Source organism: Myxocyprinus asiaticus, chromosome 11 (genome assembly GCF_019703515.2).
Source record: "Myxocyprinus asiaticus isolate MX2 ecotype Aquarium Trade chromosome 11, UBuf_Myxa_2, whole genome shotgun sequence".
NCBI classification, from domain to species: domain Eukaryota; kingdom Metazoa; phylum Chordata; class Actinopteri; order Cypriniformes; family Catostomidae; genus Myxocyprinus; species Myxocyprinus asiaticus.
Window position 1 is genome coordinate 41483662 of NC_059354.1, and position 144179 is coordinate 41627840.

The following is a 144179-nucleotide window of genomic DNA, read 5'->3' on the forward strand; positions in this document are numbered from 1 at the left end:
CTGATACATACGTAGCTGTGCTTCCATTGCAACTCTGGCCATCTGCATGGAAGAATGGCCACCAATAATGAAAGTCTCCATGTACTCCCATCCAGGTATCCCTTGTAGAAGATCAAATGCTGTTTTGCCAATTCCAAAGATTCTTTAGTGAGAAAACCAGGGATGGGTAGAGGTGAAGGTGAGATAATTACAACCGAACAACACACTTTACCTCCTAAACAAAGACAACACCTGTTAAGTCAATGAGAAAACCGATTAGACCAGTGGTTCTCAACTTGTGGGTCATGACCCCAAAAATGGGCAATCAAATTTTAGGCTTATGGACTTTCTGTAACTTTTTTTTTTATTTTTTATTTTTTTATGTTAACATAACATAAAAGGCTGTGCTTCCAATAAACTACAGTATTTTGGCACAATTCATGTCACTTGGTTGTAACTAGCTAAATTAGGCAGATGCCAACATGGGTAGGTTGTGTGACACCCTTATTCACAAAAACCACAAACAAAACTATGGAAGGTAAAAGGAAAATACGACCCAAACTACATTATATATGGGTTGTGGGTTTGGTATTGTGTTCAGTAATCACTTGATCTTGAAATCTGGATCCTCAAGCAAAACTAGTTGAGAACTACTGGACTAGACAGTATGTTACAGAAAAGTCTATATTAGCTTCTAATTTCATTACAGCATCTAATTCCACCTAAACGGATGCAAAATAGTCTGGTTTGACATACAGTTGTTCCCACAGGCTCAGTGGTTGAGCGTCACTGCTGCTGCGCTGGGACCTGCTCCGTTTAAGTTCAGCATCCACAACTGCAGGAGAGACATTGCCCAGCACGTAGCTCAATACCTCCTTAGCGAAGGCCACATCTTCCGAGGCAGAGTTCTGACTCCACGCCACCATCACCTGTGGAGAGGGGGTGTGTTCAAAGTCCCTTTTAAACCGTGTGTGTGTGTGTGTGTGTGTGTGTGTGTGTGTGTGTGTGTGTGTGTGTGTGTGTGTGTGTGTGTGTGTGTGTGTGTGTGTGTGTCTTTTAATTGATTCAAAGAAAAAACACAACATATACACACCGAATCAACATTTAACTTTTAACCCTCATTAACATCCCTCCCCGAACAGCCCTGTGGTCACATAAAATAATACACAAACAATAAAAATAAAAATAAAATATATATATATATATATATAATAAACATGCATAATTAAACTAAACGTCTCCCTCCTCATCCCTTCCCCTAGAGTCCTCCAAAACTGCCAAATACCTACCCCACTTCCTGAAAAATAAGTCCCCCAGCCTTCCATCTATCATCTTCTCATAAGCCACCACCCTCCCCATCTCCGCACACCACTCCGGAAATGGTGGCGCTCCGTCTGACTTCCATCCCCTTAAAATAATTTGTCTACCAATCATCACGCCAGTCAGAACCCAATTTTTTTATATATTTGTCACCCGAATTTATAACTTCCCCATCACCCAAAATGCAAAGTCTAGGGCAAAGTAAAATTTGAGTGCCCAGAATGTCACACAAATAATTCTGAATCTTTAACCAAAAATCTTGGATCTTAATGCATCCCAAAAAACATGGGTTGTGTCTCCAACTTCTGATTGGCATCACCAGCAGGTGGGTGTGTCTTTAAGATCAAGCCTATATAATCTAGAGGGGGTCCAATAAAATCTTTGTAAAATCTTAAATTGCATAAGGCGAACCCTTGCATCTCTAGATGCAGACTTGACATTTTTCAGAATCTTAGTCCACACTCCATCCTCCAATACAAAATTAAAATCCTTCTCCCATAATCTCTTAATAGAAGTTAAAGCTCCATCCCCCATACTCTGAATTAACAGGGAGTAGTACACTGATGCCTCATGACCTTTTCCAAAAGCCGCAATCACCTCTCCCAAAGCATCTGCCTCTTTAGGGGGGTGTGTGCTACTCCCAAAAATAGTACAAAGCAAGTGGTGCAATTGTAAATACCTATAAAACTGAGATCTGGGGATCTCAAAATGTTGGACCAAGTTTTCAAACGATCTCAACACTCCACTTTCATATAGGTCACCGAGTGTACAAACCCCACTCACAATCCACTCTGGCCAGCAGAAAGGGGACTTGCCAATACATAATCTTGGGTTCTGCCATATGCTCAAGGCAACATTTAAATAAGTGTCCAATTTAAACAATCTGGACACTTTAGTCCATACCGAGTGTAAATGCGAAATAACGGGGTGTAACTTAACTTTACCGATTAGTTTGATAGAGATGCTTTGTAATAGCGAAATGGGGGCAAGAACTGCCTGTTCAATAACAAACCAGGGAGGGGATCTCTCAGGTGGAAGTGACCAATGAGCCAAATGTCTGAGACTGAACGCATAGTAATAAAACAAAATCTTGGGTAGGCCTAGCCCTCCTTTGTCAATCAGCCTATGTAACTAATTAAAATGCAATCTGGGATGTTTACCACTGGGACTTCGCTATGCTATCAAATTGCTTGAAATAAGAGAGGGGTACATCTACATGGAGAGATTGTAGCAGGTAGTTAAATTTTGGAATACAATTCATTTTAATAACATTAAACTTCCCAATCATCGATAAATGTAATGAAGCCCACCTGCCCACATCACACAAATCTTTTTATTAAAGGGTCAAAATTGACACTAACTAAATCAGACAAATTTGCTGGGAATAAAATCCCCAAATGCTTAATGCCCTGTTTGGGCCATCGGAAGGCGCCCGGCTGGAAAGCCGTTACTGGACAGTACACTGTCAGAGCCAAAGCTTCAGATATAGACCAATTAACTTTGTATCCTGAGAACTTGGAAAAGGAATTAGTAATTCTGTGGAGGCAAGGCATAGATCTAGTAGGTTCAGAGACAAATAATAAAATTTCATCTGCGTAAAGCAGAAGCTTATGCGCCACACCTCCCGCCACCACCCCTGGAAAATCACCCCCCCCCCCCCCCCCATCGCGGCTGCTAATGGTTCCAGGGCAAGACAGAACAATAAGGGGGAAAGAGGGCAATCCTGCTAAGTGCCCCTATCCAGAGTAAAATAATCTGAAATTAATCCATTTGTTTGTACTGCTGCTACAGGGTGTCTATAAAGTAACTTAATCCAACCAATAAATGTACTCCCGAACCCATACATTTCCAAAATCTTAAAAAGATAAATCCCATTCTACCATATCAAACGCCTTTTTCAGCGTCAAGTGAGATGGCAGCGACCGGAGATTGATCATTCGCTACTGACCAGATGATATTGATGAGACGCCTGATGTTATCAGAAGAGGTTCGGCCCTGAATAAACCCCACCTGATCTTTATGTATAAGAGATGTCATAACCTTACTTAATCGGTTAGCCAAAATGTTTGACTATTTTTTTTTTTACATCTAGTTGGATCAGGGAGATTGGACGGTCACTTTTACACTCGCTTGGATCTTTGTCCTTTTTAAGAATCAGACTGATCCGGGCTTGTGTCATGGTTGGAGGAAGCTTTCCATTCTTTATTGATTCAGTATAAACTTCTAACAAAATTGGAGCCAGTTCTGTAGCATAGGATCTAAATAATTCTACGGCAAAACCATCTGGCCCCGGAGCCTTGCCAGTAGGTAGGGACTTAATAACCTTGGAGGAGCTTGACGAGGTAATCTCAGAATCAAGAGTTTTTTTGCTCAATCATCAATTTAGGAAGATCTAATGGTTCCACAAAGTTTCTAATATCTTCATCAGTAGATGAAGACGTGGAGCTATAAAGATCAAGATAATGCCTTTAAAGAGTTCTATTAATATCAATGGCTGAGGTAAAAATGTCACCACCAGCAGATTTCACTGAGGGAATGATAGAAAGAGACTAACTCTGCTTTATATATCTAGCCAAAAGCTTCCTTGCTTTGTCCCCTGACTCAAAGTATGACTGTCTTGCCCTGAATAACCAAAACTACACTTTCCGTGACAAAATAGTATTATATCTATATTTCAATCGGGTCAATTCTCTGAGGCCATCAGCTGACATACGGCGCTTCAGCTCTGCCTCTGCACTTTTAATATTCTCTTCCAACTCCACGAGTTCTCGTGCTTTGGATTTTTTGATGAATGAGGCATACTGTATGATCCGACTCCTAAGAACCGCCTTAAGTGCCTCCCAAGCCACGCTCATAGAGGATACTGAGGACCAGCTGGTCTCCATATAAACATTGATTTCAGTCTTTAACATTTGTTGGAAATCAGGATTTTGCAAAAGGGACTCATTAAGGCGCCAACTATATGATTTCTTTTTCTCTGTATATGGCAACACCTCTAAACTCACCGGGGCATGATCTGAGACTAATATATTTCCAATTGAGCAATCAACAAAAGATGAAATGAGGGATTTGTATATATATAAAAAATATATATATTCTAGAATAAATCTTATGGACTGATGAAAAAAATGTATAGTCCCTACCAGATGGGTTCAAAAGTCTCCAAATATCCGTAAGACCAAGATTTTTACACAACCCATGAAGTGTCAGTGTTGCTCTAGGGGGTTTACACACTTTTGCTTCACTGTGATCAAGGACTGATTCCATCAAAAGATTAAAGTCTCCTCCCAATATTATATTATGAGGGGTGCCAGCGGTTTGTAACATCCCTTCAAGATCTATAAAAAAGCCCTGTTCATCAGCGTTAGGTGCATAAATATTAGCCAAAATCAACCTTTGCCCTTGAATTTCAGCTAAAACAATAATGACTCTCCCTAATTTATCTTTAGTCTGTTTGAGACATTTGAATTGTAGATGTTTATTAATCAATATAATGACTCCCTTGATCTTACTTGAGCCAACACTAAAAAAAAAATGTCCACCCCATATCTTCCCAAATTTTTCAGCTTCCTGCGGGGAGAGATGTGTTTCTTGAAGAAACACTATATCATATTTCTTACATTTAAGAAAAGTAATAACCTTACTACTTTTTATGTGGTGCCCCAACCCATTTACATTCCATGTGGAGAGAGATAGTATACTGGTATTAACATTTTGATATAGTAGAAAAAATTGTGTGTCAAAAACAAAATTATACAGACCACATTCCCCATTAGTGAAACAATCAAACCCCGAACTTCCCCCTGAACAAAACAAACAGAAAAAAGAAAAACATGCGCATTAACCCCGCGCACGAAAGCGCCAACCAGCGACAATCCCTCTAAACTCAAAAGGTCCACGAATGCCCACGAGCCCCCACGACAACTTTGCCATTGGATTGCTCAATTTTGCCTCACAAATTTGTGAGGCAAAATTACATAACAGAAAAATACTTTGTAAAACAAACCCCAGCCAATAGGAAGAATGAACACAAAGAATGTGTAGATCCATTCACAAAACTGTCTCAAAAGTGTGATCTTCCACAAAACAAATTCCAGCTGATATAAAACTGTTCAGATATGTTCAGTGAGCCAGCTGTTATGAGTTCAACGGATGACGTAATCATTCCAATGTCCCATAAAAATACTCAACAAAACAAATTACAGTCAGCAGGAGGAATAAGCATGAGGAATAAGCATGAAGAATGAACAGATTAAGCCACAGCTGTTCCAAAGGAGTGTTATTCTATAGAACAAGCTCCAGCCGATAGGCGGAACCAATACAAAAAGAAACAAAACCGGCATCCCGGTTCCCCGGATGGTCAAGTCAATTCACTCGGAGGCCTCATAAAAGTATATACCATGACTTACACGATCCATCAACTTTATAAAAAACATCCTTTGTGTGAGCATGTAGATATTTTACGGTCATCCGTAGTGTCCACTCTCAAACTGGCTGGGAACTTAATGCAAATGTAACCTTTTGTCAATGCAAAAGTTTCTTTAAGGAAAAGTGTTATTCACAAAACAAGCTCCAGCCACTCTGCGGAGCCAATGCAAAAAGCAAAAAGAAACCAAAATGAAGCCCAGCTTCCTCAAAAGCCAGAGTAAGTACAGCGATTCGACCCACTCACATGAGAAACACCCAATGGTTTACTCACCCATTGATTCAATAAAAGACATTGCCTGATTGGGACATATAAATACTTTGTGACCATCCTTTGTTTCTCTTCTCAGGTTGGCTGGAAACATCAGAGCAAAAGTGATCTTTCGCTGTAAAGCAAGTTCCTTTACTCTGCAACCATCTTCGTAATGCCCCCAGACAGCTATTGTCCATGTAGGCAATAGTCATACAAGTACAGCTTCTATCTCCTCATGAGGAAAGACAGAAATCTCCAAAACTGATTTAAGATTTAAATTTCAATTGTGTATGTTAATTACAATGTAACCACACCGATTGCTGCTTTAGCTCAACACACTAAAAATCTGACTTTTTTTTCAGGCTTGTACAGCCAGTGCTCATGCATGATAGGTAACTAGCTCTTTTAAAGGAAGGACTTCTAATTCTACAGGTGCCATATTGAATGTTATGATATTTCCCATTAATTTTTCTAAGGTTGTGTCTGAAAAATGAAAAATGCTAACTTTGCAGACTGTATACAGATAGGAAGACATCAAGGTATGTCCAAATCCAATGTTTGCATCACATCCTGTCTACTAAGAGCTCTTCATTTGGTAAGTATTTGAAGGCAGCATAAATCCTGCGAGCGTGATTCGCCATCTTATACATAACGCTGCCTGTGAAGTAATGGACTGACTGGACAGTGAGGCACCAGGCAGCTGCCTTAGTTTCCGGACGCAGCTTATGAGTTGTCTCTTCCTCATTCTTTCTCTGGTATGTTGCATGTTTGCTCGAAGTTTCAAACACTGTCATCTAGAGTTTAGCTTTGGCATAATTTTCACACACTTCATTCACCTTTAAGTTTAAATTCATTGTTGGTTACTGAGTACTCAACATTTGTCATGTGGACATGCAGCATGACTTTTGAAGAGAAAGCTATGATTGGGTGATAAGATATTGTTGTATAATTCCCTCTGTGGTAAGGGAAATCGCTGACTGGGTCTCCCTGAAGGGTGCCGCATATCTGTGCATACACATGCAATCAGTCTCTAGCGTGCTTTTTTTGTGTTTAGACTGATTGTTTCCTAGGTAACATGCACAGCTGATGTTTGTGTGTTTTCCTCACATGATCGTTAATATAGCAGGTAAGGGGGAGGAACCTCAGATAAGAGTTCTCGCTCTCTTATTCTCTTGTCTAGGTAATAAAAAACCAAATATAAAATTTGTTGAAACTCGACATGTACAGTAAATATAGTGGACATGTGGTCAGTGTTAATCTCATCAACAAAATAACTGATACTTTTTTCATTTCCGTCAACAATAAAAAAATAAAAATAAAAAAACACATTTGTATGATGTTGATAAACTATTTTAATTCAAATATACTGTTGACGAAAATATTAGAAGAAAATGACGCTGTATTTGGTAAAAGATTGGTCTGTAAATGTTACACATTTTTACACGTGTGAGTTGTTTTTTTTTTTGTTTGTTTTTTTTTCAAAGCACAAATGTTATTTTTGTCAACTATGATGTCATGCAATTAGATTAAAATTAAATTTGAAGGACATATTCGTCAAAAGACAAAAACTACGACTAAAACAAAAAACTCCTGGGTAGAGTTGCACCAGCTGTGCGTAAGGTCTCACCTAAGTTTAGACGTAAAGTTCACACTAAGGGCTTAGTTACTACTAACTAGTAGTTACTAAGTCAGTGCTTAATTTGGTTGCACCAACTGTTCTGAAGGCAAGACTTAAAAAATAGGTCATAAGATCTCCGTAAAGTAATGTGTAGTCGCATAATATGACGTTTACTTGTAATGATTCAATAAGCAGCCTTCAAATTTGAAGCGTTAAAAAGACATGAATTTCAGTTTTATCTTGTTACGGTTGATGTTCAAACCTTGTTTGCTCATGTAACTGTCAGCTGTAATAAATTATATCTCCACTGAAATACAAAACTTAATAAAACAAGATTTCATTATTGGTATATTTGGTATATGTAAATAACAATATTCAATAACTGTATCTAAAATGAGTAAGGGACAATACTAATACCACAGGCTGGAAAAATAGACATTTATTCATTTTAATATCATATATATTTTGAAACATTACGTTCTAACTAATATTAATGGTGCAATCCTCAAACATTTAGTAGTGCATAAATTGTGACTTAGTGCCCATTTACGCCACAACTAGGCTAAGTTGTAACTTGCGTATAGCTGGTGCAACCAGCCCCTGGGCTAGTAAGTTCAGGAAAGATAAGGAAGTGTTATTTAGACAGATTTCTATAATGCTATTTGCAGTATATGCATATCTGAGTTCTATACCTGTTGAGCAACCTTTCCTGTATTTATTCCTTGAAATATCTGTCCAACTTCCCAACTCCAGCAATAAGCAGCAGTGATGTTATGATCGCACAAAAAGGTACGGAAGTCTTCCTCGATGAACAGCACCAGAATCTGAGAAGGTCAAAACATATGAGTGTGTGAATGGTAGTGTAGTTGTTGGTGAGTGTGTGTGTGTTTACACAATCTTTAAACAAAATAAAAACAGCAGGGCTCTGTTCGAAAACCTTGTGAGTTGCCTATGTAGGCAGGTTAGGGTTTTGTGATTCAAGGCAGTTTTAGGGATCTTAAGGCATAATAGGTATGCTACCAACACAAAGTCTGTTCTAAAAGTTAGACAGTCTCTTCTGTCTTCTTTTGGCCAAATTCTGAGGCAGCAGCACATCCTTCACAGAGAAAGCAATCCAATAATGCACTGTGACAAGCTCAGGCAAACAAACCAAGTATAATTACATTTAAACTAATTTCTTTTAGTAAAATATGGAGACAAAAATACTAAAAACTGTGTGCTATGTATTTTTATGCTTATCAGAGTATCACGTTTTTAGCTTAGCAACATGCTAACACCACACTCTATTGAAAAAAAGTGAGAGTTCAGGCAGACGCATCAAGTATAAATAAACTTAGTCATTCAATACCATAAAGTATGGATAAAAATATTTTTAAAAAAATGTGTGCCATGTATTTTTTTTTAAGCATATTAGAGTATTGCATTATTATCTTAGCAACATGCTAATGCCAGACTCTGTTGAAATCAATAGTGAGTTGAGTCAGCCATACACTTAGCGTGAAGAGCACTACTTTAAATGCTCCTGACAAATTAAGTTTTCTAAGTTTGTATATTTCATGTAGCCTCTCAATTTATATGAGGTCATTAAAAAAAACTACATTCATGATAAGAATTTGCTAAATGTGGTTTCAAAAGTTTTTAATTTATAGCATGTCACGCTTCCGGACATGTCAACTATCCGTACACTGATTTAGAACCTGCTCTGAACAACAAAGAGACGCCTACCTTGTCAAGAGGAATCCGGATTTGGTTGATAAGGTCCTTTATCTCTGAAGTGAGTGGAACAATGCTTTCTGGTGTCATGACGTCACTCAATTGGACATTCACATCTATTTAAAAACAGAGATCAATGAGACCATGGTTTTGTAAGACTGGCATGTGAAAAATCTGGTGTGTGAATTTATGTGCGTCATTTAATCTTCTGGGAAACGTACTGTTAAAACACCAGAGTTTTACTCTGTTTAGCTTTCTTCTGTGAGAACAAGCTCATTGTACTGTAATAATTATAATTTTTCACCATGTCAAGTTGGATGTTCTTCCCCTGTAGTTCAAGGGTATGGTGCACACAGAACATGTAGACCAGACTGGTTTGGACAATGGACTTGTTGGTTCCTTAGCAACCTGGAGTTGTGCTTTTGCTTAAGGGCACAATAGTAATAACCTTGTAAGGTTCAAACCAGCAACCTTCTGTTTAACTACTTTTCCTGTTTAAATGGGTGGTCACTGGTAGGCTTAGGGCTTAAAGGAATAGTTCTTCCAAAAATGAAAATTCTCTCATTCACTTACCATGATACCATCCCAGATGTGTGTTACTGTCTTTCTTCAGCAGAACACAAATTAAGATTTTTTTGAAACATTTTGAAGCTCTGTAGGTCCTTATAATGTAAGTAAATGGGTGCCATCAGGCTGCTGGCTAAAAACGTTTTAATTATCAATTTGTTTCTTACACCAACCTTTCAGTTTGCTTCAAAAGACATTCATTGATCAACTGGAGTTGTGTGGATTACTTTTATCCTGCTTAAATATGCCTTTTGGACCATCAAATAGCCAGCAGCCTGATGGCACCAGTTTACTTTCATTATAAGGACCTACAGAGCTTCAACATTTTTCGAAAAATCTTAATTTGTGTTCTGTTGAAGAAAGTCATAGATATCTGGGATGGTATCAGGGCAAGTGAATAATGAGAGAATTTTCTTTTTTGGGTGAACTATTCCTTTTTTAAGAAAAGCCACAAACAGGGCAGGTACAAGGATACAATCTTTGGCGAGGCACTTGTATGTTTAGTGGGGGCAACACTGAACATTTTGGCATCAGTCCAGGGGGCAGAGTGCCCCTTGATCATTTCGATTTTAGTCAGGGCAGGGGCATCAGCAGTTTCTGGGGTGACCCGAGGCAAATACCTCCCATCCATCCAGAGCCAGTCATGGCCCCTAATGTTTTTTATCACCTTGTCTTTTTCATGCCTGGTAATTTTGTCACAAATTGAATTCTACATAATTACAACAGTTTTGTTCTGGAAATCTGACACACTTTCTCAAGCCACATCTGGACTATTTTAAATAAAGTTTAGTACATTTTGTCTCTGATACTGCCAGAAACAACTACTAACATTATATAGAAAAACATGAAATGAAAGTAAATTGTTAGTGAGGCTAACATTTTGCCTTACGTTCTGCCTAACATCTCACTTTGTGTTCCGTGGAAGAAAGTCTTACAAGTTTAGAACAACATATGATAACAGAATTTCCATTTCTAAGTGAATCATCACAGCACATTTTGCCCTGGTTAAAACTTTCTGTACCTATAAATTCCCTTTGCAACAAGGCATGAACTGACCCTACATACTGCATGTACTGAACATGGCAGTTTACAGCAGTGTGAGCTGACTAGCCAATCAGCTAAATCAAGCTTGAACAGCCAGTGAGTACCAATCCGAGCAAACCAACATTTAAACCAATCAAGGCAACTTAATCTAACAATGATCATCTCTTTGCTGGCTAATGAAGTAATTAGGGAAATTATAGAGCTTTAAATAGAGTTACACAAATGTCACAGGTCAAAATAAATGTTAAGACAGTCATCTGCAACATACCTCTTCCCTCCCAAGTACGGATGTATTTGAGAAAGCTAATGCTTTGATCAATGACTGGGTTCATGGTGGCAGTAGAAATATTGGACTGGGGTAAAATCCTCTGGATGAAAGTCAAGACACTAAATGCAAATTAGAAAAAAAAAAACAGTCAACAAACACAAATACATACATGCATGCAGGTCACATGTAATAATGTGTTTTGAAACGAATAGTGTTGTGAATAAACGCACACCAGACTGACCTGTGAAAACCAAGCACTTACACTTTAACAGAGCACTTACTGTACATATCAATGTAGTTACAAGAACAACCAGAACCAAAACACAAGCACATATTTAAAATGCAGAAATATGCATAGAATTGACACATAAACAAATCTAAACCACCTAAAAACTTTGCTATTTTTTATTTTTATTTATTGTACTGTAAATGACACAGCAGTGGTTCTTAACTGGTTTGCTTCAGATCCCAGATTTTACATTAGACATCAAGTGACAACCCAACGCAGAGCCAAACTTGTTTATTGTATGCAAATAAAAATAAATGGCCTCAAAATCAAATCTTGAAATTGGTCAATATTACGATGAACTCCATAAATACAACAATATGCTAGTGAACCTGTATTTACAGTAATTTAGTCTGGATGAAATTTTAACCTTGCGTTATTGTTTTTATGGTTTTCGAGAAGGACACGTCACAAAACCAGCCCAAGTTAGTATCTGCATAATTTGGCTTGCTTCTACAAAGCCACAGATGAATTTGGGCTGACATACCATAGTACCTAAACTGGACGCACAACCTTTGACGTTATCAACACAAGATATGCAAAGCATTTTCTCATTCCTTATAAAAAAAAAAAAAGATAAGTCTATTTATTTTTGCTATCTGTGCATTACTTTTGGGTTGTTGCATTTTATTTATTTTTTGCATTCAACATAGTTTTATCCCTGCTGTCCGTGATCCTATCAGAACAGACCTGTAACCCATTTTTGGGTCGTCACCCACCAGTTAAAAACCACTTTAACACAAAACTCTGATTTAATTAATACACACTTCTTCAGATTTCCCAGTTCCTCTGCTCCAGCACTTATCATCTCTGAGGGCTTCAGGAGGAGATCAGGCAGGCCCAGCAGGAAGTCCCATACTGATGTCTCTTGTTGAAGCCTATCAAGGACCACCACAGCCTCCCCAATAGAACTGAACACTTCCGTTGGGTTATTGAGGAGCATTTCTGTCAACATCTGCCAGTCCAAAACATATACAGATGAACATGAAAGCCATGAGATATAATGATTAATTTAATGACCAATGACCCTGTCTTTTGACACCCAAGGGAGAGCTGACCGAACCTGATTCAGGGTTAGTAAGGATGCCTCCAGAACCGTGTCATTAGACATACAGAAATGTATTATGCCATATGTGAAGGGATCCGGCTGAGAATCTGCTGTAATGTTCATGGTAGTCATAGAGAAACTGCATAAGGATTTTTTCAGGATGTTCACTGACTTCCAAATGGAGGCCATTATCTCCTATTGAAACAACATGAAATGACAAACGTAAGTAAGGTAATGGTCATATCACTGTTCATTTTTATGTGACTCAGGCCAATATAGTTGAATAACTATTATGCATGGTACAATCTTCAAATACATTCAAATTAAACAAACTATAGTTCTGTAGAGGACTTTTTCAGGCTTTGTTTTCAAGTTTTACATTTAAAATCTGAGGTTTGATTTGAGGCTTTGGAGTTTAAACAACAAAACAAAACCTGACTTTGCATTTCAAAGGGCGAACTCAAACTAATATTTTATGTAATGAGTATGTGACTATACAGTATATTGAATTGCTTCAATATATTCTTGGAAAACCTGGAAATATCAGAAATATTTTTCTAGAATATTCTACAATATTTTTAGCATCTAAAAATTGCTCATAAATTATTTTTGAAAATCCTTATCCAGTAATCAGTCCCACCAGGATTTTGTGGCACTTCTTCCTGTTTTTTGCGGCCCAAAATGGCTGAATTTGCTGCGGCTTTTCTTTTGGTTGTTGTGCAGTGAAAACTCACAAATCATCATCATAGACCTCTGTAATTGTGTTAATTACATTGTAAATGCAATTACATTTATTTTCACAATATGAATATACAGTTAGCAAGCAAAAAAAAAAAAAAAACGAATTACACATAAAAATATCATACATTTAGATGAAACTGTGTGTATTGAAAGACCCTTAATTATTTTTGTATTAACATTTTCTGCCTCAGACAATGCAAGAAAACTCGTATAAGGTTAAAATAGACATGCAGTAATCTGTAAACTAAAAACACAAATGAGGATTCAATAATTAGGCCTGTTGAAATTATTACATTGAATCTGATATTGAAACCTGATATATGGCCATATATACGAACAAATACAATAAGAGTTCATATATTTGAGCATTTATGTACAAATTTAAATTCCACAAGTGTTTAAATTTCTTTTTTACTGTATATGAAAATGGAAATTTTGGTAATATTTTGACATTTTTGTTGCATATGTATATGTGACCTTTTTATATCAGTAAAAAACATTTATTTTCAACATATAAGTGATCAGCATACATTGCCATTTTCAGATTCATAGCCTACTGTATTAAGCATTTCAAATTATAATCACAATTTACTACACAACTAATGGGGATTTTAAGTGAATGTTAGGGATTCTTTGTATAAACGTGGGTTTGTGTGTCTCATTTGAGGAAATTATAAAAAATTATAATTATACAGCTACTGCAAATAATGCAGAGATTTGTTGAATTTGCAAGAATTCTTGCAGTCGCGAGACTCGCAAAATCCTGGAGGGACTGAGTAATCATGAACAACTGGAAAATGGCATGGAAAAAATCACAGAAAACCATAGATCAAAAAGTGTAGGTGTCCTAATATTGGCAGTAAATCTGTAAAAATATTACATATATAAAATAGATCAATAATATAATTTATAAAATATTGTATATAAATAATCATATAAAAACATTGCATATTCAAATATTACATATTCTCACAAGAAAAACAATTACGTTTTCCATTTAATGGCATAGGTTGTAGCAATTATGCCAAACAACTAAGCAATTTGACAATGTGGTATACTATATATAGGCTACACAAAATAAAGACTACATATAAACATGTCACTATTACAAGAAACAATAATTTTATAGAGGCCTAACCTGATCAACCAGTACAGAGCTGTTGAAAATGTTCATGACAGAAGTCGCATTACTTTGAAAACTGGAATCTTTAAAAAAAAAAAAAAAAAAAAAGAACAGGGTTAACACAACGCAACAAAGTTTCAATTTCATATAGAAATTAATATAAAACTAAAAAAGTGTGTTATTTCTACACCACTAGCATCAATCTAAACAGAACTACAAAAATAATCACTGTTTTAAAAATGGTTTGGGTAGTATTTAACATTAAAACATTTAAAACACTGTATGTACTGAGCATTTGGTCCCATAGCTGTAGAAGCTCTGGTTGATCTGATGTTTCCCTTTTAAGAATGGAGTGAACCAGCCCTCCCTTTTGCAGATCGGCCAGTGGAGGTAAGTCATGGAGCAGTGCTGGTAGACTGGAATGAACAGAGAATCATGGGTCAGTACAACAACAAATCGGACATACTTTTAATTTATTTTTCAAGCACCTTTGCTTTCTTTTTCTCTTGCGAGCTATAGTTAGTTATATAAATGCTGATGTTTTACCCCAAGCCTACATAAAAATAATCAGGACAGACCGATTATTATAAGCAGATAGTATTAAGGGACGCGTCACGTAGTCAAAGATGGAACATTATTTAACAATGATAAGCACTAGGTGAGGGATTACACAAACAAGTTCTTTGAATTTAAACTCTCCTACATCACATTAGCAGGTAGCAAGTTTGCTGAGAACTCACAAAGAGTTTGAATTAATAAAGGAAGTAGCTAAGTAATGCTGCCATGGGAGTTTCTGTCCCCTTATTTTGTAAATCTTATAATTTCTGAATCACTCACATAATTTTGTAATAATTTTTTTTCTTTCTTTTTTTGTCTGTGTTATATAACTGAAGTATATAACTTTTTCTGTGTTAAAATACTTTATCCTATCCAAATTTAATTTGCAGAGACAGTTATAAGTAAGCCTTTCATAGGTTAATTTTCTCTAAAACTGTCAGCAGTTTGACTCTGTGGCGCCATGAAAATCCTCTTTTTGTTTTGAGACCCATCTGTACAAACACAATGATACTGACTCGACCAATGGCGTGAGTTGTGGTGGGACTATCTCTTAGTTTGACCAATGCCAGACGCGGGGCATATTCAGAAAGCTGTTTTGAAAACAATGTTTATTTTTGCTATTCCATAAATTTTTCCAGCCCTTTTCATCAATCTGGAAGTGTGCAGTTCTTGAAGGGAGGGCAGGGGGCAACCAATAATGCTCTCAACAGTACGAACTGTCCTTTGTAGTCTTCTGATGTCCAATTTCGTAGCTGAACCAAACCAGATAGTTATTGAAGTGCAGAGGACAGACTCAGTGACTGCTGAGTAGAACTGTATCAGCAGCGCCTGTGGCAGGTTGAACTTCCTCAGCTGGCGAAAGAAGTACAACCTCTGCTGGGCCTTTTTCACAAATGAGTCAATGTGGGTCTCCCACTTCAGGTCCTGTGAGATGGTAGTGCCCAGGAACCTGAATGACTCCACTGCTTCCACAGTGCTGTTTAGAATGGTGAGCAGGGTCAGTGTTGGGGTGTTCCTCCTAAAGTCCACGTTTTGAGCGTGTTTAGCTCCAGGTTGTTTTGACTGCACCAGTGAGCCAGCCATTCAACCTCCCTTCTGTATACAGACTCATCGTCATCTTGGACGTTTCCGATGACACTAGTGTCATCTGCAAACTTTAGGAGCTTGACAGAGGGGTCCTTGGCATTGCAGTCATTGGTATAAAGGGAGAAGAGTAGTGGGGAGAGTTCACATCCCTGGAGGGCTCCAGTGCTGATCGTACATGTGCTGGAAGTGAATTTCCCCTGTCTCACTAGCTGCTGCCTGTGCATCAGAAAGCTGGTGATCCACTGACAGATAGACGTGGGAACAGAGAGTTGGTGTAATTTAGTCCGGAGAATAGATGGGATGATGGTGTTGAAAGCCGAACTGAAGTCCACAAAAAGGATCCTTGCATATGTCCCTGGTTTGTCTAGATTTTGCAGGATATGATGCAATCCCATGTTGACTGCATCATCCACAGACCTGTTTGTTCGATAAGCAAATTGAAGGGGATCTAGAAACGGTCCAGTGATGTTGGTGGGCCAACACCAGTCTCTCAAATTACATCATGACCACAGACGTCAGAGCGATGGGTCTGTAGTCATTAAGTGATTTGGGGTTTCTTTGGGACAGGAATGATGGTGGAGCGTTTGAAGCAGCAGGGAACTTCACACTGCTCCAGTGATCTATTGAAGATCTGTGTGAAGAACTGTCACTGCTCACAGATAGTTCAGGAAAAACACAGTTCCTTTTTATACTCAGTAATAATGCCATTTCAAAACATCTGAAGCATTCACAAAAAAAGATGCTAAATAGAAATGAACAAACTCTTAAAATTTCAACTGAACTTTCAGCATATGTACACACACCTGTTAACACAATAATGCTTTCGTTGTGTAATTAATTGCGCTCCGTTTCTGGATGTCTATCGTAGCTGGACTGTATTGGTGGATAATATAAGTAATCCCCGCTGTTGACTTCTTGCCAATAAAGTGAAAAGAGGTATTCCCAACCTTTTCAAACAGATGTTCCTAAGTCAATCCTTCTGTAGGCAGCCGATGGAAGAAGTAGCATCTGGGACTGGAGCGCTGTGCTTTGTGAGTGGTTTCTGATCATAATATTGCTATTTTAGACAAAACTTTACATTTGCTTGATTATTAGGATAACCATTAACTGCACACATTGTCCAGGAAATTTTACAACATTTAAAAAGCAAGAATCTAACCGCATGACACACAAGCAAGCAGTGACCGGCTACACACAAAACGCCAACCAGTCGCACTTCCGCTAGCCAACCGGAAATTCCGCCCATCTTGCGAAATACAGTGGGCTTGCTGATAATTTTGTGGATAAAAACCTGCAGTTTCAAGTAGTAGTATCAAATCCTATTGTACTCAAAATTTCTGTCATCCTGTTTTTTGAAGTTTTGCTCATTTTAATTGCATGACAAATTTCCATCAAACTAAATTGAATAATCCTTAAATAATGTACATATTATATGTTCAGAATAAATGTGAAGTATTTAATAACCATTACTGAGGAGTATGTGTCACAAGCACACTGGGCTCTCCCTCACCATCAGTCACCTGCTCTCACTCGCCTGAGTGTTAATCACACACACCTGCAGCTCATTACCATCTCGTTTGGATGTGCACTTAAACCCTACTCTCACACTCAGTCAGTGCATGGCTTTATTGTAAGGTTTTCTGGACATCCCTCTCACCCAGCCACAGTGGAATACTGCTTCCTTGCTTATAATTTTATCAGCAATCTGTTCTGGAGAAGGAAGTTAATTTACTCTGAGTCTGATTTACAGCATATCTATTCTTCTGTGTTTCTCCTCACCTGTTTGTCAGTGGATGGTTCTGGATATACACATCAAGTGACACTGATTACGGCATTTTCACTCACCTGGTCTAACCTCACCTGTTTATCTACGATCCCCTCCTGACACGCAAGATAAGTGTTTTTTTTTTTTTTAATGTATTCTGAGTTTTCAGCATATCTACTTGCCTGTTGGAACTTACATGTTATACCACGAACCACTCTTGATTACTAAGGAAAGTGACTTTGAGATCCTTCAAATGACTCTGTGTTTCTATGTAGCAACCTGCCCTTCAGTTTACGTACCTTACTCACCTGTGTTCTGATTTGACGCTGAAGTTACCTGTTTGGACCAGTGTTGACCTGGAAGTTACCACTCATGGATAAGTGCCTTCTACCTTGGTTCTCAATTTAATCTGACTGTGTGCCACATCTGAATATTTACCTTGCTTGCTTACCTGCTTTTCCAGTGTCCTGTTTAATAAACTCCCGCATCTGGGTTCATCTCAAGCTTCTGTGTCAGTGTATCATTACAGAAAAGCCAGGCCGTATCCATGAACCCAGCAGGGGTTGCCACCAGCCCGGAGGAGGATCTGTTCCTGGAACTGGTGTTTCCGCTCCGAGCAGCCCTTCTCCGCACTCCCGACATTGCACAACAAGCCACACCTACCGCATTTGTTGTTCCTACACCCAACCCCATTCTGTTCCCATCTCTTGCCAGTCCCATGGTCAACCCAGCCCCATACTCCGGATCAATGGGGGATTGTAGCGCTTCATCCTACAGTGTCAGCTAGTACTGGAAATGCAGTCTCAGCACTTCCCCACCAAACGCTCGAGGATCGCCTACGTGACTTCTCTCCTGACCGGTAGAACTCTTCAATGGGCTCAGACCATCTGGAATCAGGGAGGCTCGGTAATGGAAACACTTGAAAATGTACTTCATTTTAAGTGTTTTCTCCTCTCTCAGATGATTTCTTCAGTGGCTGAACGGCTTCATTGTATTCGCCGGGGAAGATGAACAATCACCCCCAAGGTGACTTCTATCCCACTTCTACCCCTTACACTGTGGGTTATGTTGGGAACCCCATGCCACCACCGCAGCCTGCTTCGGAGACCAAGGAGTTTACCCCGTTATTACCTGCCTTCACTTCCAAGTTGAATGATCCCCCACTGACGTCAGTACGAAGGGCCATGAAGACCCTTCCTCGCAAATTACCAGAGCCCATGCCTGCCATGGTTAACGAGCCAGAGCCAATGCCAGTATCCTCGACTGTTCCTGTAACAATGCTCCCAGTTGTCCGGAAGAAGAGGAGGAGATGGGCTCCTACTTCCGAGTCCCTGCCAGTGTTCATGACCACGGAGGTTGTTCCCCAGTCTCTGCCTATGCTCACAACCACGGAGGTCAGTTCCCAGTCACTAATGGCTCCTAGCCCCGGGCCTCTGACAGCTCCGCCTCCCTCGGCTCAGCCTGCCTTTGTCGGGCCTCCCTCGGCTCCACCCTCAGAGTCTTCCACGACCCCACCATCCATCACAGAAATTCCACCTCCTGACCCCGTCCCTGCTCAATGGCTGTCTCCCAAGCCCCCTGACCCAGTCCTTGCCCTGTGGTCACCTGCCTGGTCTTCTGATCATCCACAGACTCCTCCCTGGCCACCGAATTGTCTGCCAATTCCTCCTGGATCTTCCCCTGTCATCTGTGTCCTCCTGCCCTCCCCCATCTTTGGGTGCCAGGAGTCGCCCTTTAAGGGAGGGGGTTCTGTCACAAGCACGCTGGGCTCTCCCTCACCATCAGTCACCTGCTCTCACTCGCCTGAGTGTTAATCACACACCTGCAGCTAGTTCATCTCGTTTGGATGTGCACTTAAACCCAACACTCACACTCAGTCAGTGCCTGGCTTTATTGTAAGGTTCTTTGGACTTTCCTCTCGCCCAGCCACAGTGGAATACTGCTTCCCCGCTTATAACTTTGTCAGCGATCTGTTCTGGAGAACTAAGTTAATTTACTCTGAGTCTTCTGTGATTTACGGCATATCTATTCTCCTGTGTTTTTCCTCCCCTGTTTGTCAACAGATGGTTCTGGATATACACATCAAGTGACATTGTGATTATGACATTTTCACTCACCTGGGCTAACCTCACCTGTTTATCTACGATCCCCTCCTGACACACTAGATAAATGACTTTATGTATTCCGAGTTTTCAGCATATCTACTTACCTGTTGGAACTTACATGTTATACCACGAACCACTCTGATTACTAAGGAAACGTGACTTTGAGATCCTTGAAATGACTTTGTGTTTTCTATGTAGTAACCTGCCCTTCAGTTTACGTACCTTACTCACTTGTGTTCTGATTTGACGCTGAAGTTACCTGTTTGGACCAGTCTTGACCTGGAAGTTACCACTCATTGATTAGTGCCTTCTGCCTTGGTTCTCAATTTAATCAAAGACTGTTTCCTAAGACTGTGTGCCACATCTGAATACTTACCTTGCTTACCTGCTTTTCCAGTGTCCTGTTTAATAAACTCCCGCATCTGGGATCATCTCAAGCTTTTGTGTCAGCATATCATTACAGTATGAGCTTTAAAAACTTAGTAAACAAAATTCATAAGTTTTAAACAATACAGTTAAATGGCAAAGCAACTATTGCAATGCCATTAATTGAACTCCCTATTTAAGCTTATTAAAATAAATGTAATGTAAACCATTTGTTTAAATCTTTTACCAGCAATCATTGTAATGTTTATTCTTTATTTGTTACAACCTCTGACATTTTACAGTTGGATTTTTATTTTTTTCTGTAACATTGTCTTGAAATTTTTACAATATCAGTAAGCCTTATCCAATGGCAATGAGATGAGAAACAATATTCTGTTATCAAATTGATGTAAGACATTTAACGACCTTATTTTTTTAAATATCTTTTGCCAGTGTTAAAGCAATATAGTGTCTGAAAACCTTCAGTTCTACATTCCTTCAACCTGCATCAAACTACTAAGAAATCCTAATGCACTCAAAACAAAACTGTCCTTTTCTTTTCTTTTTTTTTTTTAAGGTTTACACATTTCAGCTGTATGACAGACTTCCAAACTGAAGTGATTTAATTTTAAATTATATATTTATTATAAATTCAGAATAAATGTGAAGTGTTGAATTTATGAGAGGTAGCCTATAAACTTTAAAAACTCAAACTAAAAGTTCATAAATTTAAACAAAGTTTTGGTTGATGAAAATGCATCATTTGTTTTTGCATTAATTGAAATTATTTTCTTAAGTAAAATCTAAAGCATTTGTTTAAATCTTTTGCAAGGAATCATTGTAATGTACATTAATTAGCCTAAATATTATAGAGTTTTACAGGTATACAATGCTTTTACTAAAAACAGATAACCGGATACCTATATCTGATATTTTACATAAACAATGTATTTTGTATCTACATTTGCTATTTTGGTAATCATGTCTTGCCATTAATCATGTCTATTGCTAAACTCTATCGAATGCCAATGAGACTGGATAACATTATGTTATTAAATTAATGTAAAACTGAACAACCTGACTTTTACCCACCGTAAAACAACAACTATAACAACAATAGAGGGATTTCCACTACCCCTTATTCTGAAGATCATGTAATTTCAGAATCTAAAATGTAGCTTTTTTGTGTATATTTCAAAGCAAAGTATGTCTAAAAACCTTCAATTCACCAAACACATTTCAACATAACAATGGTTCAATTGGCTACAAAGGTTTTAACCTTTGACTCAACCTAGACATTAAGGACAGGACAATAAAAGCAGACAGATGTAAAGAACTGCTCATGAACTAATGGCTTTAGCAAACATTATGGCATAAAACAGTCATGGGTTATTGCTTGTCAATTAACCAAAGTGCATTTTAGCTTTGTGACTACTCAGGCAAAGGGGACAGCAATGTCACAGGAGGTATTTTTCAATGAGCACAATAGTCATCTAGCCAGTGATGCATCAATATACAGGTGTGGCCTCTCTCTTTATCAGCCCAGTCTTCATAGGCTTAATCAGACACTTTTCAAAGAAAGTTTTTAGGAAGTTCACCACCAAATTCTAATTTGGAAAGATCCAGACTCAATGATGAAATCAAAACAAACACTAGCCTCAGAACTTTTAAGAATACATGCCACAAGAAACAACTTTTAGGGGAAGACAGTGTTTGTGGAAATTAGTCATTTTGCACAGCATTGAGTGGGAAGCCTTATATTACCTGTGAGATTCAGTATCCCTGCGTCGACGATGGCCTGCATACCAGACTGATTTGGACTGTCCATCTGTTAGGTAAGATCTGTTTGTGCAGGAACTGTCTGTGCTGCACATGAGGGTCTGTAGGAAAGGGAAGAACCCAGTGCTCGGGAGGTTTCGTGGTGCCACATAGCCTAAAAGAAACAGCCCAGAGTCACATTTCATTGCTCATATGTTGCTCTTTCAAATTAAAGGTTAATGAGACTTAAAGACTCCATGAAATGGGTTGATGAGCACCAGTTTCCTTTCTTGTGTTGATATATGTCTTGTTGAAACAGGAGGATTATGCCAGGACATTTCTCAAAATGGGCTTCTGTTTACATAACAACCATAAACCTGTTATTTGCTATTGCTAGTCTGTAGCTATTCTGTTAGTCATTCTCATTCTAGGGAGCATTTGATTGGACAAAAATGTATACATGGCCAGTAAACAAGATCATCGTCACAATTTTTTAATTTTTTTTAATTTTTTTTTTTTACCATAATAAGAAAAAGACTGTAAATTTTAACTACATATATATGCTAAAAGCATAGTTTGTTAGCTTTGCACAGTAAGGTTGCCACCTTGGCCCTGAAAAATTCCTGGATATCTGATCAATGACCGAAAAACATATTGCTGGCCATCATACAAGAAATAAAATCAATTATTTATGATTGTTTACTCCTAGTTTGACATTATTGCATACATAGCAAATAATTAAATCAAACAATACCAACAATATACTGAAAAAAATGGAGCCTATTTTTAAGATATGCATTTCAATTTCACTACAAAATTACGTAATTTTTAACAAAAGTAAAATAATGCAACTTAAAATGTTTAGTTTTTATTTTATTTTGTTAAAGATTACTCAGTTTAATTTGATGTAATTTTGTTATGAAATTGAAATAAAATGAGTGTAATGTGTGTGTTTGTGTTACCAGTTTGTAATTTTTTAGGTTACAAACTGGTAATTACAAGGGTATTATGCTATAAATGTGGTTTATGAGGACATTTCTAGTGTCTCCATAATTCAAATCGCTTAAAAAACATACTAAACAATGTTTTATTGAAAATGTAAAAATGCAGAAAGTTTTTTGTGAGGTTTATGGTTAGGGTTAGGGGATAGAATCTATAGTTTGTACAGTATAAAAATAATTATGTCTTTGGAGACTCCTCATAAGGATAGCCGCACCAACATATGTGTGTGTGTGTGTGTGTACAGGTTTAACATATTATTTACTTATACTTGTTTTCCTGAGTTTATGGTTCACACTGAACATTTAAATGTTTTAACATGTATAAATATGTATAAAGTTTAAAAAACAGTCATACATTTAAATCAAAGGAAATCAAATAAATGTACATAAACATTTCCTCAAGAAATATTTTCAAGATTAACAGTGCATTTCAAGATTTATGGATTTCAATTTCATAAATTTCCATCAAACTGAATTGAGTAATCTTTAACAAAATTAAGTTAAAATTTTAAGTCTGGGAGATATTTACAACCACACCATCTTTTTCCAGAGCAGCCTGTATTTCTCCTGAGGTTACCTATGGGTTTTTCTTTGTATCCTGAACAATTCTTCTGGCAGTTGTGGCTGAAATCTTTCTTGGTCTACCTGACCTTGGCTTGGTATCGAGAGATCCCCGAATTTTCCACTTCTTAATAAGTGATTGAACAGTACTGACTGGCATTTTCAAGGCTTTGGATATCTTTTTATATCCTTTTCCATCTTTATAAAGTTCCATTACCTTGTTACGCAGGTCTTTTGACAGTTCTTTTCTGCTCCCCATGGCTCAGTATCTAGCCTGCTCAGTGCATCCATGTGAGAGCTAACAAACTCATTGACTATATATACACAGACACTAATAGCTATTTAAAAAGCCACAGGTGTGGGAAATTAACCTTTAATTGCCATTTAAACCTGTGTGTGTCACCTTGTGTGTCTGTAACAAGGCCAAACATTCAAGGGTATGTAAACTTTTGATCAGGGCCATTTGGGTGATTTCTGTTATCATTATGATTTAAAAAGGAGCCAAACAACTATGTGATGATAAATGGCTTCATATGATCACTATCCTTAAATAAAAGTTTTTTTTTGCATGATCAGTCATATTTTCAAAATCAATGCCAAAATTTCTATGCAAACTTTTGAGCACAACTGTATATATATAATGTCATAGCTGCATGTCTAGGAAAGCCAGTTGAAATATTAAAGGGTTAGTTCACCACTTTAAGTCATAAAGTATATTAAGATAGTCTAACAGTGACCACTTTAAAGGTTTAATTGCACAATTGACCTTGTAATGCAATGTTTGTCCAGCAAATAGTGTTTCAAAGCACCACAACAATAGTGAAAGGTATAAAATAAATTTGACATGAACTACTTTAGGTGTGTTTGTGCAAATGATTTGGTCATTCCTGCTTATTGAAATATAGAGAGGAAAAGACTGTTCCTCAATAGGACTGATGAATTGTTTAATTTAGTCATTCATAAACTAATATTTAAATTGAGATTATTAAACTTTTATCAATTCTGAATATAATGTTTATATTTTCATTGTTACAGATTTCTGCAGGTAAACTATGCTTTCACCTCAAACATAAAACTATGATTCCTTTAATCAAGTCTAAGTCAAATTAAGTCAACCCATAGTTTATTTATACTGTATTAGCAGGAGCGGATCTACCAGGGTGGCAAACGGTGGCATGCCACCCTAAGGAAAGGCATTGCCGGGGGGGCCTGGGTAGCTCAGCGAGTATTGACTCTGACTACCATCCCTGGTGTGCTGAGTGACTCCAGCCAGGTCTCCTAAGCAACCAAATTGTCCCGGTTGCTAGGGAGGGTAGAGTCACATGGGGTAACCTCATCATAGTCGTGATTAGTGGTTCCCGCTCTCAATGGGGCACGTGGTAAGTTGTGCGTGGATCGTGGAGAGTAGCATGAGCCTCCACATGCGGAGTCTCCACTGTGTCATGCACAATGAGCCACGTGATAAGATGCCAGGATTGACTGTCTCAGAAGCGGAGGCAACAGAGACTTGTCCTCCGCCACCCGGATTGATGTACACAAATGTATAACATATAAATGTAGGATTTTTACATTGTGTAGGGATTTATTCATGTCGACCTGCCTCAACTCTCAACGGACGCACAAATGACTACACAGACTGATCATGTGATTGATTACAGCGGCAGCCAATCACGTGAAAGTATATCAATGGTCAATTGCGTGATAGGTTAAAGAAGCGGCTAATGGCGTAATGGGTTACAGCAGCAGTCAATCGCGTACTTGCTGCTGCAGCTCATGTGCAGTGTTTGGGTACTCTCGGACTTAGATTTTTTTAAGGTTATTTCCTCAACCACAACAACAATATGACAATATGTATAAATACATGGAGAAAAAAGAGGAACTTTTTTTTCAAGTCTTTACTGAATGATTATTCAATATATTGCCGTCAGTTGAGACATGTCCTCAGCACTTTCTGAAATAGCTTTCGTATGTGTATAATCCAGAAGAAACATCTCCAGTTCTTGAGTAGGAGTTTCTATTTCCTCTGATCTGTGTATGTTTTGATTGGCGATCCAGCGCTAGAATGTGTTATTTTGAATTTTACGATAAATGTTCATTGTGGCTGTTATCAGTGTCGGTTATTTTTGATCAGTGAATTACTATTATTATTATTATTGTTTGTATGTAGAGCATGTGTTTTGTCTTTATCTCCCTCTCTCTTAATTGCTTTCAGGTGTGGGGTAACCAGGTGAGCTGATTGTTAATGGGGAGCATCGGCACACAGTGTGTTTCCTCTCTTTGTAAACTGAGTGTTCCATGGCTGGGTTGTGCGACGGGAGACAGGTGTTCGTGAGCTGTGCCATCTTGGTCACCTGCTGCTGGAGCGGAGAGTTTGTGCTTGTTGCTGTCTGAACTTTGGAGTTAGCTGTTTTTTCAAATACAGAACAGTCAATAAATGTGTCTGTGTTTCCGCTACTCTTATCTCCCCACATCTTTTATTGCATTTTATTTTTAAAGTGTAATACCCATCCATTGATATATAGATGCAATCTTGGTTTATTACAATATAAAGTTATTTTGGGGTGAATAAGAAACCAGAACCTCTAAAAACTAGATGCAAAAAGTAACCACTCGACCAGTGGTTCCCAAACTTTTTGCAGTGGCGTACCCCTCCAAACATTCAACATCATTTCGTGTACCCCCTCTCTAATGCATAGATAACATTCACACAAGGTATTTTGAAAATATGTATATTTAACACAATTATCTTTGTAAAACAACTCCCTTAAATTAAACATGTTATATTTGTACATGTTTTTTACGTTATATTAAACATATACTTATTGAATAAATGGCTTTCCGATTGATATGGGTATGCTAGATACCCCCCCAATAATCAAAACAAGCAATGACATTTATACCATGTATTTATACCATGATCAATGATCAATAGAAACATCATAGATGCTTCACGCTGCAACCCCCAAGCCAAATCTATGCTTTTGGCTAGATATGATATAACTGCATAACTAGAAAACTCCCCCCCATCGCATCACAGTACACAAGAATAGTGTTCTGTTCTGTGCCTGGAATTGCGCATCATTGCAGGTAGGCTACTGCATTGCTGGCCGACTTCGAGCATTGCAGGTAAGTACCTGTTCAATTTGATGTCATATCTGACACTGTTAGCAAGGTTGAGCTCATTTACTAAAAAAACGTCATGCACCAATGTAAAAACAGGTCTCTAGCATGTGAGAAAATGTGAGTGAAAATTATTGCATGTGAATGTGGAAAATTATTTGGCTGCACTGGATGTCTGACACCTGTCATCAAAGCTTATGAACTTATACCATCAGAATCAAAACTCCCTATGCATCTAACCTTAAATACAAAAAAAAACAAAAAACAGACAAACTAAAATCGTGGACGACTGACATGTGCGAGTCTGGTAAAACAGCGAAGTATCAATTTTACTTGCTATCACTAAGCTACATCACCTAGCAGTGTGCTGGCGAAAAAAGATACTTTTGAGACGCACGGCAGGATGCATGAATAGATGCATTTTTTTAAACCACAAAAGATAGGGTTATTTCATTGCATATTTATCTGACCTTTATGACACAACCATTTTGGTGTTTCTACACTAGAGGGCACACAAAATTATTTTCGCCAGTGAAAATACATGAACTGGGTTTGAATATTATTTTAGACTGTGATGAAATTAAAAGAATGGTAAATCTCAGAATTTTATTCGAGTACACCCATTGTCACCTCACGTACCCCCAGGGGTATGCGTACCCCAGTTTGGGAAACACTGCACTAGACCAATCAGTCATGTTCTTGATTAAATTGCTGATCTATGTGTTCATCTACTGACTAACAAAATCCCAAGACTGATAGCTGCAGATGTAGAGATGAAATTACTATATTATGTGAAATATCTATTTGAGTGCTTGAATTTGTCATTAAGAATGACTGTTTATCAAAATAGGTGATTTAAAAGAATCTATTATTGTGCATAAAATAATTAATATTCATGAGTTTTGCAGCACTGCCACCCAAAGTACAGTTTTACTAGACTGTATTTTTATTTAGAACTTAATTAATGTTCCCTTTCAAATGGCTTATTCCAGCTGTTACAAAGTTGATAGGCCTATAGGACTTTATTAGCAGAATAACATTGGGTATGCATGCACTCTCCATCCATAGGTACACTTAACAAAGTAAAACAATTTGGCCTGCATATGTCAAGCTAAGGAACATTTAGAATTGGTTGATGTGTTTAACAGACAATGTCTTGGTACGTTATTATTTTTTTTAAAAATTTTATGTTGGCAAATCAGTAACAAAATGGTTACTATGGGGTTCCTGTGGAAATGCAGTTGTATTGCAAATTCATGGATATTTATAATTTGATAGTGACTCCAATTAATGAACTAGTACTTGTTGCAATGAAGCTTGGTACCTTGATCCATAAGAACTACGCATGAGCGCTTGCTTTGGTGTTGCCACCCCTCATAGTCTGCATGCCACCCCCTTGCCACCCCATGAAAAAATTTCTAGATCTGCCACTGTGCATCAGGTTATGCTCATAGTCACATCGTTGTTTTGGGTAGGGATGGAGAAAATCTGGGACCAGGCGATGCAAACTTATTTCAATATCTAGGTTATTAATATCTACAGTATGTTATATCAAAATGAATATATGATATGAAAATATTGTGATTATGCGTAGTATGTAGTTATTCAAAACGGTGAGATTTTGTGATCTTTTACTCATTTGTTTCTCTTTAATCTGCATTGCACTTCAGTGTTTTGCGCATTTATATTCTTAACTAGTTCTGTGTTTGGATTTGTTTAAATATAAATAACTGAGTGGATTGAGCTAATGTTACAGTTACGTTTTGCTTCCTCACTTGTTCTGAATGGTGGCTCATTCATGTGAAAACTTTAAAGGTGCACTCGGTAATTTTTTCCTTATTAAAAAAAAAGAAATTAATTGTAATTTTGAAATCTAGGTATAAAATCATGAGCACTCACATAAGTTGAAGACTCTATTCATATCAGTAACTTTGGAAGAGTTGTTTTATTCTATATGGAGAGGGTCCCATCATGAGGGCTGTCATGTAACGATCACATGACCAGCCGAATACTACCCACTGAATCTTAGTAACCGCCCTGTTATTAGACACCTTTTGTCATGGATTAAACGATTAAATGGATTCAACTTTCTACAATAGCATCGGTAAATAAACACTATAGTGTTTGAATGAATCTGCATCTATGCCCCATTAGTGTAAATGCACCTTTACTAGGTTTGGGATTATCGTTTATTTTATTACATTGCCACTTGTATTTTAATAAAACTGCACTTGGGTTCTTCTTCACTTCATCATGTCCTGTGAGCTCAACGTTAGAATCACATGATTGGAAAATCACTCAAGAGACAGCAATCACAGACATGAGGCCAGAAAATGCAGCACTCTTCAAAGGACATACAGTAGAATTGCATTGTATTCTAAGAATAGAAAACCTCTTTCACAGCTAGCACCTGTTTGCACTATCACTTGTACAGAACATCTCTTTCAAATGCAAATATCAAGGCAAACACATCAACTAGAATTAGCACTGATGCAAAAATGGCTGACCACTTAGTTTTAGCATTTGTTTAGCTACTAATGTTATCAAATGAGTATCGAGTTGCTTATGGATGGATGTACACAGATATATAAACATTGGGTTTGCCTGAAAGGCATACCACAAGGCATGAGGGAGCTACTTACAGGAAAGACCAGGCAAAACAACCTGATCCTCGAGAGAGCCCCTGAACTAGAAAACTCCCATTGGACTTTTTCGAGATGTAAACAGATTGCACTTGGAAAGGCAATGATAGCATGCATTATTATTATTAATATCAAGAGGATAGTGCCTATTTTTTAAAGCTATTTCATTCTTGAATTTGAAGGCGTCACTAATAATGAAACATAGATGTGCTCAATATTAAAGTTTACCAAAACTGTTGCATACTTCTTTTTTACAGTTTATCAGATTGAATTTAAAGGAAATTGGAGGCAGCTGGATAATATCAAATTAAACAGGAATAATAAAGATCAGTCTATTGAGAGATTTCTTATTTTGATGGACATGTGTGGCTGGGCCTCCATTATGTAGAAGCAAGGCACTAGAAAATTCCCAAGCCAGACATTGTGCCTAGTGTCAAATGTTCTCAAGACACCAGTAGCAGAGAGATCTGTTTTAGCAGCCTACATTAGATCTGCATCATATCATACATACAACAGGTATTTATAATCATTTACAAACAGCCAAGAAATTAAGGATGTTCCATTGCATCATCTCCATCAAACCATGAATCATATCATCAACATTGTAACTACTACAGTGTTAACATTGCTTGCAACTGAGCAGACACACTTCTTCTAAAAGGGTGCTTCAGTGCACTAATTGTTGACAGTCCCTATGGGATAACTCAGGGATAAGTACCTTCCTCAAGGGAATAACTGGTGAGGAAGCAGGATTATGACCTGAGTTATTCTCCAACTTCATCCCTTCTATTGGCAGCCCAGAACCTTAAACATAACATTACCTCATCACCATAACCACCTTCACCTTAACTAAATCAGTATGCTTTATGATCTGTTGTAATAGGATTACTCATCAAGAACAAACATTCTGTCATTTTGATAAGATAATTGTAATAATTGACTGTTGAAGTGTTTTACTGTAGTATAACACTGAGATTATAACACATTTAATTCACTTTCCATTGTAAACTATACAATATACAGGTGCATCTCAATAAATTAGAATGTCGTGGAAAAATTCATTTATTTCAGTAATTCAACTCAAATTGTGAAACTTGTGTATTAAATAAATTCAATGCACACAGACTGAAGTAGTTTAAGTCTTTGGTTCTTTTAATTGTGATGATTTTGGCTCACATTTAACAAAAACCCACCAATTCACTATCTCAAAAAATTAGAATACATCATAAGACCAATAAAAAAACATTTTTAGTGAATTGTTGGCCTTCTGGAAAGTATGTTCATTTACTGTTTATGTACTCAATACTTGGTAGGGGCTCCTTTTGTTTTAATTACTGCCTCAATTCGGCGTGGCATGGAGGTGATCAGTTTGTGGCACTGCTGAGGTGGTATGGAAGCCCAGGTTTCTTTGACAGTGGCCTTCAGCTCATCAGCTCATTTTTTGGTCTCTTGTTTCTCATTTTCCTCTTGACAATACCCCATAGATTCTCTGTGGGGTTCAGGTCTGGTGAGTTTGCTGGCCAGTCAAGCACACCAACACCATGGTCATTTAACCAACTTTTGGTGCTTTTGGCAGTGTGGGCAGGTGCCAAATCCTGCTGGAAAATGAAATCAGCAACTTTAAAAAGCTGGTCAGCAGAAGGAAGCATGAAGTGCTCCAAAATTTCTTGGTAAACTGGTGCAGTGACTTTGGTTTTCAAAAAACACAATGGACCAACACCAGCAGATGACATTGCACCCCAAATCATCACAGACTGTGGAAACTTAACACTGGACTTCAAGAAACTTGGACTATGAGCTTCTCCACCCTTCCTCCAGACTCTAGGACCTTGGTTTCCAAATGAAATACAAAACTTGCTCTCATCTGAAAACAGGACTTTGGACCACTGGGCAACAGTCCAGTTCTTCTTCTCCTTAGCCCAGGTAAGACGCCTCTGACGTTGTCTGTGGTTCAGGAGTGGCTTAACAAGAGGAATACAACAACTGTAGCCAAATTCCTTGACACGTCTGTGTGTGGTGGCTCTTGATGCCTTGACCCCAGCCTCAGTCCATTCCTTGTGAAGTTCACCCAAAAAATCCTTCTTTAACTTGAATCGATTTTGCTTGACAATTCTCATAAGGCTGTGGTTCTCTCGGTTGGTTGTGCATCTTTTTCCTTCCACACTTTTTCCTTCCACTCAACTTTCTGTTAATATGCTTGAATACAACGCTCTGTGAACAGCCAGCTTCTTTGGCAATGAATGTTTGTGGCTTACCCTCCTTGTGAAGGGTGTCAATGATTGTCGTCTGGACAACTGTCAGATCAGCAGTCTTCCCCATGATTGTGTAGCCTAGTGAACCAAACTGAGAGACCATTTTGAAGGCTCAGGAAACCTTTGCAGGTGTTTTGAGTTGATTAGCTGATTGGCATGTCATCATATTCTAATTTTTTGAGATAGTGAATTGGTGGGTTTTTGTTAAATGTGAGCCAAAATCATCACAATTAAAAGAACTAAAGACTTAAACTACTTCAGTCTGTGTGCATTGAATTTATTTAATACACGAGTTTCACAATTTGAGTTGAATTACTGAAATAAATGAACTTTTCCATGACATTCTAATTTATTGAGATGCACCTGTATGTGTGTCTGTGTGTGTATGCACGTATGTGTATAACTATTTTTTATTTTTTATTATTATCTATGTCTTGCTGCTGTTTTTGTATTGTTTTTGTATTGTTGACCACTGGAAGCTCCTGTCACCAAGACAAATTCTTTGTATGTGTAAGCATACTTGGCAATAAAGCTGATTTTGATACTGATACTGATATGCTGCAACTTGGTCACATAGTGAAAACATGAAGACCAGGCTGATATAAGATTATGTTTGAGAGAGGTACATACACGGATCTTTGAGTTTTGGAGGGAACTGTGAACGGGTGATGGCTAAGATGATAAAGATCACAAGAGGCCAGACAAGAAGAGCCAGCGACCAGGCCTGAAAACATGAAAAAACACAAATGTGCATTACAACAGATTCTACATAAGCAATATCACATGAGAATGAGTGAAAGTGTACCAAATTCAGTACAACAGTAAGTTTGAGAGTGTGATATTGCTTTTATTCAACAGTTCTGTACACAAGACATTAATAGCAAGTAACTTCCATTTTAGACACACTATGGCCATTTTTTATTTAATTTTGTTTTTTATTTAATTGTTTTGTTTATTGTGGCTCTGGTACTGAAATCCTCCAAAAGAGGATCATGAATATCGGTTCAAAAATGCTAAATGTTGGCCATAGGTAATCACATCTCCAATCAAATTAAAGGACCCAGAACTGTTGTGTAATGCTTATATTGTATATAGTTATTAATTACAGTAGAAATCAGGTGCAACTAAGTGGATGTGCATACTGTGTCATGTGTTTATTTCTGAAATAGTTAAGCAGATTATTGGATGTCATGTCATGAAAAAAATGACATGAACACTAAAGCACAGCTAATATAATGAATGTTTAAAGAAATAAAGACATCAGAACTACTGTACAACTCATCTAGTTATTGTCTCCTTTAGATAACACTCTATAATCTGCAGCTGTACTAGTTTAGTGCTACTGTATCTGATCATTGCAATAACATCAAAATGGACTAATGAAATGAAAACAGGTTTGCAGTTCTTCCTCTAAACTTTGAGCATTGCAATTTGCATAACATGCAGAGTTATATTTTTATTTTAAGTCTGAATGGAAACAGCAACCTCAAAAATCATCACTAGTTTGACCTGGGCATCAAGCCTTTTCTAGAGACCTGTCTTTTTTCACAGAATTTACTCCTCTATAAATAAATAGACACTTGATTTGATTTTCAGATTTGGCTGTACTCACTGGCTGCCGTATGACACTCAGGCCATTTTTCCAAAGAAGAAGTCTTAGCTGTTGTAAGAAGGAGGCCATCAGATGAGAGGTGCTGATTCAGATAAAACACAAGAGAAAAGATGTTCAGAAATTGATGTGTTCCCATTACATTGGCAAAGATGTTAAGCAACTCTCACATTTTGCTGTTTCAGTCACATGCTGTAAAAAGTGGTAACCTGCAATTGTTACCTTAAAGGAATGGTCCAGGTTCAATACAAGTTATTGACAGCATTTTTTTGCATAATGTTTATTACCACAAACATTTATTTCAACTTGTCCCTCCTTTTCTTTTTTTTTTTCTTTTTTTCCTTTGATTTTCTCCCCTTTTCTCCCCAATTTTTAATGCTCAATTCCCAATGCGCTCTAAGTCCTCGTGGTGGTTTAGTGACTCGCCTCAGTCCGGGTGGTGGAGGATGAATCTCAGTTGTCTCCGCTTCTGAGACCATCAATCCACTCATCTTATCATGTGGCTTGTTGAGCGTGTTAACGCGGAGACGTAGTGCATGTGGAGGCCCACGCTATTCTCTACGGCATCCACGCACAACTCACCACGCACCCCACCGAGAGTGAGAACCACACATTATAGTGACCACGAGGAGGTTACCCATGTGACTCCACCCTCCCTAGCAACCGGGCCAATTTTGTTGCTTAGGAGACCTGGCTGGAGTCACTCAGAACACTCTGGATTTGAACTTGCGACTCCAGGGGTGATAGCGTCCCTCCTTTTCTTAAAAAAAAACAAAACAAAAAGAAGCAAAAATGGAGGTTACAGTGAGGCACTTACATTGGAAGTGAATGGGGACCAATTTTTTGAGGATTTAGAAGCAGAAATGTGAAGCTTATAATTTTATAAAAGCACTTACATTAATTATTCTGTTAAAACTCATGTATGCCTATTATTTGAGCAGTAAAGTTGTTTAAATTGCCATTATATTGTCATGGCAACGAATATGTAAAATTGACAATAACTTTGCACAGGAAAGGTTAGTAAATTATTTATCACACAAAAATCATGTTAATACGCATATTGTTTACGTCTAGTGGTTAAGTTGGGATTCAAGATGGCGCCGAGTATGGCTGCTGCGTTGCGAGCTCCGACACAACATAGTAATGTTTTGTTTGTTTTGTTCACAATTCTTATGTTTTTTGTCTTGGATGTTGTCTGCCTTATTGTCTATGACAGACAAACACTTTTGGACATTGGTTCAGCAATTTCACACTGTAAACCGGACTTCACATTCTTCAATGCCGACCCGCTGTTTACAAACACGCAAGCGGAGCCCTTTGTCTGGGCAGCACGGCCGTGGAAACGCAAAAGGAAAAGGGGAAACAGAGCCGGCGTTCTCATCAGAGTAAGACGCCACGCAAATCGACCCAGCTACCAACTATTCTTCTGGCAAATGTTGAGTCTCTGGATAACAAGCTCTGCGAGCTGAAAGCGCGGATCTCTTTCCAACGAGATACAAGGGACTGCTGCATTATCTGCCTTACGGAAACTTGGATGTCTGCGGAGATTCCAGACTCAGCCATTGAACCCACGGGGTTCTCCATGCACCGAGCGGACAGAGTGAAAGACCTCTCAGGTAAAACTAGAGGAGGTGGTGTATGTTTTATGATCAACAAATCCTGGTGTGATCAGAGGAATGTTCATTCTATCAAGTCTTTCTGCTTTCCTGATCTGGAATTTCTTATGCTTCTGTGTCGACCATTCTGGCTACCGAGGGAATTCACAGCGGTCATTATCACAGCTGTGTACATTCCCCCACAAGCCGACACAGACCGAGCACTCAAGGAACTGTATGGGATTATAAGTGAGCAGGAAACCGCGCACCCTGAGGCCGCGTTCATTGTGACCGGGGACTTTAATAAAGCCAGTTTTAAATCAGTCGAACCAAAATACCACCAGCACATTACTTTCAACACACGAGGGGACCGGGTTTTGGACCATTGCTACTCTCCCTTCCGGGATGGCTACAAATCCCTCCCCCGCCCACCATTTGGCAAATCGGACCACTCTTCCATTCTGCTTCTGCCCGCTTACAGGCAGAAATTGAAACAGGAAGCACCCACCCTCAGAACGATCCAGTGCTGGTCGGACCAATCAGACTCTACGCTACAGGACTGTTTTGATCACACGGACTGGGAGATGTTCCGGTCCGCCTCTGATGACGACATCGAGCTTTACGCTGATAGCGTAATGTGCTTCATCAGAACGTGCGTAGAGGACGTGGTTCCGACCAGAACAGTACGGATCTATCCGAATCAGAAACCTTGGATTAATAGCGATGTTCGCGTGGCACTTAATGTGCGGATCTCCGCTTTTAATTCCTGGAACGCGGAGGAGCATAAACAAGCCAGTTATGCCCTCCGAAAAACTATCAGAACCGCAAAACGCCAGTACAGGAGCAAGAATGAAGGACAGTTTAACACCACCAACTCTAGAAGCATGTGGCAGGGAATTAACATCATCACGGACTTTAAAGGGAATAAAAACTCCACCATGAACACCGCTGCCTCTCTCCCGGATGAGCTAAATATTTTTATGCTCGTTTCGAGGGAAATAACACCGCCCTCGCGGAGAGAGCTCTCGCGGCTGAAGCTACAGAGGTTAGTTCACTCTCCGTCTCTGTAGCGGATGTAACCCGATCCTTCCGACGGGTGAATATCCGCAAAGCCACAGGTCCAGACGGCATTCCAGGCCACGTCATCAGAGCGTGCATGAACCAGCTGGCTGGTGTTTTTATGGACATTTTCAACCTTTCCCTCTCTTTGTCTGTAGTCCCCACATGCTTTAAAACATCCACCATTTTGCCTGTTCCAAAACAATCAAAAATAACTTGTTTAAATGACTGGCGTCCTGTTGCTCTGACCCCCATCATCAGCAAATGCTTTGAGAGACTAATCAGAGACTATATCTGCTCTGTGCTGCCTCTTTCTCTAGATCCACTGCAGTTTGCTTACCGCAACAACCGCTCCACTGATGATGCCATTGCATCTACAATACACACTGCTCTCTCCCACCTGGAAAAAAAGAACACTTATGTGAGAATGCTGTTTGTAGACTACAGCTCAGCATTCAACACCATAGTGCCCTCCAAGCTAGATGAGAAACTCCGGGCTCTGGGCTTAAACAGTTCGCTGTGCAGCTGGATCCTGGACTTCCTGTCAAGCAGACGCCAGGTGGTTAGAATAGGCAGCAACATCTCCTCATCACTGACCCTCAACACTGGAGCCCCGCAGGGCTGTGTTCTCAGCCCACTCTTGTATTCCCTGTACACACATGACTGTGTGGCAACACATAGCTCCAATGCCATCATTAAGTTTGCTGATGACACAACGGTGGTAGGTCTGATCACTGACAATGATGAAACAGCCTACAGAGAGGAGGTGCACACTCTGACACACTGGTGTCAGGAGCACAACCTCTCCCTCAACGTCAGTAAGACAAAGGAGCTTGTGGTGGACTTCAGGAGAAAAGACAGAGAACACAGTCCCATCACCATCAATGAAGCACCAGTGGAGAGAGTCAGCAGCTTCAAGTTCCTGGGTGTCCACATCACTGAGGAACTCACATGGTCCATCCACACTGAAGTCGTTGTGAAGAAGGCTCATCAGCGCCTCTTCTTCCTGAGACGGCTGAGGAAGTTTGGAATGAACCGCCACATCCTCACACGGTTCTACACCTGCACTGTAGAGAGCATCCTGACTGGCTGCATCTCCGCCTGGTACGGCAATAGCACCGCCCACAACCGCAAAGCACTGCAAAGGGTGGTGCGAACTGCCAGACACATCATCGGAGGTGAGCTTCCCTCCCTCCAGGAAATATATACAAGGCGGTGTGTGAAAAAAGCTCGGAGGATCATCAGAGACTCCAGCCACCCGAGCCATGGGCTGCTCTCACTGCTACCATCAGGTAGGCGGTATCGTAGCATCAGGACCCGCACCAGCCGACTTCATGATAGCTTCTTCCCCCAAGCAATCAGACTTCTGAACTCTTGATCTCCCACGATCAAATACATCAGCACTGCACTTTATTACCCTTACTCTTATATCTCACACCGGACTGTCATAAATTATATTATTATTATATTATATTCTCTCTTAATAACTGACTATCAACCGACAGCTGAATGTCAATACAGAGCAATACTGTACATTCTATATATACTATATATACTTTTTTATATATTTTATTTTTTATTTTTATTGAAGAATGTGTATCTATATAGTGCGTATTGTATACTGTACAGTGTATGTTATTATTTGTATATTGTTGAGTGTAATTATGTGTATATCAGATGTTTAAATTGTGTTGTGTTAATTTGATGTTATTGTAAATTTGTACTGTCTCATCACTGTCACGACTGCTATGTTTATCGGAACTGCACCCAAGAATTTCACACACCATTGCACTTGTGTATATGGCTGTGTGACAATAAAGTGATTTGATTTGATTTGATTTGATAAACTTTTGAAACAGTGAGTATTTTAACATAAAAATTGGCCCCCATTCACTTCCATTGTAAGTGCATCACTGTAACCCAGATTTTGGGGGGGGGGGGGGTTTAAGAAAAGGAAGGATAAATCGAAACAAATTTTTGTGTTAATCAATGTTATGCTACAAATGCTTTGGATTGAGCTTAACTTGTATTGAACCCAGAATATTCCTTTAAGAAGCTATTTCTACTTCATCTGTTGATGCTCTTTGACCCCACACATGGGTTTGACTTTACTTTGCTTAAATGAGTGTACATTTACTGAGATACTGAGCCATGGGGAGCAGAAAAGAACTGTCAAAAGACCTGCGTAACAAGGTAATGGAACTTTATAAAGATGGAAAAGGATATAAAAAGATATCCAAAGCCTTGTAAATGCCAGTCAGTACTGTTTAATCACTTATTAAGAAGTGTAAAATTTGGGGATCTCTTGATACCAAGCCAAGGTCAGGTAGACCAAGAAGAAGCCACAACTGCCAGAAGAATTGTTCAGGATACAAAGAAAAACCCACAGGTAACCTCAGGAGAAATACAGGTTGCTCTGGAAAAAGACGGTGTGATTGTTTCAAGGAGTCACAATACAATGATACTTAAACAAAAATGAGCTGCATGGTCGAGTTGCCAGAAAGAAACCAATGCCACAAAAAAGCCCGGTTACAATATGCCCGACAACACCTTGACACGCCTCACAGCTTCTGGCACACTGTAATTTGGAGTGATGAGACCAAAATAGAGCTTTATGGTCACAACCATAAGCGCTATGTTTGGAGAGGGGTCAACAAGTATTATGTTCCTTGAAAAAACCACACCATCTTTTTCCAGAGCAGCCTGTATTTCTCCTGTGGTTACCTGTGGGTTTTTCTTTGTATCCCGAACAATTCCTCTGGCAGTTGTGGCTGAAATCTTTCTTGGTCTACCTGATCTTGGCTTGGTATCAAGAGTTCCCTGAATTTTCCACTTCTTAATAAGTGATTAAACAGTACTGACTGGCATTTTCAAGGCTTTGGATATCTTTTTATATCCTCTTCCATCTTTATTAAGTTCCATTACCTTGTTACGCAGGTCTTTTGACAGTTCTTTTCTGCTCCCCATGGCTCAGTATCTAGTCTGCTCAGTGCATCCACGTGAGCTAACAAACTCATTGACTATTTATACACAGACACTAATTGCAATTTAAAAAGCCACAGGTGTGGGAAATTAACCTTTAATTGCCATTTAAACTTGTGTGTGTCACCTTGTGTGTCTGTAACAAGGTCAAACATTCAAGGGTATGTAAACTTTTGATCAGGGCCATTTGGGTGATTTCTGTTATCATTATGATTTAAAAAGGAGCCAAACAACTATGTGATGATAAATGGCTTCATATGATCACTATCCTTAAATAAAAGACAGTTTTTTTGCATGATCAGTCATATTTTCAAAATCAATGCCAAAATTTCACAATTTCTGCCCAGGGTAAGCAAACTTTTGAGCACAACTGTAATAGCATGTTAGCTACATACATTTATATTATATTATATTATATTATATTATATTATATTATATTATATTATATTATATTATAATGTATATATAGCCTACAGTATATTAAGATTTTTTATATATTATTTATAAGCTAATAATATATATATAGTCCCAATTTAACTTTATCGTTGCGTGTTTCTTGTTTAAAAAATATTGAAAGCAAATTTCTGAGAGATTCAATACGAAGGGAAATAAAACATTCCTACTGCATACTGCTTTTTTTTTGTTTGTTTTTTTTTTTTTTTTTTTTTATCCCTTTTATACCTCCCATTTAATACCCGCAAATAATCTTTTATTGTGATTATAGATTAATCGTTACTTTGATTGTTTCTCAATAAGAGCAGATTATCGCATCTTAAATAAACGAATAAATCAGTATCTGGCAGACTTGACCACATGCCAGAACTCTGGCTGCTTATTTAAAAAAGAACAAAATTCAGCTATACATTAAGTTGTATAGTTACCTTGTTTTGCGGCTGTAGGGTTGAGGTTATCTTATCCAATGCGAGTGATGTAATGAACACATTTTGCCAGGTATTTCCTAGCAACGAGCGCTCTCCATGTGATATTTCAACAACACCTGACGGAAAATTAATAACAGCGATAAATAAGTATAATGTTCAGTTTTACGCAACAGTATATATATATATATATATATCTCTCTCTCTCTCTCTCTCTCTCTCTCTCTCTCTCTCTCTTGTCGTATGTTCGCGCAGCTGTCAGTGTTATCCCGTACACTTTTCTATTCTGACTGAATGCTCATCGACTTTCATAGCGCAGGTGAGAGGCGGGTGTTTCACACATAGGCTACTACAGCTTGCACAACAGGTTTGATGATTACGTGCGTCGTGTGTATGTGTGCATGTGAAAGAAAATAATGATAATAATAATAATAATTCATTATTCTTATTGGACACTCCTACTTGGTTGAAGATGTCTGTATGTACTGCAAATCAATGAATTGAATGTTGGTCTCAAATCTGTTTTCACTTGTAGCCTACTGTTATTGGTGAAGAAAGGCAGATTAATTTCAGTCTAGGAAGGTTAGAAAGAGCTGTGAGTTGAGGTATTTGAGTTTACCTGTCTTGAAATTAAAACAGGTAAAGCATTTTTTTTAATTATTATTATTATTATTATTATTATTTTTTAACAAAGCTTTACTATTTTAATTTCCCAGACACAATTTCCAAAATCACTGCAGTAGGGATGGGCGATGCCATTTATTTTATTTTCGATCCGATACCAAGTACTTTTAGGCCAATATCACCGATATCAATACCAATACCGATACCTCTATTAAATTGAATTTTTACTAATTCATTGGATAAAATTAGTAACTTTAATTATTACTTACATTTATATATATATATATATAGGCCTAAACAGGAAATTATTAGGCTTCTTAGTTTACCTTCTAAAAATTAGTAAGTATAAGCCACATATAAAACCTCAAAATTAACCATAGATAGGCTATTATTATATGGTTACAATTATTAAAACCAAGTTACCATATGGATACTAAATGCTGTAGTAAAACCATGCTTAATTATATCAAAACTTTGGTTACTGCCAAAAAAAAAACAAAAAAAAAACAGTCAATCCATGGTAAGTTTTCATAAGGGTATCATTTATTAACGAGGATTACAGATCAGCATTTGAACAACGCTGAATTGAAATAAACCTGTAAAAACTGCCACACAATCCCATTATAATACATGTCACGTCTGGCTGATAGTGTATTTGAGCATTTCTGCGCTTCAAGATAAGCGGAAGAAAAAATAGTTCTGATGCCATGCAAGTATTCGCAAATATAATATTTTTTTTTCCACTTCAAAGCTTATGAGATGCATTAATATTCATGTTATCTAAATAATAAGATCACTTGTTTAAAAAAAAACTTCAGAATCGATATTTGTATGTGAGGATCGATGTTCTTGATACCACGTAAGTATCGGAAGTATCGATCCGCCCATCCCTACGCTGCAGTGAATTAAAGAATATGGTGAACAGCACACTAGTCTAAACAGTCATAATGCACTTATTAAGAGTCATTATGTTTGTGCAATAGTACATTTTCATGATTACCCACCCCTATCTTCTTATTATTTTTATTATTATGAATCCTGTAGCTCAACTAATAGAGTATGACAGTATAGCAACACGAAGGTCATGGGTTAAATTCTCGGAAAATTGCTTTGAATAAAAATGTCTGCCAAATGCCTAAATTTAATTTTAATGTAAGAAAGGAATGGAATAATGGCAGCTCTAAGTAGGTACTGGTCCAAAAATGTGTTGTTGTCTACTCTACAACACAAGTCAACCAGTTCAGAACATATCCTTATGTTTTGTTTTGTTTATTTCGCCCTGAACCTCCTACAACTCCCATTTAGTAAAGTATGTTGTTGTTTTTTTTCAACAGTTATACCGGTTGTAAAGTTTAATTGTACTTTTGTCATTTAGGTCAAAATTACAATGATTTAAATGCACATATTTTAAATTTAAATTCATATCTTACCTAACCTATGTTTTGAGCTCTAATGCTGAGAGTAAAAATTACACCCCAGCCTGGACTCACTTGCACTCTATTGTTAAAAAGAGACGGAACTTGAGAACTTGCTGTGAAAAGTTTTCCAGAAACATCAATAGAACAAATGATTATAAAACATCTCTTGCTGCCCTTTGTCTGTGAGAATGTCACAAAGCATTGTCTCCACCCACAAGTTGGGGTAAAATGATCAGCACCGCTTTGAGCTACACACAGAATACCATCTTATGAAACCAGATTCCAGATGGGCTGGTTTGAGTATTTCTGTAAATGCTGATCTCCTGGGATTTTCATGCACAACAGTCTCTAAAATTAACTCAGAATGGTGCCAAAAACAAAAAACATCCAGTGAGGGGCAGTTCTGCGGACGGAAACGCCTTGTTGATTAGAGAGGTCAACAGAGAATGGCCTGACTTGTTCGAAATGACAAAGTCCATGGTAACTCAGATAACCCCTCTGTACAACTGTGGTGAGAAGAATATAATCTAAGATGCTATTCTGAGATGCAGGTTGGAGCTGTTTTGACGGCACGAGGGGGACCTACACAATATTAGGCAGGTGGTTTTAATGTTGTGGTTGATCGGTGTATCTTCTTTATGACTTGTAACATGAATATAGAACATATAGAGTTTCAAATAACAAAATAAATACACTGATTAAAAAACTTAAATGTTCATCGTCCAATGAATAAAAACAAAGCTGATGTTGGCATTCCTGGGATTAAACATGTTATGTTACACCTCTAGGCATTTGAAGTTCATCTTTTATCTTGTACCTCATCTTTCGAAAAAAAAAAAGAAAAAAAAATTCTGTTGTAATATGTAAAATACTGTATGGCAAAACAACTAAGGCACATTATGTTTAGGCCAAATAGCACACAGCAGCACAACACTGACAGAAATAACAAATAAATCTAATACTGTATGCTAATATGTCATTTGTTCATATTAAAAAGGCATATATTGTGCAGAGACAAAAATAGTTGGCACAAAACACAAGATTACGCAATAAAGTGAAAAAACATTTGAACTGTTTTGACCATTTTCAAACAGTCACTACCTTCTGTGAACGGTGCATTAACACAGCTTTCATCACAGTGTTATTCTGTACACATATAACCTTTGGTATCAACAATCAAAACCAAAGAATTGTGAGAACAGAAGAGCAGCATTCACAGATTTGCTGAGTATTTTCCAGTGTGTGCGCTGCTCGCATTCTTTCTCGCTATAGAAACAGTTATAGGTGGTTTTAGGATCAAAACCTAGGATCTCCCTTTCCCCGTGTATTCTGAAAAAGAAGGCTGAAACTGATGTTCTGATGAAATACCTGGCAAGAAAGGCAACACATGTGTGAGTGGGTGGTATTGTGTTATTTTACTAGATGATGCTAAGTCATGGCAAACAATATGTAATGCAAAACTAATTAATTAGGAATGCCCAACAACAGATTAATGTGATTAATGGTTCCAAGGTTGTCATATCAAACAATAAGCATTTTTTTTTCCAGTAAAGCAACTGCCTGAGTTGACTGAATGGGTTGCAGTGCAAGCTAATATGTCATAGGTCATGTTTTTGTTGTTTATAAAGGAAATAATCTTTCCAAGTCACACCCACATCAATAGAATCGCAAAATAAATAATGCTCCCTGTGGCACGGAGGAGGGCGGGTCCAGGTCGTGATGCTGCACAACTGGCCCCTAATCAGGCTAATTGCCCCCTAATCAGGCTAATTAAGCTCTGGAGAGGGATAAAGGTGACCGGAGGCGGTAGTTCAAGAGAGAGAGTGTTATGGGCAGCTGCCCTGCATGTGTTTATGTGTGTGTCTTTTTGTTTTATTAAAAGATTATTTATACTGTCAAGCTGGTTCTCGCCTCCTCCTTTCCATTGAACTTTGTTACACTCCCTTCTTAAAATAGCATTATTTATTGATCAAATCTGGCCAAAGAGTAACTTTTGAGATGAATTAAAGATTGGTCTTTAACCTAAATTCACATTATTCCCAATTTCCAACATCAAATCAAACCAAAATTAAACGAGTTGTCTGCAAATTTCAAACACTGACGCTCTACCCACCTAATTATATAGACAGAAATTTAGAAAGCCAATCTCGATAGAAAATAAAATAAAGTTAAAGAGAGCGAACTGAACTGACTTGTAAAGCAACAAAATGTGAATAAATCTGAGTGGATGACTCAAGCACCTTATTGTCTGCTTACAGTGGTCTATGATGGCTACTCCTCCATCCTTTAAGAGATCCAGGTCCTCCCAGATGTACTTGTATTGGACCATCTCGGGCAGCAACCTTTTCAGTTTAGCTAGCTCTACAAGCAGAAGCAACCCAATGTCATAAATATCCAAAAAAGCCAATTTTGTCATTGTTTACCCACTCTCATGTTGTTCCAAACCCAAATGCTGTCATTTTTTATGTGGAACACAAACGGACAATTTTTTAAGAATTATAGTAATTACGCTTGTCAAGCTCCAAACATCACAATAAAATTAAAAAATATATGACTCATTCACTATAGCCCAAGTCTTCTGGCACCATACAGTATGACAGCATTGTGTGAGGAACATATTGAAATTTAAGCTGTTATTCACTGAAAACCTTTCCCTCCACTGACGCTCTGAAATCTCATTATCCATTTTCAAACTGGTGTGCTACGTTCACTTACATTACACGTAAGAACCAAATGCATTTTAGCATCAATGAAATCAAACTTGCCGCCATATTTTTTTATCAGAATGCGATTAAGAATGAGATTTCAGAGCTTTAGCAGAGGGCACAATTATCAGAGAGTAACTTACATTTCAGTCTCCTCACATACATTTATTAGAAGACTTGTATTCTATCACAAGTGTTTTTTGGGGTGCTACATTTATGGTGCTTTATTTTGGTTTTTGTCATTTTTGGAGATTGACAGCAGTGGTCAGTATGAATTGTCATTTTATGGAAAAGAGCTGCGTGATTCTTTTGAAAATTCTTCAAAATTTCTCCTTTGTGTTTCACAGAAAATCATAACAGCATACAGGTTTGGAATGAGATGAGGGTGAGTAAACAATGACACATTTTTCATTTCTGGGTGAACTATTCCTTTAAATCAAAATATTATTTTATTACAGTATTTTTGTACATTATTGTACAATACAACAAATTTGCACATTATTGATACTCTACTGACAGCTCTGTCTTTGGTAGTGTCCGTACATTCTTCATCAGCGTCAGTGGCAACAAAAACTCGCTCGAGTTTGTGCTTCTTCATGAGACTACGGATCTTCTTAACTCCAACTTTAAGACTGGGTACATCCTCTCTGTGACCCCAGATGAAATCCTTCCTGCACAAGTGGACTCCCAGGTAGGGGCCTCTCTTAGCACTGCCCGGCCTGCTCTGCATTCAAGAGATTACAAGAGTTTGTGTAACAAACATGGCTGCACTCTCAAACCAATGAAGTGAGCGTGGGTGTACAGCACATGGCAAACATACCAGAAATGCATTGTCTTGACAAGTGAATAAAAGCTCTGACAAATCAAAAGTATTTTATTATAGGTCTTGTTGCCTGGGTATGATATCTTTTCTGTATTCATCAGTGACACTAGCATATCATGTATTTGAAAAATGAGATGGGAGCATTAATGTAAGTGAAACAACCATTCATTCGTGTCCAGTCCATGTTGTACAGTATCTGATCCTCTTTATCAGTGGAGTTAAGATACTTGGCCCTGAACTCATCCCCTACGATACACAAGTGTTTGGCAAACACCATACTTCACTGTGTCTGTAGAGCAATAATCCCATAAAAGTTTGGTTAAATTTTAAGCAATCAGGTGAGAATAAAATATTTCAAAAGGATAAAAGCTAAATTATTTCTCTTAAAAATGATTACAAATTCACTGACAGTGGTCCTAAAAAGTATTTGGAGACTCAAGCCACACTTTAGAATGTATTAAAGTCATTGCATTATAGAAGAAGATATAAAACCAAGTGGCATCTGCAAACAAATGATGCAAGACCTTTTCTCAGAACTAACTTGTCTGAGTTATTTTTACAATTACTTTTATTAGAATAGTCCCAAGGTAATTTCTAGTGGTTGTATGATGTAATTTCAAATTCAGGTGTAGTTCATCACGTTAACCATGGGTGGTGCAAGGGGTGGGCTACCGGGGCTTAAGCCCTGAATGTTCTTATGACCCTGTTGCAATATCAAAATTACCAGTGCTTCGGTACTAAATTCATAAATATATTTTTGTATTAAGTAACATACAGTATACAGTAGATATGTGTGAATGGTTGAAGTGCATCTGGTGAGATATTGGAAACTGTGTTGAGTTGGTCCATCCAGATTCAGTAAGTAACAAAAATGTAGATATGAAACACTGAAAACAAAGAGTAATAAATACAGATTTGCTCAAGAAATTTGCCAACTTTAAGTCACAAGCCAGGACATATGCATGACACAATGCCATGAACCTCGCAAACTTTGGCAAATCTAGCAACTACTTTTACTCATAAGCACCTATTTTAGCCTATTTACAGCCTTTCTTCTTTACTTATTTAAAACAAATGATGAATTAATAATACGTTATTTAAAAATACATATATATAAATCACATTTTAAAGTACATGTTAAAGACATGCAATTTCTGTTCTTTGAGCGTATCTGGTCTGAGACAAAATTTAGTTTCAGTAATATTTAAAGATGAATTATATAATTGACACTTCACAGATGTAACATTTTAACTTTTATAATAAAGTGTATTATATTCCGGTATTTCATATAGAACCATGCCTGACATTAACTAAATGTTCCACTAAAATATACTAATATAATATACTGTATACTTTTGTCTTTATCATGAAATGGTATATCTGTTGTTTTATCATTTAAACATTAACACAAAAAAATATTTGTAAAAGGTTTTACTTACAAAGTGTGATTGTGCCGTCTTCCTTTAAAATAAATGCCACTTAGTGTAAAATATTGTTATATAAATCAATTATATCCATGCATGCTTAAGCATGACTTAAAGGGATAGTTCACCCAAAAATGAAAATTCTCTCATTATTTACTCACCCTCATGCCATCCCAGACTTGTATGACTTTCTTTCTCACATTTGAAGAAAAATAGAAAAATATCTCAGCTCAGTAGGTCCTTACAAATCAAGTAGATGGTGATCAGACTTTTAAAGCTCCAAAAATCACTGACATTCAGAATAAACGTCAACCATACAACTCAAGTGGTTAAATTAATGTCTTCTAAAGTGATACGATCACTTTTGGTGCAAAAAAAAAAAAGTCTATATTGAAGCACTTTTTAACTATAAATAATTTCCGGTCAGCAGCAGCATGTGTGTTCACGAGACAGTTCATGCAGTCTCTCGTGTGACATATTCACATTCACATGTTATGGACTGTGACGAGGAGTAGGCCCGGCCAAGCCCTCCTCCTTGTCACATACTAAACCAAAACCAAGCTTCTGGTTTTGCTGTACAGAAGAAGCTTCTGTACAGCATTCCACCTACTCAGTTGTAAACGGAGGTGCTCTTCCGGGTGTGTTCTACATGTGTCAGTTCTCACGTGAACATGCCAACTGTGAATACGTCGCACGCGCATACAGCTGTTGACCGGAAGTGATGATTTATAGTTAAAAAGTACTTAAATACTGATCTTTTTTGTACCAAAAGCGATCATATCGCTTTACAAGACATTAATTTATCCACTGGAGTCATATGGATGATGTTTATGCTGACTGTCTGTGCTTTTTGGAGCTTCAAAAGGTCTGATCACCATCCACTTGCATTTTAAGGATGTACTGAGCCGAGATATTTTTATATTTTTCTTCAAATGTGTTCTGCTGAAGAAAGAAAGTCATACACATCTGGGATGGCATGAGGGTGAGAAAATGATTAGAGAATTTTCATTTTTGGGTGAACTATCCCTTTAATGTATTAGCAAAAAATACCTGTCTGGATGTCCTGGAATAAAAGACAGACATGCAACAGAAGGTTAAAAGACAAATATTACTGTAACATTTACCAAAGGCTTCTGTGAAACAAACTCTCTAGCCCTCTAGCAAAGAATATGCAAAAATGTTAAGCCTTCTAGAGATAGTAATGCTATCTGCTTGTGTAGATTACACTACTATTTAAGCAGATGTGCTGCTGGTATTGTCTCTCTGTATTAGGAGACTCAGCAAGCCATGTTTTTCTGTGCATGCTCACCTATATTGTGCTGAGAGCACCTACTGCTTAAGCAAAAGTAGTGACAAGCTTTAATGGGTGTATACATTTTTTTTAACCAAAATATAGAACCCCACGGGATGGATCAGAATGCAATCAAAATCTGTCAGATGTTTGAATATGGAGGCTTTTATTATTCTACACTCTACTCGACTCATCACAGAATTCCCTTGTACAGTGCGTATACATTTGACCCTGAATGCTCAACACCGGAGGAAGAACAAATGATACATAGAGCCACAGGTAACTGTTTTACGGTTTAATAAAATATTTCATAATTTTAAGATCTGCATTTAACAAATTAATGCATTAATGTTGTTAAATTAGTGTACTTATTATGTCTCCATTTTATTTTGTCATTACAAATTAATATAAAACATTTATTAGATGGATGAATGGGTGACACTCTATTAAATGTTACTAATACAGCAATTCTAGTATAAGTTAAAATTAAAATGTCAAATTAAGGTAAACTTGAGCTGGAACCCAAAGCAGGAAGAACATAACTTTTTCTGTTATTAAAAAGTGAAAATACAGAATATGAAGCCCTGCTTGTACAATTTACTCTTCTACCCCATGCTGAATCATTTGACTTGTAAAAAAAAAAAATTAAAAAATACATGTAGATGTGTAAAAATGTAATCATCATTCTAAAATACTTCTTCTGTAGATCTCTGAGAGATCCCATCCTGAGTACATGGACAGTGAGCATAATTTTGATATAAATATTATTAAAAGAACTCAAGCCATCAGCAATGACTACAGAGACAGGATATGATCATGGACACCTGAACCCCAATAGTTTCCAATGCAATGAAGGCTGTGATGCAACATTTATGCTGACCAATTCCACATCTATGGATGCATGCTTCAACCGTGTCCAATGGAAGAATTGGGAGGGCAATTTGCAGAGTATTCTAAGAATGGAACTTGAGAGAGATGATGAAGCAACAGCCTACGTTGCCACAGGAACTGTACCCAATCCAAATGTACGAGAAGGGAAAGTGCTGAGCACCCTGGAAGGGTCACAGTGCCCTCTCACATCTGGACAGCTGTCTGTTATAAACACAAATTTGATAATACCAAGTATTTTTCCTTTGGCTATATAGGAGATAACCATCCTGTAGACAGCATTGTCCTGATGAGTGTTTCAGATCTGGATGATAGGCTCAGTAGTCTCTACACTGAACTCTCATCAACTTCTCGATCAGTTAAGATTTTTGTTGATGATTGTTTCGGTGGCAGTAAATCTAACGAGGTTATGAACAAGTTTTCCAATCTCATTAAGCTGCCAGAGAACCAAAAAGTCCAAATGACCTCAGATGTGCAGAATTCATCTCGGACTCCACACAGTCATCGACAGAGACAGTCCTCCTTCAAAGAGACCCAAGGTGACAGGCATGGTAGTAACAATTACCTTTTACAATCTGCTCACTTTTTAAAACATGGTAGAACAACTGAAGACTATGGCTAGAAGTGCTTGTCTTATAACTACTGCCATAAAAAAAAAAAAGATTCATTGTCATGATAAGCTTAGAAAAAGGGAGGTCTCCGAGGGGTCAGAACCTGTTGAATGTCTGCTGGTCCCAGAGAAATCTGCTTCACAGTGGAAAACTGCAGCTGATGGCTCACACTGCAAGAGTGTCAAAGATTCTGGTTCCAGCTGTGACTGCGACACACAGGAAGTGAAATCAAGCCGTGCTGCTCCTTTCACTGCCTGTGCCAGAAAGAGCTCAAGGACTACCGCTGTAACTCAGGGCAGACAGAGGTACAGTGCTCACCACAGTACTCACTCATTACCATTAAAAAAGAGAGTTGCTTAGATAATTATCCCTGTGCCACATACAGCTATGACTTCTACTGGTGTTGGACAGGCTCTAGGACTAGTGACTGGGACTACTGCAACCCTCCTCTGTGACAAAGTAAAGCTAAAGATGGGAAGTTCTGCCACAGTAACCATGCCTGTGCCAAATATGACAAAACAATATCTGTGATGCTACACAGATTATAATGACAACTGGGACTACTGCTGTACTTCTGATGATGCCTTTCTGCCGTGAATGGCAAAAACTGCAAGTCTGATCATCCCTGTGGTTACCATGGTGAAAGTTACCTGTGGTGCAAAACTACTGATGGCAACTGGGATTACTGCTGCAAAAACTGTAGTTAGTTTACAATGTTTTAATATATTTCTCACTACAACAATCCTATGCAAAGTTGCTTTACATTTAATTTTCATTTTGTGGATTTACTAACCTTAACCCTATAGCTTACATGAAAAAATTCACATGCGGTGAATTTCATAGACTTCATAGACAAACAATAAAACTAACTTTGGGTTAGTTCACCCAAAAAGTGAAAATTCTCTCATCATTTTGATGGTGATCAGACCTTTGCAGCTTCAAAAATCACAGACAGTCAGCATAAACGTCATCCATACGACTCCAGTGGTTAAATAAATTAATGTCTTGAAAAGAGATACGATCATTTTTGGTGCGATAAATATCAACATTTAAGTACTTTTTAACTATAAATCATTGCTTCCAGCAAGTAGCTGTCATGTTGGTTCGTGGAGTGGAAGAGAGGAGACGCAGGAGTAACTTTAGACTTTTAATAGAAAACGCTGGAGCGGAACAAACATCATATAAGGAATCAATCTAGGAAATACACTGGAGTGGAACAATTCATAACCAATTAAATAACACTTTAAGAACTGACAAAGGAAAGAACAAACTAGAGGGTATTTATACACAAAGGTGCTGATGAAGGAATGGAAAACAGGTGAGGAGGATTGGGAACAGATGGCTGAGATGAGGGCAGTGCATTATGGGGAATGTAGTTCGTGGGAAACTAAGGATGGATGACACAAAACCATTTCAAAATAAGAGTCCATAAAACAGAACGGAGAATAACTGTGACACAGCTTGAAGAGGCTCGACGAAGGTGGGCGGAGCCTGGAGAGGTTCATGCCGTAACATGCCAACGTGAATATGTCACACGAGAGACTGCGTGAACTCAGCCCACTCGTGACGTGAACGTGCATACTGCTGCTGTCCAGAAGTGATGATTTATAGTTAAAGAACTTGAAAATTTATCTTTTTCGCACCAAAAGCGATCGTATCACTTTAGAACACATTAATTTAACCACTGGAGTCATATGGATGATGTTTATGCTGGCTGTCTGTGATTTTTGGAGCTTCAAAGGTCTGATCACCATCCACTTGCATTTTAAGTACCTACTGATCTAAGATATTTTTCTATTTTTCTTTAAATGTGTTCTGCAGAAGAAAGAATACTTTATACCACATACCAAAAAGATTTTAGGGCTGTAAAAGACTGAATAATAATTTTAGATTGTAAGTCTACCATGACATTCTGTAGAAATTATGGCTTATTATTTTTCAGATGGCTATTTAAAACTCATCCATGGACTTACATCCCAGTAGTCTTTCCCAGCATAGCGATCATGAGAGTCTCAGCTCTGTCCAGCATCACTGACCTATGGTTCAATAACAACACATTTACAATGACCACCCATCTGCTTTTGAAATTTATTTTAGCAACAAAAGTCTCTAAAACAGGATGTGGGTTTTCAAAGTGACTTACATGGCAGTGAAGTTATTTTGTAGGGTGGGGGCCAGGATGTAGGCATAGCCTTGGGCTGATAAACAGGTGACATTCAAAGCTCTGGTCTAATCGTAGCTCCAAAACCAGCCTCTGGAGAAAGAAGTAGGTAAGATTAACTACAAGATACTACAAGTCAACATGAAATCAAAATTGACCCTATTTACTTTTTAAATGCATGTTCTTAGTGTTTTTGTGCATGATTCATAATAGCACACTATTCCAAATAAAGGATTAATTTGTTTGTTCAACGTAACAAACTAAAAACATTAAACTATTTTTATTTTTTTTTTTACTTTTTTTTTCAGGTCTTGTCACCAATCCATCTCTTTTCTCAACTCCTCCCCTCCAACCCTCTGACTCCATTTCGCTATGGAATGCCAGCTTTTCATGATCCGATCAATTCCAAATAGATCAAACGAAGCCCCACCTACCATATTTTGTTAGAGGGATAGTTCACCCAAAAATGAATATCATATAATCATTTACTCACCCTCATGACTTTCCTCCATGGAACACATTCTAACATTCTTTCCAACACATCCTTTTGTGTGCCACAGAAAAAAAATAAGTTGCACAAGTTTGGAACAACATGAGGGTGAGTAAATGATGACATCATTTTTCAGTCTAGATTATGACAAATGGTAGGAGATAGGCAGGCAGGCAGGCAGGCAGGCAGGTAGATAGATAGATACCACATTCACATTCTTCAGCTCCCGCGGGCACGCCACCCACCCGGTCCTCAGCCACTCCTCCGCCTCTTGGTGGCCGGCAGCGGCTCTTCCGTCCCCTGGTGGATGGCAGCAGGTGTCTCTCTCTTAAAGAGAAAAAGTCATTTTCTTACCAGCAATGAATTCCTCATACTCAATGACTGTGTTAGCCTGCAGGCTGGTTACACTGAAGAATTCCCCCCAGGGAATCCGAACCTGATGTATATCAGGGCTCTGCCAGTGATACAGTCCTCCTCTTCCCACGGAGGCAACACTAGCACCCAGACCTCCTCTTTCCTCAAAGTCTTCACCAATGTGGCCATGTGAATGTACACGTCCCAGTGGAGATTGAAGCCTTCAGGTGGATTCACATCATACAGGAGGTATCTGAGCATTGTTATTATAGTTAACGTAAACTAAAATGAAAACTAACTTAAATCACTTTCGTTAACTAAAATAAAAATAAAAACTGAAATTATTGGAAAAAATTGAAACTAAACTAAAAATACTTTTTCATAACTCAAAAGCTAACTAAAATAAAATAAAAATGATCTTAAATTCATTTTAGTTTTAGTTTTTGTTATACTGAGGTGAACATGGGCAAAGTGGGACACTTTTGGAAATTTTACTTTTCTTGACACTTTAAATTATGATTTAAAGGACACATAACCTAAGATTATACCTTTATAGGATGTCTTCTACCTCTGTCAAAAGCAAAAATGAATAAAAATTAAATACTGGGATGAAGAACCTTTGAAGACCCTCTTTTGACAAAACCCCAGATTTTTTGAGCAGTACTGGTAAAGTGGGACAGAGGAAAAATGATTCTCTAGAAAATATCTACATCTATTTGTAATACATTTTTATATTTTCATATACACTTTTACATCATAACATTAAGTTAGCTTATACTTCTTTATAACCTTAACAAGATTTACCTCAAATTTCATTTTCATTACCATTGCTTTTCCCAACAGTGGTCATGAAATGAGCTTTGCCACACATCCCAATGTAAAATTATCAATTTAAAACCTCAAAAAGGAGTAGTTGACCCTAAAATGAAAATTCTCATCATTTATTCACCCTCATGCCATCCCAGATGTGTATGACTTTCTTTCTTCCACTGAAATATTCTTCTAAAAATCTTTATTTGTGTTCTGCTGAAGAAAGAAAATCATACACATCTGGGATGACATGAGGGTGAGTAAATGATGAGAGAATTTTCATTTTTGGGTGAACTATCCCTTTGATTTATTTTTATTTTTATTTTTATTACTCCCCAAAGATTAGTTTAGTAATGATTTATAATCATTTAAGGAAATGCATATGGATCAAACTTAACTGTCCTTTGTCACTTTACACATATTCACCCTATATTATAAAATGTGCAGCATTTACAATCCACATTAAACATGAAATACCACTAGATAGAGGTAACACAAGACTGCCCTGAGAATTGAAATTATATTAGACTTTTTAAATTATACCAGTAAACGCTCAGCTTTCAGCCATAAAAAATACTAAAACTAAAACTAAAATAAAAACTAAACTGAAACTACAAAACACTGAGAAAACGAAAACAAAACTAAATTGTTATGACAAATTGAATATAAAATAGAAATAAAAACTTTATCGTACATCTTGCTCCTGGTGAATAAGGTTTGAAATGAACACCCACCAAATGCAGATTTTTCATGCGGAGTATTTTGCTGATGTTCCAGCCACTGTGGAAGGAGACCTGTAAGACTTCTCGGAGTGATATATTACAAGAAAGACACAAAGACGCGTGTTTGACGAAATGTAATTAGTAAAGCCGCCGATGTGCATCTGATTTGATATGTGTGCGCAGTGAGCTCTGCTGTTCACGAGTGCAATGAAAGCGCTTCTCCAACACACGCACATGCATAGAGTTCTGAGCCTCGTTTCCCAATAACTATTGATCTTAGCTGTTAAGAGCATTTTCTAAGAGCGATTTTATGAACATTCGTTATTTTTTATGTGCACCCAGGGTGTGAAATAGCACCCGCTGCTCAATCCAGTTTGCCAGCTCCTTGTCCAAATGTATTTCATGTGCAAGTAATTTTGCTCATGTGTGACATGTAAGACGTCTGAGTGACACATGACAAGAAATGCTGTTAGTCAAAAGGAAGCGCTTGAAGAAACACACTTTATTACATTTTTAAGAACAGATAAAAGAAAAGCTGTCAGTGCTCGTGTCTTCGCTGTTTGTTCAGAGGCGTGCAATGGGATCCTGTCTCATGGAACAAGAGCATGTAAAGAGTTATCACTCCTTTTCTCTGTTTCACTCAACTGAAAACTGTTTGGAAGAATAATGTAATCTATGAGACTGCTGCACATGATCTCTGATCATCTCGTGAGGTGCTGTGAGTTTAGTTTGCTTTATTTCCACGGAGCAGTTTGCTCTTACACATTGTGAACACAACTCTGCAGGTTCAGTAATATATATCTTTGTATTAATGAAACAAAGTCGAATTGATTAAAACATAAAGTAATACAAGACGCATTCACCTTGAACCTAAAATTTTAATTTTTAATTTTGAGTAATTGAGTTTTATATTATTTTCTTTAGACTGCATTAACTGTATTACTAAAACGCAATACAAACACATTTGATAAGAACACTCATTTGGCATTTTTTGGGAACACAAGGGAATTTTTTAGGCTTACTTATTATGATGATTATTATAACAATCTTTACATTTATAATTGTCTTTAGTTCTTAATTTGTATGCTGTTAGTAATTTTTCACCTGTTGCTGTACGGTAAATGTTTGGATTTGGGGAGGTGGTTATATATAAGATTTTTTAATAACTTCGTTATTTTAATTGCTTTTTTCATTTCGTTTATAGCGCAATTCGAATTTAGAACTAGCATTTAGAATTAGCATGAAATGCATGTCCTTTGAAGCTGAGGCGATTTAAAAAAAATGAAGATCAGTACTGAATAAAACAGAAAAATATGATGGAAGAGGACGGCCACAGCTGTTCCTCTCTTGTTCGCCATGTTTTACATGGCCGCACTTCTGGCGTCGCTTCAAAGGCATAGCCTACTTATAGGTGTTTTCTCTTTTCCATAGTTATCGAATCCCGCCTTTTGAATTTTAATATACACTTATACATTTAAATATTTGATATGCGGTACTATAAGGTTGATGTACCACGAAAAATAGCATAATTGTGTTGATGTACAATGGCAGGACGCGAATGAAACTGTAGGGAGCAGTATCGGGACTTAGTTGATCAACCGCAAGACCAGAGTCCTTCTATCAAGTACAACGTAACGCTGCGGTCCCATAGGCATTCTATGGCGGTACACGGGCGAGGCGACAAGAGCCCGTTTTTTAATGGATGTCAATAGGGGAAATGCTTCAGTGTGCTGAATAAACTGCTTTTGTAAGTTAACAGCTCGTCACTTAATGAATTTACCACTGTCCGCTAATATTCAACATGTTTTACACTAAACAATCCTTTTGATATGAACTATGTGTGGAGTTTACTACGGAAAAATCGCTGTTTATAAGAGCAGGCGCGGACAATTTTGCGACAGGAGGGTATTAGTTTACGGCTCTCCCAATTCAAATTTATGCTATCCGCAAACGGTGACTCACTGTCGTAACTCGCTAGTTGACGCGATGGGAGAAAGGTGCCATCCGTTGTTCCTGGCAGGCTACTCTGCCTTACAGGGTCCATGTGGTTAGGATTAGGGTGGGGCGGAGTTAGGGCATCTTCTTCCTGTCAGGAACAAACAGAGACACCATTGTACAACGGACCTTGTTGACCGAGGTAGTTATCTCGCATAGACCATTTTCCCTGTAGAAGCTCTCTGGCGAGACTTCCTCGATGGTGTCGCGCCGTTATACCGTCATGAAGGAAGACCAATTACGAATGAATAGTTGCAGCAGGGTCTGTCCTCCCTGTGTACAGTGATCCAGAAAATCAACTGAACTGTTTGAATGTTTAAATTTTAGCCATGTCATTAATAATCTTAACATCTGCACACAGGTAAGTCTTACAGAAGTGTCACAGGTTTATCGCATAAGAGATTGCAGTGATTTTGTATCTGGTCAGGGTTTCTACACACAGTGTAATTCATGTTATTAAACATAATCAGAATTCAACATTTGTAAATAGCTAAAGCAATCACCCATCGAGATATACAGTATATATTCCTTTTGGGATTCTTTTTTTTTTTTTCATGTCATAATATTTGTATCATCGTAAACATGACAAAAACGACTAAGGATATTTGTCTTCTGTAGAAGTCAAAAAATGCACTATACACAAAAAAATTATGTTTTCCGTTCATACATTATTCGTTTACAACTGAAGTTTCTATTGTGTTCTATTTTGTATGAATTAGCAGTGGCTGCATTTAATAGGCATTAAATGAGTGTTTGGCACAGAAATCTCCACTCCCACTTAACAGACTTGAACCAAACTTTACACATTGTTTCTCAGTTATGCTGTGAAAGATTGCATAGTGTGTGTGTGTGTGTGTGTGTTACACTACCATTCTAAAGTTTGGGGTCACTTGCCTGAAAAGTTTCTCGTGATCTTAAAAACCTTTTGATCTGAAGGCGTATGTTTAAATGTTTGAAATTAGTTTTGTAGATAAAAATATAATTGTGCCAGCATATAAAATGTAGTTACAAAATTTAAATTTTATAAAAAATAAAAAAAAGTTTTTGAAATGGATGACTTGGACCGAATAATTAAGAAAAGCAGCCAGTTAGTGCCCAGCATAGATGGGAACTCCTTCAATACTGTTTAAAAAGCATCCCAGGGTGATACCTCAATAAGTTGGTTTAGAAAATGCCAAGAGTACATGTCTGCAAAATCTAGGCAAAGGGTGAATACTTTGAAGATGCTAAAATATAAAATAGTTTTGATTTATTTTGGGATTTTTTAGTCACAACATAATTCCCATATTTCCATTTCTATTATTTCATAGTTGTGATGACTTTACTATTATTCTAAAATGTGAAAAAGAATGAGTAAGTGACCCTAAACTTTTGAATGGTAGTGTATACACTGGTGGCCAAAAGTTTTTAATAATGTACAGATTTTGCTGTTTTGGAAGGAAATTGGTACTTTAATTTACCAAAGTGGCATTCAACTGATAACAAAGTATAGTCAGGACATTACAGATGTAAAAAACAGCACCATCACTATTTATTTATTTATTTATTTATTTTTATCAAATCTAGACAGGCCCCATTTCCAGCAGCCATCACTCCAACATCTTATCCTTGAGTAATCATGCTAAATTGATAAGTTGGTACAGAAAATCACTATTTCAAACACTGCTGAAAGCTGTTTGGTTCATTAAATGAAGCTTAACATTGTCTTTGTGTTTGTTTTTGAGTTGCCACAGTATGCAATAGACTGGCATATCTTAAGGTCAATATTAGGTCAAAAATGGCAAAAAAGAAACAACTTTCTCTAGAAACTCATCAGTCAATCATTGTTTTGAGGAACGAAGGCTATACAATGCTTGAAATTGCCAAAAAACTGAAGATTTCATACAAAGGTGTACACTACAATCTTCAAAGACAAAGGACAAGTGATTATTATCATCATTATTATTATTATTATTTTTAAATTTATAATTGTTTTTATGACTTCATTTGTGCTAGTAATTTTCCACCTGCATGTTTAGACGGATACTGACGGTAACAGAGAGGAGGTGCACACTCTGACACACTGGTGTCAGGAGCACAACCTCTCCCTCAACGTCAGTAAGACAAAGGAGCTTGTGGTGGACTTCAGGAGAAAAGACAGAGAACACAGTCCCATCACCATCAATGGAGCACCAGTGGAGAGAGTCAGCAGCTTCAAGTTCCTGGGTGTCCACATCACTGAGGAACTCACATGGTCCATCCACACTGAAGTCGTTGTGAAGAAGGCTCATCAGCGCCTCTTCTTCCTGAGACGGCTGAGGAAGTTTGGAATGAACCGCCACATCCTCACACGGTTCTACACCTGCACTGTAGAGAGCATCCTGACTGGCTGTATCTCCGCCTGGTACGGCAATAGCACCGCCCACAACCGCAAAGCACTGCAAAGGGTGGTGCGAGCTGCCAAACACATCATCGGAGGTGAGCTTCCCTCCCTCCAGGAAATATATACAAGGCGGTGTGTGAAAAAAGCTCGGAGGATCATCAGAGACTCCAGCCACCTGAGCCATGGGCTGCTCTCACTGCTACCATCAGGTAGGTGGTATCGCAGCATCAGGACCCGCACCAGCCGACTCCATGATAGCTTCTTCCCCCAAACAATCAGACTTCTGAACTCTTGATCTCTCATGATCAATATACATCAGCACCGCACTTTATTACCCTTACTCTTATATCTCACACCGGACCGTCATAAATTATATTATTATTATATTATGTCTCTCTTAACAACTGACTATCAACCGACAGCCTGAATGTCAATACAGTACAATACAACCTACTGTACATTCTATATATATATATATATATATATATATATATTTTTTTTTTTTTTTTTTTTAATATATATATATATATTTTAATTTTTATTGAATAATGTGTATCTATATAGTAAAAAACAAACAAAACAAAAAAACAGCGTATTGTATACTGTACAGTGTATGTTATTATTTGTATATTGTTGAGTGTAATTATGTGTATAACAGATGTTTAAATTGTGTTGTTAATTTGATGTTATTGTAAATTGGTATATGTCTCATCACTGTCACGACTGCTATGTTGATTGGAACTGCACCCAAGAATTTCACACACCATTGCACTTGTGTATATGGCTGTGTGACAATAAAGTGATTTGATTTGATTTGAAAGGTAAATGGTATATTATTATTATTATTATTATTATTTTATCACTTCATTATTTTAATTGCTTTTTAGTTTTGTTTGGAATACAATTTGAATTTAGAAATGTATTTGATTTAAGTTTTTTGATTTTTAAATCAATTTAATTTTCAATGCAAAATCACTAAAGCAAGAATATTCACCAATCCCTCGATGTAATTGGATATTGCGATTATATATCGTGAATGAGGAAACAAAACAAATTTATTCACACACATGATGTATTTTCCCATACAACGAAATTCCCGACCAGTAGAGAATGCACGGATGAAGTAGGTTCTTTGCCAGAGAGATGTTGACAAATGTTGTAAAGCCATCCTTCAAAAAGTTGAACAACACTCATTTTAATTGCACTTAATTTTTTTCCAGTTTCATTTAAATTTTTAGCTAAAATAAATAAAAAATAAAGTTCAAGGTTTGAAATCAAGGTGTCTTGCTTTATTGTGTAGGCTTAACCCTAACCCTGCTTAACGAAAATGACCCCATAGTACCACCTAGCGTCCAAACAGCGGTAATACCGGTGTTCGTCGGTTTCCTATGGAGTTTTTTTTTTTTTTTTTCTCTGCGTCCAACCGACCAATCAAAACTTGGTCGACCAAGACTCTTCTCATCACTAAACTCTGGTCGACTATTAGGGGGCAGCCCTACCCACAAGACATCCACATCTATGACAAGTGCTACAGGAAGCATGGGGTGAAATGTCACCCGAGTATCTGGACAAACTGACAGCTAGAATGCCAAGGATCTGCAAAGCTGTCATTGCTGCACGTGGAGGATTTTTTGATGAGAACACTTTGAAGTAGTTTAAGAAGTTCTGAAATTTTTTTTAAAATTGTAATAGTAATTTTTCACGTTATTAATGTCCTGACTATACATTGTGATCAGTTGAATGCCACTTTGGTGAATATACATACCAAGTTATTAACATAAGTTAAATCTTTACATTATTCCAAACTTTTGGCCGCCAGTGTGTGTGTGTGTGTGTGTATATATATATATATATATATATATATATATATATATATATATATATACACATACACACACACACACACTAAAAAAAGCTGATGTCCTCAAAGAAAAAATGAGTTGCTGGGTCCTAGAAGGGTATTAACTTGATGTAACAGTAACTTTTAATTTATTTATTGATACCTGTATAGACTACGATCAGTCTATAGATTGCAGAGAATACACGGACACATGGTAAGTCTGAACTTACTCTGACACTTATATTTGTGTTTCTAATATGTTTTAATGTTATAATATTTTAGCAATTCTGCGTGTTTCTTCATCCGAAACATTTTTTATTAAGTGTATGCCCTTTTCAGATGACAAGTCAAGCTGGTTCTGAAGTTCTGTTTGAGAAAGTGGGTAACGCTGGTGTCGTCACACTAAACAGGCCCAGAGCTCTCAATCTCACAATGATCAGACACATCTACCCTCAGCTTAAGGTTTGGGAAATGTTTCACTGACTAGAAACATTTATCACAACAACACATGGATTCTTTTGAATGAACAATCCCCACTCATTAATTGTAATGACCAGTCATTAATATTTATGAGTTAGTTCTCACACTTAGGTCTTTTCAGGGTTCCTGTGTTCATGGTAAACATGGAAATATCAGAATTTTAAAAGTAAGATTCCCCTGGAAAAGTCAAAGAAATTAGTAAAATCTTAAAGTCATGCAAATTTTTATGTTGAATATACATTCTTCTAGCTAATCTCTGCTATAAATTATTATAAATAATTAATATAAATAATAAAAATATTTCATCGGCTTGGTGTTGCTTTTTGTGAGTCCTTGTATAGAGTAAAACTTTTGCATCGGTCTGTGCGTTGAGGGTCTTTTTGGAAACATTTGTGCACTAAGTATAAATGAAATAAAACAGAAATTTTGCTAAAATTATTTCAAAATAAAAATCCTTATTCAATAATCAGTAGCACTTTATAATAAGGCTACATTTCTTTGCATTAGGTATTATGAACTAACATTGAACAATATATTTTTAGAAATTTTTTTCATTGTCAGAATCAGAATGAGCTTTGTTGCCAAGTATATTTACACACACAAGGAATTTGTCATGGTGACAGAAGCTTCCAGTGCAAAGAGAATACAAAAAATATACATATACAACATAATACATACAAACATTTGAAATATACATATAAACATATATATATATAAACAGTGAAATAAGAATAAAAATAAGATAGAGAAAAATTCACTAGGGCAATAATAATGTTTTTCAAATATGTAATATACAGATATATAGTTATGTGCAAGGTGATTTAATGTATTGTGCAGAAGAGGTAGGATATATCAAATAAATATAAATGGAATATAAATATGAATTAATAGTTGAATATGCACATGATGTTATTGCCACAATGGAGAATATTGGGGCAGTTTTAACTGTTCATAAGTTGAATGGCCTGAGGGAAGAAACTGTTCTGGTGCCCTGTAGTGCCGGCCAGAGGGCAACAGTTCAAGAAGGTAGTGTGCTGGGTGAATGGGGTCAAAGCAATTTTTTCATCCCTTTTCCTCACTCTGGAGGTGTACAGTTCTTGGAGGGTGGGAAGGTGAGAACCAGTAATCCGTTCAGCAGTCCGGACTATCCTTTGAAGGATAGACTCAATATGACTGCTGAGTAGAACTGTATCAGCAGCACCTGTGGCAGGTTGAATTTCCTCAGCTGGCGAAGGAAGTAGTAACCTCTGCTGGGCCTTTTTCCACAATGGAGTCAATTTGGGTCTCCTACTTCAGGTCCTGTGAGATGGTAGTGCCCAGGAACCTGAATGACTCCACTGCTTCCACAGTGCTGTTTAGAATGGTGAGGTTTAGAATGGTGTTCCTCTAATGTCCACTATCATCTCCACTGTTTTGAGCATGTTCAGCTCCATGTTGTTTTGACTACAACAGCTAGCCGTTCAACCCAAGATTATAATAGTTTTAAGTTTTTAATTTCGTTTTTATTTCTATTTTGTTTCATTTTTTCGCTCAAATTTAGTTTAGTTTTTGTTTTGTTTGTTAGTTCTTTGTTAGTTTTAGTTTTTTATTAAATTTAGTTTTTAATTTTAGTTTTTTATATTAAGTGATACATATAGAATGGGGAAAACAGGCATTTGTGCAGTGTGGGTCAGATAGCTGGACACCCAAAACAGTTTGTAAATAATACTTATATTATACAAAACTCCAAATACCAATTCCAAATGAAATATAAAACAAATCACTAATTGATGGTGTAAGACAGAATGAGTGAAAAGACTATGTCTGTGTGTGTGGGAGAGAGAGAGAGAGAAAGTCAGAATAAATTACTGGATATTGTTTCTGTTCTCTTTCTTTTAACATTATGCATTGGCAACACAACAAATAGTCATTCCAATAAAGGTTCACATGTGTCATAATTGAAGTCCCAGACACGGCTAGCACATTTTCTATAGGGTGACCAGATTTTGGAAGTCTCAAACTGGGACACCTTGGGGGTTCATGATACATGCGTATATATATATATATATATATATATGCAGCTAAATTCAATATAACATCTTTTAGTTAATTTATCATATATTGTTTTATATGATTTTAACTACATTTTAGATACAAATTCCATACAGCCTATTCTATCCATATTCATATTGCATGTGTAATCGTTATAACATTGGAACTTCAAAGTTAAAATACAATTCCACATTTTCACATTTAAGTACTTGTACTGTTTTTTTTATTTTTATTTTTTTTTATACAGCTGTATGAATATGACCTGCAATCATTTATTTAACACTGTGGCCATGGGAAAGTGAACATTTACAGTGACGGCAAAACATTTCAATTCCATTTTCATGTGTTGTGCAAAGAAATAGATCTGCTACCTTCAGCTTGTTGAACATGCATTTTCATTCGGGGATTTCTAATTTGCACTGGATGATGACAGAGAGCGCCAATCACGCGAGTCGTTGTCATGTTAACCAGATAGATTCTGAGCGGATTGCTGCAAAACTAGAATGAAAGTATCATCAAATCATCGTGCAATGCAATAAAATATCTTCCCTTACCTGCAATCGATACAAGACACGATACCAAGATGGAAGTTGACGATATTTCATTTCAAAGGGGAAAAAAATCAGTGAGCTTAACAGCTGATACCGGGACATTATTATATTTTTAAGAGAAATGACAGGACACACCTCGTAAAGCCGGGACCAACTTCTGATCACCCTAGTGTTCTACCTGCTTTGCTTCTCTCAATAATGTACTGTAGTGATTTCCTTCCGCTCTGTCTTTGCTGATGTTATGAGGGCAATAGGACATCTGCTAGTGCAATCGCCGCTTAATGGCATCTTCATGTTAACGTGATTGCAGGTTTAAAGGTTTAAAAACCTATCGAAACGAAAACTAAATATTTTTTATGATTATTTCAGTGTTTTTCAGAGCCATGAAAATGTAAGTTTGTTTTTCCAATTATGTTGATTTTAATTTCAGTTTTTATTTTTTTTTTTTTTTTTTACATTTGGCTTTAGTTGGACGTGTCCTTGGTGTTATTGTCTTGCTGGAAAGTCCAGCGATCACTGAGCTTCAGTTTGCACACCGAAGGCATCACATTTTTGCCAAAATGGCCTGATACCTGAAAGAATCTGTGACTTAATCGGGATAGCCATTTCCTGCATCTGCAAAACACCCCCATAACAGGACTGACCCACCTCCATGCATGACCGTGGGGATAGTGCCGTTCTTGTCATCACCTTGCTTTTCTTACTCTTAGAAAAGTGGGTCTAAAACTCATTTTCAGTTTAGTGCCATAGGTCCATTAAAACCTTCCAGGACTTCACAGGTCTTTCCAAATTCCTTCTTGAATATTCAAGTCAACATTCCCCAAGAAGGTTGCTGTTGTGCCATATTTTAAAAATGTATGAATGGTGCTGCCAGCTTTATCTATTGGAAATTGAAGTGCCTTGGAAATATTTTTAGCCATGACCTTTATTGTGTAATGAAATGATCTCCTCTATTAGCTTTTGTGACAGCTTATTTTTAATTGCATTTTTTGCATAGAAATACTTTTTTGCTGACAACGCTAAACTTAAATGTTAACTTAAATAAGTGTCATTGTAGAGTGATGGCTTAATTTTGTTTTAAAACAATTACTTGTGTAGCCTTATATATTTAAGAAACAGCTACATGCAATGACTTGGCTGTATTTATAAAAAAAAAAAAATAAAAAAAATCCTGCTATTCAGAAATATTATGTTATATATTCAAACTATGACTTTGAATGTGTCACTCAACTGATATAGATGTATTGTTTAAAAATTCTGGGTCATCAGAAAATCTTGCCTTTGTAGAACGATCGCTGGAGACAAAAGAAACAAAAAATCATAACATCAATCTTAACATAACACATCAAGGACTGACAAATGATGAAGAAAATGAAAGGGTATTTATACACAAGGAAACTAATGAGGGAATGGAAGGCAGGTGCCGATGATGATGAACAGATGGAAGTGATTAGGGCAGTGAACTATGGGAAACATAGTGCAGGGGAAAACTTCAAAATAAGAGTCCTTGAAGAAAATGAGGGAGACAGACTGTGACAAATATCAGTTATGAAAATTTAATTTAATATTATAGGTATTATTTACAAACTGTACATTTGGGTGTCCAGCTATATGACCCAGGTTGCACAAATGCCTGTTTTTCCCATTCTGTATGTATCACTTGATATAAAAACTAAAATAAAAACTAAATATAATAAAAAACTAACTATAAAATATTTAAAAACTAAAACTCACAAAGAACTAACAAACAAAATGAAAACTAAACTAAACTGGAGCAAAAAATAACTAAATAGATATAAAAACAAAAACAATTTTTTTTTTTTAAACTATTATAACCTTGGAACCGGGAGAAGAGTAGTGAGGAGAGCACACATCCCCGGGGAGCACCAAAGCTTATTGGACATGTGCTGGAAGTTAATATCCCCAGTCTCATTAACTGCTGCCTATCTGTCAGAAAGCTGGTGATCCACTGACTAATACAGGTGGGAACCGAGAGCTGGTTTAATTTATTCCATAGGAGAGCAGGGATGATGGTGTTGAAAGCCAAACTGCTGTCCACAAATAGGAACCTTGCATAAGTCCCTGGTCTGTCTAGATGTTGCAGTATGTAATGCAGTCCCATATTGACTGCATCATCCACCGACCTGTTAGCTCGATAGGCAAACTGCAGGGGATCCAGAAAAGGTCCAGTGATGTCCTTCAGGTGGGCCAACACCAGTCTCTCAAATGACTCCATGACCACAGATGTCAGGGTGACAGGTCTGTAGTCATTAGTCCTGCAATCTTGGGTTTCTTTGGGACAGGGATGATGGTGGAGTGTTTGAAGCAGCTGGGAACTTCACAGCGCTCCAGTGATGTGTTGAAGATCTGTGTGAAGATGGGGGCCAGCTGGTCAGCACAGGCTTTTAGACAAGAGGGTGAAACACCTTCTGGGCCCTGTGCTTTCCTTGTCTTCTGTTTCCAGAAGACCCAGCACACATCCTCTTCACAGATCTTAAAAGCAGTTTGAGTAGCAGGAGGGGGAGGAGGGGGTTGCAGGAGGTGTTGGTGTTTGTGTGAAGTGAATGTCACAGCTGGTGTGGGGTGTGAGACTGGGCTTTTCAAATCTACAGTAAAACACATTCAGGTCGTCAGCCAATTGTTGATTCCCTACAGTGTTGGGGGATGGTGTCTTGTAGTTGGTAATGTCTTTCAGGCCACTCCACACTGATGCAGGGTCGTTAGCTGAAAAGTTGTTTTAGTAGCTTCTTTTAGCCGCCCTAATCTCTTTGTCAGTGTGTTTTTGTCCTGATTATACAAGATTTTATCCCCACTTCTGTAAGCATCCTCTTTGGCCGGACAAAGCTGCCTGAGTTTTGCTGTAAACCATGGTTTGTCATTGCTCTATGTTAAATAAGTCCTAGTAAGAATGCACATGTCCTCACAGAAACTGATATATGATGTCACAGCATCTGTGAGCTTGTCCAGGTCGGTAGCTGCAGCTTCAAAAACACTCCAGCCAGTGCAGTCAAAACAAGCTTGTAGTTCCAGCTCTGCTTCATTGGTCCATCACTTTACAGTCTTAACTACAGGTTTAGTTGATTTTAGTTTCTGCCTGTAGATTGGAAGAAGATGAACCAGACAGTGATCAGAGATTCCCAAAGCTGCTCTAAGGACAGAGCGATATGCATACTTTAATGTAGTGTAACAGTGATCCAGTATATTTCTGTCTCTGGTTGGGCATGTAATGTGCTGTATTTGGGCAGTTCACGTGTGAGGTTTGCTTTGTTAAAGTGTTAAATGTTAGTTCATTTTAGTTAACTAATGTTAGCATATACAACTTTGATTTTAAAAACTTTGTTAGTATATTTTGAAATGAACATTAATCAAGATTAATTAATGCTGTAAAAGTATTGTTCATTGTTAGTTCATGTTAGCTAATGTTGTTAACTAATGTTAACAAATGTAACCTATTTTTAAAGTGTTACTTAGTAATCACGATCAACTGGAAAGGTCATTAATAAGTCATGGAAATTCATTGGGCAAAAAGAGTGGGAATTTGGTATTTTAAATTGTCCTTACATTATCATCTGCAATCCTGTGTTATTCAAACCCAGTATAATGCTTTAAAATAAACTATGATTTATAACTCATCTAATAGCTCAGTTCTGTTGACTTGTGCTAATTATGTGTTGTTTTTATAGAAATGGGACAAATACTCAGAAACAGATATAGTGATCATTAAAGGAGCTGGGGGTAAGGCATTCTGCGCTGGTGGGGATATAAGAGGTAATTGCTGTTTGGAGATACTCAAAAATCAGATGTTGTCATGATAAAAAAAAAAAATATATATATATATATATATATATATATATATATATATATATATATATATATATTCTCTGATGAAGTCTGTTTACCTGCACGTAATTTCACGTAAATTATTTCAACTTTTTATTATTATTATAATACTGTATGTCTTTTCTCTTTTTCTTTATTATGCCTATGTAAAGCACTTTGAATTACAGTTGTTTTGAAATATGATACATTAATAAACCTGCCTTGCCTTGTCATCAGTGGATACATGGATAATGTAATGAAATACAGAACTGGAGTTCACACTGAATTAAAATATTTCCATTGTTTTGCCCAGCTGTCAAGGATGCTGGAAAAGCTGGAGATTCTCTGGCTCAAGACTTCTTCCATGAAGAGTACATTCTGAACAACACTACTGGTATGTTTTCACAGTTCTGTCCCTAGTTTTAAGGTTTTCTGAAGACAGTTTTGTATTTATTCATTTTGTAATTTATTTAAACTATTTTTAGGTACATATCAGAAACCATATGTGGCCCTAATTGATGGGATTACAATAATAAGTAGTTTTCTTAAATTGTCACCAATGTCTTGCTAAACAAGTTTGCCACCAGATAGTGTTGTCTATCTTAAATTAGGGATTTAGGGTCAGTGACAATGTTGGTGTGGGGCCCATTGTACAAAGGCACCTGGGCAGAGGTGGGTAGCGTAGCCAAAAACTGTACTAGTAAAAGTCTTTTAAAAATTAATTACTCATGTTCTACATGAAAGTACTAATGTTTTTTTGTGGTATTTTTCCCCTTTTTTACCCAGTTTGGAATGCCCAATTCCCAATGTACTACTTAAGTCCTTGTGGTAACGTAGTGATTTGCCTCAATCCAGGTGGCGGAGGACGAATCTCAGTTGCCTCTGTGTCTGAGACCGTCAACCCTCACATCTTATCATGTGGCTTGTTGAGCGCGTTGCCACAGGGACATAGCGCGTGTGGAGGCTTCACGCCATCCACTGCGGCATCCACACTCAACTCACCACGCACCCCACCAAGAACGAACCACAAGCGACCACAAGGAGGTTACCCCATGTGACTCTACCCTCCCTAGCAACTGGGCCAATTTGGTTGCTTAGGAGACCTGGCTGGAGTCACTCAGCACACCCTGGGATTTGAACTAGCGAACTAGTGAACTCCAGGGGTGGTAGCCAGTGTCTTTTACCACTGAGCTACCCAGGACCCCTAAAAGTACTAATGTTACTAATGAGTAAGAGTAAATAAGTATCGAATTACTCAAGTAGTTAATTACTTCCAATCGGATTATTAATATCAACACCTCGTGTGCATGAATCATGCGTCTATGTGATCCTCTATACTCTCTGTTAAAGTGATAGTTTAAAAATTAATATTATGATAAAATTTATTCACCCTCATGTTCTAAACCAGTATGACTTGGACACAATGAACATGATTAAGGAGATGTTAGACAGAATTTTAGCCACAGTCACCTTTCACTTCCATTTTTTTGTCATTTTTGAAAGTGAATGGTGAATGAGGATGTCAGTCCCTCACATTGTGCCTAACACCTTGATTTTTGGTTCCAGAGAAGATGAAGACATAAGGTTTGGAACAACGAGAGTGAGTCTAAATTATGAATATTATCATTTATCATACCTAAAATCATTTCTGCAGAGCTACATTCCCACCAGAAGCCTGCGGTCGGCTAATGAGCGGTGCCTTGTTGTACCAACACAAAGAATCTCCAAAACACTTGCCCGGACTTTCGGTTTCACTGTAACTCGTTGGTGGAATGACCTTCGGAACTCCATCCGTGAAGCAGACTCACTTTCTGTCTTCAAAAAAAGGCTAAAAACACATCTTTTTACATGAGCACTTAACCATGCACTCATAACAAAAATAATAATAATTATGTATATTCATGTTGCACTCTAATCTGTCTGGGATACTACTATTCTGATGCTAGTGAAACTTTGTAATGCAGCACTTTTCGTACTGCTGTCTCCTTCAGATGAATCACTTATGATGTATTATTCCTCTTTTGTAAGTCACTTTGGATAAAAGCGTCTGCCAAATGAATAAATGTAATTTATGGGTGAACTCTCACTTTAAGGATGCTTGACAGATTGGGTCTGAAAATTAGAAGAAATGTTTGGAAACGTTCCAAGCAATTATTACAGAAATAAATTAAACAGTGTCTCTCAGGCTCAGTTATATTAATATCTATTACTGTACATTGTATATTGTTAGTTATGAATCAAAGGAGGATTGTGCATTATTAACGCCTAATGTCACTATTTCACAACTTTTTAAAGTCCTGCATGCATTCTTAGTTCAGTATATTCTGTGGCTTACAGTATATACACTGACAAAAGGATTTAGATCATTAGTGTACAATGAAAAGTTAAGTTGCACCTTATCTCTGTGTTTAGAGGCGCGTTTAGGCTTATTTTAGTTCAGAGTTCGTTTCTGTTGTCCTTAAGAAAAACACAATGCATGTGTGTTGATCAGCAGAGTAGTGATGGAAAGGATTGGATCATTTTACTGACTTGGATCTTTGAGTCTCGTTCAGCAAAATGAACAAATCTTTTTTCAAGTCATTTCGTTCATTTGAGCAGAATGAAATTATAATGTTGCATTTTCAATAGTCACCCACCATTAAACCTACTCTTAAAAGTACATTTTCTCCAAAAAAGTTACTCAAGTAAATGTAATGGAGTAAATGTAGTGTGTTACTACCCACCTCTGCGCCTGAGTTTGTTCCTGGCAGGCATCAGATGCTCTAACCCTGCCCCATCCCTAATCCTAAACATATGGAGCCTTTAAGGCTGAGTTGCCTGCCAGGAACAACTCGAGACACCTTTTTTCTATTGCACAATGTGGGCCAGTTTGTCTTGTAAATAAATATAAATGTGAGACATTTGATAGTGATAACTGTCACAGTGGACACTCTTGCTGCCATTGTCTTTATAAATAATGCACAAAGGAATGGTCTACTGTTAAGAGTCTGCTGTTATTATTTGTAAACGGATGCATAAAAATACTAAACCATAAGAACGTATTAGATGAATGTCAATATTTGGCAGTGATCTTTTGCAATTCTGAGCTACAATCAAGCTGTGATGCACTATGAGTCATAAACCCTCTTTTTAATCCTTTTAATTTCTATCCTGCGCTTATGTATTTTATCCAGTAGGGGTCAGCAAGAGCTGCTCTTCCACACGATCTTACTGTTTATGAATCAGTTCTTAAGTGTCCTCTGATTGGTAGAATATGGATTTGTTGCTTCTGCTGTCTTGCTTTTAGTAACACTTTACATCATTTTCATGTTGCATTATAATTAATTACATTAGCAATACCAGTGTGCATTTACAAGCTGCATATTGCATATTCATCATGTTTTTCATTTGTATTACTAAGAACTTATGTAATTACACTGCAACATGAATATTAATGTAAAGTGTGACCTTGCTTTGTTTAGTTTGTTTCAATCAAGCAGTTTGAAATATTGCTCTCTTCATAGTTTCATGCAGTTTTGGCAGTAAGAATGCATATGACAGCAGTGGAATCTTTCACCTCCTGATATTTGATTGATCAGTGATTTTATGAAGACTCAGGCGCTCCTCTTCCTCTTTCTGCTTCTTCCTCTCTTTTTCCACTCCTCTTATTCCTCTTCTTTTTCCTTATCATCTTCCTCTTTCTTCCTCTTTTTCCTCCTCTGCTTTTCCTCTAACTGTCTTCTTCCTTTGCTTTTTCCTTGTTCTCCTCTTTCTCTGCTTCTTTTTGCTTCTTCATCTCTTCCTCTTCTTCTTCCTCTCCTTTCTCTGCTTCTTCCTCTTCCTGTCCTCTTCCTCTTCTTTCTCTTGTTACTCTCCTCTTTCTCTGCTACTTTTTGCTTCTTTCTCCTCTTCCTGTCCTCTACCTCTGCATTTTCCTCTTCTTTCTCTTGTTCCTCTCCTCTTTCTCTGCTTCTTTCTGCTTCTTCCTCTCTTATTCCTTTTTTTCTTCATCTTGACAGTTTTCTGGACTTCAGCTTGAACTGCTCAATCTACACACTGGAGGTAAATTCATTCTTTGTGTTGTTGTTGTTGTTGTTGTTGTTGTTGTTTTTAATATACTTTAAGTCACCAGAAAAACATGCACACTTAAGCCCCAGTCATACTACACTTTGCGCTCCATTCACTCCAATTCAATTGCATCCAAATACAATAGACTGGAAACACAAGCTCATGCGAAGAAATTCCCCTCATACTTGGTTAACAGCAGTCTTCCATAATCCCTTTTTAGAGATGTTTGGAGGACATAATAATAGTCATATCAAAATAAGTGAAATCATCATGAACATCAAAATGATTTTCCTCAGTAGTCCACTTGAAGCTCTGTTTTTGGAAGGCTGTTAGTAATGGAACAAATATGTAATAACTCACAAGTGGGGTAATATCATACCTCATGCCTGCAGTGTATCAGTAGGAGGCACAATGTGATCTATGAGCATGTCTTTGATCCCATTCACTAGCCTGTCAGACGGAGGCCACAACCACACCTTTAAAACTTTTCTGCCCGTCGTTATCAGCTTTTCCTGGACAGTGCTTTTTCCTGCATATTTCCAGTACTTGTAAAAAGGTTCTCTTTTTAGCTGATAAAACGAAAAAAAGTTTTGTACAAATTCTAATGTATGCTGTTATTTTAAGCAAAAGGTGAATGGACCAAATATTAAGAGGTTCTGGAATTCATGTGATCTTTTTGTAGTACATATACAGTATATATATATATATATATATATATATATATATATATATATATATATATATATATATATATAATATTATTTACTCAATTTGTAAAACATTTTTATTAAAAAAGCATTTTCACTGGTGGTCTCAGACTTTTGGACCCCACTGTAATTGTGCTTTAAGTGTGCAGTGTGTGTGTGTGTGTGTGTGTGTGTGTGTGTGTGTGTGTGTGTTTAGGCCTCTGGCACTGCTGTGTTTTCAGATTGAGTTAAGGTGCGGTCGCTAGACGTATGACAAATATGGGATACAGGATATGATGTTATCCTCTATTTTGATTTATATCAAACACTGCTGAAAGCTATTTGGTTCATTAAATGAAGCTTAACATTGTCTTTGTGTTTGTTTTTGAGTTGTCACAGTATGCAATAGACTGGCATATCTTAAGGTCAATATTAGGTCAAAAATTGTAAAAAAAGAAACAGCTTTCTCTAGAAACTCATCAGTCAATCATTGTTTTGAGGAATGAAGGCTATACAATGCTTGAAATTGCCACAAAACGGAAGATTTCGTACAAAGGTGTACACTACAGTCTTCAAAGACAAAGGACAACTGGCTCTAACAAGGACAGAAAGAGATGTGGAAGGCCAGATGTACAACTAAACAAGAGGATAAGTATATCAGAGTCTCTAGTTTGAGAAATAGATGCCTCACATGTCCTCAGCTGACAGCTTCATTGAATTCTACCCGCTCAACACCAGTTTCATGTACAACAGCAAAGAGAAGACTCAGGGGTGCAGGCCTTATGGGAAGAATTGCAAAGAAAAAGCCACTTTTGAAACAGAAAAACAAAAAGAAAAGGTTAGAGTGGGCAAAGAAACACAGACATTGGACAACAGATAATTGGAAAAGAGTGTTAAGGATCTTAACCCCATTGAGCTTTTGTGGGATCAGCTAGACTGTAAGGTGTGTGAGAAGTGCCCGACAAGACTCTATAGCAAGTGCTACAGGAAGTGTGTGAGGTGAAATGTCACCTGAGTATCTGGACAAACTGGTAGCTAGAATGCCAAGGATCTGCAAAGCTGTCATTGCTGTACTTGGTGGATTTTGTGATGAGAAACTCTTTGAAGTAGTTTAAAAAATGTTCATATTGTAATAGTAATTTTTCATGTTATTAATGTCCTGACTATACTTTATGATCAGTTGAATGCCACTTTGGTGAATAAAAGTACTAATTTCTTTCCATAAGAGCAAAATCTGTACATTATTCCAAACTCTTGGCCGCCATTGTATGTTCTGCTGTTTTTGATAGTGTGATGAAGAGGAAGGCGTAGCCGGGCTGTGAGGGTGCACACCTGGCACTGAGTTGCCCCATTCAGCGGGAGAGAGATAAGGAGCAGCCGGGGACGCCAGAGAGAGAGAGAGAGAGAGAGAGAGAGAGAGGCACGCAGCAGTGTTTGTGTGTGCGTGTTTATGTTTTAGTTATGCTGAAAAGCACATTTATGTTGTGTTTTGTTGAATTAAAAGTCTTTTGGTTGGATTTTGCCATCTCCCGCTTCCTCCTTTGTTGAAGAGATACAAACCCTGTTACAGATAGGTATTGTTTTTCATCCTGGAGGAGATACTTAAATTTAGAAGCTGGCTGCACACTAAGTTTTCTATCAGATTCCAGCCAAACATTTCTGAGAATAGATGAGAGTTTCCAGTTATTCTAGATGAATGATTCAATGTGCCTAGTTATAGCATATGTTTCCTGTTTGACTCAGAAATAAGTTATCAAATGAAAACAAAAATTCTATTATATCAGAAGTATTCACACAGCAGGTAAAGGTGATGTGTCATTTCTGTGCCACTAGTGCAGAGCCAAACGGGATCAGAAAAAGTATGATTTTTTTCAAACGTGTTTGTTGCCAATCATTCCTACTGCCCCTTCCGGCGTGTCTCCATCTACCACTCAAAGGACTTCCGTTTGATGCAAAATTAGATGTTAAGCAGAATATCTGAGCTGTTGTCAGGCAGAGTATGCTGAGTTGCTTAAAAAGGACTATAAAACCATCATAAAAGTAGTCCATACCACTTGTGCGATATTCCATATGATGCCATATGATAGCTTTATGTGAGGACCAGTCTGGAATTTAAATTGTAAATTGTCTTCATTTGTTCAGAATGTTAGAGATGGTTGTTCTCACTCTAAGATGTAATCAGTGTAATGAGTTTATGTGAGATTTTTCATGTAGAGGACATGTGTGCTCTTATCATAACATGCATCTCAAATCCACAGGAATTGGTTATAATTGTGTTTTAATGAGCAGCCCCATTGAGCTTGCAGCCCCATGGGGTCTCGTAATTACTGATTTTGTAATGTCTATCTTGTCAAACATGATGAGTCCGTGTCAGTCATGTGTAGTGATCTAATGAGTCACATCAGCTAAATTTATTGAAGTGAAGAGTACAATGATGCTGTCTTAGACCTGTCGGTCATTTGTAGTTGCATTCAGTTAAGGATCAATCTTTATTATGAGCGAGTTGGGTGTGACGACAAAGAATAAGTTGTAAGCACATGTTGGCCCTGACAGTACAGGGTTATTTTCTTTTCCATATGTCATTCCCAGTTTTGTTTTAGGTTTATTTATCTCTAGACTGTTAGTTAAAGGCTGTCTAGGTTTATTTTAAATATAGCCAAAATGTTTGTATCACTTTGTCATTTGAATTTCATTTTGATATTCAATTACAGTTTAGTTTTTATTTTGGTTTTGTATTAGTTTTAGTTTACATTCATTTAAAAACAGCACCACAAATTGTTCCATCTGCACATGACGATACACTCAACACTGGCAGAAAGTGCAACAAATAAACTGTGGTTGGTTGTTTTAGATGTCAGTCAGATGGCTGCTTATTTGGTGGTTATTTTTGAAAAACAATCTACAGGATGCCTAAAGTCATGCCTAGGGGATTTATTATATCAGACCATCCAACTTGGTTGAAAATATGAAAACTACAGTGATTTTCTCTGTGATTTGAGTTTTATTTTGTACATCAGTGCACATTTGTAGTTTCAGTGTATTTTTGTTCTTTTGCAAAAAAAAAAAAAAAAAATCTTTGACATTTAAATGGGTTTTATCATATACATTTATTAAATTTTTTCCTTGGTGGTCGACTGATAGTGTTTTTTTTTTAATGGCTGAAACTAATACCGATATCTAGAGAGAGCCAATGGCTAATATAATTTTGCTTAACTGAATACGTAGTATTACAATTCTGTTATTTTCTTAATTTCTTTTTCTAAATCTCCCTACACTAAAAAATTCAGTAGATTTTGAAACTGGCTACCACTTGTTCTTCGGCCTAGCTGCCAATGTCAGTAATCTCAAAATGGACAAATCTTGGCTAATTAATCAGTCTATCACCAGTGCAAATAAGATTTGGTGACATTTAGGCTGTCTTCAAGTCATCCAGACTATCAGCTGTCTGCTGATCTTGGCATGTTTTTGTACTCGCTGCTTTTTTATAATGCTGCACGATGTGTGCACAGGCTTTGAAATGTGCAAGTGTATTAAGATATAGTGTGATGTACATCAGTGGACTGTTTGTTATTTCATTCCTGCGTCTGCAGATTAGACAGTGCTGTCGTGATTCTAGATCTCTACTAAATCACCAAACATGCTGTTGGTGCTTCACTATGGCAACAGTGCTTTAAGGAGAGTCCAACACTGTGCATATAGTACACGACATTCCACTTTAAAGGAATAGCTAAAATTCTGTTATTATTTACTCACCCTCATGCCCCTCATGCTGTTTTTTTTTTTTTTTCTATGGAACTCAAAATTAGAAATTTTGAAGACTCTCATTGCAGCTCATTTCCTTATGGCAGTTCATTGTGGCTGTCAGCCTCTGAAAATGAAAAAATACAAATACAAAAAAAGCACCAGAAAATTAATCTTTATCTTGCATGCACTATATTCTAAGTCTTCTGAAGCCATAGAGTAGCTTTATGTGAGTTGTTAACTCGAGAACCACTGTGACCAGATCGTTGAGTCAGTTCTCAAGAACTGGATCAGTTCAATTCTTGAGCAAAATTTTCATCAGAATCAGATTCGTGAACATATCGTTCAGTCAGATTCGTGAACAAGTAGTTCAGTCAGATTTGTGAACAGATCATTCAGTCAGATTCGTGAACAAGTAGTTCAGTCAGATTTGTGAACAGATCATTCAGTCAGATTCGTGAAAAAGTTGTTCAGTCAGATTCGTGAACAAGTAGTTCAGTTAGATTTGTGAACAGCTCGTTCAGTCAGATTTGTGAACAGATCATTCAGTCAGATTCGTGAACAAGTAGTTCAGTCAGATTTGTGAACAGATCATTCAGTCAGATTCGTGAAAAAGTTGTTCAGTCAGATTCGTGAACAAGTAGTTCAGTTAGATTTGTGAACAGCTCGTTCAGTCAGATTTGTGAACAAGTCATTCAGTCAGATTCGTGAACAGATTGTTCAGTCAGATTTGTGAAGTCATTCAGTCAGGTTCATGAACAAATCGAATCATGAACTAACTATTTTGTTATATTTGTGAACAAATCATTCAGTCAGATTTATGAACTAGTTTGTGATAAAGATAGGTTTGTAGGCACTGGAGGAGTCAGGAGACAGCGTGAGTGTTTTATTCTTCAAACTTAAAGGGCTGAAGAGCCAGATACCAATGGGTGATCCACACGTTAGTATCCTTGATGCGGTGGAGCCACTGCAGAGGTGCGTGATCGGAACTGAGCGTGAAGGCCCGCCCCGGCAGGTAGTAGCGGAGGGTAAGAACAGCCCACTTAATCGCAAGACACTCCTTCTCGATGGTACAATAATTTGTCTCCCTAAAGGAGAGCTTGCGGCTAATAAATAGCACTGGCCGTTCTTCCCCTCCCACTTCCTGCGAGAGCACCACACCCAGCCCCCTGTCAGATGCATCAGTCTGCAAAATAAAGGGGAGAGAGAAGTCAGGTGTATGTAAAAGTGGCCCCCCACACAGTGCAGACTTTACCTTAAGGAAAGCCTGTTGGCACGCCTCTGTCCACTGGACCGGATCGGGAGCCCCCTTTTTAGTAAGGTCAGTCAGCGGGCTGGTGACATCAGAATAGCTAGGCACAAACCTTCGGTAGTAGCCAGCCAGCCCCAAAAACTGCTTTACCTCCTTTTTGGTCTTGGGCACCAGGCAGGCTGCGATCGCTGTGGTTTTGTTAACCTGTGGACGCACCTGCCCCTGACCCATAGTAGAACCCCAGATACCTAACTTCCACCCGCCCAGAAATGTGGCCGGGGCTCCAAACAAACCAAACGGAAGCATCACAAATTGGTGTAATCCGAACGGTGTGGAAAAAGCCATCTTTTCTTGGGATATTGGAGTTAAAGAGATCTGCCAATAACCCTTTGTTAAGTCCAGCATCGAGTAAAATTGAGCCGTGCCCACCCGATCAAGTAACTCATCAATTCGCAGCATCGGATAAGCATCAAATTTGGACAGCGCATTCACTTTCCGTTAGTCAACACAGAACCGGACCGAGCCGTCGCTCTTCGGTACCAGAACTACCAGGCTGGCCCAATCGCTGTGCGACTCCTGTATTATGCCCATTTCAAGCATTGCCTCTAATTCTATAGTTCAGAAAATTTTAAAAAGCGGATAAATGCACAAGCATGAGAACTTCACGAATATTTAGTGTGTCTGATATCAACATGTAGGGACACTTATGAGAAGCACGAACATCTGCAGCTCAGGTTAACACAGGTAATCTACTAAATAACAGACAGTTCTGCTCGAATTGTTGCTTTTGTGCTTAGATTAAATTTCATATGCATCTGGGAGAAATAGTGTGCCGTTTAATTTTTTCGCGCTTTCTTTGTCTTTTCTGACTTTGTTGTGCTTTAATGTTGTGCAGGACATAGTGATTGATGTTCTGTATGTCGTCATGAAACAGCGTCGCTCCCTTCAAAATCTGATCACAAGTGGTCACAGGAGATGCATTTATGTAAGACCAGGTGTAAACAGCGATGTGTCTCACGTGACCACATGTGATCGGATCACCCAAGACGCATCTTAATACCAGAAGTATGTCTCAGCTATTGTCATTCACTGCAGACTCTGAATGAGAGCTCTTAATGAGAACGGCATTTCCTCTGAAGCTGTACAGCGTCCTTCACTCCTGCATGCCTTGGGCGAAGACTCCCTGCCGATCTGTTGGAGTGGCAGGAAGTATTGCTAATAACAGTCTGTGACACATCTGTTTAGCGTGTGTGTGTGTGTGTGTGTGTGTGTGTGTGTGTGTGTGTGTGTGTGTGTGCATTTGAATGAGTGAATGTCCACTGGTGTCTGGGCACCATCACATTTTAATTCCATTAAGAGCCTATGTATCTCAACGCCAACTGAATGAATAATCCTCTTTGGCTTTGCACTTGTCTTAATGGTTTATTCTGCTTTAAGGCGGCCTGCCTCATCTGTCTCAGAGCTGGGTAGATCATTGTAGTTCTTCCTCGATATGAGGATATTTCAAAGCTACAATATGGCACTGCTTAAGATGGGCCACTGTGCTCAACTTTTGTCATCCATTAATCGACTAGTCAATTAATGAGGTCAAGTAGGTTATTGAGATTTTTTTCTTATATAATTTTTCTTTGGTATTTTTAATGAAATTTCTTTTAGAATGTTTTCCATGTTCTGTGCTGTAGCACTTCCCATTGGATAAGTTGCTTTAAATTCATCCTATTTAAAGCAACGTCGCCACAACCAATGTCGCCACAACTGCATCAGTCTATCCATTTTTTTAGCATCCTGCCATGCGTTTTTAAGTTGCTATGTCTGGTTAAAAATAAAAAACAATTCCAAAATAGTTGGGACAGTATGGAAAATGCTAATAAAAACAAAAAGGAGTGATTTATAAATTCTATTCACCCTGTGCTATATTGAATGCACTACAACAACACATATACGGCAATGAAGGCCCAGTACAGTTGCGCAGCTGACGACCTTTCAATATAGCACAGGGTGAATAGAAATTGCAAATTATTCCTTTTTGTTTTAATTAGCATTTTCCATACTGTCCCAAATTTTTTGGGAATTGGGGTTTTAGTTCATATTCTAAAACCCCAATTTTGAGACCACTGCATTCTGTTGCGCTCCGTCTTGATGTTTTGAACACAAGAATGAGTTACATGTAAACACCCAATAAAGTATGCTTAGTTTTTTGTGAGCCAATACAGATTTTGTCATCAGCACAGTGCGCACAAACTGTCTGCGTGCACCCCAGTTTTCTTGTTTTTTACAGTCAGCGTCTGTTTGGGAAAAAGATGCAAACAGGGAAATTCACTTATATAGTCTTCTTGTAGGCAAAGGTAAAATCATGATAATGATTAAAATGTTTGATATATAATTCAAACTAACACATGTCTGGGTGTACAACATTTTCCAAAAATATCTTCTGGGATGTTTTTTTTCTTAAAAGATTAGTCATTAGTTCAAAGGCCTGATAACAAACTCATGAATGGAAACAGGAGTGATAGAGCAGGGAGAAATCTACAATATTCAGTGTTGTGAGTCCCAGGGTAAAAGGAGTGCAAAAATCTTCTCCAAAAAAAAGCAAAATTTCATGCAGGGGTTGCTGTCAGAAACCGCATAGCTGGTCTGCATCAGGCCAGCTGTAGCTATTCTGAAGACCCTAAATGCAGAGAAAATTCCTATTTTTCTGTTAATAGAATAGGTCAACACTTTGAAACAACAGGTATGGAAGGCCCAAAGCCTCTTCATGCAGGGATGACCACCTTCTGAAAGTTCTCAAAGACAGGAAAAAAACGGGTGCTGGTACTGGTGAGCTGCTTCATGTGAAAAGTCAACTAATGCATTGGAGTACAGGAGAATATTGCAGAAAGGCTTGCTTCCCACATTTGAAAAGTGGTTTTCTAAAGAGGAACAATAAGATGTTATTTTTCAACAAGACAATGCTCCTGCCCACACTGCAAAGACCACCAAGAGGTGGCTTAGGAACAAGTCCATCAGGCTCATGTTTTGGCCTGGTCAGAGTCCAGATTTGAACCCTATAGAGAATATTTGGTCTCATCAACTGTTTGAAGCTATCAACATTGAGTGGAGCAACATTGGCTCTACTTTCTGCAAAAAGCTGTCCACAAGTTTACCTACAAGGCTTAAACATTTTAAGAGAACAAAAGGAAAAACTATCCCATTCTAAGTTACTTTATCTATTTGTTCAGTCTTGTTGATTTCCTGACCAATGATTTGTGGTTAAGACCATTAAAAGCTTAATGATTTGCCATTTTGGGCTTGGCTCGATTAGCTTATTAGTCATTTATGCAACCTCTGTTGGCTAGTTGATTTTGAAAATGTTGTTTTGCACATTTCTAGCTATAGCATCACTTCTCTAATGTCTGCATGAGTCATATGGATATTTACTTTTTGACACTGGTTTGTCATCCTGAACAAGGTTGAAGTTTCATCTGACCTAGTTATACTGGTGTATCCCAAAAATCCTTCAGGGAAACAGGATGATTGACCTTGCTGCCATTTATCCTCCTCATCTTGGCTGTGGTTCCACCCAACATGCACAGGAACTGAATCTGGGTAATCCACAATTGTCCTGCATGATGACTATATTCACATTTTCTGCACTTATTTTTAGGGGATTATCTGCAGAATGGATTTAAGCCTGATAAAATAGAGCTGAGAAGACTGCAATTTTATTGGTAGCCGAAAGTATAATTAATTTAAATTAATCGAATTAGACAAAATATTTGATAAACAAGCACTTTTGAATTTGATGAATGGTAGACATTCAGATTCCAATGAAAGCCATCGTTAAATGTTCCAGTTTGAGTAAATGTGTTCGAACAGTGGTGATTTGGATAATCTTGATCTGTAATATGTCTGCCATAGTTTGCCGAACATTCCGTCTGCCTGCCATGGGTTAGATAAACAGGTAGCCCCGCCCCAATCTCACGCCATTGATTGTGCCAATGTCTTTTAAAAAATATGTTTTGAAAGCACCACAGAGCCAGTGTTTACTGAGTAAAGAATTAACAGAGAAAAATTACCTTTATATTGCAATGTATTCAAACAGAAATTAAATAAGAGCGATGCTTAGTCGTGTGTTGGACCATTTTTGTGGTTTCCAAAGGGGTTTAAAGAACAGATTTAGAGTTTTGAGCTTTATTTTTCAAATTGTGTGTCATGATATGCTTTAAATTCCACGCTAAGCAAATTTCTAGAGGGAATGCACCACCAACAGCATGGTAGCAGTAGCTTTGATTTGTTCCTATTGAGCTGTGGCATCTACCCACCACACCAACTGACTGACACCTTCTTTGACAATGTGCCACCCATCTGTGTTTTTGACGAAAATGCTATCCCCACCCCCACAACTTTAACCCCTCTCCTTTACCCACCCCGGCTGAAGGATTATGGGGCTATTTGTGTCTCAAAACTGTGCCGCCCATGGAACAAAGGGACTGGGTGAACAGCAAGTGTAATCTGCATTTATGATATTACATTTGCTTCCTGGAATCAGGTCAGGGGACCTAATCCTGTCATGCCTTATTCGATACAGTATGTTACCTCATCCTGGGGTGTGCAGTGAAGTGATGTAATTTTCTCATCCTTCATACAAAAAAGCACATCGGAAGGTTAATAAGATGCTCTGCAATGTGTCATTTAATAACCAAATCCTGCATTACTGAAAATGCTCTGCAGTCACTTAATTGCACAGACTGTACAGTGCATTTGATTACCGGATGCTTTTGGCATCATTTGTTACCGCATATGTGGCTTTTACCATGAAATGGCTTGCATCATCGAGCTGTTTTTGTTTATTCAAATATTTCTCAAGAGAAGGCTGGGTTGAGATGTTCCTTGTGAAACCACTTGAGTTAGTTGATCTACTCCCATATATAACAGCTGATTGTCTCTCTTTTCAATTTAAAATAATCTCCTTTGCCTGTATAATGGGCTCAAGTTGAAGGACAAAACTGCTCCTTGAAAGCATAATCTCATAGCAGATGTAGGACATCACTTTGTGGCTTATCCAGTGAATAAATGTTATAAACAGAGGCAATCCTTTTAAAGAACTGACTGTTATGGTTTGAAATCCCTAAAGAAAACAACAGAATATAGAGTGACTGCCCACTTTTTCAATGGCCTTGGTTCCACAAGTATTTTTCCCCCAATCCATTTGTTCCATAGGCATTTAAAAAAAGTAAAGAGTTCTAAATTTGAACTAACTCCAAGAATCACCACAATATTAACCCTAAAAAGGGAAAGAATATAAAGGTACCTCTGAAAATGTATTTCACATTTTTTAAATGTAATAAAAAATAAAAAAAGTTTTGCTTTTATTTTTTAAAAATACTGTCCTTTTACTTTTTCAGATAAAGAACATCTTGTAAGTAGATGCCATATTTTATATACAAAGTCACATGTCCTCAGTAATTGCGGGTACCTCCTTTTTAATATTTTTAAAAAAAGTTTGAAAGACTCACTCATTGCTCTTCTCCCCAGCCTCTTAAAGGAATAGTTCACCCAAAATTTTAAATTCTCTCATCATTTACTCACCCTCATGCTGTCCCAGATGTGTACAACTTTCTGCTGCAGAACACAAATGAAGATTTTTAGAAGAATATCTCAGCTCTGTAGTTCCATACAATGCAAGTGAATGGTAGCCAAAACTTTGAAGCTCCAAAAAGCACATAAAGGCAGCATAAAATAACCAATGAAATTCCAGTGGTTAAATCCATGTCTTCAGAAGCAAGATGATTGGTGTAGGGTAGAAACGGATCAATATTCAAGTCCTTTTTTAACTATAAATCTCCACCTTTGACCAGCCCTGACCAGTAGTTGGCGTCATGCACGAAGAATGTGAATCGCCCAAAAACAAAAGAAAAATGTGGAAATGAAAGTGGAGATTTATAGTAAAAAATTACTTAAATATTGAGCTGTTTCTCACCCACACCTATCATATCGCTTCAGAAGACATGGATTTAACCACTGGAGTTGTACAAATAATTTTATGCTCCCTTTATGAGCTTCAAAGTTTTGGTCACTATACACTTGCATTGTATGGACCTACAGATATTCTCCTAAAAAAATCTCTGGTTGTGTTCTGCAGAAGAAAGAAAGTCAAACACATCTGGGATGGCATGAGGGTGAGTAAATGATGAGAGCATTTCATTTTTGGATGAACTATCACTTTAAATGTTTGGATCCCCTTGGATTAAAAAAAAGAAAAAAAAAACTTTTTTAGAGTTAGATTTGTCTTGAAGTGTTTAAAAATTGGAAAAAGACAATGGTACAAAACTGTGTACCTAACATGTTTTATGAGGAAATGGAAGATTGATGAGGAGAATGATGCAATTGAATCTGCAACAACAATACAATATAAAATTATTAATGTACAGTTATTGTCTATACTGTAAGTATAAAAAAAACAACATGTTAGAAGTTTATAGCAAAAAATAATAAATTCAGGTTAATTGAAAATTTAGTTACTGAGATTGATTGCTGCAATTCCTATTTGTATGGCAACAGCAACTTTTCTGATTGTGGGTCTCGCTTCAAGATTGTAGTACTTCACAGGAAACTTGTTATTGAAACAATTTTTAAAGATGTTGAAGATCACTCTGACTTGTGGCTTGTACAGAAGCATATACGTTTGCTTTACAACATCAGAGCTCATGGTAGGTCTGTCTTGAAAGATTTATATGTTATCACTAAAAATCAATATCTCTATAAAGAAAATGTATTGGATTTTTATTCCGGAACCCTACTGTTGCGGTATATAGTGGCAGTAGGCTCATGTTATCTCATGATCTAAATGGTCTCACTTTCTTTTGTAGTTTGTAATGATGTTGGGGGTGGCCACTTCTTGCCTGGGTTCCAAGGCAAGTTGGGTCTTTTTCTCGTTCTGACAGGATTCCGTCTCAAAGGAAGAGATGTGCAGAGAGTCAGGGTGGCTACTCATTTTGTGCATTCCGAGAAGGTAATGGCCATTTTGAGATTATCAGCCAATAACTATGTCAAACCACTAATATTGATGTGTAAGAAGCCAAATAACGATTTACAGTTCTTGGTGATTAAATTCAAAATCAAAGTAATGATGACTGCAAGGGTACTATGCTGGTGTAGCCTTCCTAGACTTTTGGACTGTTGTTCTTGCTTCTGATGGTGAAATGAGAGATGTTACTGAGGTTAGAGGACTTAAGTCTGCGTATTTCAGGCTTGCCTACAAGCTTTTGGCAGCAGGGGGCGACCGAGCCCTGACACTACACCCAGTTTATGTGCCAGAGGTGAAAATGAGGACCAGGACCTGGCACCGCCTGGAGAGAGCAGCATGCAAGCCTACACACCGACACACACGCTCATCCTCTGGCCAAGGACAGCCAACCAGCAGGAACTGGCATACACACTACACACAGAAGTGACTTGTGATAAAAATAACCACAAAGGGCTCTAAGGAGAGGGCGTTATTTTGTACTGCAGGGCTAGTTGTGAGCTGATTCAGTTTGCTTTACAAGCAATGTTCAAGCAACACTGACAAAAATATGTTAAGTCAGGTTGTGTTATCATTCTGTCAGTTCTTGGGGACGGTACATTGAAATTGTGATTCAAATCTTTAAAAATCATGGAAAAATCAGAAACAGACATGCTGTTGGTGGCACTGACACAAGGGGTGAGAAAACAATTCTGTTAATCAGCCTTATGATGGTATAAAAATGGTCAAATTCTGGCTGACAAATGGCATGGCTTATATAGTTACTGGTTAGCTGTATTCCAAAACCTGAAGTCTTCTGCCTACTGGTGATGTTCAATTTGAGTTAGGATGCTGCCTTAGAAGGCAGCTGCCTTCAAAGGTAGCATCTGAACTGAAATAGAACCTCATAAGTGACCCATTTGGAACACTTCACATAGGCAGCAACTCTGCACACAAATAGCGCAGGGGAGACTCAATTCACAGTCATTCCCTGTAGAGTTTGTCTTGCTAAGCCAACAACATGATACTCTTATGACCATAAAAATGCATAAGACACACAGATATTGGGTAGATCAATTTGAATTAAATTTTTAAAAAAATGTATTGATACTTTGTATTATTCAATTGAATTTCAGTATATTTATATTGATAGTTTGTTAGATTTAATTGAATTATAAGTATTTCAGTATATTTAAATTGATACTTTGAGGTATTCAATTGAATTATAAGTATATAAATATATTTGTATTGATACTTTGTGGAATTTAATTGAATTATAGGTATTTAAGTATATTTAAATTGATACTTTATTGCATACAATTTAATTATACATGTATAAGTATTAAAGGAATATTCCAGGTTTGGGGGCCTGGGTAGCTCAGTGGTAAAAGACGCTGGCTACCACCCCTGGAATTCGCTAGTTCGCCAGTTTGAATCCCAGGGCGTGCTGAGTGACTCCAGCCAGGTCTCCTAAGCAACCAAATTGGCCCGGTTGCTAGGGAGGGTAGAGTCACTTGGGGTAACCTCCTCGTGGTCACCATAATGTGGTTCGTTCTCGGTGGGGCGCATGGTGAGTTGAGCGGATGCCGTGGTGGATGACGTGAAGCCTCCACACGCACTATGTCTCATGTGGCAACGCGCTCAACAAGCCATGTGATAAGATGCGCGGGTTGATGGTCTCAGACGTGGAGGCAACTGAGATTCATCCTCCACCACCCAGATTGAGACAAATCATTACACGACCACGAGGACTTAAAAAAGCACACTGGGAATTCCAAATTGGGGGAAAAAGGGAAAAAAATATGTGGCATAATATTGATTACCACAAAAATAAATTTTGACTCGTTCCTCATTAAAAAAACAAAAACAAATCTGGGTTACAGTGAGGCACTTACAGTGGAAGTGAATTGGGGCCAATTTTTGAAAGTTAAAATACTCACTGTATCAAAAGTATTGCCACAAGACAAAATATGCATGTAAACATGATTTTAGTGTGATAACATCACTTACAAACCTTTTCTGTGTAAAGTTATAGCCAGTTTTACAACTTAATTACTGTGACGATGTGATGTCAACAAACCTTTAAAACCCTAAAACGACTGTAAAAATGACAATTTAATCAACTTCACAGCTCAAATAATGCACAAGTTTTAACAGAAGAATTAATGCAAGTGCTTTTATAAAATAATAAGCTTCACATGTCTGTGTTTAAACCCTCCAAAAATTGGCCACATTCACTTCCATTGTAGTTGCCTCCTGTAACCTCGATTTTTGCTTTTTTTTTTTTAAAGAAAAGGAGGAACGAGTCTAAATGAATTTTTGTGGTAATCAACATTATGCCACAAATGCTGTTGATTGAGCTTAACTTGTACTGAACCCGGAACATTCCTTTAAGTATATTGATAACTTGCTGTATATTTACAGTAATATACAGTATAGTATATTTAAAATCAACTCCCCCACCATCTTGAATGATATTGTTGCAATGCATTATGGGACTGCCTTTTCCACAGAGGTTAAATGCGATATTTCCTTAGATAGAATTGGGCCAAAAAAAAGTACATATGAACAGTACCTTTTGAAACAGCCTTACTTTCGGAAGCACAGAACTGTTGTTGATTCATGTTCTCTCTGTTTCAGTGTGCTCCTACAGTTACATTCAGGCAGCACCTTGTTAAAATTCCTGTTATAAACAGCACGCTGGGACGCACATGCTCTTCTGTTTTACCAGACAACATCAGCAGCTGCTAAATCATTTCTGGCTGTAAAATTGTGAAACATTTTTGTGTCCTGTTAGACTGCATCTCTTGAGAAGAATCTTGTTCACTTGAAGTCTCATTCTATCAGTGATGTGGCCCAGCAACTGGATTCTTATCAGGAACAGGTACGTGGCAAGGACGAGTCTCTCAAACAGAGTCTGTGCAAGATCTTGCACTTTTACAACCTTGCGGTTACACTACACAGCAGTGGGCTTATGTAAGCTGTCACCGTAGCTACATCATAGAACATTAATGGACTCTCAGTGCATCTTTACACTACCCGCACTGTATTTTACAGATTTACAGCTAAATAATTCAATTTTCATTGGAAATAATATTTAATTCATAGAAATAATGCAAAATACATTTTCATAGATTGCATAATAATAAAACTTACGAGTGGCATTCACAGTTCTACCCTTTGTATTACAGTCTACCCTTTGAGTCTGCCCAAAAGATCAAAGTCCTGTACTTTGTTTTACTGCACTCATTATGCTCATTATGTTGTGTGCTAAATGTTTTGATGGTACAGATTTATGACCATCTGTGGTTAATGCTGTAAAGTTGGGTGCCAAACAGGAATGTCTAAGTGAAGATTATTGTTGCTCATGCACTCTTTACACCACAGAGCTTTTCAGAGAACTTGAGGTGGAAACACAGCCTTTTATGCTACGCAGAAACAAATTAGCATTCACAGACCCATCCTTCAGCATACACACACACACACTCACACACACACACACACACTTCAGAGAGAGTTTTGTCTGCAGCGATCATCACTGAACCATAAAATAGCACACTTTTATCAAGGATCAAAAGTTTAAAGCCTGTAGGTTGTTTGATAACACAACAAGATAAGATAGGATGTACCCAGACTTGAGCCGGTACTAGAGGAACAAAGACAACTTAAGCTCTGTTCCAAAATATAGTGAGCTGCCTACCAAGGCAGCATTTTAAAGTGTCAACATTCTTTACAATTTCTTCTCTGCATTGCTTTCTTAGCAAAGAAGGCAATCATATAATGCATTGCGACAAGCTCAGTTAATATGGAGGACAAAGCATGGCAAATTTTTATTCTTAATGTTCATTCAGTGTCAAAGTATTGTTTAAATCTAATCGAATTAAAAGTTTTTTAATCAATACTTGCATGTGCTATGTATGTTTATTAGAGAATTGGATCATTAGTGTTTCAACATGCTAGCACCAAACTCTATTCTAATCAGTTGTAAGTAGAGTCTCCTGTGCGCTTCGCTTGAGAAGCGCTATTTGTATGATGCACATACCCTAGTTGCTTCCTATATAGAGCATTCTAAATCAATCACTTATGAAGTTCCATTCCTGTCAGAATGCTATCTTAGAAGGCAGCTACCTACATGGGCACTAGAGCAAGTAAAGCAGCTCACAAGGTTTTTGAACAGAGCCTTATTCTGGATTCAGAATGTGCTAAGGGTGAATTGTGATTCCGTGCCATGGATTCTTTAATATTAGCAAAGATGTGTCAACAAAGAGATATTCACTGTGTATCAGAAAAGGCATAACATGAAATGTCAATTAGATTCAAGTAACAGCCTTGAAGCATTAGGAAGGAGGAAATGATTCTGACCAGCTTCTCACGTCTTCAGAGACTGAAGTGATAAATGGTGTCTGACAGGACAAAAATGGCCACACACATACTCACACGCAGACTGTCTATGTTGAAGTACATCCCTGTATATGTAACAGACTGTTGTTCTGTCTCCTTAGGGCAGCCTGGACGCTGAGAAACCATTTGTCCTGCAGCAACACACTGAGGCCATCGACAGGTAAACCTAAATGCTCTCTCCTTACCTCAGTGTTCCAAAAATAAAATTAGTCTGTATTAATGTCAAATACCTTACCCAGAATAGAATGAAACTAAAGCTCTCCCTCAAAATGAAAAATAAACCATTGTTTTATAAAGGAACTTTAAAGGGACAGAAGTGTTAGGTTTATTAGTATGTTGGGGATTGTTATATTATGTGGTATATTAAATATTCACGATATACTCATAATAATTTTGCTGGTACAATAAAATGACAAAACATTATGAATATCTTAAGGATTCTAAGGCTATTAACTCTCATAAAAGCCATGTCATAAGACTAGTTTCATGATCCCTCCTTGTCTTATGACGTGAGTTTGAGACTGTTAAGATTGGTTCTGGAAGTAAAAATCCCAGAAATTCTTTCCACAGGGGAATTTACTATTAAAGGTGCACTCAGTAATTTTTTTCCTTATTTTAAAAGTTGTACTTCTAAAGAAATGAATAGTAATTTTGAAACATGTATAAAGTCATGACCACTCATGTGAGATGAAGAGTTCATTCATATCAGTAACCTTATAAAAGCTCTTTTATTCTACATGGAGCAGGGGAGCCTCATTGGGGCAGCCATATTAGTATCACATGACCAGCTAAATACTACACACTTCATCTCAGTAACTGCCCTGTTATTGAACACTTTCATTCATGGATTAAATTAATCATGGCTCACTCTGCATAGTGAATTTTTTCAATGGCATTGGTAATTGAAAACGTCATGGTTACTTGTGTAACCTCCGTTCCCTGATGGAGGGAACGAGATGTTGTGTCAATGTAGTGACACTAAGGGTCACTCTTGGGAGCCCGAGACACCTCTGGTCTTTGATAAATGGCCAATGAAAATTGGCGAGTGATATTTGCATGTCACTCCCCCGAACATACGGGTATAAAAGGAGCTGGTATGCAACCACTCATTCAGGTTTTATGCTGAGGAGCTGAGACAAGGTCCCGGCCATTTCAGCACGTAGTTCAGCTTTGTGGCAGGAGGGACACAACATCTCGTTCCCTCCATCAGGGAACGGAGGTTACACAAGTAACCATGACATTCCCTATCTGTCACTCACTTCACGTTGTGTCGATGTAGTAACACTAGGGGTCCCTATACAAAACAGTGCAACTGGCTGAACTGTGTTACGTGAACTGGCAGTGTGTGACGGCAGACAACTGTGTGCCTCGTAGCCAGTGCACCAGGCCGAAACGTAACCTCCCCCAACATAGTTATGAGTGTCGAAAGGCCCTTTGGGGACAAGTCGACTACCCAAAAGATAGAGACAGGCTAGCTCAGTCGTGGCCTCTTTTCCCCTGCTTTATTTTCCACTCCCTAAAAAAAAGGGGGATTATCTGACTGGGTCGACCAGGTCTAGTCGGGGGGTGTCCCTCCCAATGGGAGGACACCGCAGAGACCACACCTCGCCCAGAGAGAGGGGGGATATTTAAGTGGGAATACGTCACATGGTCTTGCCGAGCTATGTCAGAAGTATGTCATGTGGGGAAGTCTCACGGTAGGTCCTACCCAACAGGGGAGGAATTACTACAAACAGGGAAACAAATTAGCGGAAGATATACATCGCATGGGGTTACCTACAGGGAACCGCCACATGCGGAACACCTACCCCAGAACAGGGCTTTTAGTTAGCATGTGTACTGGGCCGGCAGCGAGTCTCTCCGAAAACTCGACTGCCACAGGGCTTGGAGGAAGTCAACTAGGGAACATAGTTTGTGAACACTACTGGGAGTTAATGGCGCACATCTTCAGCTCAGGGGAGGTGAAAGGCACTATGTGCAAGCGATACACCTGGCCGGCTATCCCGGACTTATCTGCTTGTATTGCGTGCCACTACACGGGATGAAACCAGTTCCACCCGGAGGTTGTAGAACCTCGCAAAGGTGTTGGGTGTTACCCAGCCTGCTGCTCTGCAAATGTCTGTTAGAGAGGCACCCCTGGCCAGGGCCCAGGAAGCCGCTACACCCCTGGTAGAATGGGCTCATAGCCCTACTGGGGACGGCACATCCTGGGCGTGATATGCCATAGCTATGGCGTCAATGAGCCAGTGGGCGATCCTCTGCTTGGAGACAGTGCTTCCTTTCCGCTGTGCACCAAAGCAGACAAAGAGCTGCTCAGAGACTCTAAAGCTTTGCGTGCGATCCAAATAGATGCGTAAAGCGCGCACCAGACACAGCAATGACAGGGCTGGGTCTGCCTCCTCATGGGGCAGCTCTTGCAGGTTCACCACCTGGTCCCTAAAAGGGGTCGTGGGAACCTTGGGCACATAGCCCGGTCGGGGTCTCAAAATCATGTGAGAGTAGCCCGGACTGAACTCCAGGCATGTTTTTCTGACAGAGAACGCTTGCAGGTCTCTTACCCTCTTGATGGAAGTGAGCGCAGTCAGGAGGGCAGTCTTTAAGGAGAGTGCCAAAAGCTCAGCTGACTGCAAAGGCTCAAAGGGGGCTCTCTGTAGACCCTGAAGAACTACAGAGAGGTCCCATGAGGGAACGAGGCGTGGTCTGTAGGGATTCAGCCTCCTGGCGCCTCTCAGGAACCTGATGATCAGGTCATGCTTCCCTAAGGACCGTCCACTGTGTCGTGGTGTGCCACTATAGCAGTAACATGCTGTCGCGAAGAGCGTGTGATCTGCAAGTAGGCTCACTGGGGGAAACGCATATTTGCGCAGTCCAGGGGGCCAGCTGGTGCCAGCGCATCTATACCAAGAGGTGCCTTGGTCAGGGCGTACCAGAGTGGGCAGTGGGAGGATTCCTGGGAGGCAAACAGGTCTACCTGTGCCTATACGAATCGACTCCAGATCAGCTGAACCACCTGAGGGTGTAGTCTCCACTCTCCCCTGAGGGTAACCTGCCGTGGCAGTGCATCCGCTGCAGTGTTGAGGTCGCCCGGGATGTGAGTGGCTCGCAGCGACTTGAGGTGCTGCTGACTCCAGAAGAGGAGATGGCGGGCGAGTTGTGATATACAACAGGAGCACAGACCGCCTTGACGGCTGACATATGCTACTGTTGCCACGTTGTCTGTCCGAGCTAACACGTGCTTGCCCTGGATCAACGGCCGGAACCTCCGCAGGGCAAGCAGAATTGCCAGCAACTCGAGGCAGTTGATGTGCCAACGCAGCCGCGTGCCCGTCCATAAGCCGGCAGCTGCGTGCCCATTGCAAACAGCACCCCAGCCCATTTTGGAGGCGTCTGTCGTGACCACGACGCGCCTGGAGACCTGCTCTAGGGGAACGCCTGCCCGTAGAAATGTGAGGTCGGTCCAAGGGCTGAAGAGACAATGACAGATCGGCGTGATGGCCACGCGATGTGTCCCGCGGCGCCATGCCCATTTCTGGACTCGAGTCCAGAAATGTAGCCAGTGTTGAAGCGGTCTCATATGCATCAACCCGATTGGAGTGGCCACCGCTGAGGATGCCATATGCCCCAGGAGCCTCTGAAAAAATTTCAGTGGAACCACTGTTTTCTGTTTGAATGCCTTCAAACAGGTCAGCACCGACTGTGTGTGCTCGTTCATGAGGCACGCCGTCAACGAGACTGAGTCCAACTCCAAACCGAGAAAAGAGATGCTCTGAACCGGGAGGAGCTTGCTCTTTTCCCAGTTGACTCAAAGCTCTAGTCGGCTGAGGTGCGAGAGCACCAGGTCCCTGTGAGCACACAACACATCCCGAGGGTGAGCTAGGATTAGCCAACCGTCGGGATAGTTGAGGATGTGAATGCCCACTTCCCTTAGTGGGGCAAGGGCTGCCTCTGCAACCTTCGTGAAGACGCGAGGGAACAAGGACAGACCGAAAGGGAGGACCTTGTACTGATACACCCGAGCCTCGAATGCAAAACGCAGGAAGGGTGTGTGTCGAGGTAGAATCGAGACGTGGAAGTATGCGTCCTTCAGGTCTTGATCACCAATCTTGATGCCGGACTCTCGCTAGAGTGTGTCTTTGCGTCAGCCTCTTGGACGGGAGTCTGTGTAAAGCCCGGTTCAGTACTCGCAGGTGCAAGATTGGCCGCAACCCACCGCCTTTTTTCGGTACAATGAAATAGGGGCTGTAAAACCCCTTCTTCATCTCGGCCGGAGGGACAATCTCGTCAGACGTACTGGCGGGTGGGGCCTTCCGGCGGGGCGGAGCCTGAGGTGCCACACCGTGTCTGGCCGTGCTGAGTTCAGGGACATCAAGTACTTACCTGACTCCTTGTGAACCCCCCCGGAACAGCCTGGGACGGGGGAGGAAGAGGCCTGTCCTCGTGACCCGTGGAGACTGTCACATCGGGGGCGGATTTGTAACACAGCTGGGTGCTCAGGGGCAGAGAGACTGCCGCTGGAGTGCCAAACCTGCCAAATAGAGTGGTGGACGGTGGTCATGATGACGGCCGTGCACAGCTCCTGCATCAATCCCGGGGTGGAACTACCCTCGTACAGTTCCTTTAGCACCTTGGCGGAGAGCCATGGCGTGCCATTGTTAGCTCTTCATGCACTTCCGGGAAGAAAGGAATGGGGGCTGTGGTCAAAGCCTAATTACACAATGCACACACATAAATAAACAAACAAACATACAAAAAATATTTGAGAAAATAAAAATATAATAAATAATAAAGAAATTAACAAAGAACAGAATCCACAATTACTACCACAATTTTGTCTTTCTCCACATGGTCCTCACTGAGAGCCTTCCAGAAAGGACAAATACTTGTCCCATTTCTTACCATATGTGTCTAATCTGCCAAGCTGTTTATATGACATCTTTTCAAATGCCGCCACCCTGACCAATTCGGTGAACCATTCTTGAAATAAGGGAGCACCAACTGACTTCCATCCTTTTAAGAATTATCTGTCTGCTAATCATTACACTAGTTTGGACCCAGCTTTTTGTATATTTATCTCCTAGTTTAATAACTACCCCATCATCCAATATACATAGTCTGGGGCAGAATGAAATTTGAGTATCTAGAGCCACACAGATAAAATTCTGGACTCTTACCCAGAATTCTTGAATCTTAGCGCAGAACCACAGAGCATGGGCTATGTCTCCATCCTCCAGCTGACATCGCCAGCGGTTTGGAGTCTTTTAAACCAAGCCTAAACAATCTAGAGGGAGTCCAGTAGAAACTATGCAAAATGTTGAACTAAATAAAGCGTACCCTTGCATCCCTAGATATATTTTTAACATTTTTTTTAATTCTTTCCCACTCCCCATCCTCCAATACCAAGTTCAAACTCTTCCCCATATTCTCTTAAGAGCTGTTAAGGCCCCGTCACCAAGACTCTGAATTAACAAGGAACAATACACTGAGGCTGTGAGCATCATACTGTCTGCAGCTTTAGGAGGCTGTGTACTACAAAAATAGTACAAAGTAGATGGCGCATTGTAAATACCTGAAAAATTTAGACCTAGAAGTCCCAAATTGCTGTGTTTTATTTTCAAATGATCTCAAAGCTCCATTTTCATAAAGGTCACCAAGTGTAGCAACACCCCTCTCGATCCATTCTTTCCAGCAAAAGGGGGACTTGTTAATACATAATTTGGGGTTCAGCCATATGCTTGAGGAAACGTTTAGGTAAGTATCAAAATTTAACATATGGGAAACCTTTGTCCATACTGAATGTGGACAATGTGAAATAATAGGATGCAATTTTACTTCTCTAGGCAGTTTGATGGGAAGACTTTGCAATGGTGAGATTGGGGCAAGGACCGCATATTCAATGTTGTACCAGGAAGGGGCTCTCTCAGGTGGAAGATACCAATGGGCCAGGTATCTGAGACTAAAAGCATGGTAATAAAACAAAAGTTTTGAGGAGGCCTAAACCTCCTTTGTCAACTGGTCTATGTAACTTACTGAAATGCAACCGAGGTCGTTTACCATTCCAAATAAAAGACTTAGATATTCTATCAAATTGTTTAAAGTAAGAAAGAGGAACTTCTAGAGGGAGAGACTGCAGTAAATAATTGAATTTGTGGATACACTTTTTATAACATTGACCTTCCCTGCCATAGCCCTCCTATCCACATCACACGAGAACCTTTTCAAAAATGGGTCGAAATTAACTCTAATTAAATCTATCAAATTTGCTGGAAATAAAATGCCTAAATACCTAATGCCTTGCTTGGACCATTGAAAGGCACCAGGTTGGAAAGCCGTGGCAGGGCAATATGCTGTCAGAACAAGAGCTTCCGATTTAGACCAATTCACCCTGTATCCTGAAAATTTGGAGAAAGAATTATTAATTTTATGTAGGCTAGGCATAGATTTACTAGGGTTGGAGACAAATAGTAATAATATATCATCTGCGTAAAGTTGAAGTTTATGCACCACACCTCCTGCTACAATACCAGGAAAATCATCCTCTTTTATTATTGTGGCTGCTAATGGTTCCAGGGCAAGACAGAACAATAAAGGGGAGAGAGGACAGCCTTGCCGGGTTCTCCTACCAAGAGAAAAATATCTGAAATTAATCCATTAGTTTACACCTCTCACTAACGGTTGTTTATAAAGTAACTCAATTCACACAATAAAAGTGTTCCTAATCCTGTACATTTCGAAAATCTTAAAAAGTCCCATTCCACCCTATCAAACGCCTTCTCTGCATCAAGTGAGATGGCAGCGATTGGGGTCTGATCATTCACTACTGACCACATAATATTTATAAAACGTCTAATATTATCAGAAGAACTACAACCATGAATAAACCCCACTTGAACAATATGTATATGTAGAGGGGTTCGAATAGGAAGGACACAGGAGCTGGTTTCACAGTCCACATGTCAACATTTAATGCAGCTGTCTTCAGCTTCACAACAAAGTATTGGCCTTTCAGCTTCACAACAAAGTATTGGCTTTTCAGCTTCACAACAAAGTATTGGCTTTTCAGCTTCACAACAAAGTATATCTATGGAACACACATAGCGTCTCTCTGGCCTTTTAAAGCCCGTCTCCATCGTCACTGAAACGAGACACAGGTGTTTAATGTTAACAATCACCAGGTGATGGCCCTTACTGCTTCTTCTCTCCCCAGTGACAAACACACGACTACGTCCCGCTACAAAGTATAATAGATGTAATAACCCTGCTTAATCGGTTAGCCAGAATTTTAAACAATATTTTACATCTAACTGGATCAGGAAAATTGGACGATAACGTATACATTCATTTGAGACTGATCAGGGCTTGCGTCATGGTTGGCGGTAGTTCACCTTTCTTTAATGACTCTGTATAAACTTCTAACATTAGTGAAGCCAGTTCTGTGACATTAGATCAAGAAATTCTGCGGCAAAACCATCTGGCCCCGGTGCCTTACCTGCTTGCAAGGCTTTAATTACCTCAACAAGCTCCTCCAAAGTAACATCTGATTCAAGAAAGTATTTTTAATCATTCGTCAATTTAGGAAGTTCTAATGACTCTACAGAGTTGCTAATATCCTTATCGGTAGACATAGACATGGAACTATAAAGATTGAAATAGAATTATTTAAAGGCTTAATTAATATCTGTGGCAGAAGTAAATATATTGCCTCCAGAAGACTTCACTGAAGGAATGATGTAAAAAAAAAAAAAAAAAAACTCTCTGTTTTATGTATCTGGTAAAGAGTTCCCTGCTTTGTCCCCAGACTCAAAGTATGTCTGTCTTGTGCTGAATGACCAAAACTCTACCTTCTGTGACAAAATAGTATTGTACTTATACTTTAGCTGAGTCATCTCTCTAAGACCATTGGATGACTTTCAGCGCTTCAGCTCTTTTTCAGCACTTTTAATACTCTTTTCCAATTCTATGAATTCCTGTGATTTGATCTTTTTAACAAATCAGGCATATCGTATGATCTGCCCCCTAAGAACTGCCTTAAGCGCCTCCCATGCCATGCCCACAGAGGACACTGAGGACCAATTGGTTTCTACATAAACATTGACTTCTGTCTTTAAAATTTTTTGAAATGCTGGGTCCTGTAGAATGGATGTATTATATGCGGCAACATCTCAGATGATCAACAAAGGATGATCTGAAACTAAAATGTTCCCAGTTGAGCAGTCAGTAGCAGATGGAATAAGTGACTTATATATATATATACATTGATATATATATATATATATATATATATATATATATATATATATATATATATATATATATATATATATACATATATTCTAGAGTAATCTAATGAACTGATGAAAAAAGATGTAGTCACTCCCATATGGATTGATTAAAAACCCCGGAGCTCATGGCTCAAGTTTTTTTCTACACATCTTTGCATCACTATGCCCAAGGACTGGATCCATTAAAAGACTGAAGTCTCCACCCAAAACCATAATATGAAGGATCCCAGCTGCTTGTAGCTTTCCCTCAAGATCTATTAAAAAGTTCTGATCATCAGTGTTGGGTGCATAAATATTAGCCAAAATAAGATTTTTCCCCTGTATTTCAGCCAAAACAATAATGACTCTTCCTAAATTATCATGTATAAGTCACACTTTAATACAGGTAAAATGTGTCTCTCTACATGGAATGTTAATGGGTTGGGGCACCCTATAAAAAGAAGGAAGGTGGTACTGTATGTATGATTTGACAATCATAAGGCTGCGGTTCTCTTGGTTGGTTGTGCATCTTTTTCTTCCACATTTTTTCCTTCCACTCAATTTTCTGTTAACATGCTTGGATACAGCACTCTGTGAACAGCCAGCTTCTTTGGCAATGAATGTTTGTGGCTTACCCTCCTTGTGAAGGGTGTCAGTGATTGTCTTCTGGACAACTGTCAGATCAGCAGTCTTCCCCATGATTGTGTAGCCTAGTGAACCAAACTGAGAGACCATTTTGAAGGCTCAGGAAACCTTTGCAGGTGTTTTGAGTTGATTAGCTGATTGGCATGTCACCATATTCTAATTTTTTGAGATAGTGAATTGGTGGGTTTTTGTTAAATGTGAGCCAAACTCATCACAATTAAAAGAACCAAAGACTTAAACTACTTCAGTCTGTGTGCACTGAATTTATTTAATACACGAGTTTCACAATTTGAGTTGAATTACTGAAATAAATGAACTTTTCCACGACATTCTAATTTATTGAGATGCACCTGTATATATATATATATATACACACACACACACACACACACTGGCGGCCAAAAGTTTGGAATAATGTACAGATTTTGCTCTTATGGAAAGAAATTGGTACTTTTATTCACCAAAGTTGCATTCAACTGATCAAAATGTATAGTCAGGACATTAATAACATGAAAAATTAATAACGTCAGTTTGTTCAGATACTTAGGTAACATTTCACCCCACGCTTCCTGTAACACTTGCCATAGATGTGGCTGGCTTGTCGGGCACTTCTCACACAGCTTACAGTCTAGCTGATCCACAAAAACTCAATGGGGTGAAGATCCATAACACTCTTTTCCAATTATCTGTTGTCCAATGTCTGTGTTTCTTTGCCCACTCTAACCTTTTCTTTTTGTTTTTCTGTTTCAAAAGTGGCTTTTTCTTTGCAATTCTTCCCATATGGCCTGCACCCCTGAGTCTTCTCTTTACTGTTGTACATGAAACTGGTGTTGAGCAGGTAGAATTCAATGAAGCTGTCAGCTGAGGACATGTGAGGCATCTATTTCTCAAACTAGAGACTCTGATGTAATTATCCTCTTGTTTAGTTGCACATCCGGCCTTCCACATCTCTTTCTGTCCTTGTTAGAGCCAGTTGTCCTTTGTCTTTGAAGACTGTAGTGTACACCTTTGTATGAAATCTTTTTTTTTTTTATGCCACTCCACACTGATGCAGGATCGTTAGCTGAAAACTTGTTTTTCAGCTTCTCAGAGTATCTTCTTTTAGCCACTCTGAATTCCCTGTTCAGTGTGTTTCTGGCCTGATTGTACAAGACTTTATACCCACTCCTGTAAGCATCCTCTTTGGCCTGACGAAGCTGCCTGAGCTCTGCTGTAAAGCACGGTTTGTCATTTTTGAACTTTAAATAAGTCCTAGTAGGAATGCACATATCCTCACAGAAACTGATATATGATTTAACAGTATCTGTGAGCTCATCCAGGTCTGTGGCTGCAGCCTCAAAAACACTCCAATCCGTGCAATCGAAGCAGGCTTGTAGTTCCCGCTCTGCTTCATTGGTCCATCTCTTTACAGTCCTTACTACTGGCATGGTTGATTTTAATTTCTGCCTGTAGGTTGGAAGAAGATGAACCAGACAGTGATCAGATTGGAGATCAGTTGAAACAATCAACTGGAGATCTTAAGAACGACCTGGAAAAGGACATGTGTCTATATTGTCTCCACGCACAGTGAGGAGGATGGTTCAAGTGGCCAAAGAATCTCCAAGGAACACAGCTGGAGAATTACAGAAATTAGTTGGGTCTTGGGATCAGAAAGTCTAAAAAAAAATAAAATAAATAAATAAATCAGACATCACCAACATCACCACAAGTTGTTTGGGAGGGTTTCAAGAAAAAAGCCTCTGCTCTCATCCAACAACAAACTCAAGCATCTTCAGTTTGCCAGACACTACTGGAACTTCAAATATGACCAGGTTCTATGGTCAGATGAAACAAAAAAGAGCTTTTTGGCAGAAAACACCAGAGATGGGTTTGGCACACAGAGATGAAGAAGTACCCAATACCCACGGTTAAATGTGATGCTGGATCTTTAATGTTGTGGGGCTGTTTTTCTGCCAGAGGTCCTTGACATCTTGTTCAGATACATGGCATCACAGACTCTATAAAATACCAACAGATAAAAAAATCAAAACCTGGCTGCCTCTGCCAGAAAGCTTACAATGGGCCCTGGTTGGATCTTCCAGCAGGACAATGATCCAAAACAACATCAAAATCAACACAAAAATGGTTCACTGACCACAAAATCAAGGTTCTGTCATGGCCATCCAAGTCCCCTGACCTGAACCCCATAGAAAATGTGTGGGGTGAACTGAAGAGGAGAGTCCTCTGAATTTGAAGGGATCTGTAGAGATTCTGTATGGAGGAATGCTCTCAGGTCCCTTGCCAGGTGTTCTCCAACCTCATTAGGCATTATAAGAGAAGACTCAGAGCTGTTATCTTGGCAAAGGGAGGCTGCAAAAAGTATTGAATAAAAGGGTGCCAATAATTATGGCCAATGCATTTTGGAGAAAAATATTTATTTAAATATGAGATATTTACCCAGTTTCAATTGTTTTACTTCAATTAAAGGTTATATTTTTGTAAAATCTTTGAATGAAAGATCAAAAGGATAAATAATGCAGATTTTTATTCACAGCCTTCTTTGCTCATATTTACCATAGGTGCCTTTATTTTTATTTTCCTTAACATAAGCCATGCCATTAAAATGTACATAAATGTGTTCAATAAAATAAAAAATAAAATAGGCCCCAGTAAACAATAACATCGAACCCACAAATTAAACGAATGAGCTCAACAGCAAGTCAAAAGGAGAGGGGAAAAAAGGAGGGTCAGGCATGAGCCAGTGGGCAGACAACAGAACAACAAACCCTCTCAGGCTGCATCAGTAAAATGCACGATGTGTAGTCTGTATTGTTGATTGAGTGCAGGCAAAATTACCCACTCACACCATTGATTTAATGAAGGCCATAGCTTGTCGTGGGCATGTAAAAGTCGTGCGTCCATCCTTGGCATTAATTCTCAGCTTAGCAGGGTAAAGTAGTGCAAAGCTTTCCTTCTGTTGGTGCAGTAATTTTATACACTCTTTGAATCCGTCCCACTTCACTTGTGTAGCTCTAGCAAGTTTGGAAAAACCATGATGTTGTGGTCCTCCTCGCCACTCGTAGAACAAAGTCTCTGTCAGCCAACCGCAAGAATCTTGCCAGGATAGATCTTCTTTTCCCTCAGGGATTCCAACGAAACAAATATTATTACATCTGCTCTGAATTTCCATATCCTCTAGTTTTTCCCACACCCATTCCACATCAGCCTTGGTAGCAGGCAGGTTAGCCTGTAGCTCTTTTTCTGCCAAGTCCTGAATGGGTCCTGTTTTGTAAACCTGCACTCACCCCTCACCCACAATCCTTAACACCCGACCCGTTATCCGACAACAACAATTGTTTAACATGAAGACCACGATCCGAACCGCACCTGCATTAAAATAAATCTACTACATCTGGTAGACAAAAAAAATGTATTTGCTCACGTCACACAAGAAATCAAGTTAACAATAGGCACTCTGAGTCTGAGCATTTACAACCCCAATTCCGAAAAAGTTGGGACAGTATGAAAAATGCTAATAAAAACAAAAATGAGTGATTTGTAAATTATATTCACCCTTTGCTATATTGAAAGCATTACAACTACACATTATATGATGTTTTACCTTGTGAATTTCATTGTTTTTGTGAAAATGTACAGTAATTTCAAATCATCTAGTGAATGTTTACATGGAATACGATTGAAAAACAGTGCGAGCTGACACAAAAAGACGTTCGGATTGAACAGCCCCTTGTTCACATGACACAGCACTAGCTGAAGTTTCTCAAAGTTACCTCTCAAAAATGCAGCCTTTTGTTTCAGTTGATTGTAGGTAAATTTCCACTGTTTCCAGTGCTGTTTGTTCTATGTGTTCGTAAATATCCCGATACTGTTTTACTGTTTGAGAAACCCCTCCAAATTATTCAGAGAGCACTCAAAATGAATTGTACTGAATCATGAACTGATTCAGACCATTTTGCAAGCCCGTTTGGCCAATTCACTGAAAAGAATCGACACAAAATAATTATTAATTTGCCAACAGAAATACTGGACACACCTCATGATTGATGAAATATTCTCAGGTCAGTCAGAGCACTCATGGTATGCACAGTACGTACGGTCGTACAGATGCAGGCGTCACATGCCTTGGCTATTTGACCCGCAGTTCAGCCCATGCCTGTTGATTCCCAACCCGCACCCACACCGCAAATGACAAGGTAAATATTTTTCCAACCGTTACATCAAACATTAACGGCTCACCCGTCGGGTACCTGCCCATGTGCAGGACTCTGCTCCAGAGATTTGACCTGCTTTTCAACATGTCCATGGTCCATTCTTGTGATTAGGGTGGAAAGTTTTGCCTCCATAGATTTGGTCACACAACATATTTCTGTGAGGCCCTCCATGTCTGTCGAGATTTTCGTTAGTACTGCATAAATGTCTGAGATATCCCGACCTACGTCATGAAGCTCGCTGTCACTATCGACTGGACCTCTGCCATCTTGATCCTGCAAAGAACGTAAGTGCTTCTTAATGTCCCCCCAGGCCGACGATTTAAAAATTTTCAACATCCTGCACTCCCAGCACAGTTTAACAAACAAAACTATTACAGTTCTCACCGGTTAATATTGCTTAAAACGATAATCGTTGCAAAGTTTAAGCGGAGCTTGCCTCTAAGCAACCAACCCTCACACAGCATCACGTGGCTCCCAGTCCCACACCCAGACCTTTTGTCTTTTTGTCCAATTTTGAAATACATTTTTTGCTTCAAATCAAAGTTTGTAATGTTGTGATTCATCTCAGAGCTGGCTGGTTCATAGCTTGGAACTCTTTTATGAAGTTCTAAATGAAATCCGAATTGGAAAAAAATGTAATTGTATGCATTACATGAGAAATGTAACATCTCTTATTTAAACTACAGCTGGCAAGTTCAATACATTTCCTTGAATCGGTTCAAATTGTCCATTTAGGTGAATTGGTCCAAACTCTGATTCAATTTGTATGCATCATCTCTCAGAAATGTTCATGGAAGTCCCTGAGTTGTCTATTTATTAGAATGTTTTACTAAATATGTACTTCTGTTTATTGCTATATATGGTCATATTGGTGCATATAAATAAAAGCAAATGCATACAAATGAAAATACTGTGATATCATTTTTTTTTTTTTTTTTTTTTTTTTTTTTGGGGGGGGGTATATCTCCTAGCCTTAGTAATCAACAGCATACCACAGATGCTGTCGATAAAGCAAAAGATTTAACCCAGAATATTCATTTAAGCATGTGTGGAGGGTACACCATAAGTGTGTATTCAACATAGTTTTTTTATACTGTGCCAGTAAATATGCACAACAGTGTCTGCAAACATACAGATGTGGCCACTGTGAGTCTAATTCACCTGCAGGAAAAGAACAGGCCTGACATCAATAGACTTCACGCTTTGAAATTGATTAGCTATACTGCTGGATTAGTCTCTGTTTCACTGGATATTAAAACTTTGAGGCTTCCATGCAGTTTGTACCAACCTGAAATGCCCATAATTCCATTCACAGGGACAGAGTTGGATTTGTTGATCAAAGGACTGAAATTATCTGAGTGATCAGCATTGGACACTCTTCAGAGCTCAGTTTTCACCTTGACATGTACAGAATTGTCTTTGTGTCTTTCCTACAGGGAGTTTGAGCATTTACTGGAATGAATTATTCATGAGCATATACACCCCTTGTTTACCTGTGTTTGTGGAGTTCTGGGGTTTGAGTCTGGATTGCATTTAAGCCTTACGTAACAACAGTTGATGCTGCACTAATTTTCTGTCCCAGGTTTAAATCTGATGACTATGGTGCAACAAAAGTTAATTCAACCATGTTTTAATGCGTTTCACAGATGGGGTTTGGGGTGTGTGTGTTTGTGTGTCTGGGGGGGGGTTCAACTTCCATCACCAGAAAAATTCTATTTTACAGTTTAATTGAATTATCTAAAGTGGAAAAAGTTGATACTTAACAATAATTAACTTTTAGACCATTTAGTATGAGCTAAATTTTTTAACTTAAATTGTAATTTTTGAGGATATTCAACTTGTTTGGAGTTACAATAGTAACAGTGGCGGCTGGTTCTTATCAAAAGTGGGGAACGTTTTTGGTATCTGCAACGTTGCTCCCAAATGCTGCTCAAATGGGGACATTACTAAGTTAAAATAATTAACAAAGATCAAAATAGTTTTTTCATCAAAACTGGCAAAATATCAGATTATGAAAGCTGAAATAAAAGTGAAAAGTCTGAGTATTTTCAAGTCGCAAACACTCTGTACTCGGTGGCGGTGCTTTTACATTGCTATTATTTTTGCATTTATTGCAAACTCCCGCCCATTTAGGAGCTCGACCATTCATCATACAGAGAAGCCAGGCTTCCAGCAGAGACAACAATATTAAAGACATAACAAGCAGGTAAAAGTACAGTCACAATCATTTATTTTAAATAAAAATGATACAAAAGCACTATAATTATTACAAACCTTATAGGATTGTGTGAGGAACAGAGTGAAACTGACGATTTTAATTGCTGAAAATCTCCTGCCTCTGTGAAGGCAGCACCATCCAAAACCGGTCACACATCTCATTCAAAAGATACATCTGAATTTGAGCTCATCGTAATCAGTTCAAAATAGGGTTCAAAACAGCATTACTATGAATGCAAACTTTAATACAGTGAAAAAGACACTCTGTTAGCATAACATAAATATATATAAATAAATAAAAATTTCCAACATTCTTTTGAATGTCCATGTACTAAAATAAAATATTTTATGCCATGAGTGTACCTTCATTCACTATTAGGCTACTATTATTTTGAATGGCCATGGAAAATGAAGCAATGTGATAACAATTTTACCTGGTCGCAAAAAGTAGTCCGTTAATTTACCTGATGAACTTTCACCTTTTGCTGACCCTTTATGCTTCGCAGAGCTAATGTGTGCTTCTAAATCACTTGCACCTTTTTTAGCAACTGACACATAAGTGACAGCTTTACGTGTCATACATTCTGCTTCCCATGGATCTCGACCTGGATGAAAGCATGGGAATTTTTGTGCAAATCTTCTGTAAATTTGTACTTTCGTTTGGGCATTGTTTCCACTCAGCTGTCATTTGCTGCTACTGTCAAGCAACTATTTGGCTGTGTCTCGTTTGGAAGGATGCATCCTCCGGAGGTCACATTTGTCGGCCACATACTTCATCGAGGCTGTCTTGTTTCATAAAAGCAAGTAGGACACTTCGAATGCAGCCTTCGAATGTGACCTTCTTTCACAGGAATTCGGAGGATGCACGAGGTGTATCCTTCGTGGGCACTCACTACCCACAATTCTTTGCTTCAACGGAAATGTCTAAAAAAAAATGACGCCAATTTGCCGGTAAATATGATGTTCAAACGCAAGTAATTTTAATTCCCAAGTTGAAGTACCTCAGTAGATGGGTGTAGAGTATATAATATGTATAATTATATTAATATAGAATTAAAATAAAGTATTAGACTAAAAGTACACCTGTAATATCTATTTTATTTTCTCTTTACATCATTATAACTCTCCTAAAATGTACCTCATACATTCCCTTCTAAAGGGACTTTGTTCCCTTCTCACTCAAAGCGCTCGCGCTTGTTAAAGAGTGGCGTGCTGTCATAGCAACCATGTTATGTTCCGTTTCCATTTGTCCTATGAAGGACGTCTTGTTTAAACGAGGCTTGTTTAAAGGAGGACACTCGGTACACTGCAGCCTTCAAAGGACGTGACCTCCAGAGGATGCATCCTTCCAAACGAGACACAGCCTTTGATGCCAAACACAACAGCGCGTCGCGCATTCACGGAGAGATTGACAGGCAGGAATTTGGCCAATAGTTGCTGCAAGACTCTTATAATTGACCAATTGGTGTGCGAGAAGGCGGGACTTACAAAGAGGGGTTAAAGCAATGCAAATATGTGCACGCACACAATTAAGTATTAGACCAGATGCACATCATAATGCAACTAAAGCCGAATCCCGGATACTTTTGCAAATTTAGAAATCCAGGCCGGATGCTTTTTTTAAGGTCCGAAAAAGAGGACATGTCCGGGAAAAAGAGGACGTATGGTCACCCTATTGTTGCAGGACCCATCCACAAATATCCCCCTCATTAACGTTGTAAATGCCAGACAAATTGTACCCAAGATTAGTGGATGGGAGAGGCAGGGACTAACCGCAGCCTCGACACTATGCTTTTGTCCTCGAAATTGAATAATGACCGTCACTACAGGGTATTTTGAAAATCCCCGTGCACACACCTTTCTGTGTCAGTCCTTTCCGTTCATCCTTTCCCGGCCTCGCTCAGCCACGCCCACATCACCACACCTTTATTATAGCTCCCTCGCAATAAATTAACCATGGTTTTACTTTAGTAAAATTGTAGCAGACATGACTTTAGTAACCATGGTAAATCTTGTAGTAATGGTTTTCAAATACCATGGTTAAACAATGGTTTATTTAGTAAAACAAGGTTTAATTTTCATAACGGTTAAATGTTTGTTTGTTTTTTCAGCAGTAACATTAGTTTAATTAAGGTAGTAAAACCAGAAGAACCACAAAATTCAAATTGTATCACCACACTTTTTATTGTCTTGTGTGTAATGGTTTCACTACAAGTATCATGGTTAAAATATGGTTACTGCTAAAACCATGGTAAGTTTTGTGGTTATGGTATTGTGGTTATGGGAGGGATAGGGGGGGGGATCATCTTAAGGGGCTCCGTATGTTCCAAAGCTGTATGTTATAAACACAAAAGAAGATAATGCAAAATTGAATTTCAGTCAACCACTCACTTTTATAGAAAAAAAAGATGCAATGAAAGAAAATGGTGACTGAGAATGTCAGTCCCTAATAATAATCTCCTTTTGTGTTCCAAAGAATAAAAATGTCTAAGGTTCAGAACAACATGAGGGTGTGTATATGATGACATCTTTTTAATTTTATGGATGAACTAACTTTTAAAATCTGTAAAATTGACACTACCTTTAAAGAAGCCTGTAATTTATTATTATACATCCATTTGTGAATGCAACAGTGTGAAGGCATTTTTTTCTATAATTGGCTAAGTATTAAGATTTATATATGGCAGAAAAAGTTAACTCCAAAGAATTCTGTATTTGTGAAATATTTTGTATAAATAAAACAATGAGTATCTGAATGTGCTGTGTTTTTAATCAAGAGTACATATACAGGTGCATCTCAATAAATTAGAATGTCATGGAAAAGTTCATTTATTTCAGTAATTCAACTCAAATTGTGAAACTCGTGTATTAAATAAATTCAATGCACACAGACTGAAGTAGTTTAAGTCTTTGGTTCTTTTAATTGTGATGATTTTGGCTCACATTTAACAAAAACCCACCAATTCACTCTCTCAAAAAATTAGAATATGGTGACATGCCAATCAGCTAATCAACTCAAAACACCTGCAAAGGTTTCCTGAGCCTTCAAAATGGTCTCTCAGTTTGGTTCACTAGGCTACACAATCATGGGGAAGACTGCTGATCTGACAGTTGTCCAGAAGACAATCATTGACACCCTTCACAAGGAGGGTAAGCCACAAACATTCATTGCCAATTGGCTGTTCACAGAGTGCTGTATCCAAGCATGTTAACAGAAAGTTGAGTGGAAGGAAAAAGTGTTGAAGAAAAAGATGCACAACCAACCGAGAGAACCGCAGCCTTATGAGGATTGTCAAGCAAAATCGATTCAAGAATTTGGGTGAACTTCACAAGGAATGGACTGAGGCTGGGGTCAAGGCATTAAGAGCCACCACACACAGACGTGTCAAGGAATTTGGCTACAGTTATTGTATTCCTCTTGTTAAGCCACTCCTGAACCACAGACAACGTCAGAGGCGTCTTACCTGGGCTAAGGAGAAGAACTGGACTGTTGCCCAGTGGTCCAAAGTCCTCTTTTCAGATGAGAGCAAGTTTTGCATTTCATTTGGAAACCAAGGTCCTAGAGTCTGGAGGAAGGGTGGAGAAGCTCATAGCCCAAGTTGCTTGAAGTCCAGTGTTAAGTTTCCACAGTCTGTGATGATTTGGGGTGCAATGTCATCTGCTGGTGTTGGTCCATTGTGTTTTTTGAAAACCAAAGTCACTGCACCCGTTTACCAAGGAATTTTGGAGCACTTCATGCTTCCTTCTGCAGACCAGCTTTTTAAAGATGCTGATTTCATTTTCCAGCAAGATTTGGCACCTGCCCACAATGCCAAAAGCACCAAAAGTTGGTTAAATGACCATGGTGTTGGTGTGCTTGACTGGCCAGCAAACTCACCAGACCTGAACCCCATAAAGAATCTATGGGGTATTGTCAAGAGGAAAATGAGAAACAAGAGACCAAAAAATGCAGATGAGCTGAAGGCCACTGTCAAAGAAACCTGGGCTTCCATACCACCTCAGCAGTGCCACAAACTGATCACCTCCATGCCACGCTGAATTGAGGCAGTAATTAAAGCAAAAGGAGTCCCTACAAAGTATTGAGTACATATACAGTACATGAACATACTTTCCAGAAGGCCAACAATTCACTAAAAATGTTTTTTTATTGGTCTTATGATGTATTCTAATTTTTTGAGATGGTGAATTGGTGGGTTTTTGTTAAATGTGAGCCAAAATCATCACAATTAAAAGAACCAAAGACTTAAACTACTTCAGTCTGTGTGCATTGAATTTATTTAATACACAAGTTTCACAATTTGAGTTGAATTACTGAAATAAATGAACTTTTCCACGACATTCTAATTTATTGAGATGCACCTGTATAGGCTGATTTATTCATTTTTAAGTATTTGGGATTTTAAAAACAAAAGTAGAAAATATGTTGATTCTATGACGTCGTTTCACCCAACTGAAATCAGCATCGATTTAACGTCAGGTAATCAAACCAATTAGATCGTATTTATGTTAGTTTTCAATGGCATGAACAACGTAGATTCAACATGACTTCGATGAGCAAAAATATGCAGAATCAATGTCATTTCAATGCCACGAGAGACATCGATTCTACGTTGATTCTATGTCGGTTTGCTATCTGGGTAATGTCCAATAGGCTAGTGTAGACTCCCAGAGAATCACGGCGTCTGGGTGGGATTAAAAAAATTATGCCTGGAGCTTCTCGTCCAATGAACAACAATTTTGTGCGCCTTGTTTTGAGTGGTACCAGTATCTGACATAGGCTCCCTTTGAAGCACGGCTTCAGTAGGGCATTATAGGCCCCAAAAGTATGTTGCATTAATTAAACAAACTGTACGATTGTGATGTGTGATATCTGACACTTTTATTCACTAAAATATTGAAATTCACAAAATGATATCTTATTAATAAAGATTATTTGTGCATATATTAAACTTGTCATTGCCGCATTTCTTATGAATTGTTAGGGAAAGCCGTGCTTCCCTTGTAGTCTTAAAGCAGTCGCCACTGAATAGTAACCATCTGTACAGCCATCCCCATTCACTTTCATTCTATGGCAAAAAGCAGTGTCAACAATGATAACAGTTTCTCTACTTGTGTTTCACAAAAGAAAAAAGTCTTAACAAGTTTGTAATGACATAAAGGAGTGTAAGCGATGACAGAAGTTACATTTTTTTGAGTGAACTAACCCTTAAAGTTTTCTCAAATTCAGAGTGTTTACTGTGTTACTGGCCCTGTTCATTTTATTATTGTCCTCCTGTTTCAGGCTGTTTTCTGCTGCCAGTGTGGAGGAGATTGTGGAGAACCTTAAGAAAGATGGCTCTGCTTTTGCACAGAAACAGACTAGAGGTATGTTCAGGGACAGTGACTTTCTGAATCTATTAATTAGCAGAGATAGTTCATGCGAGACATATACTGATAATGATGTTCCCATACTGAAAAGTCCTTGGGCTTTTTTTTTTTTTTTTTCAAGTATCATAAATTCAAAATGAATTGCTATGAAACTATACTTTAAATCAAGTGCTTCTCAACTGTTTTTGCTTCAGGACCCAGATCTTTGAGCATTATGTGGCAAACCAACACAACACAACAGTCACAAAAGTGTTATCACACAAAAGTAAACAAAAAATCAAACCTTGAAATGTATTACATTGAACATGAACTGCACAGGCCCAACAACATGTAAAAATATTACCATGACGTTGGCTGAATGTAAAACAATTGAGAGGATGAGTCAGTTGATAGGAACATTTTTAAATGCATTAACAAAAGCAGACATGTAATTTACCAGCCTAACATATGCAACAAACAATGGGCCAGATATTGTATTAATTTTAGCCATACTAAGTGACAGATGAACAAACCTAAACCATTGGTAACTGATGCATTACTACCACCTGTGTATCCCATTCCATGTCTCTGGATAAAGGCAAGTCTTATATTTATTCCAAAAGCCACATGCTAGTGATGTTTTATGAACCTCATAAAAAGCGATAGCAATAGGGAAAACCATGACAAGGTTTATGCTTCTTCTACTGCTGGGTGAAGAGTGATGTTTTCCGGGATATTTGATGAGGCACACAAATTGGCTCCGTATAGCCTCTTATTTGAGGTCCCTGCACACTCTCTGCTGTGTGTAAACATTCATTCTTATTGCGTAATGGGCCCTGAATCGTATTATGCCTCATTATTATTTTAGAGCTATTCTGTTTTCCGTCCCACAACACTACTTTGCCATGCATCACTTTGTTTTAGAGTGAGCTTGAAGAAAGGAAATTGATGTTTGACACTGTTACATTTCATTTTTCAATCTTCTCAGTTGCTGTTGCTCAAATGTGGGGAAATTCTGTTTCCCATGTGCTAATTTTGTGCTTTCATGTCCTAAAGTAATGAAAATACTTTAATGTAGTTTGGCAAGTGGCACTGATATAAACAGAAGAACAGGTTGGTTGCATTGAATTTGTGGTTTATGTTTGGGCAGGTCATGCGAGGTTCTCTCTAACCACGGGGCTGTTCATGGGCCAGCTCATGTGGGGCCTCTTTTTGTCAACAGCACTCTTGGCCATAACCCTTGTTTTATCTCCATGTTCATACCGTATGGCCTTATTTGGACCTTTTCATGCCCCCACCCCAGTTACTGTTACATTTTCAGACTGATCTCACTGTGAAATCGGAACCAGTAGGTTGACTTTTCTTTAGCTATAATCGGTCTGTGCTTACCGAAATTTGAAACACTGCCCCCAGTGGCTAAAGCGGTAAGTGTTGTTGGGTATATGGGCACATGTAAGCTCCATTTTCCAGGTGAAATATCCATGGAGGGACACCAAAAGCAAGTTGTGAAGCGAAATGTTTTCAGCTGTACAGGCTGTAATACAGTGAAGAGGAATGCATATTTTATAAACGGAACCCCCCAACCAAAACCCCAAACCATCAGTGGAGAAAAAATTATGTTAGAGGGGAAAATGCAACCTACGATTTGCACTTATCATTGATTATGCCAGTGTAATTATTTCCTGGTTTCAACACTGGATCATTTCAGATTGGTCTTATTTTAACTATTCCCATTGAGGTTTTTATGAACTTGAAATCTCCATACTGTTCTAAGGTACAGGCCTTATCTTGTGAATTAATCAGCACTGCGTGAAGCTGTGAATGCAAGTTTCCATCCACTGTTCTTCATGTCTTTCAAGGTCAATGAAACAAATTCAAAATCAAATCAAAATAAAACCTGCTCTGGCCTTTCCCTCTCACAGAAATCAGAATGACTTGAATGTGTTTTGACGTTTTGCTGGTGCGGTCAGATTTTTTTACTGTTTTATTTATTTTATGTTTGTTCTTGTAAGAATTCTTTGTTTATAAAATTTGGTGTTTTATATTGAATTTAACAGACTCTGGCCAAAATGTCCCCCACTTCACTGAAGTTAACTTTTAGACAGATTCAAGAAGGAGCAAAAATGAGTCTGCAGGAGGTGCTGGTGATGGAGTATAGACTTAGTCAGGCCTGCATGGTATGTAACTGCTGCTTCTTTCTCTTTCAGTGCAGGGCTGTATCCTTTCTATTACCCAAATCAAATCTGCTTTAAACAGTGTTGGCTCTTTTTGCCAACTATACCAGTTATTAGTGTAGTGGACAAATTTGTGTTATTCATGCCATGGGTTTTTAATCTTGTTTTGCAGAGAGGCCAAGATTTTTATGAGGGAGTTAGAGCTGGTAAGATGGACCTTTTCTTCAAAAAAGAACATTAATAATTAAATTAATACTGAAAAAGAGGGGCCTGGGTAGCTCAGCAAGTAAAGGCGCTGACTACCACACCTGGAGTCGCAAGTTCGAGTGACTCCAGTCAGGCTTCCTAAGCAACCAATTGGCCCGGTTGCTAGAGTGGGTAGAGTCATGTTGGGTTAACCTCCTCGTGGTCGCTATAATGTGGTTCTCGCTCTCGGTGGGGCACGTGGTGAGTTGTGCGTGGATGTCGCGGAGAATAGCGTGAAGCCTCCACACGCGCTAGGTTTCCGCAGTAACACGCTCAACAAGCCGCGTGATAAGATGCGCGGATTGATGGTCTCAGACGCAGAGGCAACTGAGATTCGTTCTCCGCCACACGAATTGAGGCGAGTCACTATGCCACCACGAGGTCTTAGAGTACATTGGGAATTGAGCATTCCAAATTGGGGAGAAAAGGGGAGAAAATCCACCCCCTGGATTTGCTGGGTCTCTGGGGGTTATAGGTATGGTATCATAACTTGTAATATAAAACAATGAGATTTTTATGAAAGAGCAGGCTGCATAGATGAGAATACATATGCATATCAGTTCCCACTTTAAATATACCTTATAAAAATTATATTTCAGTATGTTCAAAGCTCTGTGTTTTTGTTGTGGTGGACATAATATATAATTGAATGGAATGATGATTGAGTGATATTCCTCAGAAGCCTGTTTTTTCAACACGATCACTAGTCTAATTTCTGTCTATTTGAATGTACCTTAACTAATGCTCTGATAAGCATTAATCTAATAATGTTTGTTAAGATTTTAATAAAGGGTATTATATAGTGTTACCTATAAATTCAAAATCATAAGGCCTCATTCTTAGCCACCTCCACTCACCAAACTAATTTTTTCCCTGAACCCCAGAGAAAGGTCATTACATAACTGAAAAATATTTTTCCCTCTCTACTTGCAGTGCTAATCAATAAAGACCAGAGTCCAAAGTGGAAACCTTCCACCCTTTCTGAAGTCTCAGAGCAAACTGTAGAGGAATGCTTCAGCTCACTTGGTGAAAGAGATCTCAAACTTTAAAAACCAAAAATTTACTTTCACAAGCCTCTGAAATGTATTAAAGATGGCTGCATTGTTATTTCTGTCAGCATAGCTAAGAAGTGCAAAAATATCCTGCTGCTTACAGCTTAAGCAAATGTTCCTCTGCTGATCTTTGTGTAGAAATGAACAATGCTGGTTTCTTGTAGAATTTCAGAGGTTTTCTATTTGTCATTACGATGGGAAATGGCATTTACCATGAGCAAAAATAATTTACCCAAAAATACAAATGGTGTCATCATTTACTCATCTTCATGTCATTCCAAAGCCGTATGCTGTTATTTAATTTTTTTTAACTTGGAACAGAACTTTTAAAGAATATTCACACAGCTCATTTCCATACTACATTAGTTCATAGTGACAACAGCTGTCAAGTTCCAAAAAGGACGAAAAGCACAGTAAAAGTAGTCAATATGACTTGTGCCCTATATTCCAAGTTTTCTGGAGCCATAAGATATCTTTGTTAAAGGAACAGACCAAAATTTCAGTTTTTTACTGTAAATCTTCCCCTCCACTGCACATCTCAAATTTCATTTTCCAACTACCACATTGCGTTCGATTACATCACATGTGAGAACCGATAGTGTTTTAGTGTCAGTAACGTCAAACCAATTTTTTCTTCTGAAAGTAAGTGCTGAAGGCAAGATTATCAGTGAATAACCATTTAATTTTCTTTATGTTCCTTGCACAAAGTTGTCACATAGCTTCAGAAGACTTGGAATATAGTGCACAAGTTGTATTGAATGCTTTTTCTGTGCTTTTACTGTTTTTTTTTTTCCTTTTTGGAGCTTGACAGCAATGGTCCCTATGAACTTTTTTTTGTCTAAAAAAGAGCCGTCTAAAGATTCTTTCAATTTCTCCTTTTGTGTTCCATAGGGAAAAAAACAATGACAGAATTTACATTTTTGGGCAAATTGTTATTTTAAGACATTGTGACCTTATAGCACTCTTTTCAGCGTAAGGTGCTGTGAATCATATTGTGCATACTTCACATTTAGAGGTGGCTTTTTCCTCCATACTGTGGAATAATTTGTGTAAATCCTGTGGAAAGACAATGGCAGACACAAATTGTTGCACATGCTGCATCACAATCCGTGATTAACCTTGACAACCCTAACATGAAAATACACTGGCCACGATTCAGTTCAACAGGATTAAAGTATGGCCATGTGGTGCGTGCAGCATGACTGCCATTTACCACAATGCTTACTACACAGTATTAACACAAGCAATTCCACTGGCCTAGATTATTGAGCCATCAAAATAGACCAGAATTATGTGAAAACCATGATGCCTTGACAAATTCAGATAATGTTCTTCTCCTCTGCTTTGCTCATATAAATATGTGGATGTTCTTGGAAAGCTGTGTGACCCATATTTGAGGAAAGGTAATCTACTGTGTTTTTAGTTTTGATAGTAGTTATGAAATATAATGAATTTAAACTTGCCTACAGTGCTTCTCAATAAAAGTTATTGTTAATAAATCGTGATGAAATTATACAGTTTGTCTAGTTTTTATACTTGTGGAATTTTTAGTGTAAACAGTGTGTTCTGCATTTGTTAATTAGTAATTAACTAATTGATTCACTCAATTACACTCAAATTACATAGCAGACCAGTTAATCTTCTAATCAAATTAATCTAAGTACTATTGCTTCAGCCTGATCTCATGAAAATTACAAGACTTAAGGCAACATTTTTGCAACATGACATTACGTAGGTCATGACCGGTATCGTGGCAGTTTGAAGATGAAATATCCTCTGAGTGGTGCTAAAGGGGAGTTAAATGTTCTCCCAAACAGATGAGGTTTTTAAGGTTAATGCCCTATTGAGTTTTAAATTAACAAAACTTACCTCCCTAACCCAAATCTTAAACCTCAACCTTACACTGTCAGAAAAAAAAGTACAAAGGTTCCCAGAGGAACAAAATAAATAATTGTGCCTATAAAGGTCCACTATAAGTCCTTAGGGTACAATTATGAACCTAGACGAGGTTGAAAGGTACACTTTTAAAGTTTTCAGTGTTAAAGGTCCATATTTGTACCTTTGTAACAAAAAAAGTATATAGGCCTATCTAGAATATGTCATAACAAAGTATATTTTATTTATATACCCTTTACACACACACACACACACACACACACACACAAAACTGAATGAAACAAAGTACATAAATAGCCAACAGTATGAATATAAAAAGGACAAAAATAACAAATATTTGCATTTTTATTGAACATGTACACGTAATATTAATATGGTTGTGGTCTCTTTAAGAAAATGTAGCTGGCTCGCGCCTGTCCGTTCAGTCAATCAGTGAGAGAGATTCGCACTTCGCGGACAGCACCAGCATCTCTTTATCTCTCAAGAATGGAGTTAGGGAAAATGTCTACAGCTCACTTAATAAAGGAACTAATTCGGTTAGGTATATAAGTCACGGAAGAGGAGAGGAAGAAATTTGAGGGTGAGTATAAAAGTTACACGCTGAAAGGTCCTTGGAAAATTAAAGTGTTGACCACTATTTAAGCTAGGTATTAAACTCAAGCAAATAGTTAACGGCACATAACCTTGAACGTATAACTAAGGCCAACAGGGGAAAAAAAAAAAATCAGTTCTGGCAATTTCTGTCTCAAATAAAATGACTTTATTCGTCTAATGAGAGAGACGCTGAAACGAAGGGTTTTTTTAATTGCACTTTGATGTTAAGGCGTTTGCTGTTCTAAGTTTTGGCGGGCAAGTGGGCCCCATGACGGTTACGTTTGGTACGCTTATACTTATCTAGACAGTTTAGTATATTTACAACTGTATGTCTTAATATAGGCAATGTATTTCTACTTTATTTCATAGTCTTGCAAAGTGGTTATACAGGTTAGAGAGAGAGTGTATGTGTGTGTGTATCAGTGTGTGAGAGACTGTGTGTGTGTGTGTATCAGTGTGTGAGAGACTGTGTGTGTGTGTGTTTATCAGTGTGTGAGAGACTGTGTGTGTGTGTGTATCAGTGTGTGAGAGACTGTGTATGTGTGTTTATTAGTGTGTGAGAGACTGTGTGTGTGTGTGTGTGTGTATCAGTGTGTGAGAGACTGTGTGTGTGTGTGTGTAAGAGACTGTGTGTGTGTATCAATGTGTGAGAGACTGTGTGTATCAGTGTGTGAGAATGTGTGTATCAGTGTGTGTGTGTGTATGTATGTATCAGTGTGTGTGTGTGGGCAGGTTTAGGTGGGTTACGAGGACTTTTTTTTTTTAAGGTTACAAACTGGTAATTACAAGGGTATTATGCTATAAATGTGGTTTATGAGGACATTTCTAGTGTCCCCATAATTCAAATCACTTAAAAAACATACTAAACAATGTTTTATTGAAAATGTAAAAATGCAGAAAGTTTTTTGTGAGGGTTAGGGGATAGAATCTATAGTTCGTACAGTATAAAAATCATTATGTCAATGGAGATTCCTCATAACGATAGCTGCACCAACATGTGTGTGTATGTGTGTGTGTATGTGTGTGTGTGTGTGTGTGTGTGTGTGTGTGTGTGTGTGTGTGTGTGCGCGTGCGTGTGTATGTGTGAGAGAGAGAGAGAGAGTGTGTGTGTGTGTGTGTGTATGAGTGAGTTTTTGAAATTCCCAAGTTCCCTGTAGATGTTCAGACTAAGCTGGACAGAAAAGAATGCAATATTTCTGCATCAGATCGAATCAAAACCATAAGAACACTGTATGAAAGAATTGCTTAGTTTAAGATGTAAGTATTCTTAATAACGGTGCCAAAGTATTAAAGGTTTACACTAAACTAACTAACATTAAAATATTTTAAATATTTTTACAGGTATCCATCTAATCATTTCCAGTGATACAGTGATATGTGTTGTTCATATGATATAAGGGGAATATACACAGACCAAGGGCCGTTTACAAGCTAAAACAGTCCAAAACGGTTGTAAACAAAGATGTCGTTGGATTTTGATGTGAGAGGAGAAGAGGATGCCATCTTGGGTGGCATGAGGGTGAGTAAACCATAAGAGAATTTTCATTTTTGGGTGAACTTTTCCTTTAATGTAGACTTAGCCTTAGCGTAAACTTATGGGTCATTGAAACTGTATAAATTACATAATTTGACAGGAAATTGCTTATGCTTTTTGTGTCTTTCTTAACTATTTGCAGCGTTATCAAGAAATTGGTTTCCTGTATAAATCTCTTGATGTGTGCTGCTACTTTCGAGAAGGTTTTGGAAACATTGCATCTAGTGTGCTACGCTTGCTCAAGAGAAATCTCCTTTAGCAAAGCTGCACAAGGAGACTAGAGAAGACTCTCTTACTGAAGATCATTCTGGTAAATGATTCTGATTATTGATAATTGATTCCGGTAATTGGCTATTGACCTCAGTCTTTATCCTCTTAATTAATCCTAGTCTTAATTTGGATGGATTCATACATGTTTATATGTGTCTTATGTATTAGTTATTGATTTCAAAGCAGCTCTCCTGATGTTGCCAACCTTGTTCAGGGAAAAAACTTGAATATGGTCCTCTGTTTGTTTATTAATAGTATGTATGTGATAATTAAAACCTATGTTCATGCACATGAAGCAAATTTTTCAGTAATTATTTTTCATACTGTGTGAAATGTGAGGAAGACTGGACTGCCCTCTCACCAGGTGAGGAGGCTGATTACCAGGCACTAGATACATATGTTGTTGATGACAAATTGTTTGTTACTTGGTAACAATTACTTGGTATTCCTGCTGAAGAAAGAAACTGCACTATACTGTAACCCTAAAAAGGTGCAGTACATGTATTAATGTAGCCTTTTTTTCCCCCCTAATTTGGAATGCCCAATTCCCAATGTGCTCTAAGTCCTTGTGGTGGTGTAGGACAAATCTCTCAGTTCCTCGAGTTGTGCGTCTGAGACAGTCAATCCACACATTTTATCATGTGGCTTCATGCTATTCTCTGCAGCATCCACGCACAACTCGCCACATGCCCCACCGAGAGTGAGAACCACATTATAGCGACCACGAGGAGGATAACCCAACGTGACTCTACCCACCCTAGCAACCTGGCCAATTGGTTGCTTGGGAGACCTGGCTGGAGTCATTCAGCATGCCCTGGATTCGAACTTGCAACTCCAGGTGTGGTAGTCAGTGTCTTAACTTGCTGAGCTACCCAGGCCCCCAATGTAGCCTTTTTAATAAGCTGTATGTATGTCAGTGTTAAACATTGGTTTTTATTTTCTGTATGTTTGAGATTTAATTTTGAATTTGACTTTATGGACTTGGATGAATTATATTACAATGTTTGTGTTCTTCACATTTCAACTTAACTCTTACAATGTGTTAATGTTTGTCATTTAATTTTAAATGACTGTTTTATATTGTATTGCATTTTATGTAGTGTATTTGCTGTTTAATATATGTTATAATACTAATTGATCCACACCTGCTGTTGAGAGATGTGCAAAGTTATGAACTTAATGTAGTTCTTTTGTAAAAATAAAATTGAATATCTGTAAACTTGTGTTAGTAAGGTACTTTTTTGCCACCTAAAGGATCAAAATGGCTCTGTCACTGGGGTGGTACCCTAAAGATACAAAGTTGTACCTTTTAATAAGGTCCATTTTTGTACCTTCTACGTAGAGTGCACGATTGTACCTTAGGGTACAAAATTGCCTCTTAAATGGTACAAAGTTATTAGGTACAAATTTGTTCCTCAGTTAGAGGTACCACCCCAGTGATGGGCACTTGTACCCTAAAAGGTACAGTTTTGTTCTTTTTTTTTTCTGAGAGTGTACAGATCGGGTCATAAAAGCAAATGTGAGATGTAAAACGCAATTGCTGAAGCAACTACATCATTGTGTGGTACTTCTATACATACTTCTGGCTAATGTGTCAACTTTCAAACTCTCAGGACGTTTTTTTGCATCGCAAGTGCAACACTATCAGTTGAGCTGCTGCGCAACATGATTGTGCACAAATAATCTTGAAAGTGTAGTTCATTATTAAATGCAAACGTAAAAATGTATTGCTTTAAAATTGATGTCATAAGATAGCATTGTGTGAGGAACAGGGTAAAAAGTGTTTATGAAGTGATAAAATGCCGTTTTACTTGTGATTTGTATGAAAGTGAATAAAAGTCATTGTTGTTGTAGAGCTTACACTGTTGTAGTGTTTATTTTAAAATTGCCATGGTACTGTATGTACAGAACAAGCAACATACAAATTATTTAGCAAAAATTTAGGTGTAGTAACATGATTCTTTAAGACCAGGTTGCATTGCATTAATTTAAGCCCAAAGTATACTTCGGTCAGACAGGACGCGTGACGCAAATCTCGTCATCAGCAGAGTGCTCGAGCACTGAATGCATGCAGCCCGATTTTTCTAACCGTGCGTCTTTAAACACACAGAATGCGAGTTAGTGGGTCCACAAGCTGGCAACACTCACATTTGAGCTGTTGCTGTCACGAAGAAAAGCTAGAAGAAGACGTAGTTGACGGTAAATAACGGGACGAATTTAAAAACAACAACAGTAGATATTCACGTCAAGAGTGCATGTGCGAGGAGGTCAGAAGATACCTGCATTTGTATAACTCGAGTCTGAAGGAATATAAAAACATCTTTATGGGTCTAAACTCCTGAGGAGAAATTGTTTGGCATGTCATAGCAGTCGTAGCACAAATGCGCCAACTGCCTGTGTATGCGCGCACTGTCAAATGGAGTATACTTTGACAGGCTCACGTTCAACTGTCAACAGATGCTGAGCGTTCACGTCAAAATTGAAGTATGCTTTGGGATTTAAATAAACCCTTAACCCTAAGTATTGTGGCTTGAAACTCGCCCTGCACCTTTTGTTCGTCGGACATGGTTTGATTCAGCTACTAAATCGGATATCAGAAGACTACAAAGGACAGTTCCGACTGCTGAGCGGATTATTGGTTGCCCCCTGCCCTCCCTTCAAGAACTGATATAACAGATGTGTATATGTACATACCTGTACGTATATATATATATATATATATATATATATATATATATATATATATATATATATATATATATATATACTGTATATATATAGTCTTATTGTGTATTTCTATATATACTTATATTTTATATTTGGTTTTTATTGACAAATTCCTTGTATGTGTAAGCACACTTGGTAATAAAGCTCATTCTCTAAATGATTGATACCTCAAATCATGTGGTTAGTTGAGAAGAGGTGTGCTATTTCTTTAATGAGTGATTAGATTTACGAATTTCACCTGCATGGCGAGTAATATAAAGCAGTTAATATATCCCATAGACTTGCATTGAAGGAGGGAGACGTTTTACATTTTTAATCTTAACAATTGGCATTCTGATCAAATAATTAGTCAAGAACAATATTGCGGCTGATATTACTTCGAGTTCTTCAATCACACTGGAAAATTGAATGTTACGTTGAGCAGATTGCTTTGTGGGACACTGTATTCCACACTGTATGCTCTATGGTATACTGCACTTTTTTGGCAAATGAAGTAGGTCATCAAGGTATTTCATGCATAGAGAAATTGTGCACACTGTGCACAGTATACATACTATACTGCAGGAATACTAAGTAGCATGGTAGTATGCTATTCTGATCATAGCCTATCATTCAAGCTGTTTGTAAGTCAATCTGCTGCTGTGGTTATTTGATCATGTGTTAGAATTACAATATTAGAAGGAAATGACAAAAGACAACAGCTGTGGCATTGAGGAAGGCAATGATTTATTGGCGTAACAGTTTTCACCTTTTTACGGTTACAGAACTGTCTTTAGAACATGTACAGAACACTTCTTTCTGAAATATACACTGAAATCTAAAATTTGACAATTTGGTCAAAATCATCAGCACCTCATTAAACATTTATGAGATGATTGGAGACCATACAAGAAATACATAGTGTGCAAGCTGGTAGAGTGTAGTATGAATGCACTTTTATTATGTTATATGATATTGTTTTGTATACATTTCATTAGTTTGAAACTGAAAAGAAATGGTAACACCATCAGCGTTAAGAACATAATGCTTGCTGAAAACAGGGCAGCAATATTCAAAACATACTTCATCTGACTGGGTAGTTCATCTTAAAATATCGCTTAGTAAGTTCTAGTTCTACTAGATCTAGTATAAAAGTGAGAGATTAAAGTGAAATTAAGAGATAATTTTACTGAAGTTTAACTCTTAGCATATACAGTCGTGTATGTGATGAAAGCCCTAATTTAAAATGCAGCTTTAAATCCACATAAGAGCTTTCATATCTTAAAGGAATATTCTGGGTTCAGTACAAGTGAAGCTCAGTCGATAGCATTTGTAGCATAATGTTGATTACCACAAAACGTTATTTAGGCTCGTCCCTCCTTTTCTTTAAAAAAAAGTAAAAATCTTGGTTACAACAAGGAACTTACAATGGAAGTGAATGGGGCCAGTACATAAACGTTAACATAATCATTGTTTCAGAAGTGTAGGCAAGACGTAAACAGTATGTGTGTATCATGATTTTAGTGTGATAAAATCACTTACTAACCTTTTCTGTGTCAAGTTAAAGCCAATTTTACACTTTGTTGCCATGATGACGTAACGTTGTAAAGCCTAATACGGCCGTAAAAACATTGATTTAAACAACTTTACAGCTCAAATTATACATGTTTTTAAAAAAGATTTATGTAAGTGCTTTTATAAAATTATAAGCTTCACATTTCTGCCTTTCAACCCTCCAACAACTGGCCCTATTCACTTCCATTTTTTTTTTTTCTTCTTGTTTTTTTAAGGAGGGACAACTCAAAATTATTTTTTGTAGAAATCATCATGATGCCAGAAATACTGTCAATTGAGCTTAACCTGTATTGAACCCGATTAAAGTGCAGCCCTCTCTAAATTGTATTTGCAGCAGAGCGCAACAGTCAGTGACCCACTTTTTCAGTGGCCTTGGTTCCGGAAGCAATTTTCCCATTCATTTTCTCCATAGGGATTTCAAAATAATCTTCAGTACAGAGTTAAAAGTAATGAACCAAACCAACCAGTTTCAAAAAACAAAACGCATCTGAAAACCTGTATAAAAGACATACTTATCCAATGAAGCCTTGTGAATGGTGTAATAGAATAGTACATGACGATTCAATACAAAATTAAACTTCAAATATATAGTATTTTATACTTGTAATCAATTACTTATAGCAAAAATGCCAAATATTAAAATGTATACAAATATTTAAGTAGTCTGAGAGTGTATTTAAGTAGTTGAGGGAGACTGACTCCACATAATTTGCAATGCTTTATGGGGTTTTGGCACGGTTCCTGTTTCCATGGCAACAGCAACTTCTTTGATTAGTGGATCTTGCTTCAGGATTATAGGTAGTGTAGTTCTTTACCAGAAATTCTGTAATTGTTTTTTAAAACAAAACTGAAATGACTGTTTTTGCTTCTCTAGAAGCATATATCATTTCTAAACCTCCTGAGTTCCTGCTTGGTCTGTCTTGAAAGGTTTTATACATTATCACTAAAAATCAATTTCTCTATGGAGAAATTTAGTGGGATTTTTACTTCCAGAACCCTACTGTTGCACTCTATTGATTTGGAAATCATTAAAGGGAATCTGGCTACCTGACTGCGAGGCACAAGATCCACAAGTGCCTGTTGTATAATATACCACCATAAGAGTAATTGTGTTTGTATTACCGCTCATTAAGGACGTTGGCATGTTTGGTCCCTGTCTAAACTTTGTCTGTCTCCTAGTGGGGGTTCGGCAGTCTTTGTAGCATCATGTTATTCTCAGTTGCTTAAGTTCTCCTTCAAAACTTTTTGGCCTTTAAGAATTGCATATTTAAACTACAATATTCTGTATACACAGAAGAATATTTCCCACTTACAAAATCATCTAATGGCTTAATACACACTAACCAATGTGTGCAGAATTTGGGACAGATGTAAGTCATCATTTCAATCCTTCTCTCTGGATTTATATTCTAATGGCATCTAGGAGTATGCTGGATTGCTTGAGTTCTTTTGTATCTCTAAATTTGAGATTCATCTGTCATTAATAAACAACGCCTGGTCATAGTGACCACAAGGTCGTTGATTTTGTTTCACTGGTATTAGAGTCACCAAAGCTGTCACATATAAAAAAAAAGGTTACTGGTGAAGTAATGTACACATATTGATCCCTGGCAGCCGGCACTGGCCCCTTAAAGAGAAACCATGACCCATGAGCAGCAGCTCTCTAAATGGATGAATGGATGGATGGAAAAATGTAATGGGGTACTGTTGGATGTGCTGAGCTACAGTACGTAAACATAAAATTGTAAATAAAATAATAGTGAAGTCTGTAACACTTTACAATAAGGTTTTATACATTAACATACAGTGACAAACTAAAAGTATTCATTAACTTGGTTTATGTTCATTTCTACATACTAATACATTAAAAGTTGTGTATGTTAACATTAGCTAATGCATTATGAATTAACATGAACCAGGGTTGTCATAGTTTATCATTTTTAATTTAGTTTTTATTTCTATTTTATTTTCAGTTGGTCATTCAAATTTATTTTAATAATTGACTGTTAGTTTTAGGTTAGTTTTAATTAGTTTTTTCAGATTTCTCTAGATTCAGTTTAGTTATTTTATATTTTAGTCTAAGTATTAGTATTTTATGGCTACCAAAGCTAAAGTGTTTACTGATATAATTTAACTATGCTTAATGTTGTTACATTTCTTGGGGTATCTTGTGTTAGCGCTATCTATAGCATTTTCATGTCTAATGAAGGCGGATTGCAAATGTTTCAAATTTTATAAAATACTGTGTAACAAAAACTAAAATTAATTCAAGGTCATTTATATTTTAGTTTGTTTCGGAGCTATGAAAATGTATTTTAGTTGGTTTTTGTTTGTTTTTCAACCATGTTAGTTTTTATTTTTATTTCAGTTAATGAAATTGTTTTCATTTCGTTTAACAAAAATAACACTGACATGAAGAAACAATGTATATACAATAGTATATTTAGAAATTAACATCAAACTACACTAATAAATGTTGTAAAAAAAGAAAAATAGGCTAATTGTTCGTTTTAAGTTTATGATACCAAATGCATTAAAAAACACTAATGTATAAGAACCTTATTGTAAAGCATGGCCAGGACTAAGGGTGGGCATTGCCAAACTTCTGTCACCCCCCTCTCGGTCCGATGAAGAGACAAATACTTGCCCACCCTAAAGATCATAATCCCCCCCTAAAGATTGTATCTTAGTACCAGCCCTGTTGTGTCCCCAAGAAGTCTAATAAATGTGCCTGAGATGATTGTCTTTTGGCCGTTGAACATTTGAAAGGTTTTCCAATTAAAGTACTGTGCTTTGAGGGTAAACAAGAGACAGTCTTCTGCTTTGAGAGTTTCATTGCCTTTTGATACAGAAATGTCCCCCTGAATTTGCATTGGATGTTAATATGTACATACTAATAGTATATGCATACTGGTATCAAAAAGGAGTCTTCAGAGAGCTGTTTCAATATGTTAATATGTTAATATTTCAAGTATATGCATACTGGTATCAAAAAGGAGTCTTCAGAGAGCTGTTTCAAACACCAAATGGCGTATCTTTTCATAATTGCATGATGTCTCAACTTGGCATTCTCCACCAGCCTGCATTTGTCCAGTTGAACATCTCATCCATACACTGAGGAGAGTTATGAGTTGGAACAATCCAATCTTTTTCCTTCAGGGACAAACCCTTATGGCACATCATACTCAATGTAGGGGATGTCACTGTACCGGCTATCCACCTCCACCCACTGTTGTACCGCCCGGGCTACAATTTCCTCCGAGAGTCTTTGGGCATAGTCTAACAGCACCGGGTTGTCCCGCACTGGGTCCTCCGTGGAGCCAATCTCTGATAAAACCAGAACCGCTTTCTCTCCTTGTTTTCCTGGCTTGCCATCCACTCTCTCCGTTGAATTAGAGTTCTGAGTGGGCTCATTGTGCTTGGATTTCATGCATCCCATGATATAAATAATATAGCATTGGTTTGAAAGCAGTGAGGAGGAAAGAAGAAATGCAAAGATGGTGTGATGCAAAGGTTATATTCCTTTGGCTGGCTGTTTTTAGGGTTTTGTTTATTCGAGGCTAGGATGCAGACGTTATCCTGTAACAAGTGTAGTTGAGACACTCCAGATGGTCTGCCATGATGTATAGCTTTTTTATAAACACCTCACACTTGCCCTGTGAGGAGAAGATCTGTCAGTGAGTTATTGCCTGTCTTGGCTATGCTAAGTATACATTTTCATTATGACTATGTTTTAAGGTTTCATTGAAAAACATTGGGAATACTACATATAGCCTACAATAAACTATTTAGGCGCAAAAGACGTCCTTTAATGTGCTATATAAATCAATGACAGTCATTGAATACATCGTTTGCACAGCAGCCAGTGACAACCGCCAGTCAATGTATGGAAATCCGAAGTGATCAACAGTTTAATAAAATGTTCATAGGTTAAATCCTGGTTATGTTATAGCTAAGGAGACAAAGTGGTAAATTCAATAGACACATTTGTGTCAAGAGAGCCTCAAGGTCGGGACAAAATGTTATTTCTGGTTTAAAAATTGCCATTGTAATCTACTATTAAAAATACATAGCCTACATACCTGCTCAGAATAAGGACGGTAGGCTGTGAGCTGTAATGATGCATATAAAAAAAAAAAATCAAGCGCGCCGTATTGAAGAAATCATTTCATACAAATCGAAATGCGAAATGTGAGATACATCCGCACTAATCACATGCATACGCTCCCTCTTCTTCTCCATTCTCAGTTATCCCACAGGAAAATGGAATAAGCATGAAGAACTTCCTCTTGTAGAATAAGTCGTGCCAGAATTCAGCATGTGCGTCCGAAGTCCACACACAACATCCAATTTAGTGATGATAACGTTTCGGTTTCATTCCAGTGACAGGACTGCGATTGGGCTCCAGCGCATGCTTTTAGATATCTCTCTGCCCTTTTAGATACTTACATCTATATGACGGATATTGCGGCTGGGAAATTCTCGCTGTTTCTATTCACGGGCACTCTTTGCATGAGTAGTTGTTTGTAAACTGGATAAAATGGGTTATTGCAGCACACGTAGACACAGGTTGTGCCTAAAAGGTTCTTTTTGAAGACAATGTCGCCATCAAGTGGATTACTTTATATATATATAGAGAGAGAGAGAGATTCTTTATATATTATATATAGAGAGTTAAGCAAATATATATATATATATATATATATATATATTTTTTTTTTTTTTTTTTTTTTTTTTTTGCTTAACTCTCAGATACACAGCGTAGCAGAATTGTACGTTTACAGCAATTAAATAAAAAATGAAAATAAAAATGGCATCACAATAATTTGGGGGGGGGGGGGGGGGACTGTATGTTGAATGTCAAAGCTTGCTACAGTCACACAAAATCAACCCTAACAAAAAGTATGCATAAAAATCAAGATTTGATTAGATTCAGAAGCGATATGAGAGGTGTGGGTGAGAAACAGATATTTTCTACAATATTTAAGCCCTTTTTTACTATAAATTCTTCTCCCTGCCCAGTAGGTGGCAATATGCATGAAGAATGTGAATCGGCAAAAACAAAACAAAAAAGAATGTGGAAGTGAAAGTGGGCATTTATAGTAAAAAAAAAAACAAAAAAAAAACAAAAAAGGGACTTAAATATTAATTTGTTTTTCACCTACACCTATCATATTGCTTCTTAGGACATGGATTTATCCATGGGGTTGAATGGATTATTTTTATGCTGCTTTTATGTGCTTTTTGGAGATTCAAAGTTCTGGCCACCATTCGCTTGCACTGAATGGACCTGCAGAGCTGAGATATTCTTCTAAAAATCTGTGTTGTGTTTTGTTCTGCAGAAGAAAGAAAGTCATACATATCTGGGATGAAGTAAGGGTGAGTGAATGATTAGAGAATTTTCATTTTGGGGTGAACTATCCCTTTATGATAAGGCTCAGGTTGCAGGATATTAACATAAGCAACAGACAATTGTGCAAAACTAAATTATGTAAACATAATGGAATAATATAAAGTAATAAAATCAAATAAAAATCTCCTGTATGTAAAACTGTAGGAGAGTATTTTTTTCAAAGTAAATCTAAGTGAACTTATGACAACATATCTGTAAAACTGTGGTTTGTATAGTAGGCTACTATGCACTAATGCAAATTACTGACATGCTTTTAGTTGGAAAGTTGTTCTGATGATTTTATAGGTATAAATAGCTATAGATATAAATATTAATACAAAAAGTATTCACAATCTGTAAACCACCCTGAATGTTCATTGGAAAAAAAACAACAAACACAATTAGTCCAGCCTTTAAACTTGAGCATTTTATATTATGTTATGTACACCTATTATTCTAAAGGCATAACTAGGACTGCTGACCTTCTGTTTCAAGTCTTATCTCTGTTAAGTCTTGCTTCCACAATTTTAAACAGTGATAAATTTATGAGATATTTATTATATCATATACATTAATTTAATTGTGTAATAATCCAACACAATCAGAAATTCTACAGCAAATTTCTTAGTTATAGCTTATTACCTTTTTAAGTTTATTATGCACTGCCAGTCAAAAGTTTAGACACAAGACTTTATTTATTTAACGAAAAGGAAGAGGGGTTTTGCCACCACAAATTTACCATGCTTCCATTTTTGTTATTGCAAAGCTCTGATTACTATTTTGCTTGCATGTTAAAAAAAAAAAAAAAAAAATAGTAGGCATTAGCCTTAATAACAATTAGGCCTTGGTGTGTCCAAATTTTGTACTGGTAGTGTAGCTACTATTTATGTTTATTAACGGCTAAAGTTTCATGAGCGGTTGTTTATTATATTTTGTTTACTATCTATATATGTAGACCTTTTAACACCACTATAAAAAAAAAAAACAACAACAACTATAGATAAATCAGAGGAAAAAAGGACAGGAGCTTCACAGAAGCAGACGTTTCTCTTTTGCCTCAAGATGGCGCTGTGTATCTTACCCACGGATTCTAAAACCACTGAAGCTGCAAACTGTGTTTTCCCTGAGTGCGTGAGACAAAAGAGATAAGTGGTGATTATTCAGTTTATTATATAAAATATGCTGCTTGAAAAGAACAGTGTTTATTTTAACATTAGGTTGCTTAAGGCATACACTTTATGTATATTATATATATATACATATATATATATATATATATATATATATATATATATATATATATATATATATATATATATATATGTATATATATATATTAGTTTTAGAAAAAATTAAGAGACCACTGCAAAATTATCAGTTTCTCTGGATTTACTATTTATAGGTATGTGTTTGAGTAAAATGAACATTTTTGTTTTATTCTATAAAAGGACTGGCAACATTTCTCCCAAAGTCCAAATAAAAATATTGTCATTTAGAGCATTTATTTGCAGAAAATGACAACTGGTCAAAATAACAAAAAAGATGCAGTGTTTTCAGACCTTGAATAATGCAAAGAAAACAAGTTCATATTCATTTTTAAACAACACAATACTAATGTTTTAACTTAGGAACAGTTCAGAAATCAATATTTGGTGGAATAACCCTGATTTTCAATCACAGCTTTCATGTGCCTTGGCATGCTTGTTGGGTGCTGTTGGGTGACTTTATGCCACTCCTGGCACAAAAATTCAAGCAGCTCAACTTTGTCTGATGGCTTGTGGCCATCCATCTTCCTCTTGATCACATTTCAGAAGTTTTCAATGGGGTTCAGGTCTGGAGATTGGGCTGGCCATGACAGGGTCTTGATCCAGTGGTCCTCCATCCACACCTTGATTGACTGGCTGTGTGGCATGGAGCATTGTCCTGCTGGAAAAACCAATCCTCAGAGTTGGGGAACATTGTCAGAGCAGAAGGAAGCAAGTTTTCTTCCAAGATAACCTTGTACGTGGTTTGATTCATGTGTCCTTCACAAAGACGAATCTGCCCGATTCCAGCCTTGCTGAAGCACCCCCAGATCATCACCGATCCTCCAACTGGTCATCTAATAGTTAGACAGAGACCTGGAGAGGCCTTCAAGCCACAGTGTCTCGCACCCACTGTGAAATTTGGTGTAGGATCGGTGATGAACTGGGATATCTTCTGTATTATAGTATTGTGTTGTTTAAAAATGGATATGAACTAGTTTTCTTTGCATTATTCAAGGTCTGAAAACACTGTATCTTTTTTATTATTTTGACTTGTTGTCATTTTCTGCAAATAAATGCTCTAAATTACAATATGTTTAATTGGAATTTGGGAGAAATGTTGTCAGTACTTTATAGAATAAAACAAAAATGTTCATTTTACTCAAACACATACCTATAAATAGTAAATCCAGAGAAACGGATAAATTTGCAGTGGTCTCTTAATTTTTTTTCCAGAGCTGTATATATACTGTATATACAGGGTTGGGGAGTAACGGAATACATGTAACAGGATTACATATTTAAAATCAAAATATAAGTAACTGTATACAATTACTTACCACTACAGTTACAATTTAAATAGTTGGTAATTAGAATACAGTTACATTCAAAAAGTATTTTGATTACTGAAGAGATTACTTTACATTTTATTTTTTTGTCATTTGTTTCATTTAATATTTAGTCCTTTCAGATGGAAAACATTTATACATATATATGATCCAAAGTGCATTTGAACAGCAGTGAAACACTTTCTTATGATGTGTTACATTCATACGAGCAGACAGAGAAGTAAGTTTGGAGCAGAAGAAATAGAAATAGACCTTGTGTAAATTGTCAGCTTTACGCTAAGTTAAAATGCTATTTCTAGCCATTTTACATGTTTCCAGGCACGATCATATTTTTTTTATCAAGACAATTCACGTTGGATCATAATTTCTTTTTTTCTAGTAAGACCTTTGATATTAGGGCAAAAATCTTATTCTTGATAATAATTTTTTTTATTGTTTTCCTCTAAACATATCTAAAAATCCTTAAAACATGACCAATTTGATTGTTTCTACCTTTACAATGACAATATAGAACTTGACTTTATATAGTGCATATCAATGAAAAATAGCATATTTAGTTGCAGAGGTACCTCAAGATTATGCAGGTTACTGTATAGCTTACGTGTGCAAAGAAAACATATGATGAAGAAACCCAACAAAAACCTGTAAAATATCTAAGATCCGAAATATTATTTTCCTTTACACACAAATCAACAGGACAGTTGCAGCTTCGATTTTATTTATTTATTTATTTATTTTATTTTATTTATTTTTTTTATAGAAAATATAATTACGCATGCGGTGTGTATGCACGCACTGAAATACTGTAATGTGCATATACTGTTTATCATATACATGTGCATTATTAATAGTCAAGTTCAGTTCATTCTACTATATATCCTCTAGGATGTGCCATACCTCTTTATGAACTGCGAAAGAAGTTCAGCTCTGTCCGTTAGGTTTATTGTTGCCTGCTCAGCCAATCATTGAATCTGACGACACAATAGAGAGGCCAAAGTTGCGGTATAAAAAGCCTTGCCGAATTTTAAGCATGACATCTCTTTGGCTGGTGCGTGGTGAGGTTTATTTCCATAGCAAAATCAAACCAAATCAAACATCGCAAACATCCACCGTCTTATACCACGTCTTGGAACATGCATTTTACGCAGGTTTTAATTTCTCTAAGTGTTTTAATTGCATATGGTCCAGTGGGTCAAGGAGATATAACGGCGGTGAACCAGCAGCCTTCCACAGTTACGGAGGAAAGCGAGCAGTGTTCCACATGTGAGTTTAGACAACACAGCAAGCTGATGAGACTGCATGCCATCAAGTCCCAAATTCTAAGCAAACTGCGACTCAAACAGGCTCCGAACATCAGCCGAGACGTGGTCAAGCAGCTGTTACCCAAAGCGCCGCCTTTGCAACAACTTCTGGATCAGTACGATGTGCTTGGGGATGACAGCAAGGATGGGACTATGGAAGAGGATGATGAACATGCCACCACAGAGACCATCATGACTATGGCCACAGAGCGTAAGAATCATCCATTTCAAAGATTCATGAATGTAGGCTAATTGTATCCCGTTAAGAATGGACCACCTGAATGGAGAGCCCTAATGCACAGTCTTTACGCCCAAGCCAAGTGCCCTCAGAAGACAGCAATACAGTATAAAATGCACAATTTGGACGTATTCCTCACGTTTCTGTCTCTCTTTTTCATTGTTATTATTATTAATGTTTCGTGTAGCTCCTTTATCAGCCTGCCTGTTACGCTGCGTTTTTACGCACGTTGAACAGCAAACAAAGGCGCCCGAGGGTCGGTCACAAGAAAATGTGTTTTCCCCATTTAAAATGGGTTTACACCTTTTCCACAAGTAAAATTCATATATGCATTTGATTATAAATACATATATTTGATTTTAAATTAACAAACTGTAATAAATTGTGGATAATTGCAAAAATCCATTTTTTTTTTCAATCAACTTTTTACATATAAATGTTTATTTATTTAGTCTCCTTAATATCTGTTTTCATTTTCAGTTTTTTTGGGCTTCGTCAAAATGGATTTTCCAACCGTTATTCTTTTAAAACTTGCAATTTACAGTGTATCAGAATTAATCATCAATGCGTCACTTCACGGACCTATAGGCTATACTTTAACAACCCTTTATAAAACCCTCTGAAAATCAGCAGGTATGACGTGTCGTTTCATTTCAATCTCATTTACTTTCTCTTTTTTCAGCTGACCCCATCGTTCAAGTAGATCGGAAACCGAAGTGTTGTTTTTTCCCCTTCAATCCGAAGATCCAGGCGAACCGGATAGTGAGGGCGCAGCTCTGGGTTCATCTGAGACCGGCGGAGGAGGCGACCACCGTCTTCTTACAGATATCGCGGCTCATGCCCGTTACGGACGGAGGCAGACACATACGAATACGATCCCTGAAGATCGATGTGAAGGCTGGGGTCACGTCTTGGCAGAGTATAGACGTCAAGCAGGTGCTCACGGTGTGGTTAAGACAACCGGAGACCAACTGGGGCATAGAGATTAACGCGTACGATGCGAAAGGAAACGACCTGGCCGTCACCTCAGCGGAGACTGGAGAGGATGGACTGGTCAGTAAATGCAATACCAACCGCTTATATAAATATATATAACAACTACATATATTTAAAAACTTATATATATATATATATATATATATATATATATATATATATATATATATATATATATATATATATATATATATATATATACTATAACTAATAATAGTTTAATAATATTATATTTTAACTTATTTCTATAACATATATATTTTATTAGTGTTAAATAATTTTATTATTATTAATAATATTTGCTTTATCAGTTATTCACATGGTTTATTTGAAAAAAAAAATGTACAAATATGAATACTACACAAATGTATTTATATATATATATATATATATATATATATATATATATATATATATATATATATATATATATATATATATATATATATATATATATATATATATATATATATATATATATATATACAAATGTGTACAAATCTAAACATTTCTACAAATGCACTTTGTACAAGATTTTATTTGCGCATCCATGTATTAGATCCAAGGGCCTTAAAAATGTCTGAAAAGTGTGTGGTGAGAAACACTGGGTCTTTAAAAATTATTAAATTTAAAAAGTGGGGGGTGCTGTGGAAGGAAGATTTTAAGTGCAGTTATAATGATTGCTTCCCCTGGTCAGATCATACCTGTATTGGTCAGTGTCAGCATTTGTTAATGTTAGAAAAACTATGTCATGGTCAGCATGAGAATTCGGAGGTCTTATAAATATGAAAATATGAACAGTAAGTTGAAACACCGTCTCTTTGGGGTTTTTTCTCACAGCTCCCCTTTATGGAGGTCAAAATCTCTGAGGGCCCAAAGCGAATCCGGAGGGACTCTGGACTAGACTGCGATGAGAATTCGTCAGAGTCTCGATGCTGCCGTTACCCTCTCACCGTGGACTTCGAGGACTTTGGCTGGGACTGGATTATTGCTCCGAAACGCTACAAGGCGAATTACTGTTCGGGAGAATGTGACTACATGCACCTGCAGAAGTATCCCCATACCCATTTGGTTAACAAGGCCAACCCGCGAGGCACCGCCGGACCCTGCTGCACCCCCACCAAGATGTCTCCCATCAACATGCTTTACTTCAACGGCAAGGAGCAGATCATCTATGGCAAGATCCCCTCAATGGTAGTAGACCGTTGCGGCTGCTCGTGAACCATTGCCCACACAGGACTCAAACCGTTTCAAAGACCCGGACATCTGATCACACCACCCACCATCCATTAGCAGTGCTTTCCGCAAGACACTGTGCAATAGAAGGACACTCACTCGCTCTCTGGGCACTGCTTCATTTGACTTTGTTTTTTGTCTTCCTTTAAATCAGTATCTCTGCCACAGGAGTCAATGTCACATGGATGTACTGGAATGTCATACTGGTTGGACTTGGGAATGGACACTATTGAAATCTATGACATTACCATTACCGTTTTCACCTTTTCCATATACTCTCATTAGTGCATAATGGATACGCAGACAACGTACAAAAAATTTTATTACACAAACACTCCAAAATCACACCATCATTTAGATCTTTGCTGTAACAGCTGTGTTAAACTACCGGTGAGCTTGTTTAAAAAGAGTATCCAAGAGAAACAGAAAGAGACTCAAGGACTTTAAACAGAGCGTGAAAAACATGCCTGAAAAGTTTTGGTAACCTATATATATATTTTTTGTTTTTTGCAATTTTTGTTGTTTTTCTAATAGGGCAGCGTAGAGAGACAAGAAAGCAGGGGATAGAGATGGGGGAAGGAGATCAGGACATGACCCAGGCCAGAATCAAACCCAGGTCACCCTGAGCCAACAGCTCACATACATGTCCTGGACAAGTGTGCTACTGTCTGCACCACTCGCTCCAACAAGTTTTGATAATCTAAAGCAAACTTCCATGTACATTACAATAAACACAAGACTCGCGATCCGATTTAATCGTTAATTGTAGCTTTTGTCCATTATTCATCTGTTGAACAGCCCTACACACTTGAAGAATTGTTGAAAAATCAGCATTAGCGGACAGAAGGACTTGAAGCAGAGGCACTTTGAATGCAGTCTACACATTGAAATGTGTTAAAAGACAGAGAAATCTGAACTATAAGAATGAATGTTAATTTCACACTAACACTCTGTCTTCAAACCACACACTTTGCACTATGGCAGACCAATAGAAAGGATTGGTTGCTAAAATGTTGTAAAAAAAAAAAAAAAAAAACTGATTTTGATACGTTTGCTAATTGTATTGTATACTTGCCATTGTTTCCATTAACAGTTGCCTTTTTTAACCACTGTTAGTAAATGTATAAGAACACAAATTAGCAAAAAAGAAGTGTACAATATAAATCTATGTATCTGTTCTTCAAATAAAGGTGCTTGCTTTATATGTTTAACTCTGTTATTTCAAACAGGTTTAGAAGTAGGGTTAAAACATTATTTTGGCATTGAGTTTTGGTCATATCATGTGACTCTATGCCTGAATTATGTCACAAATTGAAATGAGAGGAAATAAGTCACAAAATGTTCTTGTGTTGTAAGAAAGATATGCTTCCCTGAATTGATCAAGGGGGAAATACTACTACTGTTTACTAGTATTGGTACTGTGTAAAGGTGGATGAAGGGTGTTTTGTTTAGGACAATCCTTTCCTGATTTTAACTCCTGACCTAATCGTTTGTTTTTCCCATAATGGCAGAGCTGTGGTGTTACATAAAGCCAAATGAACAATTCCGCAGCCTTTACTTCTCGGCTCATTTTCCCTTCACAATAGTTCAGCATGATCGTACAGCAAAGTTTTATAAAAGGGCTTGTGCAGAAATGTTTTGACAGCACAGCTAATTAGACCAAGGCTTATTGGAGCCCTCACTTCCGTCCAGAAGAGGGCGAGCTGAGCACTGCCGAGATCTGCTTCCTTGCCTGCTGTGAGTTGGACAGATGCCATGGAAACCAGGTGGGAAGTGCACTGAAATGAACAGAGGGTTGTGGGAGATTAAAAGTCCCTGAGCAATAACACTGCTTTCCAAATTTCGGTCAAGATAATGCACCGTGCAATCAGGATCATGTGCCATATACAATTAAAGTCCAACTTAAGTTCTGAAAAGCCCTAACAGCAATGCATATGAGAGAACATGGAGATCTCAATTAGGGTTTTCACACTTGAAATTGTTAAAGGAATAGTTCCCCCAAAATTGAAAATTCTGTCATTATTTACCTGTAGGGCTTTCTTTCTTCCAGGGAACACAAAAGGAGATGTTACACAGAATGACAGCCTCAGTCACCATTCACTTTCATTGTATGGGAAAAATATGCTAACATACTGCCTAACATGGGGACTAACATTCTGCCTAACATCTTCTTTCGTGTTCCTCAGAAGAATGAAATTAATTTGGGTTTGGAATGAAATGACGATGAGTAAATGATGACAGAACTTTTATTTTCAGGTGAACTATCCCTTTATTCCAGGGTCATACTTAAAGGGATATTTCACCCTAAAATGAAAATCCTCTCATCATTTGTTCAATTTCGTGCCATTCCTGATGTGTATGACTTTTTTTCTTCTGCAGAACACAAATTAAGATTTTTAAAAGAACATTTCAGCTCTGTAGGTCCTCACAATGCAAGTGAATGGTGGCCAGAAATTTTAATCTTTAATAATCATATAAAGTCAGCATAAAAGTAATCCATGCAACTCCAGTGGTTTAATCCATATCTTCTGAAGAGATATGATGGGTGTGGGTGAGAATCAGATCAATATTTAAGTTCTTTTTTACTATAAATCTCCACTTTCACTTCCACATTCTTTTGTTTTGTTTTTGACGATTTGCATTCTTCATGGTCGAGGCTGGTCAAAGGTGGAGAAAAACCTTCATTTATATTCTGCAGAAGAGAGAAAGTTATACACATCTGGGATGGCATGAGGGTAAATGATGAGATCATTTTAATTTTTGGGTGAACTATCCCTTAAACCCTTACTTAACCCTGTGTTAAGTATACTGGCATAGCTTTAGAAGTAGAAAAACATTATTCTGCTATAGCTTTAGGCCATGTCCACAGTTCCTTTTTCATTTGAAAACTCGGTTTTCAGTTTCCTAATCTCATTGTTTTCCAAAGTATGTGATAATGCAGAGCGTTTTCGAAATACTAAATTTTGGGTGGAGGAAAACCCTGTTAGTGTGGATGAGAGGCGTAAACGTAGTGGAACCCTTACGTCAAAAATCTTTCCCGCTTTGGCCACTGGGGGCAGTACTTTGAATTTTGCTAAGCCTAGCCCGAGTTTAGCTCAAGAAAAGTCAACCTACTTTTTCCGAATTCACTGTGAGATTAGTTTTCTCAGTTTCAGTGGTGGTATTGTTACTGTGTGTTGGCTTTTGGTTAATGTACTTCCATATTTATTTTATTTTTTTATTATTTATTTATTTTTGCATATTTACAAGGTGTATAACACTGATGTACATAAGTTGGCTCTGGTTGTCTTAAAGGGATAGTTCACCCAAAAATGAATACTTTTCCATTATTGACTCATCATAAGACTTTCTTCTTCTGTGGAACACAAATGAAGATGTAAATCATAATGACAGCCTCCACTGCCATTCATTTTTACTGCAGTAAATGGTGACTATCTAACAGCTTTATTTGTGTTTGCAAACCTGTATGACTTTCATTCTTCCATGGAACACAAAGGGAGGTATTCGGCAGAATGTTAGGGACTGACATCCTCAGTCACCATTCAATTTCATTGCATCTTTTTTCCATACAGTTGCAGAGAATGGTGACTTAGTCCATCAGTCTCTGACATTCAACCTAACATCTCCTTTTGTGTTCTTCGGAAGAAAGTCATACAGGTTTATACGCAGTCATAAGGCGAGTAAACACAACTTAAGGCGAGTAAATGATTGCATACATTTCATTTTTTGCATAAACTATCCCTTTAACCAGTGTTAAAAGCCCTAATGATTTTTATAACATTTGAAAGTTAGATACGTACACTGATAATCAGGTGCTTCCCTCAGTTATTCATCCTTTCCATGTGCTACATGAAGAAGTTGCTCATGCCATGAATCACGTTCGGCAGAAAAATGATTGATTTGTTTTCTTGTGACTTTCTGCACAGTCCTTTGTGCCAGGTAAAGGCAAGTGCATGATAAATAGGAACAGTAATGACTTCTCTGGCTTGTTATATCTGTCACTCGGGAAAAGTTTTGCTTATCTCCATGGCGTGTCAGTTGCCAGCACATTCCCAGGTTGAACGGAGGAAGTGACTGCGAGAAAATGGGAAGGCAGCGTACCTCCTCAGTGGACTTTAGACTACGGGGGAAAACACATAGCTCATCTCAGCAACCAGGATTCCCCATATCCGCACGAGCTACAGGGGAGCTCGGTAGAGCTGTGCTAGGACAGGAGCGAAGCACCATTTACAAGGGGGAAGAGGGACAGCTGCCAGGTGTGGTTAAACATCTGCATCTTCACACTAACGTGCATGGACTCTGGAACAGGGAACATCTGGGGAAATGCTTGCTTTGAGTAATGAGTTAAAGTTACGGCACTACCATAAGGTATCAGGTTGAATATTGATGGTGAGGTTTAAGACAGGCCACATGATGCATTGTATGCTACTGAGATCTCACCTGGGTCATTGTTACTGTTGAACCCTCAGGTTCAGAGAATAAAAGGTGAAGTGTGTCATTTTTCAATGTTAAAAATACTTTCTCCTATCACATTTTGACCTCAAGCGACCCCGCGTCCTCCTGCATGGACTGTGTGTTTTGTCTTCGCTTTATGCTATGCATGATTTAATTTCAGTTAAACTGACTGATCTCTGTTCAGAACACACTGGTCTGCCATAAAAGGGTTAAACTTTTGACATGCCGAGTCATGTGTCAAAACAACATGGCACCGATATCAGCGGAGTTTGTCTTTGGGAGAAAAAACGGACTGGTGGACTAAGTCACCATTCTCTGCAATTGTATGGAAAAAAGATGCAATGGAATTGAATGGTGACTGAGGCTGTCAGTCCCTAACATTCTGCCTAACATCTCCCTTTGGGCCAAAAAAAAAAAACATCATCTGGTAGGAAACCACATTAAGTTTTTACATTGAAACCTATTTGAGTCAAAAGACTAGAATCTCTAGTTTCATCCGATATGCCATTTTGAAAAATTCAGTGATTTATTGCAAAACAGCACGCTGTTAAACACAGTGACCACAGACATGGACTAGGGTTATTTTTCCTATAAATCCTATATTCACTGTGGATTATCACATTGAGAATCAGTGGGTTCATCCAAAAGCTGAAAAATGTTGCTTTCAGAGACTTCATGTGGAGTTAGGATAAAAAATAAGGTGCATTTCAAACTGTTCTGAGACCAGTGCAGACAGACAGCACACTGAAGGTTATATCATTCACTAAATAGGGAGCAAGGGAGCATTCTATAGCTTTCCTATGCAGCCAAGTGCATACACTCCTAACATCTGGTCAAAAGTTTCAGGCTGCAGATGATATTTGGACCACTCAATATGGTTGGCAGACATAGGACAATGGTAATCAGTACATCGATTTATAATGCTAAATTTTATTTAAACATGTTTGGCAGTGATTGGATGATGCTGGCCATTACTTTGAATCAGAATTATGCTAATTTCTGATTGGAAAAATGTTTCAGCACAGGCTGTCACTTGTTTGTTTGACAGTGCAAAGAGAGCACATTGAGATTTTGTTGCCAAAGTAGAAAAAACATTGTAACCTAAAAGTCAAACCAAGTCAAATAATTGTAACTGTATATTTTTTTATTTATTTGTTCTTTTCCCAATACACATTGTTCCAAAGCAACTTTGTCCGTAACGTCTCAAAAACATGAATTATCAACACTCCTGGAAACATTTCACAACTTAGTCCTGCTGTCCCCATATGAGGACATACATTTTTAGGAAAACTATTAGCTCTCTTTTTTTGTTTTTTGCATGGATTTTAGGGGCAACTAGTTACAAAACAAAATGCAAAATGGAAAACGCACACAGCAGTCATGCTCGGGTCTCAGGAGGTTAATGTGCAGAGAGAACTATGAGTATACCATTCTGCAGGTTGACTTCCCAGAAAAATGTAAAAGCTGTGGCTCTATCACAACATTGCTCTGTTGTTTGAGCGTCCTGGCCAGCCAAATGTAGCAACATTGTCTCAGTCTATTGCCATATAATGAGACAATTTCAGATTTTAACAGAACAGTTTCTTGCTAAATGTGTTCACACAGACCTTTTAATTAAGATCTTTTAGAAAAGACCACTAATTACAACAAAACACATAAAGTGCATCTTTAGCTACACATTTCATATCAACGACCATCCAGTAATTCCTCTGACTTAAGTCTCACAAACCCTAAGTACACATGACAAATTAAGGATTTGCAGTTCATTAAGTTTTTCTTTTACTAAACAAAACTGTCTGATAGAGTCAAAGGAACTGCATAAAGAGTCATTCATACAATCGGCCCCAAGTTACACTGGTCAGGCGGTATGTTTTGCACTGTAGACTCAAAAGACCTAGCTCATAAGAGCCATTAGTTAGGGAATTGGGCTACACTGGTCACGCTGTTGATTCAAAAGAACCGCTTAAAGAGTCAATTGTTTGAGAATCGGCTGTACTGGTCACACTGTATGTTTTGCGCTGTAGATTCAAAAGAACCGGCTCATAACAGTAATTTGTTCAAGAATCAGGCTACACTGGTCAAGCTGTATGTTTTGCACTACATGAAATGAAATAAATGTTTCTCGGTTCCCAATCCTACATTGGTTTTACAAACAGATATTCCCACCTAAAACTCATGCCATTGGTTGAGCAAATGTTGCAGTTTCAGGCTGGTTGTGAATTCTCAAATAAACAGAAAAATGTTTAGATATAGCCACAGAGCCACTGTTTAGATGTTTAGATGTTTAGATACAGCCACTGGCAGTTACAGACTTGCTTACTCATATTTGTTTCTACATATTAAGTTAAGATAGGAGAAAGTTGGGATACATCTAAAGTGTGAAGCCATGTAAAAATTAGTTTAAGTTCGAGGTTTACGTACAGGTGCTCTCTACATTCACAGGCTAATGTGCCCTTAATGTAAGGGCAAATTATTACTTTGCAATGTAATAATGGCCTCAGTTTCCAAGGGAGATAATATTTAGTCGCAGAGTAAACTTCGGTAGTAGTTACTTGCTCTCATCTAAAGAAAGCTATGAAAAGCAATGAAAGCCATCGGCCTTGAGCAGATGGTGCATGTACGCAGTCACTGACAGCTGGCTGTCAGCGCTCCTGATGGATTTATCCAGCGCATCCACACCTGGCCGTGGCTTCAACACCACTTGTTTTTTCACTTAGCCGAGAAATCGACATCCGTCTCTCTCTAAACTCTATTGACCCTTGTGGAATCAACATTTGATTAATTACATCGTAAAGCTTCCGGACGTCGAGGACGGGAATGTGTCCTGTTTTAGCAATGTGTAACTCAAGATCGCATTTGGGCTGGAATGAGTCATTCAGCAAGTTTTTGTCCATAAGTCTAAGTTCATTTACAAGACACCCTAATGACTGAAGTGGAAAAGGTCTGTGGCTGTAAACCATATGGCCCCAGGAGGCCAATGACTGACAGTGATGGAGGATAGATGCTCCTCTGAGGAGACTGCGAGATGTCTGGATCATTTGGAAAAATGGAAACGTGCCCCCTACTGTGTCATCACGACGCCTGTCAGACAGCTGGATATGCAAGAATGTGAGGTGTTCTGTCATGTGGAGAAGCAGTTTTACGTTGTTTTGCAATCGAGGAAATAATCTTTGTTTCAAAAATGATTTCGCCTTGATAAACTGGAATTTTAGACTACAAGAACTACAAGCACATACTTTTCTATAGAACTGTTTGTCATCAAAATAGTGTAAACTAAAAAAAAATTCAAAGCCTTTGGGCCTGTTTACACCTAGTCACTTTATGTGGCTTGACCGATCAGACTACTATCCGATCCATCCAGCCAGCCAGCCATCTGCTGATTACTTTCAATTGCCAAATACATTTAAATGTAAAGCTAAATACAGGAATATGAGTGTTATGACATGACATCCAAAAGAAGCATCCACATAGATTATCAGACTTACTTGGCTAGAAGAACAAAACAGGTCTGATCCTCAACATCTCCTGGGAACTTAACAAATATAATAGCCTATGTTTATGGCCATACATAAAAATTGTTAATAACACAAACTACACAAAGTTCAGACAGAGAACAAGGAAAGGTAAGCCCCATTCCAGGACATAAATCTTAAGTTTATAAAGTCTCCAAGTACAACATGGAAACCAAAGTCGGTCATTATACAGTGAATGATGCCAAGTACAACAAGCCTCTCACCAAGAGTATTAAGGTGGACAATATGCAATCCACCAATATAAGGCAGCAGCTGTTAGAAATGCACATTTAGAAGAGTGCTTCACCCTCTGAGGTCACTGTCAAAGATTTACGCCATATTGAAACACACTTGATACCAATAAAATAGTAAAATGGGTCATTATAACTCCATCTAGAGCTAAATGGAGCCCTTTTATGAAATTTCCCAAATAAATGGTGATGCAGGTGGGGCTGGGTCAAAACATCCATTATCTGAGTATTGTATTTGTTTAAGCTCTTGCAGGGCCTTAAAAGATATAATTGAGTACTATAAATGTAATCAAAAACTGAAATTCAGACCTACATTTCCAGTCAGAAGATTGGACACAACTACTGATCTCACTGTGCGTTCGGCGTCAGTAGGTTGAATGTTCTTCAGCTGAAATCGGTCTGTGCTTACCAAAATTTGAACCACTACCCCCAGTAGCCAAAGCTGGAAGTGTTTTTGAACGTATGGGCACGTGTGAGCACCATTTTCTGGGTGAAATGTCCACATAGTGGCACCAAAAGCAAGTTGTAATATAAGTTTAATTTTTTGCCGTAAATGATGTAATAAGTCAACAGTTATGCATGTTTCATTAACCCTAACAGCCCAAACCTAAACATTAGGCAGTAAAAATGTAATCTTGCAACCTCCGAAATGCGCCCTTTGCTTATATGAACGCAATTACTTCCTGGTTCCCATGGGAGCAGAACAGGTGTCTCTGCAGCTGCAGTGGCACCACAGGAAAATATTTTTGAAAACAGGTTTGAATTTATGCAAAGATGTCTAATTGGAGATAGTGCTTGTCAGTAACTTGGCAGAATGGAATCGATTTCAGGGTACTGGAACATTTGGTAGCAACATGTCAACTTCCAGGTTGATCATGTTCCTCATTCTTTGTTATTACAATAGACCACATTTTAAATCTATGAAATACCACAAATTAAAGTATAGGAATTACATACTAAGCAAAAATATAAACCAAATCAATACTATATTTAGTTTCTTCAAAGTAGCCACCCTCTGCACACAGCTCTGCACACTCTGGGCATTCTCCCAACTTCACGAGGTGCCACCTGGCATGCTTTTTAAACAGTATTAAAGAAGTTTGCTGGGTACTTGTTGGCTGCAACAATAAAAGAAATAATTTTGTAAAGAAATTCATACGTCAACACAACCTATATTTGTCTACAAAACAAATTTTAAGCATTCAAGCATTTAGGAAAGCTTTTGGACAAAAAGTATATATATTTTTTTTTAATCCCCTGCTGCTAATAAAAGACTCTTTCTAGAGACATTTTCAGAGTGGAGACCTTCTCTTATTTTTGCGAAGCATTCAAATATCAAACGGTATTTAAGATCAAGTGTGTCCAAATGTTTGACTGTTGGTGATATAATGTGGAGACTCATAAATGTGCAGGTGATTTCAGCTCTCAACCAGAAAGATAATATCTATACCCGGGCTGCATGGACATCTGTCTACTGAGCCACAATGTTTCTTAACCTTCGCCTCCTGTTGCAGAGGCACTGGAATGGCATTTGGCACACTCGCTGACCATGATGTGCAGTCTATCTCATGCCAGACCCTCCTACAGTACTCTGCTTCTACCAGTGCCAGCTGCGCAGTCTTTAATTAATGAATACCATTTGACAGCAAGTTGAATAGTCCCTGAATCTACCCCACATTTTGGAGGTTTGCACTTTAAGCACTATGTTTGCTTGAACAGTTAGGGTGTTTGGATTTAGTCTAGTTGTTATTTTCCCCAGTCAAAATGTTACATGTTAAAATATTACAAATTTACATGTCACATGCATGTTAAATTAATGGTTTAACCATAAAGTTGTTTAGCACCTGAGAGGCCCCAAATTCATTTTAATAGCTTGAAAAATATATTTATCATTGACAATCAGGTTGATACAAAATGACTTTTCCTAATCTTATGAGAACTCAACATTTGTTAGCTTCACAACACACTTCAACAAAATGTTACATTCCTTGGAATGAATAGCCTACCCACAATGAATTTTATGGAATTTTATGTATATGTATTTTATGCTTGAACTTAGGTAAGCAACGTAGTATGAAATATCTTCGCATAAGCTTGCGTTTCCGCTCTGCTGCATTCGGATGCGTTTGAATTGGAGTGAATGGAGCGCGAAGTGTAGTGTGACTGCCCCTATGCTGCTTTTCCTCTGAATCTCTTGCCAAATCTTGCAGTTACAATTGAAGATTTAATGGCATCTTTAGAGGATGTTTTTATATTTGGTTCTTGTTGGAGTCATGTAAACCAACAGATGAGGATCTGCTTTTACTGGTGGAAAAAAAATGCGAAGCGAACCCGGAAGCTGATCATACCAGTATGTGTGTATGTGTGTTAAATCTCTGAACACTGACAGAGTCATTTTATAAAAAGCAAACTTTCACCACTTGTTTTTCTGAATAATAACACGTGAAATTATTAAAATGTGATAGCCTATGTAGACTCACATTTTATGTATGTGCATTACCCTCATGCCGTATTGGTTTCTATGTAAGCTCTGGGTGAGTGTAAATGTTTTTACTGTTATTTTTTCATCTTTTTTGTTTTCCATTTTTATGAATGCATATTGTTCATTTATTTTTTCTCCAAAAGAAAAGCATAGTTTGCTGAAGTTATCTTATTTTGAAACTGTTAACATTTGTGAATAAAACCAAATATAAGATTCACTTATATCTTAATGTTTTTAACTTGCATTTTAATTTACGAATAATCGGGTACTTGTTTTTTGTGGGTTAGAGTATTCAACTACAAAATTACTCGAAAATGCCCATCCCTATTAAACAGCCTATACAGTACATGAAAACAGTTTTCACATTCTAAGATACTCTGACTCACGCTCGTAAGATACACTCTTGCCAGTTGATTTGCTTTATTGTATTTTTATGGATAACAGTTATATTTCTGAAAATAATATGCCAAAATATCATGCCAAATGGGTTCTGATTGGGTCGGAGTAATTTTTTAAGAATATGAAGGTAAATTAAGAGATTAATTTCAAAATTACTATTATCATTTCTACACGTATATCAATGGGGTCTCTGTGACCCCAAAATAGAAAGAGTAAAGTCAATCTCAACAGAGCATGGGGGTTAAGGGTACGTTTGGGCAGGTGCAGATTTAACTGCATCCAATAAGCCTCAAAATCTGATAAAATATTATTCTTTCTCCATAATTGCCCTGCATGCACACTCATAAATAGACTTAAACAAAATTAAACA

At 37.9% G+C, this 144179-nt stretch overlaps 2 protein-coding genes and 1 pseudogene across 2 annotated transcripts; 2 read left to right on the forward strand and 1 right to left on the reverse strand.

The window, feature by feature from the left end:
* Positions 1 to 42933: 42933 nt before the first annotated feature.
* Positions 42934 to 56263, reverse strand: LOC127448032 (GDP-fucose protein O-fucosyltransferase 2-like; annotated as a pseudogene).
* Positions 55589 to 112376, forward strand: LOC127448033 (3-hydroxyisobutyryl-CoA hydrolase, mitochondrial-like). Its single transcript, XM_051710296.1, has 13 exons — positions 55589 to 56399; positions 60412 to 60454; positions 60580 to 60702; positions 66986 to 67070; positions 67435 to 67515; positions 67607 to 67657; positions 83696 to 83838; positions 86627 to 86713; positions 88332 to 88390; positions 108843 to 108920; positions 110961 to 111084; positions 111254 to 111287; positions 112261 to 112376. Exons 1-13 carry the CDS (start codon positions 56368 to 56370, stop codon positions 112374 to 112376), a joined length of 1056 nt encoding a protein of 351 aa, XP_051566256.1. The 5' UTR covers positions 55589 to 56367.
* A 17379-nt stretch (positions 112377 to 129755) lies between these two features.
* LOC127448511 (growth/differentiation factor 8-like) lies at positions 129756 to 133914 on the forward strand. The gene is made up of 3 exons (XM_051711124.1): positions 129756 to 130451; positions 131161 to 131531; positions 132315 to 133914. Exons 1-3 carry the CDS (start codon positions 130073 to 130075, stop codon positions 132693 to 132695), a joined length of 1131 nt encoding a protein of 376 aa, XP_051567084.1. The 5' UTR covers positions 129756 to 130072; the 3' UTR covers positions 132696 to 133914.
* Positions 133915 to 144179: the final 10265 nt, after the last annotated feature.

What these genes read in the sequence shown, in the direction of transcription:
- LOC127448033 (XM_051710296.1), top strand. Translation starts at nt 56,368, where the DNA reads ATGTCATTAATAATCTTAACATCTGCACACAG. An exon ending in GACTTAGTCAGGCCTGCATG is followed by an intron (nt 111,085 to 111,253) that starts GTATGTAACTGC and finishes CTTGTTTTGCAG; the next exon opens with AGAGGCCAAGATTTTTATGA. An exon ending in TTATGAGGGAGTTAGAGCTG is followed by an intron (nt 111,288 to 112,260) that starts GTAAGATGGACC and finishes CTCTACTTGCAG; the next exon opens with TGCTAATCAATAAAGACCAG.
- LOC127448511 (XM_051711124.1), top strand. Translation starts at nt 130,073, where the DNA reads ATGCATTTTACGCAGGTTTTAATTTCTCTAAGTGTTTTAATTGCATAT. An exon ending in CATGACTATGGCCACAGAGC is followed by an intron (nt 130,452 to 131,160) that starts GTAAGAATCATC and finishes CTCTTTTTTCAG; the next exon opens with CTGACCCCATCGTTCAAGTA. An exon ending in AGACTGGAGAGGATGGACTG is followed by an intron (nt 131,532 to 132,314) that starts GTCAGTAAATGC and finishes TTTTTCTCACAG; the next exon opens with CTCCCCTTTATGGAGGTCAA.